This window comes from Saccoglossus kowalevskii, chromosome 10 (assembly GCF_978046115.1).
Source record: "Saccoglossus kowalevskii chromosome 10, keSacKowa6.1, whole genome shotgun sequence".
Taxonomy (NCBI): domain Eukaryota; kingdom Metazoa; phylum Hemichordata; class Enteropneusta; family Harrimaniidae; genus Saccoglossus; species Saccoglossus kowalevskii.
This window is the reverse complement of record NC_140650.1, coordinates 19202363-19307083: the sequence shown is the minus strand read 5'-3', so window position 1 is coordinate 19307083 and position 104721 is coordinate 19202363. Positions and strand designations below refer to the sequence as shown.

Sequence of the window (104721 nt, the reverse complement as noted above, 5' to 3'; positions counted from 1 at the left end):
GTCAAAACTCAATGAACTCTGGGAAATATCGTATTTGCCGTATGATGGCGTCGTAATGCAGCTGTCCTGACATGGCGTTACCAAAGGAAGTGAATCTCACTGGAAATGTGCGCGGCAAGTATATGAAAACTGAAACTGTTTCAATTCGTGTATTAGCTATTACCCAACATTTTTATAATATGCACAGGGACTAGAAACTTAACGTAAAACGTAGCTCTCGCTTCTGGCATTTACCGTGACCGCCATTGCACGTTGTCTGAGTTAGCGTCAATGAATAGACTGTACTTTTAGCAAGTTAAATTAATTTAATAAATTCTTTCCTTAAATGTAGATGCCAGTGTACCAAGTGTTGTCACAAGCCTGGATGATCTACTGACAAAATTACATGATGCAATGATGATGAACATTGCTCATGTAAAAAATGGCACTGTTCACTTTGTGGTCATAAAACTGACAAATATTTACTGAAAAAAAAACATTTGAACAGTGTGTACTGTTCAAGACTCGAGTTTCAAGGCAAGTGTAACTTTTATTCGCTTCAGACTAATAATTAGTCTTGCTACTTCAGTAAGGGGTTGCATATGGTGCAAATTGCTATGTATTTTCTTAGTTTAAGAGATCTTTTTAAATCGTTTGTAATTTGACTTTGTTGCTTCTCGTGTGTGGGATATTTATAAAAAAAATGTCATTGATTGAATGAGTATCTTGGAAGTTTGAATTTAATCTGGCGTCTGCACCCATGTTTGAAAATAAATTATCTTAGTTGTGTTAATTCTGTAGGTATTGCTTGTGTTTTGTGCAAGTGCTCCATTGCAAAAATGAAGACTCCTCGACATTGGCATTGTCCATTGTGCTGACAAACATTTTCATAATGTTCCCAGTTGAGTGTACATCTTCCTGGTTGTAGTTGTGGTGATTTAAATGTACGGAGCAGTGAAATTGAAAGATTGGAAATTGAAAAGAAAGTGAGAACATCAGATGATGCTGACGGTAATTAAAATGATCTTCTATTTCGTCACCAGTGGTATGCCTTGACTATGCAATAGGAGATTGTCTGTCACTTTCAAGAATGAATTTGTGCCTTATCCATTTTGTTGATTTTTATATTTTACTTCACTCAATTAATAATTAACAATAGTTACAGAAATTTAAATTGGCATGCCACTACACACATGAAATACATATTTTTACTGATGTTCAAAATAGTGTGTACACATAAATTATCTGTTGTCTAAATAGTACTATTTTGTATACATCTATTTAAACAGCAATGGAATGAGTCATTGTTGCAAAGACCTTGTAGGTTGGCCATCTGTTCTGGCACCCCACTGTGTCCACAGATATGTGATGCTCATAAAGTAGAATTTGTATGTGACATGGGTAATTCTATGTCATCCTTGATTCTCAATCCTTTATGTTGTAATTAAATCTCTGAATATTTTTAGCTGTATTGAGTGTAGAATATTATATTCACTTTCCACTAAAGAGTTTAAAATCTAGAGTTGTCAATTTTGATCTATTTTATAAAAAAAATTAATTATTGACAAAATCATAAAAATCATATTCATAACTTCAATGATAACAAATGTAAAGAAGGTTAACATGATAGCTATTATTTACAGAATTCTTAGGATATTTGAAAACTACAGTATTCTGAAAAATGTAAATGTTGCTGCAAATAATTTTGTAATGGGTGGCAATGGTGAGGTGGGGTCGGGATGTTCCTATTATTGAATGTTCTGTGCGTGTGTCTGTCACGTAATTTGTATTTCTTTATTAAATTAAACAAAATGAACTCTGGGGCAACCTTATTCTTTTCTTGCAGGTTCTATTAGAAACTCGAAAAAGAAAGTTGCCCATTACAAAAAGTGATGACGATATCAGAAAAAATATCAAAAGTATCAAAGATGTTGTCACCTCCACAGACTGAATGTCCCACTTGTGGTATGGTAATGTTGAAAAAGAACTTGAACACACATATTACCAGGAAACATTTCAAAGACAACATGTTAGCTCTTCCAACCTTTACTGTCTTCACAGTTGATAAAGCTAAAGGTATTTTTAGCCTTTTGAGTGGGCCACATTACTTTGTAGACATGTAGTGATAGGCCTTCATTATAATGGCAATAGTGGTACCATTACTATGTCTGCAGACTAGGTCCACGAGAGCGTGATTATTGTCTGCGAACACATACTAGTGGTTATGAAATTATTACAGGTCTATCACATCCAGGTAGATGTAGTAATTACTTTGTAAACATGTAGTGGTGATAGGCCTTTATTATAATGGGAATAGTGGTACCATTACTATGTCTGCAGACTAGGTCCACGAGAGCGTGATTATTGTCTGCGAACACATTATACTAGTCATAATGAAATTATTACAGGTCTATCACATCCAGGTAGGTGTAGTAATTACTTTGTAAACATGTAGTGGTGATAGGCCTTTATTATAATGGGAATAGTGGTACCATTACTATGTCTGCAGACTAGGTCCACGAGAACGTGATTATTGTCTGCGAACACATTATACTAGTGACATTGAAATTATTACAGGTATATCACATCCAGGTAGGTGTAGTAATTACTTTGTAGACATGTAGTGGTGGTACATGTAGGCCTTCATTATAATGAGAATAGTGGTACACACGCACTTAAGCTGATTTTTTTCATGCTTGCCGTATTATGAAGCTTGTATAGGATGTATATCGAGTGTACAAAATGATCAACTAGAAGCCATTTTTTAGCTCCGCTGTTGACCTTCTCGAGCAGAGCTTATCATATGAGTGATTGTCAGTCTCCGTCGTCCGTGTCAATGTTTTACTTTTTCGACTTTTTCTTGAAACGTATATGCCTGAATGCTTTGATGCTTGGTGTACATGTGCCCTGGGTAGACCTCTCTTAAATTTGTTCATTTCGTGATGATATCTTTAATTCTCTAATTTTGGTGAATATTTTTGGTAAAAAGTGATATTTTCGACTTCTTGTTAAAAACCGCAAGTCCAATTGCTTTGATATTACATATATAGGTACCACATGTGGACCTCTCTCAGATTTGTTCATTTTGTAATGATATCTTTAATTCTGAATGTATGAAGGTTTTACATGTTAGGTGTCTGATGTATGTCCAGTTTTGTTATATTTCAATTCAAAATGGCCAACTGGTGGCCATTTTGTTTTTACAAATAAATCCCAGGGCAATCATTGCCTATCACTTGCAATGACTGATCACATTCAAACTCAACAAACACATCAGACATCATATCATAATTATGCACATGCATTTATTTTAAGATCCAATTCAATATAGCTGAATAGCTGCCATTTTAGTGCTAAAAATTCATCAAAATTAAGAATTTCTGCCATTCCATAGTTGGATTCGATTGCTCCAGATGGTCTCCTCTCAGATTTCTTTGTGATGATATCTTCAGTTATTAATTGAAATGTGAATTGCTAGCAGTGGAGATATCTCAGCCAAGAGGCTGCTTGTTACACTTTTAGCTCCACTGTCAAGCGCAGCTTATCATTATGAGTGATTGTTCGGCGTCATTCGGCCGGTGTTATTTGGCGTCGTCTTGATTTGATACTTGATGTATATGTATTTTGGGCAGACCACAGGGAGTTGGACAAACTTGTGTATTTTAATAAATTATTAAATAATAAAATTTCATATAACTTTTCTTTTACCACCCCCTCCTGGTCTTTTACCCCCCCTGTTTATACCACTCTTTCCTTTTTCACAACTTTGTTACGCGCTAATGTTATATGCAAATTTTAACGCGCGATGTAGACACACCCTATTATAGTAAAATATCCCAAGGGTTGAAACGCGCCAGGACTGTGGCATGAGCACAACCGTAAAGCCGGTGGGCATTTAATTTATTCATGAGATGCATTAATAAAGAAATGCTGCGATCGAAATTTAAAAGTGTAATCTCAGATGCGGCGCAACTTCAATGAATCAGTGACTCTTCTGTAAAATGGTTTCTACTTCAAATGTCGTTCGCGTTGCTCTTCGAGAGGTTTCTAATGAAAATAATCAAAATAGCAGCAGCACAATTCATGGGATTTTTTTTTACTTCTGATCACGTGACACAACACGATAGAGGTCAAAGTTCGCAACATCCGGTTTCCAGCTTTACGGTTGTGCTCCTGCCAAGTCGCTCGATCGCAATGAGTTTTAATTTGACAAATATTCAAGTGCAAATGCAATTGTGTCACTTTCTAATGCCATCCATGTCATTACAGATGCCATATATGTAAAGAAAACGAACTTTGAAAGGTTCGAATGCGTGATTTTATGCCACAGTCCTGGAGTGTTTCAACCCTTGGGATAATTTCCTATAATAGGGTGTGTCTACAACTCGCGTTAAAATTTGGATATAACATTAGCGCGTAACAAAGTTGTGATGAAGGAAAGAGTGGTATAAACAAAGATCGGTGATTACTTGAAATCGATACCAGGAAGTGGGGTAAAAGAAAAGTTATATAACATTTTATTATTTAATAATTTATTAAAATACATAAGTTTGTCCAACTCCCTGTGAACAGACCTTAGATTAGTTCATTTCGTGGTGATATCTTTAATTCTCTAATTTTAGTGAATATTTTTGTAATTATTGGTAAAAAGTGATATTTTCGACTTCTTGTTAAAAACCACAAGTCTGATTGCTTTTATATTACATATATAGGTACTACATGTGGACCTCTCTCAGATTTTTTTATTTCGTGATGATATCTTCAATTATCTAATTTTGATGATTATTTTTGTCTTTCTGGTGAAAAACAGCAAGTCTACATATTGTTCATTTTCTAATGATATCTTCTGCTCTTTAATTGAAATGTGCATTGCTAACAGCGGAGCTATCTCAGCCGACTGGCTGCTTGTTTTGTTATTAATTTTGTTTTCTCACTTTCCTCGTATATTATATATTGGCTATATATAATGCATGGACTCCAGTAGACAACTGTATCTGTTGGAAGCTGAGCTTTCTTAATACACATTGGCCCATCCAGTTAATTTTCCAAGACTATTTTCCAGAAATGTTCAGGTCAAGGTCTTTTCAAGGTTTATGTGTTTGCTGCTTTTATATGGGCGATACTAAACGGTGAGGGTGGGAGGGACTAAAACATCCTCCCAAAAGGCCAGGTCAGAGTCATCACAAGGCCTCGTGTCAGGATCATCTCAAAGTTCACATGTTGATTGCATGTGTCTTGATTGTCAGGAGGTCACCTCTCATTCAAGATCTTTCAAAGAAAGTTCAAGGTCATCCCAAGATGACATGCCACTTTGTCATATTGTCTAACTTTGTCATTCTCAATTCAGTCGCATGCATATATTCTGGTAATTGTGACAAATCATGTTTCAGCTTCAATTTCCTGTACACCCACATCATCAATTATACATATCCATGCACTATATACACAAATACAAACATGTATCCTCTCAAGGAACAATTGCCACAACTACTAAACTGTCATAGATTCCTATCCACCTAGTAAATGCCACTGCCCTTCAGCATGTGTCAATTACAGCAAAGCTCTACTAACCACAGGATCGCTTGTATTAAATATTTTTATATATATGTTTCTTTGGTTAAAAATAAGAATTTTCAACTGATTTTTTCAAAAAAATGGATGCTGTATTAGTGATTCTAAAACCTTAATTGGATATTAGTGAAAATGCTTATTATAGTAAAAATAACTCCAACCATTTTGGAAATCTTTATCACTGAAATGTGTCAACAAAGTTGAATTTTGTTGGGACAATGAAGTGAGTTTACAAATTTATTACAATCTGGCCAAATGAACTTGTTGGACTCGGCAATACAAGTTTATACTGCTGATGTTAGTTAAAGGCGCTCAAATGATATTTTAATTAAGTGTTAACCATTGTTTTCATTGTGTAGTATGAATCATTTTTTGACGGCAAAATGTAAAAGTAGTGTACTTTTCTTGACAGAACATTTTCTACTATTTTTAGCTTCAGTATACTGTTATTTAATAATTACTGTTTATTTATTGTGTTATTCTATTGTATTAGGAACGTTGAGAATGATAATATACATGTAGCATTAATTGAGAATTGTGCATTTTTTTTAATTTTATTAATACATTTTTCACGTAATATAATTTTCGGTCATTGTTTACTCTTTAATTTTATCAAATATTTCTCTGCAAAATTGTATTTGACTGTATTTGAAGACTGTTTATTTGCCATGCAAAGAAAAGATCATACCAGGCCACGAGTTGCATGGTCATTTGCATCTCGCCTAAATTTGTATTCATTATATATTACATTATTACATGTAACTATATTGTAGATTTTAGATATCTAACTTGATATGTTTGATATGTTTATTTTAACACCTTTAGTACATTTTATAAACCAAAATAGATATGTAATTCATTCTACAAGGTTGTAATAAACAATTATCTTATATAGTCTCATCGGCTTTACTCATCAGGTATCAAAACTTCTTGCATTTGTGGTCTTTGCTAATCCACAGTCATAATTTCTTCAGAATTAATTCCGTGCATAGTAACCGTCCTACATTTGTTGATAAACTGCACAGTATCTGTTGGTATTGAGCATCTGAAAAGAAGGCTTTATAATCTTCTAAACTTTGTAATTGAGTAAAACAATTTAAAAACAAAATCACTTGTAAACACTTGCAATGACTGTAGCCCTTTACTTTCACAATAAAACCTTGAATGTATATTTCTTAGAGTCCAAATAGAGTACATGGCACTTGCAGGAAAGATATTTCATCAGCATATATTAGTGTATCCTTGCATGTATTGTATGAATTGTTGTATATTAAAAGCATTAAATTCTTGGTATGATATCTGCATTACTTTCACAATTGAATATATATCGTTTAAAGGAATTGGCCAATTCCTGGTATGGCAATCTGAACAGTTTCTAAGATGAGAATCCATTTGAAAGCACTAAATAGCAGACAAGATATCGTTAAAAACTGCTTTGAAAGAATTGCATTTTGGATCATTTTAAATCACGACACAGTTTAGTACGAGTTTTGAGGCTAATTAGGAGCTAAATATCGACAAATACCTGAGCTAACAATATTTGTCAATAAATAATATAAACTTAGAAATATATTTAGTCTGAATAGATGTGTTTAGCTTCAGATAAATTACATTTAGTTCAGCTGGCACCTATATATTTGGTTTAAATAGTGGTTTATGTTGATCAATGTGTATACAATGCATTACCTTTATTACCTTGAAATAGTTTTATTAATATAATATAATATATTTCTATGGCAACGAATGTACAGTACAGGACATTGCTTCAAACTTCAAGTGTTGCAAAAATTGTGTGAATCTGTTAAGAATTGGCAAAGATACAAACAACTTACTAGCTCTTTTTGTTTGTTTTGTGGATCCAAATCAAAGCTTAGAAAATGAATGTGGTAGAATTATTTATTTATTGTTAAATAACGATCATGTATCTTGTAACGTTTCATCATTAATAAAAAAAAATTGAGGCCTTTATCATTGCTAGTTCCCGGTTGTAGTTTCAAGCAATTGCACGCCCTGGTCTAGACTGGCGCAGTCGGGCGATTACTTTGTTTTTGTAATTTGAATAAAATAAAATAAATCGCGAAATGAAAATAAAAAAAATCGCGAAATGAAGGCGTTAGCGCGAAATCGCAGTTACAGGGGATTTTGCGCTAACACCTCCATTTCGCGATTTTTGTTATTTTAGTTAAACTACAAAAACAAATTAATCGCCCAGACTGTGCCAGTCTAGCCTTGGTCGTACTCCTAGCTCGACTGCTCGCGTTACTCCTGCTGTGTCGATTTTTCAGTAAAGAACGACCCGGTAAAATTTACTGGTTATGGAAAAGTTCATTATATCATTCGTAATTCAGTTTTTAAAACGTAGTTACAAACGCAGTGTATAAGTATTTTCCCAACAAAAACACGAGCAGATCCTTGAATTCAACACTGCAGCAACGTCATGTTAAGTCAGGTGATAACCACGTGATGATCACTCCATCAATCGCTCTCTCGTGGACCGTCGTAGACCCTTTATCTCGTGGCCTGTCTGCAGCCACACCTCCCTCTTGTATGGAGTCCGGTCAAACCCTGGTGGCCAAGTTTATTTTTATTATTAAAGGACGCTTACCCCTGTAATCATTCCATATTTGGAATTCGCATTTCCTAATATGGTAGGATGAAAATACCCTGTAAAATACCGAAAAATTATGGTACGCTGTAACTTATGACGTTACGGTGACTGTCACGAGGTCACTGGGTCAAATATTAACCCAAAATACCAAATCGTATGCAATACATTTACTACCTCGTGTGCGGGTTCTTAACCAATATAAAATTACACAATTTGTGTAACACAAGTATAATTTAGACCGATGGGCTCCAGTAGAGTTCAATATAACTATATGCACATAAGCAGCAATAATGCACACCGGCCAATCTTGCACATACGACACTACACATGAATTACGTGAAACCATAGTTTATTAGGTACACAAAACATACTTGCTACAGTTCTCTCCGTCGGTATCGCCCGCCCCTGCAGAGGTACAGCACAACACGCGGCCCTCACCACGCACCATCGCAACTATGTTGTTGGTAAGAGGTGGGGTTACGATATTTCGCACTGTAGACACCACGGCAAAGTCGGTAACTACCCTACGACCAGGGGAGGAACGGCGTACCCTACTAGTCACGTTTATCAGTGCCATGCACTCTTAAAATGTTACATAAATAAAGCTGGCCAGGAAAATAACAATTCTAGAAATTAACAAGATAATATAATAACTTAAAACCCAAGACTAACTAGTGTGTGTATAGGAATGTTCGGTACCTGACGTTTCCCGACGTGCGTCGAACAGTGTCAGTCGGCAGCGTCGCCCGGTGAATTATAAGAAGCCAGCGACGGTAATTAGCAACTTGAACTCTCCCTTCTCGTCCACAGCGCCAAGGCTTCCTTCCCAGTTAGACTTCAGACTGGTGTTCAACGCCGGGTTCGACTATGGCAGTATGTGGTGGTACTGCTCGCCGCTTCTAGGGTCGTACAAAGCGTAGATGTTGGTCAAGATCTCCAGCAGCAACAACCAAGCACCACGCTGTCTCAGTCTTTAAATACCCTGCCATCACATGGCTAATTGTGTCAATCGATAATTGGTCCGCGACACCTGTTCATTCATCACACGGATACTCGTCCAGCAGTGTCCAAGTGCGACCTCGAGGTCACATAATAGGTACTTTCTGTACGTGTAGTGACAATGCGGCTACCTACTGGGCTACAAAACCTACCTCTTGGCTGTTATCAATTTATACTACTACAATAAATACAAAATTACATAATAACAACCGTGTCCTTTTAATAATACAGTTTCTGATATGATTCAAACACCTCGTGACAGTGACTGATGTATAATAATATGAAATATACATGCCTTTATCTTAATTATTAAATTTCACCCACTCGTCTCTAGCCTGAGAGGGCAATACGATTTCATAAGAAAATGGTTGACGTATTCAATTACACGAGTAAGGACTGTACATTAATTAGGTCATATTTAATACATTCATGAATATCAGTAAATAAATAATAAAATAATACGATCAAGTATTCATAATAAAATGAATCGGTGCAGTAATTAATGTACTATGCTTATGGCATGATGGTAACTTTATATACGATATACTGTTTTAACATATCGATACTATTATTATTATTATTATTATTTTCAAACAAATTTATATTAGCCGTCACTAATTTGACAAAACGTACCTTATCTGTATTAGAAATCGGTCAAAAACGAGATTAGAATTGAATCTACAAGTAGCTTGAGACGACTATTTCAATATATATATTAGGAAACTTTAATTTGTCTAATATATGATTATTTAAGCGAGAATCTGTTTGTACTCAGAAATATTGCAGATAAATGAACTTTTCTCATAAAAAAAGCTAGTGAGATCACATTCCTAATTTGGACCATGAGTTCATTATTAGGAAAAAATAAAATTAGCAGCAAAAGGTAAATGCTAATCTGTTAACCCATGTGATGAATTTTTACTCATATCAAATTCAATTTATTCCGAGACAGTTGTTTTCTATTGCACATTGTCGTTTTGAGAAATCGTCGAATATTCGATAATTTGGAATAGTTATGTTCTCCATCATAGCCCAAGACCTTAAATGCCGCATAGGTGCTTTCGCTTTCATCCAAAACAATATAACAATGATAATGAAATGAACACTATGGGATCAAACTTTATCATATGAGTAATTGTATTTGTGATATCGTTTGTTTTTTAGTTGCGGTAACAATACGTTTTAGGTTTTGACCCCAGTGTTATTCAGTTTGTTGACCTGGGGCTCTCAGAGTGCAACTCCGAATCGAACGATGAAATTCGTTTATCAGCAACCTTGCGAGAGTCTGGTCACTTTGTATTGTAAACTTACGTAACCATTGTCGATATTGACAACGAAACTAATCCGACTCGCGATATTTTACCCGTTTTCGTCAAACAATCAACAATAATAGTAGAGTCCGCGAGTTTACAGTAACACCTCCAGGCGATTACATTCCTAAATGTGGATATTCCAGGACTGTACATTCAATGTGGTTTGAAAATTTAACATTACAGATTCACATTTACTCTGTACTTATTAAGGTACTAAACAGCCAAAATTAGCCAACACTATGCTGAATCGAAATTGTACAGATTTTCAATAATTCGGGGACTAGAATGGATCCGGAAGCAAACCGGCATTCGAAAAGTCTGAAATTTACGTATGTCTGATGCAGTGATACTTATATGAGTATAATTGTGTGTATTTTCATCGTGGGAACCCAACAAACTAGACAAATGAATCAGCTTCCTCAAGTTGGCAGGGGTTTCTACTTTCTCTGCGTGTTTTCTAATTTAAAGTATATTTTGTGTAAACAATTGAGCAAAGCAAATCTTTTGAAGGTTCAACAGTAATCTTCACATCATGGTCATGTTTTGCGTATTCCACATCAACAAGAGAAAGTGTAAACGTTCGCTCGAGTGCGCGCACTTCGCTCTCGCTGGGCTTCTCAGCTGTTCCTATGATACACGCTTCTACTACCCGGTTGCACATATGGTCATTCACGGCTACACAGAAGTAAGTGCGTTGTATTGCTTCCCGCAGTGCCACGAAGTATCACCGGTATTAGCCACGAATGAACTCTAATGATTCTCTGTTGGTGTATTTTTTGCAACATGACAAATCCATAGTATTTTATAGTTATCATTGGTTTCCATGGTAGACATGTCACGATTACGTACTAGATTACAAATTAGATATTAATATTTACCTATTCGTGTATGATTTTGTGTTATGGGGTTATTTAATTGTCACCAATTGTCCTTGAAATCAATTACTCTAGAAAATGTTTTAAATAAAGATTTATTAATACGTTCAATTGTTATGTTGTTAACACCAAGTCAGACTGAGCTTCCGTAATTGATTTACGAGACTCGCAATTTCCATGAGTTGATTGTGCCTGGAAAGACAAAATATGCGTTTTCTAGTGTGTGATATAAAGAATTGCTGGTAATTATAGCAAAGTCAGATCGCATTCATGGTCACCCTAGCCACCAGGAAAGAACAATTAATCGAGTTTTTTTTCATTTTTTATAATGTGTTAATGTGAATTTCTGATGATGAATGTCAAATCGTTATTCATTGTTATTTTCTTGAAACGTATGACGTAACCATTAATACCACTGAGCTGATATTGAGTAAAAAATTCCCAATATGCGTTTTTATGTTAATATGTGCTATTACGAATTTTTAGTTTAACGTTTGTCATATCGGGTAATATTTACGGTTCTTGTCCTTGTGCAGTATGACGCAACAATCCGTAGATATTTCGTTACTGGTGAGCTGATATTGTGCCAGAAAATACGCTACTGCCAATTTTAGTTCGCTTTTTGACGACCGGGGTGTTTGTATCACGATAATTTTTACTACGTTGGTGACGACTCATAAAATCCAGACAGTTGTAACTCGAAAGTTGCTTCGTCTAATGTGAACGTTGCTTTCTGAATCACAGTAGGGCACTATTGACTGCGAAGGCATCAAGGGCAATTTAATGTAATTATGTTATAATGACAATGCACGTCAACCTCTTCGCGTTTTTAAGTAATGTTCTCTCAGATTCTATCAAAATGACGACGTCACGTACATTCATGAAATATTGTATTTTGTTAAAATCTTGTATTATATACTTCCAATAAGTATTGAGCTTGGCATTGAATTCTATTAACGTAATTATCACGCTCGCTGTAAAATTGTCGTTGCAATACGTTCGAGATAACCACTTTCAAAAAAACTAAAAAAAAACTCATGACTGACAGAGATACAACTATTCATCGATAAGGATGGTGGCTCTCGAAACGACTCCAGCCCCAACAACTCTGAAATGTAGGTACGCATGCGCGTTACCGTTCCCCCAAATGGTTAACTGCCTGAATCTCTGATGCGAAATTTGGACATTTGCGAAGGGTGACTATGGCTCGTATAACGAAGATGGACAAGCAGATAGTTGACTTGACAAGTTATAAATCTGAGGTGAGTAATATAGTAATTTGTTTCCCTCCTCCAGCACGCGCGTCGATTTATCGGAATTGTATATCGATAGTGTGTTATTTCTATCTGGTGGTTAATATTTTCAAACCGCGGAAACATAATAGCGATATTATTTTATCAATCATTTCGCTATTTTTATGAAATTTGCTGACTCAAGCAATTGGTTAGTTAGCATAAATATATTCATTATGCGTCGGATTACGGAATTGAGTAAGAATATTTGAGCACTTGACTGACCCAGAACAGTAGCTTGACTTCTTCGTTATTTTTCTTGATGCGAACATTTTATCAATTATTTCACGAAATAAATGTAAAATTGTGCAGGTCACATATATTCGTCCAATTAGACAAAACTCGAATTATTGAAGCAACTATAATTAAGTTGACGTTCGTACATAAAAAATATCAAATTGACGATGTTTCTGTGCCAGCAAAATAAATTAGCACTATCAAAGTATTACAATAACATTACCCTTTTAGTTCTGATGTGTTATTATAATAGCTTTTTTACATTTATTTGGAGGTGGGAGAGTCCTCCATAATTCGTTTCCATTATGAACGTTATTTCTTCTCCGACAAGCTCTATATATTCAAATAATATATCTTGAGAAGTGCACTGTATTGCACTGGTTGTCTTTTTGCACATGTTCGTATATTTATATTTATCAGACTGGTGTTATAGCACTTCTACAAATTTGAGTGTTTAGTTATAAAGTGTCACAGAGCTGTAATAAAAACAAAGGTTATATAAACGACAACAATTGTTGTAGTTAGGCACAAGTAGTATATAAATGTTGTCGCCATTCATAACCATTGAAAGATTTGTGTCTCTAAGAAAATAGAAATTAAACATTTGTTGGGATATTGATACGTGATACGTTCAATTGTTATGTTGTTAACACCAAGTCAGACTGTGCTTCCGTAATTGATTTACGAGACTCGCAATTTCCATGAGTTGATTGTGCCTGGAAATACAAAATATGTGTTTTCTAGTGTGTGATATAAAGAATTGCTGGTAATTATAGCAAAGTCAGATCGCATTCATAGCCACCCTAGCCGATACACCGCAGATAAACTGACATTGCGCCAAGAAAGAATAATTAATCGGGTTTTTGCCTTTTTTTATCATGTGTTAATGTGAATTTTTGATGATGACGTTAGCCACTGTCAAATTCATTGTTCTTTTCTTGAAAAGTATGACGTAACCATCTATACCTCTGAGCTGATATTATGTAAAAATTACCAAATACGCGTTTTTATGTTAATATGTCCTATTACGATTTTTTTAGAATAACGTTTGTCATGTCGGGTAACATTTACGGTCTAAGAAAATAGAAATTAACATTTGTTGGGATGTTGGTACAAAATGCTATACATAATGTTTGTTTGTTTGTTTGTTTGTTTGTATGTTAATTCTAGCTTCTGTATCATGGGACACTTGGAACACAGCGCATGAACTAGACGTCAATGCATTTTATTATTGAAACAAAACGCAAACTGAATGCATCCCTCATTTCTACATTTGCGATTTAAGAATACCTACGGTGATATTAATATAACGGAATAGCAATTACGCGTAATATAAACGTGACAAGTCCGATACGAATCAGAGTCAATTAAAATTCGACAATATTTTGCCTTGGCAGTAATTAATTCATAATTTTTATTATTTGTGAAGGGTCGTGTTTTTGTAAGCGCTCTGTGAAATAAATCATACCTTTATAGATATGTTTATCTCTCATCATTTGGGTATGAGGAAATCGATATTCAGTATTATTTCAAAGAAATGTACAAAAACCGAGTGATTAGATAAGATAATTAATTCCGTGTTTAGGTCAATCGGCAGTAACCCAAATACTTTAAATTAGAGTTGTTTTAGCATGGCAGTCGAATCATAGGGTCAATCGTACCTCAATACTTCAAAGATTCTCAAGTATTTTCAAGTATTGATCATTAATAATTTACCGAAAATGAATTTTGTCATACTTAGAATCATCATAGTAGATTTATTCTCCTAAATAATGACATTGAATAGTTCATCCTGTTATAAATACAAAGTTATTAATAAGTTAAGCTAATTATATCTTAGTGGTAATCATTTTATAATAATTATGACGAACATCAACGTTCAGTTATAGATGTACATTATATGCAGTTTTATTCAACGCACGTTACGCTCGTACAATTCTATTGTGGTGGGAATTGAGTAGCACCGTGAAAACTCCTGGACGAATAGAAATGAACAAACGAAAAGTTAATTGCATAATAATTTCTTGTTAGTTTCACATGTAAATATAGTCGTAATTATGAGCACTGCGAACACGAACGCGAGCAAACTTTTACTTTTAATGTTTTGCACTGCCTCGAGGGAAATATTGACACTGATGACATTTGCAGCAAACCACTAATATTTAAGACATATTAAATGTCGTGCATAATTAGGTTAATGGTTAGTGAAGTTGACAGAAAAACAGCTCTGCTTATTCCGAAGCTGATTATTATTTTCCCGACATTTTCGAAAGCCAGTCCCAACAAAGGACACGTGATCGCAGCCGATACTGAGAAATGACAGAAAATGAATATGATAATTTCAATGGTTGTTCGTTTACATATTCCGTTCTCACTTCGTTTTTTATGGGATTGTCAACGCGAACCAATTTTATGCTCAGCTGTTCCTGTTTAATATGGTGATATTCATTTAGCCACCTTAAATAGCATGCTATGTTTCTCTGTACATGTTTGTTATTTGTTTTCATTAAGTTATTAAATTTAATTGGATCTGGGTTAGTATAATAATAAGCTGGTAAGTATGTTTCCCTTATGTCAGAATAAAGTGGACAGCATAACAGGAAATGAAACTCGTATTACAAATCTTAATTATAATAGAAGATTTTGTCACTAATTTGCACTAATATGGAAATAATCTACGATTCAATTAGTGTCGTTAGTAATAGAACTTTTACGGGTAATGTATACTGCATTATTTATGTTGTAACGCTGACATCATTTCTGATTTGTCATCACCTTGACAACACCTCGTTGTATGTAGATTGTATAACTGTAGACTTATTTAACGACTGCATGCAAATCATCATTTAAAAACGATGGTAGCATAAGTCGTCTCGATGTTGTAACTTCCCGAACTTGATCATGTAAATTCCGATTGACAAAACTGATGGCGAGCATTAAAACGCCAATTTTGTAGCGCAGCGGGCGTTCGAATTGTGTGTAATCAAACAATACACGCATTGTAAACATTATACGAGACCCATTTCGAAATCGATGCATAGCGGGACATGTCTGATTTGCTTTGAGTGTCCTGTCTCTGTACTTTTATTCGTCGTTTTCGTGCCATAAATTAATTTATGCTTGTATTTTACACACCTAGTACATCACATTAGGCAGTGTATTGGTAGCTAACACCACGGAACGTCCGGGAGTTGTTACGGGCTATGTTCTCAGAACACCTCTCTGCACGAGTGCTGTGGATTTTCCCCGCACTCTTACCACGACAGACAATAGAATTACAACAGTCGGCAAAAGAATTACATTGTTTGTACACAACAGAGGTAAATTATACAGATGGAATATAATATGCAATTTCATTTGCTCATGAATAATTCGTGCAGAATTAAATTGACTATTCCTCTGTTTGCCAAGAACCTATATCAAATTCTACTTGCTGTAGTTGAAAAATATATATATCCAACTTCTAGATAACTTCTGTTAATTTTGTGATTTATGAGTTATACAATGGTTTACAATCTGCAAATGAATACAACTGTGGTGGCTCTCTGAGTATAAATACAATCGCAATGGTTTACAATCTGCATATGAATACAACTGTGGTGGCTCTCATACTATGAATACAATCGTAATGGTTTACAATCTGCATAGGAATACAACTGTGGTGGCTCTCAGAGTATGAATACAATCGTAACGGTTTACAATCTGCATATGAATACAATTGTGTTGGCTCCCTGAGTATGAATACAATCGTAATTATTTACAAACTGCATATGAATACAACTATGATGGCTTTTTGAGTATGAATACAATCGTAATGGTTTACAATCTGCATATGAAGACGACTGTGGTGGCTCTCAGAGTATGAATACAATCGTAATGGTTTTCAATTTGCGTATGCATACAACTATGGTGGCTCTCTGAGTATGAATACAATCGTAATGGTTTACAATCTGCACATGAATACAACTGTGGTGGCTCTTTGAGTATGAATACAATCGTAATGGTTTACAATCTGCATATGAATACAACTGTGGTAACTCTCTGAGTATGAATACAATCGTAATGGTTTACAATCTGCATATGAAGACGACTATGGTGGCTCTCAGAGTATGAATACAATCGTAATGGTTTTCAATTTGCGTATGCATACAACTATGGTGGCTCTCTGAGTATGAATACAATCGTAATGTATTACAATCTGCACATGAATACAACTGTGGTGGCTCTTTGAGTATGAATACAATCGTAATGGTTTACAATCTGCATATGAATACAACTGTGGTGACTCTCTGAGTATGAATACAGTCGTAATGGTTTACAATCTGCATATGAATACAACTGTGGTGGCTCTCTGAGTATGAATACAATCGTAATGGTTTACAATCTGTATATGAATACAACTATGGTGGCTCTCTGAGTATGAATACAATCGTAATGGTTTACAATCTGCATATGAATACAACTGTGGTGGCTCTTTGAGTATGAATACAATCGTAATGGTTTACAATCTGCGTATGATTACAACTGTGGTGGCTCTCTGAGTATGAATACAATCGCAATGGTTTACAATCTGAATATGAATACAACTGTGGTGGCTCTTTGAGTATGAATACAATCGTAATGGTTTACAATCTGCGTATGATTACAACTGTGGTGGCTCTTTAAGTATGAATACAATCGTAATGGTTTACAATCTGCTTATGAATACAACTGTGGTGGCTCTTTGAGTATGAATACAATCGTAATGGTTTACAATCTGCATATGAATACAACTGTGGTGGCTATTTGAGTATGAATACAATCGTAATGGTTTACAATCTAAATATGAATACAACTGTGGTGGCTCTCAGAGTATGAATACAATCGTAATGGTTTACAATCTGCATAAGAATACAACTATGGTGGCCATCAGAATATGAATACAATCGTAATGGTTTACAATTTGCATATGAATACAACTGTGGTGGCTCTCTGAGTATGAATACAATCGTAATGGTTTAAAATCTGCATAAGAATACAACTATGGTGGCTATCAGAGTATGAATACAATCGTAATGGTTTACAATCTGCATATGAATACAACTGTGGTGGCTCTTTGAGTATGAATACAATCGTAATGGTTTACAATCTGCATATGAATACAACTATGGTGGCTATCAGAGTATGAATACAATTGTAATGGTTTACAATCTGCATATAAATACAACTATGGTGGCTATCAGAGTATGAATACAATCGTAATGGTTTACAATCTGCATATGAATACAACTGTGGTGGCTATTTGAGTATGAATACAATCGTAATGGTTTACAATTTGCATATGAATACAACTATGGTGGCTATCATAGTATGAGTACAATCGTAATAGTTTACAATCTGCACATAAATACAACTATGGTGGCTATCAGAGTATGAATACAATCGTAATGGTTTACAATCTGCATATCAATACATCTGTGGTGGCTCTTTGAGTATGAATACAATCGTAATGGTTTACAATCTGCATATGAATACAACTGTGGTGACTCTCTGAGTATGTATACAATCGTAATGGTTTACAATCTGCATATGAATACAACTGTGGTGACTCTGAGTATGAATACAATCGTAATGGTTTACAATCTGCATATGAATGCAACTGTGGTGATTCTTTGAATATGAATACAATCGTAATGGTTTACAATCTGCATATGAATACAACTATGGTGGCTCTCTGAGTATGAATACAATTGTAATGGTTTACAATCTGTATATGAATACAACTATGGTGGCTCTCTGAGTATGAATACAATCGTAATAGTTTACAATCTGCATATGAATACAACTGTGGTGACTCTTTGAGTATGAATACAATCGTAATGGTTTACAATATGCATATGAATACAACTATGGTGGCTCTCTGAGTATGAATAGAATCGTAATGGTTTACAATCTGCGTATGATTACAACTGTGGTGGCTCTCTGAGTATGAATACAATCGTAATGGTTTACAATCTGAATATGAATACAACTGTGGTGGCTCTTTGAGTATGAATATAATCGTAATGGTTTACAATCTGCGTATGATTACAACTGTGGTGGCTCTCTGAGTATGAATACAATCGTAATGGTTTACAATCTGCATATGAATACAACTGTGGTGACTCTTTGAATATGAATACAATCGTAATGGTTTACAATCTGCATATGAATACAACTATGGTGGCTCTCTGAGTATGAATACAATCGTAATGGTTTACAATCTGTATATGAATACAACTATGGTGGCTCTCTGAGTATGAATACTATCGTAATGGTTTACAATCTGCATATGAATACAACTATGGTGGCTCTCTGAGTATGAATACAGTCGTAGTGGTTTACAATCTGCGTATGATTACAACTGTGGTGGCTCTCTGAGTATGAATACAATCGTAATGGTTTACAATCTGAATATGAATACAACTGTGGTGGCTCTCTGAGTATGAATACAATCGTAATGGTTTACAATCTGAATATGAATACAACTGTGGTGGCTCTTTGAGTATGAATACAATCGTAATGGTTTACAATCTGAATATGAATACAACTGTGGTGGCTCTCTGAGTATGAATACAATCGTAATGGTTTACAATCTGAATATGAATACAACTGTGGTGGCTCTTTGAGTATGAATACAATCGTAATGGTTTACAATCTTCGTATGATTACAACTGCGGTGGCTCTCTGAGTATGAATACAATCGTAATGGTTTACAATCTGCATATGAATACAACTGTGGTGGCTCCCTGAGTATGAATACAATCGTAATGGTTTACAATCTGCATACGAATACAACTATGGTGGCTCTCAGAGTATGAATACAATCGTAATGGTTTACAATCAATTTATTTATTCACTTACTTACTTGCTTCTAATGTAACTATTTTCATTTTGTATAATATGGGAAATAGAACAACAACAATAAAACAACTGTTTTACAACATTCTCTTACCGACCCTCTGCTTAGCTCCGACAATAGAGACTACTACACAATCTGGCTGCTCTGAACAAACACTGTTCGTGTCCGTGTTTAACCTTCAGGAATGTCTCTTTTAAAAAAGAGAGGGAATTTGCACTACAAACTGAGACTTTACGAAGCTTTAATTAGTTATTTTTAGGTGGTTGGAAGGTATCGAAGGACTCGCCAGCGGTAATTAGTACAAATCGTGCCCAGGTATAACCTCATATTTGTGATTTCTATTAGAGCGCATTGGATTGTGGGAAAATCAATGTTTATCAACACAAAAATCACACATGCGCAGCGCGACGACTGGTGCGCTTTAAGTAAAATATTGAAGATACATATTTCGTAACACACAATTCGAGCCGTCGTATATATATATATTTAAAGTGCAGTCCTTTCTTTGATGCCAGGGCATTGGATGGTACAATAGATTACTAACTTTATTAACTTACTAGAACCTTAGTGTTCTATGGCTGCCAGACGCGGAAAATCCGTTCTCATACGCGCATCGTAACGTCTCTCGTATTACAGACACCGATCGATTATACCGTTAAACGATACGATTATTGCAGCTTATGTAACAGTATCGTTCTCGCTGTATTCCATATTCGAATATCGGGTTGGTCTATGTAATACAAAACCACATTAATAGTTACTCTCAGCCACACTTTAAAATATTCGCCGACTAACGCAATCACTGTGTACGAGAGGAAACGTCGGCTAATCAAGGCAATGTTAAAAGCCAAACTCTCGTGGGAAACGGTTGTCATGGCGTTATAAATTCGTTTAACTGTTATTGGAAACCTTTGGGCACCTGAGTCAGTCCCTCGTCGGAGAAAGTATTTTAGGTAACCCAAGTAATGTTAGTCTGATTAATTTGTGCACAGGAATTATATTACATTAATTAATCCGTTCCCTTTCCAATTAATCACTCTATCTCGATCTCAATATATACCTCTTTTTCGGGGTCTATGTTCGCACTTTTACCGAGAAATAGCAAAACATATTATATATTAGTTTGAATTTTTATTTTGACTGCGTTGTTCAATTGGCTGATTGCATTTGTTTTCGCCGAGCAAACCAAAGTCATCTACATTAGAGCGTACGCTACATTGGCGGTATCATATTCGGTCAAAGGGGACAAAGCCCGTGCCGCCGCAGCAGACACAGGTTCCATTTTTCCGGAATAGTATAAACAGCTCTTCCTGTACAAAATGATTTTAAAATGAAAACGTTGAAGTGTCTCCATGGCAACCCTTGTGTGTAATTGTAATGTCCATTCGCTGTAATACGTGGGTGAAATTCTGTTTTTTATTATGTTCTTATATTGAAACGTTTTATAATACTTTGTGGCAGAGCTTTCAATGCCAGGTGACTACTTATCCATGCTGAGACAGAGACGTCGGTGAACATATATAAATATAACGCTGCAGAACGCAATTTGTGATATGTTTTAATACAATATATAATACCACACATTACTTCGAAATTCTGTTATTTTTTAAATAACCTGGGAACGGCATCCACTGTCAAGAATATATCCGTGACAGACCGTTATACCTCACCATAGTGATCATTGTCGAATTAAAGCTGCGGCAGTGTATTGAGCATGTTTATCTCCATGCCTGTAGCAGCATTCGTTCTATACACAACTAATACTATCATCATATTGCGCATGCGCTCTTGATTTACTTATACGTACTGGAAATTACCAACTATAAAGCCAGTATGTTATATAATAGGTATACTTTAATATTTTTAACAAGATGCAATGCTCAAAAATGACCCATTTATGCTCTTTAGCGCGCAATTTCTAGTCACTGAAAATATCGATAATCGTTTCTTATAACTGTTGTGCGTTGATGTAAGAGAATCCACAAATGGCGCAAAAGTTAACGCCCACATATATTCAATATATATATGTAAACTCACTTGTATTCACATATTTACAACCAATCACGTTTATTGTGTCGTATTACAATACACATCATTTAGATTTGCTACGAGTTGTTATGTGTATCCAGGTGTAGAATAGCGAGCATGCGCACTATTTCCAAGTACGTACATCTAGCTATGACGTTAAATAAACGTATGTCACAAGTCTTGATTAAATAAAAAAAGCTATCGACAGTCATTGAAATAATAATGTACCTAACTACTTGCGTTTTTTTATATTTACGTACTGTTTTACTACTTCATTTTCAAATCCCGAAATACAACTACTTCGAACCTGACGTAGTATTATCCATGTTTATGGCACGTGACATGACTGAATGTCTCTAGGTAATGCCGCTTTTTTCCCAACGAAGCACTCGAGGTTTCCCTGTTGCATCGCGTGGCAACATCACGTATCTAAGGTTGGTTGCCAACAAAAAAAAAATCTGGAGCGTGGAATTTCACTACCTATACTCGCATTACGAAATATACACACCGGAATTTAAATTTGCATATGATGTCCGTTATCTACATAATTTATACGAATAAATACTTTTTAATTGAGTGAAAATTGTCGTAAGTGTCGGTTGACACTATTTCAGGACAGCAGTAGCAAATATTGACGACCGTGACACGCTTTACAGCGTTTCCATAATGACACACTAGTTGCAAGATGCAATAATTCCTCATCTAATGGCTTGACCCAAATCGAGCTAAAGCACAAATAGTCGTAAATTCACACCTACAACTTTCAATCTATTTGCCAGCGTACATAATAACTATTGATCCAATAAAGGTACGACCTTTTTTGACATTTAAATGTATTTTAGCAAGAGGAATGAATGATTAAATGACGTAACAAAAGCACAGACTATTACGACGATCCCTTGGAATGTTATCATAAGTATCATAAACAATATCTAATCTGTATCAGAGAATAATTGAATTACAATACAGCATATTATTAAATGTATACATTTAGTTTTACTACTGTGGGAGTTCCCTTCATGATTGCGTTTCTCCTAGTTCCAATCTTATGACGATTTGATGAGCTTGCATGCATAAATACTGCAAGCAAAGCTACATAAATCAGAACAATGACGCCGGGATTCTCCTCACCTCCATTTCATTCCTTTAAACGTAAATTAAAAAAATGTTGTTGTTTTTTATTTTATACTTTTAATCAATTTAATGAAATACATTTTGTTTTTTCATGTTTTTGTTTTTTTAATTTTTATAGAAAACACCCAAAATAAAGACTATCAATGTTATCCGTAGACGCGATTATTGGTTTCAGAATTTACTTCTGAATAAACAAATCGCGCTACGTCTCCGACCAAAATACCTACCCCCTAATCACATATATTTTCTTTTATCTGAGCGGCCCATCCAGGGAGTCTTGCGATCGACGTATTCCGAATGATTAACCCGGAGTTGTATCATTGGGTTGCTAACACCAACAACGATCATCGTGAGAACAGAAATCCTCAGCAGATGTTGGCAATTATCGTTAAGCACCAAAGTCCCGGCAGTATGGTTTTATAAATTAGGGATCTCTTCGTTTCCCAGACATCCACGCATGCTCTCTGATTCGTGAAAACTGTGTATGTCGAAATTATGAATTCATCTCGTCGAACACAATGAAAGAATATAGCCTCGGAGATAATGCCATAAGCAGGTTATGGCGGCAATCAGTCACAAAACATTGGGTGATATTAGCTCACATTTCCTTCGGAAATTTCTTTTCAAGGGTACTGTACATATATCGCAGATCGCGGTAATTTGAAACGATGGGTTGAAAGCGTTTATGGCGACATTTGAACATCATGTGTCCAGTTACACGTCATATGCACTTCCTCGACTCAGGACAGTTACTGTGGTAACGAAGGGAGAAATATCTCCAACAGATCACCACTATCAATACGATGAAATTTACGACACTAGCACGGGAAATTGAAGAATCGGGCACTCTTCAATGATTTGGAATTGGATAAAATTTATTCAGAAGAAGAGTCGAGAAGAAATCACTAAAAATCGTTTTTTTTTTTACAAACATTTGATGACCATCTTTGTTATGAAAACAACGAGAAATGCAATGTCGAATAATCGCAGATCCAATGTGCTACTCTTACGTGTGTGTTGATTGGCCGCTCAGTTTGAAGGGCGGTGGTCGTTGCGCCACGCATGCGCGATATATATGGGTCTCATATAAACAAAGATGGCGAGTTGGGCTGTTGCGCAGATCAAAGAGTACAAACTTCACCAACTTGAAGCTTTAATTATTTTTTAGGTGATTGGAAGGTATCGAAGAAGTCATCGGCGGTAATTAGTGCACATTGTGCCCGGTCAAAACTCCTATGTGTGATTTCCATTAGAAGAGTGCATTGGTTTGTGGGAAAATCAATATTTATCAACACAAATATCGCACATGCGCAGCGCGACGACCACCACCCTTTAAATTGATAACGCTACTACATGTCAATTCGATTTTTTTATGTTAGTCAAATGATGTTGCAGATGTTGAATATTGATCACGTATATATTCCCGTTATAGTTGCTTTCAATCGCTAAATATAAATCCTAATCAATTGTTGAATTGTGAAATTAATAAATATTAGGGGAATTGTTTTTTGTTTTGTTTTTGTTACGATAGCATCGCCATACTATGAGGTTATTACTAAGATACCTCAAAGTATGCACGAAGACAGTACATCGGAAGTATCTACGGAGGCGCAGCGGAGGTCGATGCGATGGCGAACTGTCTGAGTTCATACTTTGAGGTATCCTCGTTAGAACCTTATTATTTTACATTTTTTCCTTTCAAGGATACATCATGGGAATGCCAAAATCCCAAAAGTTTAGAGCAGAATCAGCGAACTTCATGTTTGTTTTTATTATTAAAGGACGCTTACGCGCGTAGTCATTCCATATTTGGATTTCACATTTCCTCGTAGGATGAAAATACCCCATAAAATACCACACAATTACGGCACGCTGTAACGGTGACAGATGTATAATACTGCGTAATACAAATCCCGGTAATCAGATGCAAGCAAGCAGAATTAACTTTTTGCGCCCATATTGCAATATGTTTGTGGTACAATATTTTGTGAATTATTATTAGGAATCATATTAATACAAAATTTTCTGATAGTTTCAAATGTCATCTATATAAGAGTGTGTGAAAGTAGGCCTCGTATATTTGTGACGTCATTCGTATTCTCCCAGCCACAGGCGGCCTCAGTGTGCGTTGATATATAAAAACAGGTTATTTTTATTTCTGCTATAAAAATAAGATAAATAACATTTAGTCATCATTTGAAATGTATTTATCACACATGAACAAATACATTTCAAAAAGACTGTTACTTAGTTGACTGAATTTTGTTTATATTGCTTTCTCGAATTGTTGGCATATGAAACAAATACGTACAATTAAATGCTGTAAACCTATTCTGTATTTATTTACTCTGACTTGAAGCTAATTTTGTTGACCGGGGTGAATTGGAACTTTTAATATTATTGTAAAAAATGTATATCGGCAATATTTAATATGTGCCAACTTTCAGGCCTTCGTCTCTCCCATCGCGATTTGGATCCAGACCTCTATTAGTTAATTATGTTACCAATTTATCTCCGAAACTGAAAACAAGTTGATTGATTCAAAAATCAATATTCCTCGTAATCCCAATGTGGTGAACTCGCGGTATTCAGCGCCCATGAGCAAATGGACCAGGATTTTCTTCGGTGTCTTGAATACGCGCTCACAAATTACGATAACTGTTTAGCCTAATGGAACTGCGAAACGAATATATAAGGTAAACAGGATAACATATTCGTTACCCAAAAATGTTCCTTGCCATCGTCTCAAAAACAAATGAAAATTACTGCACAAGTTTAATAAATAAGTGAATCATAAGCCGTCCTTATTTATCACATGTACCAAGCAGCAATTACAAATATCCATTCTCAAAGTTCAAAACAGCCCAATGTCATACTCACTGCCAGGAACTGGTCTCCTATTGAACACATTATGCAAACGTTTAGTTTGAAATGAAGGATAAAAATAAGAAAGGAATTAATATTAGAACAATTCGGCAGGTCCCGGTGATTAAATGCGGTGCAGAAAAAAAGTCGTCATGGGCTATGTCATGTTTATCGATTTACTAAGATGAAAAATAAAAGTTTTTATAATTACAATCGTAGCTAATACTTACAAATAATACAACCACCGCTTACATGTTACTATACAAGAGGGGAATTACATGTGCACAGCGCTCAACATTTCTAATCAGAGAATAACAAGTTGTATCATTCCATCGTGAATAGGATTACATCCGAGCAATAAATGTCCTGCATTCAGGTTGGATTCAAACTATCCTCGTGCAAAATAATATGTTCTTAAGTGCATATAGTAAAATAATAGACGGGTAGCGTTAACTTAACATGCCATAGAAATAAAACGCGACTTTATTCGTGAATGACATGACATGACTTATATGACACCACGTTGATTTAAGACAAACAGATAATACTTCTTCCAAAAGCTTTGCGAAATAGCAATACAAATTGTAGTCTCAAAGATAAGATTATTATCCAATTGCATGATGCAATATATATTTGTCAAATATATCATAATGGACATTTCAAATACATTTTTAGCACGCATAACACTTAACGCTTGATTGTAATGATGTTTTTACAATGAAAGCAAACAGAAAACGTAAATTGCGAGGGTTTATCGCTAGATAGTATGCTATATTGTTTGCCACGGTAACATTATTCACTTTAAGCTGACTTGACAAACCGACTGTCTAAAATCACGTGAGTGAGTGAATAATCTCTACTTCTCGCAATGCCTCCTTGACTCGAGTAAAGTGCGGCGATGCATGTATTGCATTTGCAAGAAATATAGCAATGGAAAGTAGAGCAAATCTGTTTTTAAATTGGGCTTTCAAATGTTATCAGTATGAGTGTGTAGTTATAAATTACCATGGTAACGGATGATGTAAAATAAAAGAGCGCTTGGAAAAAAAATCTATGAAGTGCCAATCTGAACTCATTGAGTAGCAGTAGCGACTAGGCGACCAGGAAACTCACTGGAGATTCACTGTCGTGTTTAACTGATCGTAGTCGGAACAGAATCTCTGGTCATTAATGTGCTGATGTTGGCATCTAAAACCGAAGCGGCAGCGAGACACGCACCACTACGTCGAATTGACAACCAGGTCAGCCTCGTGTTGGAATAGAAAAATGGATTTGAAAAGTGTGCGTACTAACTTTATTCTTATATTTACCAATATATTATTGATAACGAAAGTCATGTAGCCAGCAGTCATATATTGAACACATACTAATGAAGACACGTTCTTAATTTGAAAACTTGTGGAATAATGCAGAGTGCGTCTGACGGGGTGCTTGATCAGTCGGGTGCCCTGATCGCAAGATAGAATCCCGTGTTTTGTGTTGTAATTTAGGTGTGTTCATTTATCTTAATTGGGAGTTTTATTTAAACTGTGTCTGTTGTTATAACGATGTGGTCGTGACACTTTTTTTTAAAAGGAAAGTTTGTATGAGATTTCGACCAAACTCGCTGGGAATATATTACCAAGATCAGTGTATTGAATTGCATATTACCTTGCACATTTAAATATGTGTGAGATTATTTTAAATTTACAATTATTATTTGCCTATTCCTTGATATTTCACACTCATACCTAAGTTGTACACATTTTCCAACTCGTTCACTAAACTATATAGGACTTCCAATACAAAGGCAACTATTAAAAAAAAAATGTTCAAACTATTGTGGAAGGGATTTGTCTTCACATTAAGACGGTGGTTAAGGCTGATGTTAAATGATTGTTTGGTGTTCAAGTATTTATAAATTTCCTTTGAATATAGATGTTGATATCGTTTAGTCATGCTATTATTTCCATTTTGCACAGTTTCGTGGCATGATTGTCTTAGTTGAACAGCTGGAAATCGGAATGAACGTCACAACCCTTGTATGAATGGAGTGGAAGATGATAATGATAGGGTGAAAGCGAGATTACTTTGCAGTGTATGTTTACATATTCATTGACATTTTTATGTGCAAAATGTAAAGTAAATATACAAATGAAAGCCAGTATTGATATTTTGTGTATTTGAAATAAACCGCGCTACTTTCAGTGTATCAATTAAATTATTATGTAAAGTCAAACACCGAAGTAAAATCATCTCATTATAGAAAAACTGCTATAAATGCCACAAACCGATTAGTAATAAAATGTCTGATTTACGAAACCCTTTTATTATCTTCATTGACATTTACAGCGTGTCCTAACTCGATTTGTCATTTTCTGTAACCGCCAAGTTCTTATTCTATAAGAGTCTTGTTATTTTATTCAATTTCAAAGTAAAAACGTAAAATGATGTTTACTGTTTGTGTTCTAAAATAAACGAATGTGTACACTGTTAGATCACCCTATTTGGCATTCGATTTTTTCAGCTTTAATTTAAGTATTAAGAAACTAAATATTCGTATATGTAAGTCTTTTCGCTGTGTTCACCACACACTGTAGTCACTACAGACCTTGCATATAGAGCTACATTGAATTTGGTTTTAATTAATTCTACGCAATAACGCAGTGACCGATCAACTAATAACTTAGACATTTGTGTATTTATTGCAATATGGTGTTGTCACGATGGTTGTTTAGTCAACATACATTGCTGTGAGTCATATTACTGATTTCAAGTACGTGCATCTGAAATGTCCACTTGGCGGCCGATTTTGAATTCATTTTGACTTTTAATAATTCCAAGGGTTCTGACAATCCGGGAAACCAATCATCGATAATGCCGTAAAATCACACGAGGTAATCGATGGTTATTCTTTTTTTTCAATTAATAAAATGTTGTGGTGATCTATCTTGGGTGGGCGATCTTGTCTATGATATTCAAAATTCATATTCATTGTCAAAATAATAATTTCCTCTGCGTACTCCACACTGCGTATTATAATGTGTTATTATTACAGTGTGACACAGGAATTTGCCAATCATAGCTTTGAACTGGTCGTATCAATACACAATAGAAAACGTTTATATATTTATTTCTTTTTAAACAGAAGATAGAAAATTATGCTTAATGCAGGCATTTATTTCTCTGAAAATTGTTGCACGTTTCAAATTCCAAGAAAATAATTGGTAATCTATTAAACTTCACAATAGAGATGGAGCCCACAAATTGCCTCTGGATTGAGTAGAATAAGTGCACCCTACGTCAAAGCATACATACATGAATGAGAGTTATAAATCGTGTCAAAATCAATACATAGCTCTTATCATAGTGATTTATGGTGTAGAAAAACACTTGAGGCTGCCGATAAATAACCTTACCGAAAATCATTAAAAGTCGTGGTTTCTAATTTACGGACGCACTATTACGGACAAAACTGGAATCGACAGCCTGGAGACATATTACTTTTTTTTTGTAAACGTAGCTTCTCGATGTTTTGTAGATGGGAATATTGACCAAATATAATGGATATTTCACTAATACATGTTGATGTAATTAACAGTTTCGACTATCACAGGGTTAGACAAGGTTGTTTAAGCCTGGTCCCGCATTATGTGCTCGTTTATAATCTGTATAAGATATGTAGTTTGCAGAAATGTACATCAATTGAAGGTTGTTTTTTTACCTGGGAAAGGTCATTGGTATCAGATGGTTTATTCCCAGGGCAAATCGTACACATAAATTAATCTCTATGAATGTTTAGTGAATGTTTTACTGATGACACTTATTTGCATAACGAGGTCACAGCACATTGACCTCATACCTTTTACTTATTACCATATGACCTACGATCTATGTAATAAATGATTTAATTCTTTCAAAAACAAATATTTCAACACTACGGACTTTCGAGTGAAATATCTCGTGAGATTACCTACTAAGACATTAAACCAAGCAATCATTGGTGCTTGTTTTGCGCTAATTGGGGGTTATATTTTTGACCCGACACGTTACGTAATTTGTACTCCTCAACCAACAGTCAATTGACGCATTTTGCATAAGGCTGCCTGGGATATTCCCTTTCCCTTGAGGTAAATTCTTTTTGAAATGTGTCCCAAAATAATTCTTTATGTGTAAATTCCAGACATTTTTTGTAGGTAATTATTAAATTACCACAGGAATCCATCCTTCGGCAAATCATATTTACCAGTGATCGGTTTAGGAGAGTTTTGTTCGTGACATTAAATTGTATAACCAGTCAAACACTTGCTTAATGAAAACATTTTCAAGATATAAGATCTACAATGTGAAACGCGACAACGTAATATACTTTTCAAAAAATACCAACTTTTGAAACAAATGGCGGTTCACTTAAAATCTCCTACGATGGTATATATCATGGGGGAAATGCACAAAGTCTAGTTGCTAGTGTATTCCAGTCTAACCTGGTCTAGTCTAGTCTAGTACTTAGTTACTAGTATGTGACGTACAGAGTTAATAAGAAATCTACGAAAGGCTCTCTAGACATCACTTTATCCCAGCGGTGTTCACGTGTCCAGTGATAAACTACAATACATATTTTTCTCTTGCGTTTGTGATTATATAAACGTAAATACTCTGACATCACGTGATTTTTAATCTACAAATTCAAAGTTTCAAATCTACAAACAATCAAGTGTTTTGATTATAGCTCTCGTGGATATTTTTTTTCTGAAAGTATCCACACACTAAAAAGTGTCACAAAATAATGAATAAATAATATGAATAATATAAAAATTCAAAACACTACTTGTAAAAATGCGGGTGAAGGAGTATAATTTTACTATGTCCATTTGCCCTCTAGCGAACGTTGTCTGAGATGAAATTGAACTCAGTCTATCGACCACGTTGGAAACATTATTTTATCTGGGACATGTTTATGACGTTATAATTTCTCAGTGAAACAGATAAATTACAATTTGTAATTAGTAATTCCGTATTAAATAAAGTAACCATTTATGACGGTTTCCCCTTCATAGACCAGGTAGGCAGTGAGGCGTTTCATTAACATCTGACCATGAAGAATGCGCTAATGGATCTGGCAAGAACGTATTTATATATTTTACATTCCGAGGGGACACGCACCTAACGAAATATGCAGCTGAAAAATATAACTGAAGAGGTTGTTTTGGCAATATTTTCGTGATACCGCCGATTTAGCTTTTGGATTAGCGTTGAATAATACCTGAATGCGTACAAATTCGTTTGTCTCCATGGAAACTAATTCAAATCACCTATAAAGTTAAGTGGTGGATTTTGTTGTTGCTCAATTTTGCAATTAACATAAATATATACAGTATTGTAAAATAAGCAGCGCCAATCACATTACTGGTATCTTAACTGATATAACATTCTAACATATATTAATTAGTAATATGCTCGTCTGAAATTGAAATATGATTTGTTAAATTGAAATCAATGACACTGTATGACCTCTGGCCCAGTATTTCTCAACGCAATATCTGATACTTACGTATTTGAAATGGCTTCCACTACTAATTGCACTTCGGTAAAACACGTGACAGGTCGAACTAATAATGTGTTTAGTCTGCGTATCCGTGCGTCTCACGAGATTGGGGTTCTTGCAATTGGCATTTGTGACTGATTCATGCGAAGGCCACAACATGTCGATATTGATCAGACCCAATTGCACCCCCCCCCCCTCAGTCTCCCACTTCATCTCAAATCAACGCTACACACCTTTGCACTCCAACCATTAATCAGAAAAAATGTTGATACTTGGTCGAGTAACTTCGATGTATGTCGAATTTAGATGCGCACAAAAAAAAACAACGTTTTGCAATCAATCAATGTTATAACTACGCTTGTGCATGTAAGCTGTGTATTTGGTTAATTCCTGTTTACGAGGAAACAATTGAACCTTGAAATTACATACGGTGGTATGGTTTTAACAACTCCATCAATGTCGCTAATGTGAAAGGTACGCTTGGCTGAATCATTGGCATTACGACTGTCATAATATTTGGGTCAAATTAAAGAAAAATAGAAAAAATATATATTCTCACTTTGATTTCGAATCGTTAACGAGACTATTATGCACAAATAACCTAAAAGTTATGTGTGTGCGATAATTATACGCCATCGAAAACCCCCCAACATTTGTTGCCCTCGAATTGCTAGTTGTTCCGGGGTAATCAAAAAATGTACGGATTGTGTGTATTTTTTCACGCAAGCGGACATTTCGCATTAATTGTAAACTCTCATAAAATTGTGGAAAGTCCCGGAATCTACCGTGTTTTAGTAATGACAATACTAAGCTCCGCCGGGATTACTGCCTCGATATACCAATGGTGGAGAGCGGCGCATATTGATAACATCCAGTGGTACAGAAGAAGCGCTTTTTAAAAAAAACACCACTTACCACGTCTGTTGAGTACTACACTCTATGCAAATTGTGTTATTTACCTACTCTAATGAGAAGAAAACAAGTTTATTCTCTATACAAACTCTTGAATGGGCAGTATAGCATTTCTCCCGGGTAATTTATTTTAATTTCACCTGCCAATTTTAAGACGCTTAAATTATATAATATATTTTTATGTAATAAACCAAGTGTCAATACATCGAATGTTTTTTTGTCGTGTAATACAAAAAACACATGTTTTAACTAGTTTTAATATTCACACTTTCTACTGTATTTGTTTTTGTTTTAATGAATATTATGATCAATGTACTCATGAATGGCTCTCTGTCAACTAGATTACCTAAATCAACCAATCAATACTAACGAGCTATCTTTTATACATCTGCAAATGCAATTAAAATTACAGTAAACGCTCCCATTGACTATAACACTGAATTCCTAAAGAATGCTTTGATCGGTAGCAATTAGTTATTCTTGTTTTATTCACTTACTGATAGTTATAGTAATCCTACTCCGCCGTTGTCGTTAATCGCTGGACAGTTTTGGGACCGAGTTCTGGTAAGAGTCCTAAGAGGCGCGCAGCAAAAACAAGTTTTGCAATAGGTGATTTTCCGTACAATTGCGAGATCTCGCGAGATGCATGAAAGACGTGCGTCGAACGTCTGCCGCAAAAATCGAACGATTTGATTTTGAACTAGAATTTCTTTATTTCGTAGCTTACATTGACCGGCCGATCTTCGACAGAGGAATATTGCTTCCGAATACCCTTACTTAATCGAAATTGCCTATCATCAAATGTGAACAGCACATTATTAAGCATGGAAATGTCCCCGAAATACTTTCGCGTTTGTCGAATCCCACGCGATGTTTGACGTGACTACGACGCTATGACCTTTGTTTGTCCTGTTTTTACGTTCGATTTCACGCATAACGCGTGATTCTCGCAGTGAACGGAATATGGTCTATTCTCTAACACTTCACGGCCATTTACGTATAAGACAAATTTACCTAAAAATATAAAATTCACTTTCACTTCAACGTATCATACATTCTACACGTTTGAATACCTGGTCGTATAGCGAAGGAAGAAGATTTTATGTTTTCGTGTTATTTTGTTTTGGGTTATAATGTTTTATCATCTCAATAAATTGTATTACAATGTTCGTGATATTTTTTTGCAGATATTGTACTTGGGGTTGTTGTTCTTGTTGTTGGCTTTTATTGGAAATATCGATGCTGAAACAAGTAAGTGTATGATCCCTATTGAAAACTATGAAAACACACTAAAACTAGTGTTAAAATTTTGTTTAAATACTTTTTGGTATCAATATTTAGCTTATATTACACTTTATATGGTTACTCGCTGTCACTGAACGCAATTTTCAGGTAATTCCCTGCCATGGAAAACGATTGTAAAATACAGAAAACAGATTATGTTCGTTTTCAATCAGTGTACATTTTGCATGTTAACTTATCCATCATTATGAAAAGAAATGCCTGATATGTAAATACATTTTTTTTTAAATTAACATTATTTTAATGATGCACTGTATTCCTGAAGTGTCAACGAACTTTGATACAAAATGACGAATCTCATCTACTTTTTGAATTAATGCTCCTATAAAAAACGTTGTATTTGTTTATGACAGTAATTGTTGTGTTATCCACCTTACAGATAACTGTGACCCTGGATGGACTTATTTCAACTATTTCTGCTACAAAAAGTTAATTAGTACAGCTGATTGGACCAACGCGGGAACCCTGTGCTATAACGACGTTGCTAAACTCTCCAGCATTCACTCGGCTGCGGAGAATTCGTTTGTAAGTGGGCTGGCGGGAAGCGACAAAGTCTGGCTTGCCCTTAACGATAAGGTAACTATATGTGTTTAATGATATAATGACCTTGTAATAAAACCATATATTTCTCGTTAACATCAGCAGTATATTACACAGCAATGTATTGGACTACAGATAAAACGATTAGTTGTTAGTGTGTATGTTGTCATTAGTATTGCCAGTAAAGGTGCATTTGAGACTGGCAATCAAATATCGAAAATTAACTGTGGTAGAGATGCCTATTTCATCCCTAACTTGTTTATTTTAGTGTTTTTGATATCCATATTGATTCTATTCCGTAAACTGTAAACAAATTATCAAACATCCAGATTTTCCCAATTTGCCATATCTTTATCGCACAGTAGATAGCGTGTTAAAACGTATGTATTAAATTTCGCTACATTTTCTGGGGGAAATACCTTATAATTGATCAATTTCCGAATAGAAAAATGTTGACATACTAGCTAATTGTATGGCAAAGTTTATATTTATAGAATAAATACAGATATAAATACATATGAATGTATACCAGGCATTTCAATAAGGAACATCGCACCCGTTTGAAATGTATCAGACCTGTGAATGCATCACTGTGATTGGATGATCGACTATTTTAATTTATTCAAGGTTAAAAGTTATTTATTTATAAGCTAAATTATTCGTTCATGCATATACCCTAAAAAGGATGTATGGTTCAATAATAATAACATTGTGTATCGTATGTTGGTTCCTGTTTTTATCGAAGGAAAACAACTTTATCTGCAAAGAACACTCGTTGCAGATTATAACAAACTTTACTGAGACAATTTCTTCTTGTTTGTTTATATACGAACATTCAAACTTCCGGCAGTACAGTACGTATACAATAACATTAGCATCCCAAAGGTATACACACTCTTGTATAAATATTGTGTGGGTGACAAGAAACTCTCTCGTGGTAAATTCAACATGAGTACATTTTTTTTAAATTGGTAAATGATGTTTTAGTTACCTTTCTATCAGTAATACGTTATATACGTTGCATGACTGTCCATAGGTTACTGAAAACAACTTTGTATGGAATGACGGGTCCACGGTGTCCTACACTAACTGGCAAACAGGTCAACCCGATGGAATCAGTGAGTAAACTTACGTAACTTTGTCAAATATAATGCAAATATTATGCGGCTGTATGGCAGAATTGAGAAACATTTGTATGAGATATGAATGTGTATTGTAAAGTGCGTCAGATATTGTATTGCTAATGATAAAGCACAATTGTTGAACGATTCGTGTAATTATTAAAATAAGTGTAAGTATTAAAATACGCATCATCATACATGTCACAAGGACAATATTTGGGGTCCCCCATTTTAATCTACCCAAGCTCGTATTACAAGTAGGGTAGTCTGCGAGTTTAGCTTGTTAAAACATATATATATTATCGATTAAGTCAATGGATGCATGTGATATTTGAATTGATTGTTATCGTATTATATAACGCTGAATTACGTCATCGAGAAAACGATAGGAATCCAGTTCTTGCGAATCAACATGGTGTGCACTCACGAAAGGTCGATGAACTGTGTACAGCTGTACATGCGACAAAAAAACAAAGAGCGTCTGGAAATGTACATCCTGTGTTCAAATGTGTTTTTTATTAATATAAGAAACTGCAGCTTTCGGTAAATACTCTTTACCCGAATTCGGTAAATATACTTTGATTGCTGAGTGTATGTCTCGTGGAAGCGCAAACAGTTATTTAACTTATGTTACACTGAGATTCGCTGTCGCAAATTTAGTGCAGCGTCTGCATTATGTATGCATAACTTTGGTAACATACACTGATTGTAATTAAAGATCAATTAATTGTGAGTTTTACTTAGCTGCTACATTAAACCCTATTTGTTTCCAATCACAAATTAGTTAATAAAATACCGCGGTGTAACGTTAACTTTTTCTGGTTCCGGTAAATAAACAGGTTTTCTTTTGTGAAAATGCTACACTTATTTATATATCCAAGTGGTCATAACTTTGTGATTGTAATCATTCAAATTTGACAACAACAAAAATACGGAATCGGTGACGAAAATTGTGTGCGTTCAAATTATGTCTTCATATACATCCCGTATAGATTGCATGTTTAACGCATCACGTATTTTGTGTTGTTGTTAAGTAGATGCGAATTTGGACTGCGTAGCCTTGAACCCGTCCATGAATGGTACCTGGTCCACAAAATTGTGTTCTGGTGTGTTCAGTTTGATCTGCAAAAGACCAGGTAAGCAATTAATTGTTCCATTAAGTAAAGGTTGGCGCACATCGCGATGGGTTCAATGCGACGAATGCGAAATTCGATAACGCGCTGCACGACAACTGCCGCCGTTTTCTTTTAATATATTTGTATATTGTTACAGTAGTATTTTTTTTCAAATTGTGTTTATTTCTGGGATTACCATTAAATGATTTATAACGGCAAAACTGATATGAGCCGACACAGCGGGCGTCAAGTAGGCCTCCGGGTTTTTTTTATAACAAAATATTTCAAAGATAGGGAAACGTAAAACAAAAACGACGTAATGAATAAAACCACTACTATAATATTGCTAACCTATCTGTATAATATCTAGCGTCTCGCTTATTGCATCGTATAATAATTCCGACAGTTACTTGCCACGTTCATCATTTCGATACAAGTCGGTTTGGCTGAGACTTTTATCACTCACCCCCGCCAACAATGTGTATGCTTGTGCCGATATTGGTTTGTTTGTCTGTCTGGCGTTGAGGAACAATTTCTATAATTGTTCATAGGGGCTGCCTTTGACGGAATGATCAATATATTATGTTTTCGGAGAGCGCGAGATTCAGTTACCATGTAAACATAATTTGTGTAGACTTTTTCGCCATTACCAGATAACTCAAACTATTTTTAGACGATTTTTAATAACCTTTTTAACTTTTTTTTATTCATTATTCAGCTAATGAAAACACGAGTTCTGCACATATATTAATGGCAAGTTTAAATAAAAATCATCATGCAAATTATTAATAATTAATTAATATTCAAATGTAAAAAATGGTTTACCAATTTTCTTCAGAAACTAAACGTGGAGACAATCTGTTTTCTATGATACATGATTGAAATTATTATCATTTTAACAATGCGTGATGCTCAGATAGAGTGCCTTTGTCAATATATTTAGTCAAATGAATTGAATTTCTCATCTGAAATTGAATACAAATAACAATTTCCGAGAACAAACAATCATTAATAGGTTGTCGGTGGAAAGACATCAAAAAACGCCGATCAGTTTCCTAAGAAAGTGTGTGTTTTTTTACAAAATAAACTATAATTTCCACACTCAACAAACAAAAGTAAAATTTACCATAATATTTAAACAACTAATCTTCTTAAAAATTTAATGATTAGTTACACACACACTAAATAAACCATTATGTACATATCATTGAAGTATTTAGTTTTATATTTTTAGAAAATTATGTTTTATATATTTGTCTCATTTAATGTCACAATGTCTCAATTTCCGTTAACAATGATCGGTAGTTTAGGAAAAAATGGTTTTAGAGGCGGTCGCATATTTTTGCCAGCCAACATACGAATGTGTGATACAAAAATGTCGATCGTTTGATGTACACAACCTTGTGACTTACATCGATACTATTGCCCATAAGTTGTTCTATTAACGGGAACACATATTAAATAACAGCAGCAATCAACGCCATTATTTTATCTTCGAATGCGAGCGACCGGTTCTTTCCAATCAGTCATTGCGCACGCGCACGCACACGTATGGGCAGCACGTACAAACAAGTGCGACCGCGTATATTGTAGTAAGAATGGATGTGAAGTTTTACTGGCGATAATGAACATATTTGGGTATATTTATTTCGTTAGGTAGTACCTGGTGCTACAACGTGCTGTGAAATTAACATACAATATTATGTACGTTGTTTGGTTCGCTCGAATGAGTGATTTGTAGATTTCATAAAGATATATATCAGCCCTGAAGTATTTCCAATATAAATCATGGATGTTGTCATATTAACTCGCGTTCGGTGCGATTGGATTTTTCTGATAAGATTTCTAATCCTACATCGCTATTCTATTTTATAATATCATATCTAAACGTATATAAATATCGAACCACATACAAGAGTTTGCCCCTGGAGACAATTAATTAAACTGTGTTTGTGAGAATCAATCAATAGGACTGACCGGTGACAGAAAATTAAAAGTAGACAAAATATAATTCTGGTTTGAAATTTAAAAATAATTTACATGTGTTAGTTATGTAGAATAAAATGTATATCTTTCTGAAATTTGTGATTTTCATTTGCATGTTATTTATTAAATATACAATAAATAAGAAGATGAACATACTTATTTGATTTTGACTTTAAAATTGGGTTCTGTTTTCCCTAAAAACAAACCGTACATTCTGTATTGATATTTAAATTACTTAAGACATCGGTACACATTAGACATGTTATTATGATCTATCGTCACTATGGAAACACTGCGGCAAGTATAATTTGGGGAATAGCCTCCCGTCAGGAATGGTGTAAAACTGTCGAAATTGGGATTTTCCTGAATTCGGGGACTTTCAAAAGAACGCAGGAAACCTTATCGTAGAGGGTGGTCATTACTACGCATTGACTGTTGCATTCTCTTTAAAAAACAAAATAAGGTTATATTAAGAAAATACAATTATAATGCTGAATAAATGTGCTCTGTGTGTATAAATAAATAAAAAATAAATAAATAAATATGCCACTAATATACTTTTTTTGTTTTCATACAAGTTCGTTGACATCAAAGATACCTACTACTCGAATTTTTATTTCAGTTATATATGATTAGTTATCTTAGAACATAATTACATCGAATTTAAGTGGCTAATATTAGTGCCTTTTTAAATGTTATGTAACGTATCCTCGCTCTTTTAACCCTGCTACTAGTTAATCTTTTGAAACATTATATGTTGAAGACTATCAAGTTAAGTTACGCAAGACGGGTGTTTGTGTTTCCCAAAATCTCATGCAGAGCACTAACTCTGTTTCAAAGAGTTTTTTTTTTTTGATATTGATGTATATTTTAAATCACCTATGTGACGTAAGAGGTTTTATGTTCTTAAATAAGTGTAGGTTTTTTTCATTTATTCTTTTATTTTATTTTTTGTAACGGGCTTTTCCTGAAATAAAAGTTAATAATAATAAAGACAACTTTGTATGTAATGATAACATATAGTGGAAGCAATCATTATTCGGAACTCAACGACAATGAAATTCTTCAATAATTGCCGTCATTTGGTGGATATTTGATGACAATATAGAATGGGCAGACTGAAACAAGAGGTATATGCTAAGTAATTTTCTGACGTTGCGCCATAAGCTGCCAGGCAATACTGTCTCATTATTAGAGGACGCATACGTGCGTAATCTTTCCATATTTGTAATTCACGTTTCCTAACATGTTAAGATGCAAATACCCAGTGCTATACCGCAAAATCACGGCACGCTGTAACTCATGGCGTTACGGTGACAGATGTATAATAATATATTTTAACATGACTAATTTCAATTGCTCATTGCAGATTGTCCAGTCGGGTGGACACGACACACTGATACCAACTGCTTTAAATTATTCACAACGGCTGTCAGTTGGTTCGACGCGCAGAATATTTGTCGAGCTGAAGACGGGGGCTCTGACCTGGTGGCTGTCACTGACCAATCATTGCATAACTTTGTAACAAACACTTTTGTCAAAATGGGGTAAATATAGGACATTGTTATAATATGCCAAAATATATTGATATGAAAACGTTTGGGTGTCTTATATTTTATCAATTGCATATAATAATAAAGCCAACAACATTTGTTCTGTCCAACTCAATATTTTAGGTAAAGAAATCATTTTTTTTAATTAAATAATAATTATTTGATAGATATGATGTGTGGATTGGTGTTCATGACCAGAACGTAGAAGATCAGTTTGAATACACCAACGGAGATCTTGTTTCATTCTCGAAGTGGTACGTCGGAGCACCAAATGACGGCTCATTGTAAGTAATGCACGGCATCAATACTTAAAATGAAGAAAAATACATTTTTCCGTTAATTAAAAATTGTCAACAGAGAGAATATTTTTTGTTTTCGTACATATTCATCAGCTAATTTGAATGAGCGAAGCTAAATCACTGGATACATAATATTGGCACAGTAAATACATAATTAATGTTTTCAAGATTGTTGCATTTGGTCAACTAATGCAACATTTCACAACATAGTTTCATGCATAGTCATCATCTAATTTAAATAAGCGAAATGAACACTATCAATTTATCAAACAGCGGAGAAGACTGTGTGGCTGCATTCGTTAGTAAAGGCGGGCAATGGGATGACAAATTATGTCAGAACAACTATTATTTCGTCTGTGAAAGGTCAGCTCATTTCACTGGCGTCGGTGAGTTGTTTATGTGTTTATGAATTACTAATTGAATTATAATTAAATTGCAACGTGTCACTTAATTATTTTAGGACTACATGTTTATTCACCAAAAGGTATAGAGTACGTACAATTTGAAGTCTGTGATAAAAAAATGTGTCAATAGTTCATTGTTATCTATGTTGATTGATACCCATTGCATGCGTGAACTACGAAAATATTGATAGAAATGAAATGTGTGTTTACTAATGAAATGTGCCTCATTGTGACACAAGCCACGACCGCCAGTAAGGTAATATTTCACTGAAATGAGACATCACGTAAATCTGATGTGATCTTTTCCAGTCGTGCAAAATACTACATACACAATTAAAATACGTCAATACAAATTACAGCAACATGACATTAAAATTCGACAGATAAAAGCAGAAAAATATGTTTTATGTATAAATATCTTTATTTATTTCTCGGTTGTCATTTTTGTTATAAACGATGTTTTGACAAAATTAAACAATTTTTCTTTAGGCAATGAAATATATCGCAACCATGACAAAATGGTCGACTGGGAATTCCGATATGGACGACAGTGATTAATTACACACACATATATATGATGGAGGTTTGATGCGTTCCCATGGTTTCACGTCTGAAACATTCAGAATGTTTGGCGAAAGAACTTAAATACCGTGTGGTATTAGGTTAACATCCTCCAGCATCTCACGGCCACGTGACAGTTGATAGTTATCGTGTATTGAATACTAAAACCAGATTAATGTGATGTTGTTTTATTCTGACGTCGCCGTGGGCTGTCATAGTAAGAACGCCCCTAAAATGCTAAATAGAAACTGTAAAGCCTTCGCAGTGTAATTGTTGGGGACGTGGCCATGAAGTCTGCTACAGTACGCTTGTTAAACGCAAGTCGATTAACACTTCATGAAAAAGAGCTGAACAATACATACGGACTTGCTTGGATTTACGTGTTCGTCTGACGAATAATTACACATTCACTTAGAAAATGTATTCTCCATTTGTGATTGTTATCATGTTTCTAGCCGAAAATTACATCTTCCTCGTTTTTGGACTGTTTGCGTTTGTTTCTTCCGCAGTTTCACTCGATACAACCGAGCCCGTCATTACGAATTGTCCTCCAGACGTGTACGCAAACACCGATATCATGATGAACACGGGAGTTGTTAGTTGGAGTGAGCCGACGGCGACGGATGACTCTGGAGTTACCCCATCTTTAACCGCTGATTGGAGTTCTGGGTCACTGTTTCCGATTGGCGTAACCACCGTCACGTATACTGCGACGGACGCGTCGTCAAACACCGCACTATGCACGTTCGTCGTCACGGTTACAGGTGAGCTTCTCTATAATCCTCTCTCGTAGATGTATATGGTTCAAAGAAATGTGCATTCCCCAAATCGCACGCTACAGTTTGCTGAATTTATATAGTGTTTCCAATGTTCCCGCAAATAAAAATAGCCATTACCCACACTGTTACGATTTAACGAAACGTTAATTCTAATTCTGAGTGATGCAGCAGTTTTTGGAACAAGCATTTCTATTAGGTTACACTATGGTACGTTACGTTATTTTACATTCAATTACATTCATTTTGTGTTTCAGTACATTATGTATCAAACGCGTTTTAATTTAACTTGTCAACTAATTAACACCGCTTTCAAATTATTTTCCATCATCTGTGGCAATGTATTAAAACATCACAGATGTAACAGGCGATCTCTAATCAGATACAAATATTTGTCTCTGCTCATTTTTTTGCTTTTTACCAGATATCGAGGTGCCATTCGTTGCTTGTCCGGACAATATTGAACCGCCGCTAGTGACTGATGCATCAACGGCGTTTGTGTCCTGGAGTCCGCCAACAGCCACCGATAACTCCTTAGCCGTATTGACCGAATCGACCAACTACGCTACCCCGTCAGGATGGTTCCCTATCGGCACTACGACAGTGTATTACAATTTCACGGATCCCTCCGATAACACCGCATCCTGTGCTTTTCAAATCACGGTTATAGGTACAGAGTAACGTTTTCTTGTCGTGGTTTTTGTTTTCAATGAAATAGCTGCAATGTGGCAATAGTTTAAAGTGGGAAGCAGGGAATTATTTCATCGTGATTTGCATGTGTTTGTATCGCTGATAAATTTGATGGAATGCAAGCTCAAATAACTATAAATATACTCTTACTTTTTCCCCTTTTTTGTATTTGTTATCAGATCTCCAGAGGCCGAAGATAACGTATTGTCCTTCTGACATCGTTGGACAAACCGGAGACTCGTCAATAGAGGTGAGCTGGACGGTACCTACAGCTACCGACAACTCTGGCGAAGTTCCAGCCATCACGTCGAATCACGACCCACCGTACGATTGCCCACTAGGCGTGACAAATGTAGAGTATATTTTTTCGGATGGATCAGGGAACACGATAGCTTGCAGTTTCACCGTCACTGTGGATGGTAATCTCATCAGTTTTTTTTTTTTTTTTTTTGAGATTATATTGAATATACATCGAACTGCAAAAAATTGCGAGGATTAGATTATAATCAAAGCCATTCATTCACTTTCCTGTTCTGTGACTTCTAATCTCGTTTCAACAACAAAATTTAATAAGATTCATAAATACTAATCGATTCATTTAATACCATATGTCTACTTTTCAAGAGAACTCTCACACAGTATACATGAAACAACTGTACTGTTTTTACATCTAGATATCGGACCTCCAACAGTGACAAATTGTCCTGATGATATCACAGAGGCGACTTCCTCCAGTAAAACCATCGCCGTGACTTGGTCAGAGCCATCCGCTACTGACAACTCCGGTATTCCAGTCACCGTGGAGAGAACCAACATCCCGGGTGACGCATTTCCAGTTGGCATGACAACAGTAACCTATACATTTACAGACGCTTCCTCGAATTTCGCGAAATGTAATTTCGTTGTCACGGTAGAAGGTAAGCTGCTAATAAAATCAACAGTTGCGTTTTATGGTCTGCGTTACTAAGTAAACATGCTGCTCGATTCCAAATTCCGGAGTTTTACGTTGCCCGGTGTTCTTAACCCCCGATGCGCAAATGAGAGGCGGTTTCCTTAAATACATACCACAATGTCTGTGTTGGACAATTCTAGGTAAGCGCCGTATTTCCGGCATTATATTTAAATGCAGAAATATATAGACGCATAAAAACGAAATAATATATATATATATAAGTGACCTGTGTTATAATCTTAGTAGCTTTTACGGATTGACTGCACAACCATAAAAGACTCGTGTCACGCGTGACAAACACGTGCGATTTACAACGAAGTATAGTTAATTAAAAAAAATAATGCGTCATATTAAAAATTGTTATAAATATTCACAATTGTATGTAAAATAAACACTATGTTTAGAAAGACCGTGATATACCGTAATATATTCTGGTTATTTTTATTATTAATATCATTTCTTGAAAGATTCTTTAATGACGACTACCGAAGTCATTGCGGATAATGCATCTGACAACACTCAACCGACGTCGACGCTATTTCCTGTACTGTGCATTACAGGTGATATGGTAAGGATAACTCTCGAGCTTTATAAACAACTGGAAAATGGAATAATATTTAAAAACATGCCGAGTTACTAGATACCAAATGGTTTGGATTGTTCTTTGTTCGTTTATTTTATGGTTCACTCGTTAAAAACAGTAGTAATTGGGAGAATGAAATCGAAACGCGATAGTGCGTTGGAAACAACTGTTTCTCGTTAGATGTTGCCATATTACACATTTACAAGGACGTGACTGGTGTTCATGATAATGGTCAAGTGGGTAAAGGAGATGATTTATTTTCAAAAGCCGTATTCAGTTAATATGCATTTCCTCATTGCGTTTAACGTTCCCAAATTTAAGTAAATATACACGAGTGATATAATCAGTGGGGTTTGTCTTCCTATTTTTCAGTGTGATACGTCATTAACAATTGAAGAAGTCGAACGAATGTCTAGCGTGGATGACTCGGAATTGACGAGCAACTCGTTGTTATTGATATCACGGTGGATGCTCGAAAACAACGCCTCTTCACTGGACGTCGCGAACGAGACATATTTTACAGTACGTACTAACAATTACGTCATTGTAGCTGTTCAAGTTGCGGCCGCGTCCGCTTTTTAGGATTAATTGACGCGGCTTGAGCAGCCTGTTTTGCCAATTTTGTTCGTATTTTTGGCTGTAAATTTCATGTCATGTGACATATATTTATAATCGTTGTTTATTGTCGAAACGAAGAGGAATTTCTAGTTGTTGTTTCTGATTTGCATATAGTTATAGTTACATATAACATTAATTAAATTTAACATCACGGGGATGTGTACTTGTATAAAAAAAAATCAGAGAGGAAATGGTAAACGACTCTGATGACGTGTCTAAAATTGAACGGACTCCCGCAACAATCATGACTCATCCGTAATATAATGTATAATTCCAATTTTACTCAACCCGCATTCATCTTTGTTTTGTTCTTTAGCATTATCTGAATATATGCAACAATATTCTGGATGTATCCAAAAAAAACCAGTGGCGGGAAGTTTCCGAGGTATATTATTTGCACTATTGTTTGTTACTCGTTTGACCGCAGAATTGATTTATTGGATGATCTCGAAGTGATTGCAAGTACGATTAATCGACTCATCAGAACAAGCGCGGAAGGACATATATTTTCATTATACGCGTGTTTGAAAATGAACAGTGGGACTTTCCGTATGGCACTCGGAAAGTATAATGGTTTTGCTAAAGCGATTAATCATAGCTATGCAACGTAGTTATACTTATATGGCAACAACAAAGCCGGCATGTTAGTGACGTGTATTGCTTCTGAGCTCACCATACTTAATCGTGTCCCCGTGCGTTGCAAGGTTGGAACGTTTTACGGTAATTCTCCGCCTGCCTTGGCTCATGGCGATATGCATTCATATCATTTGGTGCCACGTTAGGCCTTGGTTAAAACAAATAATTATTTTGTATAATTTTCAGATTTCCCATGGACCCACTACAGTAATGACAGCATGTGAGCATATGGCAATTACGTATGCAAAGGTCGCCGATGAATTCCCTACACACATATACCTGACACGACTAGGTAAGGGGTGAATCAATAATTGTTCTGGACGTTTTTTCTTTCTTTGGAATTGTAGTTTCGCTTGTTTCGCCGGGGAAAACAACTGTGCGTGACGCGACTGGCTTGTGACGTACATGATACGTGTCGTTCTTGTTTTGATGTATCCGGCAACGTGTCATTGACATTATACATCATTTTTCCAACGGCATTAGCAGGGAGGTTAATCTGGATATAAAGTGTCGACTACACAGCCTGCATATCGAATATACGCCGTGAAACTGGTCAAATCATTGACCGTTTGAGGGCGCCAGTAGTATTGTCTTGTTTCTCTTTGCAGTGTGCTATATCGACAGAATAAATGGATCGAGTCTTGCCGGTCACGTATTCGCCGTTCCAGCAGACGATAGTTCTTCGCGTGATTTCATACAAGTTGACCGTGACGCTGAGATTGCAGTGAATCTAGGTAAATCCTAAGAAACCATTATATTTTTAGTTTCAGATAATGGAATTTGTGTATTAATTAGCGGTCACGGTGTGTAATCGAGTAAACCGCCCTCTATTGACCAGTTACTTATACTGTTATATTTGATATATTTCCAGATATTGAGGGCGCTCTGATAAAAACAGTTTTACTCGTATTCAGAGACGGTTCTCTATTCACGGAAAGGTAAACCGATTTTGAAATCAATTTGCTTCATTTCATTTGCCAGGAAGGACTATAACACCGCCATGTGACCTGAGATGGTCTTGTTTATCAGTTTTATCTCGATGACGATCACAAGTCCCTTATTAACCATTAGTTATTGTTACCACTATTGATATTACAGAAATAATCCAACCAGACGACCAAGTAGTCATGTGTTATCATTCTCCGTCCTCGTATCTAATCAAAGCATGTCACTTCCAGTAAACATTGGATTATCAACGCTCCAGGTACCAAATTTAATGTAATGTACTGTGTTATGACGTCATAGTCGTCACTAGGGCAAACGTAAATTGCACAGTTCCGTTATGATAGTTTGCTTCCCGTTATCGTGCGCGTCGAGGTTTTTTTTTTGGGGGGGGGGGTACCGGTGAAGTGCGCCATTCACGGTAGAACACTGTTTCAGAGGATTTTTAATAATCCGAATAAATCTTTATTGTAAGATGTATTATAAATAAAAATACAAAATGAGCATGCATTTTCATGAAACACGCAATTACTATTTTTTTAATCACAATACACTGTCACGTGAACTAAGGGTCCATTGTATTGTGTGTGTTTTTCAGAACCATCATGATGGACACGAAGTTGATGAAGACGGCTCACTTGACGATAACGAGAGGCACAGGAATGTTACCCCGACGTGCGTATTCTGGAATGAAGGACAGAGGTAATCACTTTGCGAGTTTGAAATAAAACCACCTTCACTTTTCATAATGTTTGCAGTGTAAATGATGTTATGCATGGTAATGGTAGAATAGGTGTTGTATGGTATTCCTATAAAGCGGGAGGGTCGTCACCTGTGCATGCGCGGGAATTGAGTTCCAAGCGACGATAATAACACACACTAAAACCGCAAAGGCTCATGGGTAGCCGCTTGTTTGTAACCAATGACACGCTATGATCATCTGACGCACCCCCCCCCCCGCGCTTTAAATGTATGAATTGTCGGTATCGGTGAAAACGAGAATATCGCACCACGAAAGGCAACGGTGTTTTTTTAAGATGCTTTGTACACTTCGCATGGGGCCCATATCCAACATGGCACAACACGATGACCACGGCCTATTGCATATCTAGAAAATGTGATCACAGTTTGTCACATATGACTGACTACGTTGAAATTGCTGCCTCCCGAACTCCCGCTTAATGTCGACATGTAGATCTTACACGCAAATGACATCCATAAATAAGTTTATCGTTTGAATACGATACACGTTGAGGGCGACAGAGCAATCAGACTGGTTTTTGCTTGTCCTTTAAATAGTATATCATTCTCTCTCGTCATCACGGTCACTGTTCGCCAAAGATTTGTAACCATGGCATTTGGAACAATGGTAGCGATGACGACAGGCGACAGGGGCAAAAACAAGTCTCGTTCTCAACAAGACTTCGGCGGCTCTACGTGTCCAAAGGCCTAATGACGTGCACGCTTCTTTCGTAGTTCGTTTTTGATTAATTGATTTAAATCACGGATTATATTGGGTACATTTCGTTATAATACCAACTTTTTGTATGTACCGTCTTTTCCCAGAGGTAACAGCCAATTACAAGAAGGATACTGGTCCGAGTATGGTTGCCAGGTTACTAACACGCTTCTTAACTATACTTGGTGTGCATGTAACCACACAACGAGCTTCGCCATCCTTATGCAAGTGACGGAAATCGAGGTGATTATATTAGGGTTACTTAGACATGATCATGATTTGACACAGCTGCCGTCAACACAAATTGTTGGCTCCTACTAACGGAATTACAGTGTACAAGACAACGGCGAAAATAACATACACAAATTTGTGATGGATAGTGAGTGAATTAACGGATCCTGGCTGTTTCGTGACCCCCCAAATCATCTAAGGAATGAGAGTAACCTAATCCCAGTCGTGCGTTTAAATTTACGAGTTAACGATCAATCACAACAGGGTAGCATGATGGGAAAAGTTATTATTTCTGCCTTCAGCCCCTAGCAAAAAATTATTATAAATAACTGCGACAAACCTCAAAGGAAATTATTAAAGTGATGTATGATGCTACTTTGCTAATATGTTATAATTGGAGCTTTGGTTGAGTGAACACTGTAATGCAAGTTAGCTTAAATGTACACACCATGACAGTTACAACAACATAAAGGGGAATGTGTATGATTCTATCTTGCTTGCAACGTCACGTGTTTGTTATGTTTAAATCTCGCTAATTTACATTTTTCTCAGATAAGCGAAGAGCACGAGCTAGCACTGACAGTGATAACTTACATTGGGTGCGCCATATCGCTGGCTGCTTTGGCTATTACGTTGTCTGTTCTCATGTGTTTTGCGTAAGTACCATAAAAATCTAGTTTGCACCTCGACAATTAATCGTGATTTAAAAACACATAATGAGAGTTTTGACACGAAGAAAATGCGTTTTGAGCCCTATGTTTTTAACAGACTTGTACAATGCTCTGCCATTAACAGTCCTGATTAGCGGTATTTCTTTGAGCGTGCGCGAGTATGACGCGGGCGTCTGCATTGTTTATAGACGCAATACATTACAGTGGGTTGTTTACATTGATCTATTACAGCTCCCTGAAGTCGGACCGGATTTCAATTCATAAAAACTTAGTATTTGCACTTCTGGTAGCACAGATACTCTTTATGTCTGGCATCACAGCAACGAGCAACACGGTGAGTGTGTCCGAACATATTGTGAACGCTACCATTATGGTTAAATGAACTTTCAACTCAACTTATAACCGAATGGTCGATTCGTTGTCACGTGACAACGACGCGACGTAACGATTTATAACGCATGAGTCCGACTTTATAGACGACGGTCGGAAACACGACGATAGTTATTTAGCAGTACTATTATTATTTGACGGCACACGTTCGTTAGATTTTAATTATCGTGTAATTTTAATTAATTTCCGTATTTTTATGATGAATATTTCAATTCAAGACGAATGTGCGCGTCACTGTATTATAAAGCGGAACGATCGTCTTGCAAGCGTTCGTATTTAATGTTAACAGACAGGCGTTCCACCCTACACCGTCGATTAACCAAGTATTATCTACTATATAGCTTATCAAACAAAATAAACGACTCGACCAATTTTTTTCTCACAGGGAGTATGTAAAACGGTAGCGGTGCTACTCCACTACGTGTTTATGGCGGTGTTTTGCTGGATGCTGGTAGAGGGCATTCACCTTTACAGTAAAGTGGTGCAAGTATTCGGCAACTGGGAAGATAAACTGAAATATTATTGTGCAATAGGGTGGGGTGAGTATCTTCTGTACGAATTAAGTTTTATTTTCATCCGTACGTACAGAAAATCGATTCTCTTCATTTCAAGAAAGGAACCATTGATTGACAAACAAATGACAACGCTGAAGTAGGGCTTGCCAAAGTTTGCCCTGGATTCATCCGGGAATATCATTTTAGATAAACATCCACATAAAATCTGAACATCTTAACTAATATCTTGTCGTTGATTTCTTATTTACGATATGCACCCACGGTCATTATCGCGATGGTAACATGTTAAATAAAACATATTATGGATAACATAATACATACTTTGAAAATATTTGTTTGTAAGTTATTGAAGTATCTATTTAATTCCGGGTTGTTAATTATTTGAATAACGTCATTGTTGGTGTGCGTTACAAAAAGCTAGATGAAGTCTATCAATCCCAGTTTTCAAAAAAAGTTATAATATACAAGTTCAATGTTTCTAGTATTAATTCTGGTGACCTTGAAATGCGGGGTTAAGAGAGAACTCAATCTCGGAAATAAAAATTGTATAATATAATAATAATTATTATTATACATCTGTCACCGTAACGCCATAAGTTACAGCGAGCCGTAATTTTGCGGTATTTTACGGGGTATTTCCATCCTACCATATAAGAAAATGCGAATTTCAAATATGGAATGATTTCGCGCGTAAGCATCCTTTAATAATAATAAAAAAAAATGGCCGCCATCGCGGTTTGACCGGATTCTGTTCAAAACTTTTTGGAAGAAAAAGATGTATAATAATAAGTTATTACGAGAATACCTCAAAGTATGTACTCGGACAGTACGCCTCGCATCGATCTCCACTGCGCATCGGTCGAAACTCCAGCTGTACTATTGTCTTCGTGCATACTTTGAGGTATTCTCGTAATAACCTTCTATTGTAATTATAACTTCTTCAAAACTCGTACTAACACACTTAACTGTGATCTGTTTATTCTCGATCTTTAATTGTTGATGTCCATGAGACAGATTGGTAATGCATTAAGATGATGTATTTGTTGTTTCCTTTCCAGGTGTGCCTGTCATCATGGTCGCGATATCCGCTGCTATCAACTGGGACGGCTACGGTTCCGAAACAAGGTAACGTCGTTTTTGTCACTTGGTTTGTAGTATACTATATTCGGGTTAATATGCTTTGTGATGCTACAGTAATTGTCATTGTCGTGGCTTTCGATATCCAGCTCTCAGCGGAGGATGAAGTTATTAGTATATATCTGTCGCCAGAGGGCGCAGTATGCACGACACTTTATTTTAATTATATTTTAATTGTCTAAACTTTTCTTGTAGTTGTTGGTTAACCATTGAGGGAAACATGGTATGGGCGTTTGCTGGACCTGCGGCTGTAATTATTTTAGTAAGTTTGGAATAGGATGGGCCTCAAGCTTGTTTCTAAACTTTCTATTTTGTGGTGGTTTGCCAGTTCCGTCTAGTACGTATACGTTTTACTGTCAATAATGGGACGTTTACTATTTTGTATAATAGTACACAGTAAAAGTAACATAGAATTAATTACAAATTTAGTATAATTACCATGCTATGCTCCTTTTTTGACATTTTTTTCTTACGAGAACTGTTATAAATTAGTTATGATATTCACTATATTTTTCAGGTTAACCTCATTATTCTAGCTATGGTATTACGAATCATTGTTATGTCAGCTTCTGTAAATAAAGAAAGGGAATTCGACCATATAAAGTGAGTTTATGTGTAAATATTCTTTAATTTGTTGTTTTGAAAAATTACACTTTGTTAGAGATAGTTAAACTAGAGGAAGTTTCAGATACCACGTGCGAACTTTAGATGGTGGTGCCATTAAAGCGGGGAGTCGTCACCTGCGCATGCGTCAGATGGCCTTTGTGTTATTAGCGTGTGTTATCGTCGCTTGGGACTCAATTTCCGCACGTGCGAAGGTGACGACCCTCCCGCCTTAATATCCATTGTGGAAACATGTGAAGCGTGTTTATGTTATGCTTATTTTTATTTTTGATATTTCAGAGCTGGAATAAAAGGTGCACTAGTACTGTTGCCGCTTCTTGGTTTAACGTGGATATTTGGGTTGCTTTCCATTAACGGTGACCTCATTGTATTTCAATATCTCTTCGCCATATTTAATTCACTACAGGTGAGAAAAGTGTTCAAGCTTATACCTCGCTGTACGTTAAACATTCCCTTCATTTAAGGCGATGAAACATTTTGCCTATCTTGTGTATTTTTCTTCAATGTAACTTTACAAATGTACATAACTTCATGTATGCTACAGGTTTAGGTCAATTTTTAGGAAAAAAAATTAAAAAAATTACATTGCTTTCATTCAGTGTAAGTTGACTTTGGCGCTGTTATGTTGTGCATCATTTTTTTATTATTATTTTTCCACTAAAATTCCGTTAATGCTCTTTAATGCAATATTAGTAGTACATTTAATTACATACTGTAAAACATGTTGAAAAAGCGGCATGAAATTTTAGCGAATTGTGGTAAAATGACGTAATAGCGAAATGTCGATTTAGCGAATCCCTCTTGTCATTTTTGATTTATTTGTTTGGCGGCCATTTTGAATTGATAATAAAGTCATTAGCGACATCTTGAATTAACGAATCAGTTCTCTCGCTAAATTCGCGAAAAAGACATGCTCGCGAAAAAGACATGTATATCAGAATCTGAAAGTGACAGAAGCACGAGCTCCCATCACACCATTGTCAAATAGACTGATCAGAAGGAGGCGGACAGAACAGACACAATTTGATTTCGTTACACCCGCAGATTTGGTGGTAAAACGTTACGTAGTCTGAAAGTAGGGTGTTAAAATTGACGACTTTTAAATTCGATGTATTTTTTTTTAAATTCCATGGTTCTCAGTTTTCTAAGTATAACTTGCAGTTTAGGTAAATACGATATGTAGAAAACGTGATCAAATTAAAATTGTATGTTATTGCAATTGCCAGTTCCATTCCGTTTTATGTGTATTTCATATTGATTATTATTTTTTTTACTTATATTTCTTCACAGGGCTTCTTCATATGTTTATTCCAGTGCCTCTTGAATGGCGAGGTAAAGTAATAAATACATAAGAAAAAAACCATAATCTCGTGAATGACATTTTAAAATATTGTTTATTTTCTACCGAGTTAATCGTGACACGGTAATATTTTTATTTTCAGGTTAGAGCGGCTATTCGTCGTGCCCGAGAGAAAAGAGCCATCGCCCGTGGAGATCTAAAAAGTACCACTGGAGGCGCTGTTTTTTATAACTCGGTAACTACTTATAAACCACCTTATCGCGTAGACGTTGAAGTTGTAAAATTGTTATGTTACGTAATCTTGACCTAATCAATTGTTTGTTTGTTTTTATTTCAGCCACTATCAATTATTTCAACGCGAAATAAGTCTAGTTCAGATGTGGTTCAAGAAAAACCCGACAAGAAAAAAACTATGACCGAGTTAGACACCTGTTCTAGCAAAGACGGGAGCGGTAATTATATACTAGTAGTAGACGCCATGTTGTAACATATATTAAAGCGCGGTGGTCGACGCGCTGCGCATGTGCGAGATATATGGATCTCATATAAACAAAGATGGCGACTTTGACTCTTGCGCAGATCAACGAGTACGAACTGACACGTGTCCAAGCTTTAATTAAGTAATTTTCATGTGATTGGAAGGTATTGAAGGAGTCACCGGCGGTAATCAGTGCAAGTCGCGCTCAGGTCAAACCTCATACTTGTGATTTCCATTTGAAGAGCGCATTGGATTGTGGGAAAATCAATGTTTATCTCAACACAAATGTCGAACATGCGCAGCGCGACGACTACCGCGCTTTAATATAAGAACATATTGAACACTTTTCTTGGGCGTCGTGACATCTAGTGACAAAGAGCTTCTATGGCGTCCTGTAGTCGTTCGTCATTTTAGAATATATCGACGCTACGCACAAGCTTCCTTTCACCATTGACGTCATAGAAGAGTTTCGGCGCTAGAGGGCGCGACTTTTAGAAAAGCTCACTATTAGCTGTTGCGTAACTTCCTTACAGCTTGTTGAATTTACGAAGTGGAAAAACAAATTATTCATACAGGCCAATGATTTGATAATTTCATATAAGACGATGACTACGACATTGATAATTTTGCGGTATATATTATTTCCTGCATAATTTAATGAGGTATCTCCTACCACGCCCATTAATCAATGTTTGTGTTTATATTATTGTACTTTTTAGTGAAAGACATGCGAAGGCCAGGAGGAAACTCGCACGATGATACAAACAGTGTCAGCAGAGAGTCTTTCGACAAAGTGAGTGAAAATAGTGCGGGTAAATTCTCTACCAGTTTCACTCCCGTTTTTGTACAGGTGGGCATACGACGTAACACATAACGGGATGAAACCCACCGTTTTTAAATCATATATATTTATTCACAAAATCAATGCTCATGCTTTATTGTAGTCGTATCCGTATTTTGCTCTAATCACTGATTTGATCAAGCTGCGCGATGAATCAAAAGAAGTTACTGTAACTTCTTTTGATTCATCGTAATGCTCGTTACAACGGCGTTGGGATTTGTGCGGTCATGTCGCAAGACGTGATTCCCATAAGAATGATGCTATGGGGTACTTCTATCACGGGGAAAATTCTCTCTCTGGGGTTCTCCACACGTGTCAGGGGGGAATCTCGTCTCGTCTCTATATCGCGTCCTCTTGAGGTACGGAATCGGGAAAGTCACTTAAACCTTAGAGTCAAATAAGACACACACAACGAAATACGTTTCAACTTTCGTCTTAGTCGATCAGTCGAGCACTCTATAAGACACAGCGCCCTGAGGAAAAATCCCCAAGACTATCGCAAGGCTGACCCAAGTCTCTGTCCAAGACTGGACTTTAGACTGGACTAGACAGCGTCTATCGTGCTGTACTCGCCAAGACCAACTCAAAACTCTCTTTATTCATTTTCAAAATATTAACCAATTACAAAGCAGTAAAAAGACTCTAGGGCGTAACCTTCAATCATAAAGCCAATCATACTAAGTACTGAATACGTCATATCTTTTGATTAATCGTTCACTACATTAATAACTACGAATACCAACTGTCAGAAATAGTAGTCCGAATAGCGACGGTTATCTCGTAATTAGTTCCAAATCACTGAGCTAAGTTCTGTTCAGAACCTCACATGGCCTAAACGATGCCAGACATAACACAGCAATTCACTCGTAATCAACTAATTAAGTGGGTCAACAGATACGCAAAAACAAATTCATCATACTTCTACGGATCTGCATTCGGTGACGAATCTGTATTGAGTATACATTTTCGCTAAATTGTGCGTCAGGGGTGTATACATTTTCGCATTTTGGCCTTTTCGAAAGAGTTGTGGGTCTTGGGATACAGATGCTATGCTTATATACTAGTAGTACAATCCCCCGGGACAGTTACTACACCACTCGTACACTCTTGGGATAACTGTTAGTAATCAAGCAAATATGTGGTTATGATCTTGCAGGGAAACTTTGTTGTAGTAGATTTTAACTTGTTTTAAAATTATGAATGTATTGCGGTGAAAATATGAATTTTGAAGTATGTAACTGGGCACCGTGACGGGTTAATTCATCGACGTCTCCAGTAGGAAGGCAACTAGACGCAGTTTCGTTCATAACAGTTATTGTTTTTTTTCATTGTACCAGATTGTAATACAGATACTAATCTATGATTGCTTTTCTGTGTGTTTCGTTTTTCCCAGGTCTGTGATGACCAATCATTATTATCACTGAATACCCCGGACTACAACCACGACAGCGGAATAGATCAATGTGAAACCATTTCTTTGACTCCTAAGCTTCGTAACACTGTCATTGATACATAGCAAGGAAAAATGACGTATCCGGAAGCACTGCTGTGGAGTAGCAGTAATTGTGCAAGTCAGTCTCCAAATCTACGTCGACTGTGCTACAGTCACAGTTGGATTAGTGTGCTACCGTGACGATGAATATGGCATATTATCGTATGGAGTCGACTATTAGTCGTATAAGAAGATTGCCCTCAACGGTTGCCCATGTGACGCACTCGTGACAACTCCATTAACAATTTTAACACGATCAACTCTGTGTATGACACACGTGAGCGTTTTGTGTGATATTTACGTAGGCTGCATGGGTCGCTCGCTCCGAATGAAAATACGCACAATATGAATATAACCATTGCAGCCAAGTGTATGCGGGGCCTCAGTTGCTAGGAGTAACAACAAATATATTGAAATATAATAAGAGACCAACATTAAAATACATAAATTGTACACGTTGTGTGGGATCCGTCCACTAAATCCTAACTGCTAGTTTGTATATATGATATTGAAATAGTCACTGCAAGTACGTACTAAGTGTTATTGACATGTATAATATATAATATTTATACATGATATATGATATATGTGTGCACTATTCACACTCAATTGAACGACACCGGCCTACAGTCACATATGATGATTTTAATTGAAAGACCTTTATTTAACATTTTGCGTAGCACAGAAGCGAATCACTTTTAAAACTTCTTTACTGTATATGCCACTGCTGTTATTATAAAATAAATAATATAGTATATAACTCATGCGTCAATAGAAGTTGCTCGAATTTGTTCGAGCATTCGTGATTTCTTTCCTATATGTTGCGCCCTCTAGCGACAAAGCCTGTTTGTTTGCCTGTAAGTGTTAGGACGGAGCTCTGGTAAACAGTGCAGAAATCCATTCCTAGTTTGTTTATTTCGACAAGCCTAGACGTGTGCGTTACACATGAATACACAGGGATGTCAGAGATGTATTATGTGTAACAGAAAATGAGGCAGCACTGCAGATATGATGTGTTTTAAGTGGTCTTATTTGAATAGGTTACGAAGCATACTTAGCTACAACTGCAGCTGATCTGTGTGTAAGATTAACTTGTACAGTTCAATCATTTTAACGGATCACCACTTGCTGATCTGATTCTTCAATCTCCAGTTATATTGCCATGTCTTTGTGGCTGTACCACTAATTATTAGGTCTAGTACTAGTGAATTTCTGCATAAAAACATCTCCGTATGTTAGAACTTACAGGGTTCTGTTCCATCATCACTTTTTCTAGGTACCCGTCTACCCGTCTGAGCAGCGCCGGCTGGATCACCTGTTTGATTTTCTGCTCTCCCTACAGCCTGTTCATCATATAAATTGTCAAATCCTTGAGTTTTTTTTTATTTGTAGAAATGTTGTGTAAGCTTTCGAACTGTATTTTTTACTGGTATATCTTTCGCCTGTAGTACAGTAATGTTAGTGCTCATCCGTACACAGTCACTCTACTGGGAGAGTGACTGTGATATGTACTATAAATATGAAAAGAAGTCTCAATCAGGAGAATATTCAAAATTTCTCCAGCAATGCATATTGATTCGAGCATATCCACCCCTGTGTATTGTGTTGACCCCTTATAATCAGCGTGGCGTAGTTTTTCAATACAGAATCAAATATATCTGTTCAATTTACAGTTCATCGTGTAGAACACTGTGGTCTCGGATTAGAAGTTGAGTGGCGCCATCGTGCATCTACACCCTGAAAACAGACAAGATCGCCTTAGCTGTAATTAATTTCACAACCTCATATCTAATGCATTTTCTCTGACGGGCTACATCTTGCAACCATTGATTTATACAGTGTACTTAGTAGTGTACCCCAAAAGCTAAAAGAACATTAATCCCTATTTGAGTTGCCGTGCTCCGAATACAGTCTTGTTACTAGCACTTAGCTTACGTCCTACCGGATACACCTTGATTAGTATATCATTAACTTGGTCAGTGTATTCTTACACTTGATATCAGGCACATGCAGCCACGTACCCACGTAGGTCTTTGCGAACATTGTACCACCCCCCACCCCCCATCCACCCGTAACACACAATATTATGCGTGATTTTCTCTGATCACTAGAAAATCACATTCACAAATACGTTGCTAATAGATTTTATTTAAGCCAGCGTTCAATTCCTGGGTTACTTTGTGCTTTTAGGTTATGGGAGTTGTCTGAAATTCCCTTAAATTCCATCATGTCCTCGACAGATTATCCTTGTCTCAACAAATTGCATTGAGTAAAGCTGCATTGGGAGTGTCTATTACCTTTCTGCGTGTAATATCATATTTTCCATTAAAATTACTTGCTTTAAATTTTAAGATTAGTTTTTTACTGTTTTTATGCTGTAATCAACATTTTCTATGTTATCACCGCTGTAATCAACGCATATTGTACCGGGAGCATATAATGCTCACCAACTGAATTCTACTACATGTACCAATGTCATCACTATTGTAGCACTACTGTGTTACTACTGTTTGAATTGTTCCGACGAGATGCAGTGCAAGAGGAAGTGTGTTCAATGTAATCCTGTATGTCAGGGTAAAAAATCGATGTTTCTTGTTTTGTTTCGACTTCAGTTTGTATGACCTTGTTTTCTCAAATATATTTGGTTTTCTATATTCATCTTCATCTGCAAAGTACTGCGCGATAACTTCTCTTGTCACATCACTTGTTATACCATCTACTTCATGAACTTTCTCATTATTACCTGCTGTTATTTGTTCGTCAGTCGCATGTACATGTTTTCTTTTCAACAATGGGTTTCGAACTGGAAGTGGGTTCATTAAACAATGAAACAAGATTAAGCTCAAGACAAGATTAAGCTCAAGACAAGTTCCAGCTCCGTTATCCTTATTTCAATTCTCAGCGCGGCCATGTACATATAATAACCCTACATCACATAATATTTGGGGATGACAGGTCGCATGCAGCGATGTAGTGATTTTAAAAATGTTTGTAATTTTCAGTTATAAATTATGCGATCTTGGCTAGAAAGTACTGTTTGCATCTAATATATATCACAAACACTGAATGCAGAGTCTGTATAACACAATTTATATACGAAATGTATATACCACAATGGTATTGCTCAATCTATATTGGTGTTTGGTATTTTAAAAGGTGTGCCAAATGCACATAATAAAGCTTATATGCATATAATCTTATTTTTCCCGGCTTTATATAAAAAAACACAAATAGTCTTTTGATTGTCATATTTTGTTTTGGAGCTGTGGTTATATTGAAGGTTTACAACTGCATACAGTAGTTCGACCAATCATAGCACTCAGTTTTTCAATTATGACAAGTATTCTCATAAACGTTAAGTGACGTCTTCTACTCGTACTCGTTTAGGTAAACAGTCATTTTTTCTCGTGGCGATTATGGTCATTCTTTGACGCCGCTTCCAGAGAGTTTCCTTGTTTGAACTTGATTCCTTCATTCTGGTTGAGGTTCTTGCGTTTGTGATCATTTAAATTTGGTAACTACTAAAATTTTAATAAACTTCTTGTAAACAAATATTGTCCTGTGTTCGATCCCAAACGATCAGAAATCAACCACCAGACTAGCTTAAATTACTTTTCGGCCAAAAAAAATCACACAAGTTTAGTTTATCACGAAATCTTAATTTTTTCCCTATCCTTCGCAAGAGGACCTTAGGACCTCACCAAAATCTTTAGCAATGATATGGGTTATTTTTTACTTGAAATTAGATTTATTACCATAAGACTTGTCATTTTACTATGGGAATAGTTATGCGACACTTTCAACCCTGTTCCGTATTCAACAATTCTGCAGTTAAGAAGACTATCAGCAGTATGTATATTACACCTCCCCAATGTAATCCACTCAAGGTAATAATTACTTTTATTGGCTATTCTTACGATATAAATTTTGATGTTTTCAGTCACATTTATTCAAGATCAACGGCTACTTCATCCAGTACAACACGTTACAAAGAAATACCAAGAGACAACTTTTATTTTTGGCTTGCACAATTTTATTCATTGTTTCTACAACAAAAAACAAGCATGTGAAGGCAAATTAGATTTGGCTGTCCGAGGGCGCAGTACAAGAGACGACTGTGTGGATACACAAACACTCACAAGACAGCATAATTGAGAAAAAGGCCATGGAAACATTTCTTTTCAAGGTGAACAATAAAATACAGGTAAAATCATGAGAATACATTTCACTCTGCTTCTCAAATTACTGGCTCACAAGAACTGAAATACACCTCACAGAAAAATCAACTCAATCTTACATCTATAAACTACAGATGAATTTAAAATTAATTTGATCTAACCGATGTAAATGCTGCATCAACAAAAAATCAGTTGCTTGGGGGTTTAAAAGAAAAAAGTGAGGAGCGAATATGAATACAATGGTAAGAAATGTTAGAGTTGGAGTTAAGTCTTGGTTAATTAGGCATTTTATTAGATCAACAAGCCACTTTTTTCCCAAAATAGAGATTTTCACTAAATCATGAGACAGTTTTAAGTTTTGGTCAAGAGAATCTTTCAATAGAAAGACCTTTTCTGACAGCCTAACAAGAAACTGTAGTCATTTTGAGGGGGGTTTACAATACAAGAATATTCATTTGTATTTTACTTTTTTCAACTCGTACAACGAAATATTGAGGTAAGAGTGCCCTGATTTAGTTCAGGTTGCTGTTACACATCTCCTCTGTAAGCGAACAAGTATGAAAATTCTGCTAAAGTCTGGCAAGATCAGCCACCAATCAGCAGTTGCAATTCTCCATCGGAACGCTCTAACTGCTTGACAAATGTAAGTTTTTTGTTATAGTCCTTGGGAAGTTGGAGACAACGTATATCAGCAACCGTAATTAAAGACAATCAGAACCTTTACCTACAATAAACTTTATCGGACTGATTTTAAATCACTCATAGGTAAATCAGATTGCAATTAAAAATGCAGAACCCATTAAAAACATTTAAAATGTTCAACTTGGCAATAAGTCCCAGCATGATAGTAAAGCATAATACCGCTCTACCTACAATGCTAATGTACAGTGTTGGGTGGGAGAATCAGTTTATCAGAAAAGCAATTGTATTTGTATCAATTACAATGCAAAGAAAAACAAAATAAATCCAAAACCAATGAAAATAGCACCAGAAATAGAAATGATGACAAATGAATGTGAACTGCTGAAGAAAAATAAATTGTTATAAAGCAACTGACATGTAAATTCAATTCTACATGGATATCATTTTATAAGTAATTCAATCTCATTACAATCCACAAGCAGACTTGACATTCTACTAATTTGAAGGGGAAACGCATAAAGCATCACCCAAATAATTCTCAAAAAAGAAATTTTTAACTAGATTCCATTGTATAGAATTATTTTCTAGAGTAACAAGTTCTGCTACCAAAAATAGATAATAGACTTCATTCCTTTCGTTAGAATAGTAGACAATTGTATAGACTGAAAATGAATAGTATTGAAGTCTTGAAATCGAGAAAAATTTAAATTGAAGTAAAACGATTGGCAAGTACATCTAAGTATGATTACATAATGATTACACAGTACAGTGCGGTGTATGGAAATCTCTGTACCAATCACCTCTGTACTAATTCAATCATTCAGTGTGCCAATTACATTTATAAAGACTGCAACAACAAATAGGGAGAAAAGGAAGATTAATCATCTTGTATTCCTATCCCTTACAATGCATGTACACTGTAGATATAGTTGCATTATTTCCACAAATCAAGGGATAAACTCAGAAATAAAGCTGGAATGGTCCTATAATAGATCAAACTATTGTTATTTTCTTCTTCTCCACACGCACTGCTTCATGAGTAGTAAAATATACTTTTTTTTTCAACAATTATTCTAATCAGAAATGTTATCGATAAAGGAAAATAAATCGCATGATTAAAAACTATTTTAAGCATAAGTCCAGAAAGAACAGTCATACAACATTTTTTTTCACTTAACGCAGCAACTAACTAAAAAGTACAGACCAATAAATGCTCAACTCGCAATCCTAACTCAGTCATTCTTTACTCAAGTCACTCAATCAAAATGAAAGTGAAACCCCTTGAATGAAAAAAAATATCTTAAAATTTTTTGATCATTTTCTCTTGCATTTTTCCATGGAAGAAAGAATTTTACTAGGCAAAGACTTCTGTAAAACCATTCAACACAGTGACACGTCTGCCATACTCTGTAGTAAATTTTACTCTCATGAGAACAACGGGAGGGTGAGAAAGTGTACTGACGATACAATCATCAGTGAGAGTTCTCTTTCACCTTGCCACCATCTCCTTCTGAGACAAACCTTTTGCGTCCCCTGCAAGGAGAAACAAACATTTACTGTAGTTCACTAAAATATACATGTATTCTAATAAGGTTTTCAAGTAAAACTGAAATCTCTAGAATTCACCTAAAACACAAAACATTGTATATGTACTTTGAGCCAATATAATGGTAATGTTATACAACCACGTGTTCCCACAAAAACTGAATACTACCTATCGTGAACAAAGCAATTGCTTTAAGATTTATTAAGATTAAGGCACAGAAAAAAATCAGAGCTGGCAACCCGAATAGGTGATTTTTCGTACAATTGCGAGATCTCATGAGATGCATGAAAGATGTGCGTCGAACGTCTACCCCAAAAATCAAACGATTTTAATTTGAATTTGAACTAGAATTTTCTTTATTTCGTAGCTCACATCGACCGGCCAATCTTCGACAGAGGGATATTGCTTCCGAATGCCCTCACTTAATCAAAATTTCCTATCATCAAATGTGGACAGCACATTATTAAGCATGGAAATGTCCCCCAAAATAATTTTGCGTTTGTCGAATCCCATGCAATGTTTGGCGCCACTACGGCGCTACGACCTTTGTTTGTTCTGTTTTTACGTTCGATTTCACGCATAACGCATGATTCTCGCAGTGGCCCTGTTAAGTGTTTTCTAAGTATAAGCATATAAAATAATTTCACTATTCTGGTTCTCTGTGCATTTGAATCAAAGAAAACAATCTTTTGCAATTGCATCTTATGGAAACAAAGAGAATTTCATACAATAGGTCACATAATCAACACAGAATTGAACAGTCACATTGTATTTTGGATAATAAGCATCATCCATACTAGAAAGATTAGGGATCTTACAGAATTCTATATTTCATCTCTTGTGGTACAAAGATTCCCAAAAACTTACCTGGATGGAACTCTATTTCTCATCTTCTCGGACATTAAACCTTCAACGACACAGAGGTCAGCTAAACGTTCTAATAAAGCATAGGCAGAAGGCACGTCTAAAGATATATCTGGCATGGAATTAAATACTCGTTCAAAACCCTTAACGATAGGAAAATGAAACTAATAAATTAGATTGCTTTGACTCATATGATGTGTATAACGAACAATGGTTGGGTGAAAACAACCACAACAACGTATTGAAAAAAAAATCACAGGCGTTTTATATACATGTTTTTCGTTGCACCTTTGATCACAACCCTGTTACAGTAAGGCACGTCTACCTCATTAATTCAGACATGAACACCAGGTCCCATTTAGTCCTTAAAACACTGATTTTGTCAGCGGCGTTTATGTTTTATTTTATCAGAAAAAAAATGTGTTTAAGCATATGTAATGCTTAAAAACAAAAACAATACTACATATTTTATATTCAAATTTAGTCATGGCTATCAACACAAATGTCAATTACGTGATCGGGCCTGCAATGTAGTAACATTAAAGTCTGGCTCTAGTGTAAAGAATTAATCATCCTTACTCTGAATGGAATGAAATAATCCAATTTAACAGCTGTATAATTTGTGAATGCAGATGAAAGCTCCCAATATTTTTTAGTCTGACATAAACAAATCTGGTATATTACCCTGCAATCACTTTCAATTTTTTCAAAGTAATAATTATATACATTAACATGTGAAATATTAATTGTAATTTTTGGCTGTACAAAATGTTGGCATTAGATTGGGTAAATTGGTTATGAGATTTTCAAAACTGAAAGAATCAAAAAATAATTATACTGTATATAATAGATATTTGTTTTTAATTGCCAGGTAATATACGTTTGGATCATTCATTTAAAAGCTGATAATCAGAATGGCAATGACACTACATTTTGATGAAAAAAAATAAAAACACACAGACATACCCTAACAAGCTGATCCCATGTGATTACAGTACTATCATAAAAACTCTTCAAGAGCTTTGCCATCATCTGGGCAGATCTCTCCCCCATGTCTTCAATTACCATGACTATAGCCTGAAAAAATATTACATGAACGCACTTAAATTACATTTTATTTTTGTGTTGGGCGACAGTTCCTAAAAATTGAATTCACAGTTATCTCTCCCGACTTTGTTCGTGTCTTTAGTAAAAGTGCTACCCACAGAAACCATGTGCCACACGTTTATATAATTAAACAAGAAGACTTCTGGTCTGATACAGACATGTCAGATGAGATAGAATTAAAGAAATTCATTTTGCTATCGCTTTGTCAAGGAGGCCCTGTCAAACACAAGCACCTGCGACCTCAATCAAGGTCCCCCTAATGTTATATTTGTTAGCAAATGAATCGCAGACAGTGGCTTTCGATTGCGTTTGCGGTACACTCACTAAGGGTATTATAAAGGTCAACATTTTGTTCAATACTTAGTAGGATTTGAAATCAGAACCTACATGTACTGATGATCATGGACCCAGTACCACAACCACCATACTACTGGTCATCAGAATTAGATTTCCAGACAGTGCAATTAAAAAATATCTTCCTATATATTAGTGGTATATTTAGCTAAGTGAAAAATTTATGCCACAGCTCCTTCTACAAGAAGCTGTACAATAAACGTGAATTACACAACACCACTTGACATATACTGTGCATAGGGCAAGTGTGCCAGCCATTTGAGCTGTTGTAGGAAACAAAGGATATACATAACAGGAAGCTTAGTTTATAAAGACCAGCTGTACCGTGTAAGGGCATCTATGCGAAAGTTGACCTCATGTCAATACAGGTCATCTAGGTTTCATATTCTATGTATACAGAGCTATAGACTGTAAAGAACTGTATGGCAGACATTTAGCAATATTATGTAACCCCCTACTATGAGTGATGGAGCATGGAGGGATTGATGTGTGGCGCGTAACTCATCCAGAAGTAATATTCTCATTACTAAGTAAATTGTGGGAAAGAAATCGTTTTTGACAGATTTTATTAGCAAAAGGTTTTCATGACTATTGACAACATCACAAAGGTAGATGCTTGTCTGCATGCATGATCAGCCAGCTGACGGTGATCATTGACACCAGGTCATAAAACTAGGGACATGTGTGTACTCTTGTGTTGTTTAGAAAGAGTAGTAAAGCTGCGTGTTGCAATACGCCACAATTCAGAGCGAGTTCAAAGTCACAACCAGTAACTGACACTTTAATAGTTAAGTCATTTAAAGCATGGATCCACAACCCTCTGTATTGCACTAGCATCTCATCAGGGAATTTAATTTAAATGTCCCACCCATCGTGTGTTATAAAGCAAACAAATGTTATCAGATGTGTTAATCATATGTGCTAAGACCTAATGTACATGAATTGTCTGCATTGAAACTGTTATATAACAGTACTATAACAGTTTTATTCAAATAAATCTGTGATTGACGACCATTTTGAAAACTTGCTTAGCTTTTTAAAATTTGCGTGGCTTTTTAAAACATGCCTTTGTCTATTATTCTATAAACATTCATGATTGCATACAACAGAAAAATAAAGTCTGTCCTTTTACACACCAGAAACTGCAGTTATGATGCATGTTTTTTGAAATGATGAGAGCAAATAGGAAATTAGAAATTGTGAAATTTAAACATGAACAAATTTTCCATGATGCCTAGACACAATGGTTAATAACGATATTCAGAACAAAATTATAATTTTGCTTTCAATATTTGATACAAATATTTTCTTAATTTTCAAACAATATTTATGAAAGCACAACATTATTAAAAGGGAAGTAGTCATCTTGAAATGAGCATTTATTTTGCATAAACAGACAATATATTATTCACACGTTATACGTATTATGGGACCAATATCTAACACGATGCAGCATGACGACGATGACCATTTAAAGAGAAACATTTGTTACATGTTCAAATATCATGCAAACAGATACATGATGCATATAAGCCATATATTGAACAACACAACTACGCAACATTACTTTAAATATCTGTGGGGTATAATAAAACTTACCTCATAGACCACTTCATGGTGGAAATGTGGTACTTCTAGTTCTTGTAGGCAGCGTACAGCCTCTTCTGTGTCACCAGAGGAGAGATACTCTTTCAAAAGAAGAACCATCTATACAAATGGTGAAAAGAAATCAAAATTTGAAAAAAAAATTATGAGCTTCAAAAATTACTAATAAATTTCATTGTGTGTGTGTGAGGTGTTCTACATTGTACCTAGAAAAATACTCAAAAGTCAATGGCAGATTTACGTAAGAAAAAGTTGTAGTTGAATTATTTGTTTCTGTAGGATTCAAAAAAAAGAAAATCACAGCAGCCACTATAAAGAACCAGGATGAAAATGACCACGATTTTCACCCAGCTCTCGAATTTCTGAAAATGAAAACTCATCTAATAAAATTAAAGCAATTTTAGAGTATCTATTTCCACAATTACCTTCTTTATTAATGACTTGACTGGTTTTATTCCACCGCTGACACCCCAGACATTATCAAGTCTTACCATACCATGTTTCATACTCAGAAGTACACTTGCCCTATCTAAAGCAGTTCTGCAAAGAGCATGTTTTTTCAACTGCTCAGCACTCATTTCACTACTATCTTCGTCAGATCTGTAATGTAACCGGTGAAATGATTAATCAGTGTCTGTTAAATGTAACTTTAACCGAACAGTTTTATATAAATGGCATTTCAAAAAAATACCATGATACATGTATGGCTATCCTTGGCAATTAACAAACAAACATATCTGAATGTGGACATCTTAAACAGCAACTTGACAAAGTTTGCTAATTTCAGAGAATCACTGATGAAGGAAAACAAAACATGGTTATTTTTTTTTTTAGATCAACTTTGCCGAACACAAGCCACAATGTTAGATCCATTGTTCTCTAATTTGTTTTGAATAGCCAGCTTACAGTAGAACAGCTGAAAAATGTATGTAGTCATGCACTGCACTTGCTGGATATTCTGGTCTGTGAAGCCTTTTAAGTGATAATGTAATTTCATTACATTCTTTGTTTTTTATTACATAAACTGTTTAATTTTCAATTTGTACAATTCGATGATTGGCATTCACAAGGACAAAATTTTCCCCAAAGTTGTTGAACCTCAGTGTATTCAGGAACCGTGAATGGAAAATCAGGAAAATTGTTTAATGAAATTAGAGACATGTACGATAAACATGTGACCATAAAGGTTGGTGGTAATGTACTGCTAGAGGACGCTGTGTATTAATCCTTAAAGAACTACACAAGAATCTACCCTTACTTGGGCTTCTCTGACTCAGCACTGCCTCTGTGGCTTTGGACAAATTTCGGTGGAAGGCAGTCGTCGGCAACAGCACGTGCTATAAACTGACCAACAACCTACAATAGGATAGAGATAGTATAAAGCAATATTAGACAACAATACTTACACATGCCGAACAGAAAGCCTTAAGGAAATCAAATCCATAGCATACCCTGAGCAGTACTAAAGCGTTATGCATCACACTAAATTACTAAAACATCTTTCTCCCCTGGTGTTCCAGACTAGAGTGTTATGGCAGCTTATTGACCTTTTGTTCAGTGAGGGAATTTATCGAAAAGGTGATTTTACATTGCAAGAAGCTACAGGAATTAGTTAACAGCTTCTTTTCCTGCAATTTAATTTAGCTTATACAATGCATGTACCGTATTACCCCGGGCACGCATCCAGGGGCCTGAACATACAAAATCGGGAAAAAATGGGGGTGGGCACTTACCCGAGGACCACCCCAAAAAAGATTCTAAAAAGTTGTTTTTGTGATCGTATGATAAGGTCAAATAAAGGAATGCTTTCATACACTTTGTACACGTACTTATTTCTTGATTTATGCGAGGTTTCAATAAACGTGAGCACTTGGTCAAGAACTATGGGAACGCTGAGACACGGGGTTGAATTTCAAGAATAAAACTTGTTTTATGTCAGCGAATGAAGTTGTATTACTCACTGAAATTGGCTACAAAGTATGGTAAGTATTGTAATCAATGCACGGTTACTTTTTTAGTAATCGTGATCAGTGCATGCAAGTCGAAACGGCCGGGAAAAACTACCGCTTGTAATCCAAGATGGCGATGACCTCATTAGCATAATTTTGTTCACGCACGTATTGATACATCGCATCGTAATTACTGAAGAATAGCAGACAGGGTTATGAAACAAATAAACCTTTTATTACTGATGTGAAATGTTTACAAACTATTGTGAATACATAAACATATCCAAATGGCGATACATAAAAAACAGACTGAAAATAAACTCTGGTCGACCTCATTAACATGATTTATTCATACACCCATACACGTGACAAAATTACAAAAATAATGATGATGCAACAAGTTCCCATCGTAGGCACGCCTCATTATGGTTATCGTAATGAACTTGAGGTCGGCAAAATGTTTTTTCTTCAACGACAGAAAAATAATCCACATGACCGTAATGCCATAGCTGTGATGAAGGATGGAAAGAAAGTAGCAAGTTTACGACGTGATGTCTCAAAAGTGCTAGCTCCCGTTATGGATTCACAGTCAGCGAAATACTACGTTTTAAAACCAAGGCTAAGTGCTTCAAACCACTCACCAAGGTATGGATCGTTGCAATATTGCATTCATCGTGAATGAAGAGAAAGCAGAACGTGTGCGCCACATGCTGCGTGGTTCATCTTACGTCGTTAAGTTCCAATGAGTTTTTACGTAAAAACACAAACAAAGTGGCCCTTTTCAGGGTCACCACACACTCCAAAAAAAGAACTACCGTAACAAACGCACTATTTAAATAAATCAAACGCATTCGTTTTTGACAAATAAAACTTTATTGTTGACCCCGTTCATGGCTAAAAATCACACTGGGCGTTTAACCGAGGATGTCCCCAACATGTAACCTTTGTGAAAACAGGGCGTGGGCGCTTGCCCAGGGAGGGGCGCGTGCCTGGGGTAATACGGTACATGTACATGTGCTTATTTGACAGCTGAATAATTCAATAGATTGTGGCAGCGAAAATACAGTGTCTGTAAATCAAAAACTCTAATCCATGGATGATTTACAATACTGTAACACCTTTCGCAACTTGCTTCACAAACAACGTTACAGGACTGAACAGTAAAACTGATCTAAAGCTATATAATCCTGCTTGCTTTCCATATCCCTTCCTTATACCTTTGTGTCTCAAGTCACCTATACAGACACATAGAAGTTTTTTGTATTTTTTTTTGAAGACCAGTCGTCGAGCCGACTCAATTTTTGGTAGATTCTGTTTTGACTCTAGATTCCTACAAAATTAGTCCTGTTAAAGAGCACACTGCTTTCATACGTGCAAAGCATGAGAAACACAAAGTATGAAATAAATCACATCCTTATAATTTATCCTTATTTGCATGCATAATAATGTGATAAGCTATTGCTCTACCAATTATGTCACTTTCATGGATGTCAGCAATCTGAAAGTTATGGTGAAAATCAATCCACTGCTACACTATGGCAACAGCAACAACATACATACTTCAATAGATATAAGGCATTCACGGAGTTCTGAGTAAAAAAATACATCTACCTATTTAAGCATAATTTTTCCCACAAACATTTTGGTGTGATATTTTGAACATTCTCACACATCTGTTAAATTTCTTTTTTATTTTAGACCAAATCAACAATTTCTGACTACAAATTTTGAGAAAATATAGAAACACATCCGGTATATCATTTATTCTAAACAATAATTAGTCTCTGACACAAGTTGATTTTTATTTTCAATTCGATTATCAAAGCTAAATAAAAGTCAGCCTAGAATGCAGTGAAGGATCAAAGTGAGGAGAATGGCATGGTAAGGAGGTAAAGTACAACACATATCTACCCCACAGAAATAATGAACATTGTAATATAAATTTATTAAATCTTTTACCTGTGGTGCATCAGGTGTATCTAGTGATAGATCTTCTAATTCATTGAGAACATCATTAAAAGCAGTTGCAACTTCGTCTTCATTCACAAGTTTCTTGCCATACAAGTCGGATATCAAGACTGAAGTCATTTCCCTCTGAGCAGCTTTTCGCTCTAAAGCTATCGTCACAGCAAGTTTAGGCACTCCATGCCTAATATGTTTAATGTTCAGTTCATTCAAACATTCCTGTCAGTGGAGATGAGAAAATAGCAAAGATTACACAACAGCGATTTACAGGGCAACTTAAAGCCATGTGGATTTACATAAATCAGCATTCTGAGCTGCTGGGAGCAATGATACTGCAGTCACAGATATCACATGTAAATCACTGCTTAATCCCCCAGGTTATGATAATCAATGCATTTACAAAAGCCTTGTCAGTCTCTGCAAAATAACAGGTGACATTTTTTTTTATATATTGTATTTTTTTAGTATGTATGTATGTATGTATGTACTGTAGTTGTCTGAGTATAACCCCCTCCGGGGAAACGGCAAATTGGATAAAAGTTAAAACTTTGAGTTAATTTATTCATAAACAAATCGACGTGTGTACGATACTAGAGTGTCTTCATCGACTAGCATCTGACAAATTAACTTGGAGATTGGCCATTACGCCCGGGGTCACTAATTACTATTGGGTGAGTTTACTAAGTGGAACAGAATTCGACCATGCCCTTCACATGAATATTGGTCTGTACGTTTTGGGGTAAAAAAAGTATATTATAAACGAAAATTCAAATAAAAACTAACACAACTACATTGTGTAGCAGCAAATGATCATGGTTGCGCAATCTGGTCATGCTGCATTTCACAATTTGGAAGAGGGGAAAATTGACTTGATGTAAAATGCTATAAATTTGGAAAGGAGGCTTATACTCGAGCAGGGGTTTATACTCTGACAACTACAGTATTACTATGCACATATGTAATGTCAGTTAAGTCTGATCAAAATAGACACATTTCAATAAATGGAATTTCAACTTATGTACGCATGATATTGGAGATGCACTTCTGCAATTTTTTTGTCTTAATGTTAGGAAAAACCATTACATGTACAGCATTTATACAAGAATTTGCACAACTATAAAATAACCACAAAGATATGAGATACAGAGAAAAAGAATGGATGTATTTGACAGTGCATACAGATGACCATAGGAGTTGCACAAGTAATCTTTCTGAAAGCCAAATTCTTTTTCCAAACTTTGTATGATTGCTAAATCAACCATCTTACATTGTGCTATAGAGACATGGCAATCTATTTTAAACAGTTTGGACCCAGAGAAGTGTAATAATATAATGCTCAACTTACAGCAACCTCATCAGTGTCACCATGTTCAAAGTATTCCTGGAGAATTGGTTCAACAACCTTTTCAAACTCATCTTCATGAATAGCAGGTACGACAGAAGTAAAATAATTTTCCTAATGGTTGAAAACAAAGCTATTATTAGTTACAGTTGAATTAATCGCTTAAATTTTGGCAGAGGCAAACGGTCGCTAGTTACAATAATCAGGAAAGACAACATTGTGTAGCAGAGAACATCAAATCACAGCAAGTTTCAGTGTGATCCTACAAAGTACTAGTAATTGACTTTCACACAGATGCTAGGGAGTCAGTGAATTTCACAGGGTCGTAAGGAAGTTAAAGCTGGGATTTCTAGGGAGTCTGAGAATTTTAGCATAATCAGCCCCTTTATATCATCTTACCCTAGTATCAGAGTCATAATTTGGATCCTTTTCATCATTGCACATTCCATCTTCAAGGAGCTCAGATCCTGGTGTTCCCCAGGTACCTTTACCACCAGCTCCGCCTGATAATGAAACAAAGAACATAGTAAGTTTATATTTATTAGAATAAAATGGGGTGAAAAATGTAAACGCAGTGATGAAGCAGACTTGATCCACAAAATTTCATCTTCAAGAATGAGTTACATACATGTATGAACCTTGTAGATATGTCCACAACCAAGAAACGTTCATCAAACTTCCCAAAGTTGGCAATAAATTTAATAACCATTATAAATTATTGTTTTATCAATATTTGACAAGAGATGACATAGGAATAACCGATAAATATGAATTAGAGTTTGTAAATTATAACCCATTCTTTTTGAACAATTGAGAACCAAAAATTCACCATTTTTCATATGTGTAGATGCTGCAATAGAAACCACTTCCATTCTGTTGCATTGTACCATTTTAATTAATAGAAGCAACAGGTTCTAATCGGATTTTCAGTAATACCAATTGCAGCAATTTACAGCTCTTTTTTCACATTACAATAATTGAATACATGCATCAAGACAGATTATAAGTGTTACACATAATATTGTATGTTGGGTTGCACACCAGATTATACACGTACAATCAATGGTTAGTACTTTTGCTGATGCAACTTTGAGGGGACCAAGTGTGTTGGTCTTGTCAACAACACCAGAATCATGCAAGAGTTGAATTGCCATAGTGACGGACAGACTTTATGCAGCTCTGTTTAATAGGTAAAAAAAACCTTGAAATTTTTCGCAACAGAATTTTATTACAGATGCATGTTATAATCATATTCTCATCAAGCGATATCTTTCAGGATACACTACATATTGAAGGGGGATATATTACTATTGGAAGTAGTAACACTAACATAATCCTATTAAGACTCTGAAGCCAAAGTCAAAAGCACTGGGTATGATATTCATTAGTAAGTCAATGAGTTGCTCATGTGAACAAAGACATCCTTGAAGGCTCTCCTTTTCCAATACAATGGGTTCTCTGTAAGGGTTCATCGACCTTGCCTAGACTCAGCCTTGGAGTGCATTTCTTGTTTTAAATACTGTGGTTGAATTGGTAGTTATTGTAGGGACTCTTGAATTTTGTAGGGAATTTTGTGTAGTTTGATTCAAAATCAAATCTTTTATTGTTGCCTCTGGTCTGACTTCTACCACGACATCACTGCAGTAAAAGTTCATATATATATGTACTGTATTGTACATAATATACTATGAGGTTATTACAAGGATACCGAAAAGTATGCACAAAGACAATACAGCGGGAGTATCGAACGACGTGCAACCACATACTGTCCAAGTGCATACTTGGTGATATCCTCGTAATAACCATATTAATATACATCTTTTCCTCCCAAAGATACATCATGGGAATGCTGAAATCCAAAATGTTTATAACAGTATCATGAACTTCAACCCTGGTGGCAGCCATGTTTGTTTTTCTTATTAGTGGACGCTTATGCACGTAATGATTCTATATTAGGAATTCACATTTCCTAATATGGTAGGATAAAAATACCCCATGAAATATTGCAAAATTACGACACGCTGTAACTTATGGCGTTATGGTGACAGATGTATAATGTTTATTATACATATACTTGTACATTGTACTACTGTAAGCAATGGAGTTTCAGAATACAACAACTTCTGGTATCTGTATCCAATAACTATGCAAACTAGGACGCTGAGTGCAATAATTACGGGGAGTTATTGGATTTGGTTTGACCTCTTGCCCCGATTAGCTGATCAATGTATACAAAATAAAAACACCCTTAGTATGAGGCTACCTTCCATCCAAAAACATATTTTTGCAATCAAAATAAAATGTGGATGATTTAAACTTAAAAATAAAATTTTCTGACTGACTCGTGTAACCTTGCATGAAAGAGGAAATTTTAGCAGTGGTTATCAATGTGTTCAGCAGTATTCCCAAAAGCTGATCTTCAAAATCGATTGATTTACCAGGTCGCTACTACATTAAATACCACTCTCTGAAGATGTTCAGTAAAGTGAGTGTACAACTACTAGTACATGCCAGGCAGCATAAGAGAATGGTTATGATTTTATTCAGGGTCCCACAAAGTATGCAACAAACGCTCAGTATTTGCAGAATTTGAATATCTGGTGGTAAACTCTGCTTAATGTCTACTCATCTGGGGAAAATGCTGCATAATAAGTTTATTAACATAATATTGGATGCTTCGGCATTGTTCTTACCACAAGGTGTCTTGAACAATACCCTTCGCCATTTAATGCATACCGACATAAATTCCGGCATTAACCCCCAGTAGTAAAATAACCTTATATTATAAATTTATATATTTTAATTACCTAGCACTTAAGACTACACAAGACTTTTATACATCTAAAACAGCCCTACTCAGAGGTTGATTCCAATGCATCTCCTTTCTGAGAATGATTGTATGCGAGAGACATTGGAGGAAATAAATCATTTATAGCACCACTAATCACACCAATACTCCACTATAAGGGACGACGTCAAAAGATCGATGTTGGATCAAAAACTTAATTCCTTTAGTTTTTTTCCAAACCCCTCTACCCCCCACTGAAACTTAATTGATAAATATTGGTCATGGCGTCAGACTACATTCACCATTAAATACAAATTGATAATCGGACAGTACTGTAAAATCTTTATTAGAAGCTGCGGCTTCTATTAAAATGGTAGAATGCAACACAGGGGATGCGGCTTCTATTAGAGCACCTACACATATGAGAAATGATGAATTTTTGATTCTCAATTATTCAAAAATAATGGGTGCGACTTCTATTAGGGATGCGGCTTCTAATACAGATTTTACGGTAGTATTGCATAGCAGTTGGCTGTCGGGTGAGTGTAAAAAGATTTTACAAATGCACCTTATTTGACGCACAGATTTACACTCGAACCAAACCATTTTTCTGTTTTTTCCCTTTTCGGTTATTTCTGTCCATGATTGGATAGAAAAAAAAATGAACTACAAATACTCCAAGATTTTTTTGACTTCATTAAAAAACAAAATCGTTTTTGTCAGATGGAAACTTTTTGAGGTCAAAACCCCCCACCCCCAAACTAAAGGAAATAAGTTTTTTATCCGACATCGATCTTTTGACGTCGTCCCTAAATGAAGTCAGCAACTGATCACTACCCTAGATTCAAACATTAGTATAATGATAAACTGGATAAATTGTGAATTACATAAACCAGGAAAATCAATGTTTGGAAGGACAAATTTACCGGTATATCCAGAAATTTTAAAAGATTTTGAAAAAGCTGCTACAGGGAAACTAATCGTAACTTGGGCCAAAACAAGATGGCTGTTAAAATGTTTCATAAGGGTATTCCAAAGTGTTGCACAACACTCAACATCCAAATCGCACAGTTTTGCTAAAGCCGACCATTCATAATCGGGCCACGAACCCATGCATGATCGTGTTGGGAAAAGCTGTATTTCACTGCAGTTAGATTGAGTCATTTGATTGGGCACACTAAGGAGCTGGCGCTACCAATCAGAATTGCTGTATCATAAATGTGAAGGTCAGGAGCTCATCACAGATTAAAACAATGGCGGTGTGTATAGGCTTTGCGATGATTCGCCCTGAGTCAAGATCAGGTGGTCTATATTCGTTGACATGTTTCCAAAATTCAAACGTTAAAAATTATTTGTGGGCAAGTGAATAAAGATAGAATCTTTAAATATTTGTGTAAACAGTATTTTCCATGTTTATTTTAACTGTTTTCCACTCTTGAAATAGTACCAGGATAAAATATTCCCATTTTGCCTTCTACATCCAGATCATATTCAATATAATTATTGTAAGCTAACATTTTGTTGCCATTTTCACTGACATCAATTAATTCTCCCATCCAATTCATAGGAGAATTTACGCACTTAGCAATGTTTGGCTGGCGAGTTTAATTTTTTTTTTCAAACGACTTGTGTCTGATTTTGCCGGCAAGTACATTTCTTTTGTTTGCTTTAATGGGCGACTTCAACCGAGCCGATTTGATCTTAGATGCTCAGGTTAGAAGCTCAGTGTCGGCACTACAACTTCGTTTTGAGCTTCTGCTGTAAACAATTTCCCAAGCTCAAGTTGAAGCTAAGAGTGGAGCTAAGAGTGGAGCTCAGGTTGACTCTTAGCAAGGTCAGGTTGAAACTCAAGATTGCCATTACATACCCCCATTTATCTAAATAATTTAACATTACACAATTCCACACCTAAATGAAACGTTCTACAAAGACCCTCAGCGGCTTTAATTGAATTTTAAGTGCTCAGCAATAATTTCACATAGCCTGGGGAGTCTGACAGAATGCACATAGAGAGCAGTGACTACAGTTAATTACCGGTAAGATATCAATTTTGAAAGTTTCATGAGAAAACATTTTAAAAATAATTTTCAACCCTTTTGGAGGTCAAAATGTTGCTATAATTGTTGGGGTAATTTCTTTTACCTGAATATTTATATCATATTTTGTGAATGATGAAAAAGATGAACTTTCACATTTAAATGCTTAAAAGCTCCTCTTTCAGTCAAATGGCGTTTTTGTAGATTTCATAATTAGAGTTCTATAAAGACAACTTAACCTTTTCAGACATAACTTATCTGTACGTCATGTTTTTCACCCCCTATGTACATACAATGAAAATGTAGCACACGTGTATACATTACAGGGTTCATTCAAATGCCATAGCAAAGTGATTACAATGGCCGTGCCTAGTACATTCATTTTGTATATGTTCCTCATTAGAATTACAAGTATACTCAATAGAGTTTGTGTATTTTGTATTTAGCTTGCCTGTCACTATGCATTGGTAGTGTAACAAGTCACCTAAAATTGGTTGTATTGTTCACATTCTTGAAGGGTGGGCATGTATTGCATGTAGTTATGATGGTAGATTTTATAGGATCACATGAAATGAGATGTCTGCTCCAGTATTATTAATATTTATACAGCCAAAGTTTTAGACCTACTAATCAAGAACTGTGAAAAATCTCTGCATGAACCTGATGTTGACCTCATTGCAAAAACAGAAACTGGATCTGTTCCTCTCTCAGACATTTAAATTAGCCATACATGAAATACTATATGGACACTTGAAACTAAAGAATTAAAGTATGATAGACAGATTGTTTTATATTTTTTGTTTGGACTTGGCTCACAATAACAACGCTGACCCCCCCCCCTTCTTTGCCTCCTGCACAAGCCATCAAAGTTAAGATCTGGCATGAACTCTTTTGGCATATCTTACTATTAATTGTTTTGGCATTAAGGTAGCGAGAAGGGAAATTTTCACTTTTTTCTTGATTTTTCAAAAATTTATAAAACGGTTACTTTAGACCTTGATACATCACCCCAGGTTTACAAAAGATCGAAATTGCGAAATAACGTTGCTCAAATTAGTGTTTTAAAACACTAGCAGAAAAGACTACAACTGCCGTTTCGTGGATATTTGCATAGTGTTTATCTTTGGAAGGAATTAAATGATAAAATCTTATCTGTATACTCTGTTGTTGACGATTCTGATATAACGGGTGATAAGCTTCCAGTTGCAAACAATGCGTGTTTATCTAACGTCCATTGTCAGCATTATTGTCAGTCGAGACTTCGTCGGAGAAACATGGTCATACAGTACTCATTTCGCCCAACCTTCCGCTTTTACATCGACCGCTTATCGCTTAATTTCCGACCACGCGGTCTTGTCCGACCGGAAACCGACCGCATTTTAATCGCGTTTTTTTTTTTTTTTTTTTTTTTTCGCTCGCTCACTTATTGAAAACATTGACCGCTCGCCCAAACACTGAAAACTGGCACATGGGTGGTCGAAATGGTGGTTTTGATAGTGAAGTGTGAACATACAACTAGTATTAACTATTATTACATTCTGAACGACACTTCAAATCTAATAGCTGTATTACACTTGTATCGTGAAAGCAACTGAACTGTTACGTGTTTTGGGTGCTTGTTCTAGATGTAATATTTTTATTTTTATTTTAATGAGACAGTTACGTGAAAAAAGCCTAGGTAACTCCTTTTGACAGAGCAGAGAAACGAGGAAATGTTAGTGATTAATTCCAAAAATAACGATATCGAATCCACATCGGTCCACGTCTGGTAAAATTTGACATTCAATTTTTAAAATTAAGTCACGATCATTGAATGAGCTCGGTCTATACTGTATACGTACCGCAAAAGTGTTCCCACAAAAAATATTTTCGACTAAAAACGGCCACATGCCCTGAAAAAAATCGAACAGAGCTTGACATGTATGAATAATTTATTGGGCTTAAAAGAAAAACGTGTCAAATTTAGTTATAGCCATAACTATTTGGTGGCCAGTCGATGAACAATTCAATGTCCTTCAGGGCTGAAAATCATCGACGCTACTCTGGTTTACTTTATTTCACAACTTGTAGAGAAAACTGATTCGCGTGAGCTCTAATGTATTTTAGCCTAGTATTTTCTTTTTGAACTAAGGTCAAATTCCATCAGTTTGTCAAAATATATGTTTTTCAGCGAATAATTTTGAAGCCTGTCACAGCACAAAAAACTATGTGAATCGACGCCGGTGATTGGATTGTACGACAACCCTTCAATTAGAGTCAAATATGCTTTGTTACAACACCATTGATTGGCTGAGAGTCACCTGATCGGAGCACGAACTGGGTCACAGAACCATATTTGTCCGTATTATCAACAGGACTTTGCAAAATAACCACACCCACATTTTCAATCTTTTTTAGCGCGGAAGTTGCCAACAAATGTAAAAAAAATCGTGAATTTCATGGATTCGAATAAAATAAAGCAAGCGATTGATAAGGATGATTATTAATATTTTCCCCGATGCTCTTCGAATTTTTATTTTTTTTATTTCAAGGTAAGAAATGGCTAGTTGAAGTTGCATCGTCTTCAATGCGGTTGTTTCACCGCGAACAACTCTAGCTCTGTTTTGGGCATGGTTTAGTTTTGCGATGTAAAATAAAATATATATTAAAATAATAATACTTGATTAATTATTTGGGGTTTCAGCCCACAAATTACGGACATGATCTCCATGAATTACGGTCAATGTTTGTCTTCTTTCGGCTGATTGTCACGGTGTTGATCGACGCCCTTCCTAAACTCAGTATGGAGAAACCAATGGGGATCGACATTCCAAACAAACAATCGAAATTATCAACGAAAGACGAGATTTTTCTAGATATTTACAAACATACTGTCATGACAAACATATGTAAAATTAACAAATACACAAAGAGGTTTTATTTTATTTTAGGTTTTATTTTAGGCTTAGAAATATTTTCTTTCACTTAGCCCATGCATGTAACTGCCATTTAGCTTTACGGTCCTTCAGCATCGGGGGAAAACAACAATAATTATACAAAACACATTGCGAAGACTCAACAATCAGGAAAGAAACCCCAGACAACCATGTCGTACTTGTGTTGAAATTCATTTTGTATTTCACGTCAGAATATTGTTTAAAATAAAATATTCAGCCCACGCCAAAATCGAGGTCAAAGGGTCAGGTTGCGTGCATATAATTATATATAGTTAAAACAAAAAGTATTTGAACTTTTGTCAGCTGTTCAACATCTATAAAAACCAGAAAGACAATTATAAGACAATGTGAACCTCGGAAATTATTCTGTTAGTCCGAATTTTAAATGCGCGCGAGCGAGCAGGTGGGCGGTGATATTTCGGGGTTTGCGCGGTCGAAAAAAAAGCGGAAATTGTCCGGTTGAATTCAACAAGCGGTCGCAAAAGCGAGAGAAAAAGGTGATTGGAAAGCGGAAGCGGGCGGGAGGTTGTGCGAAAGGAGTACTGTAACTTTGCACAACTTTCTTTTAAATCGTTTTATTTTCCAAGTCAATATTCTATTTTACTAATACATTTTTTTTATAACGCAATGGCGAAGAAAAGAAAGAAAGCGTTGACAGACGAGGCAAAGAAAAATCTGCCACTCAGTGTCGCACTCTGACACAGCAATTTTTTTTCAAACATCGGCCATTTTGTTTCACCATGAAAACCGTTTTATTAGATGTTTATCTGAGACACTTAAAGGATTAGCTTGTTTGTAAACTGTCAGCGTGTACAGTGGGACAGTAATGTTTGTCAGAGGATTATCCCTCGTTGTTCGTTTGCATAACAATGGAAAACCCGAAAGTTCCTGGAGTACGGACTCAAATGCCAGCAGTTTTCTTCATTTTTCATGCTCGAGCTTGAAATTATTCATTATCTGACACTCTTTATGAGTTCTATGATATCAGTGGTTAATATGTTTGGCCATTTTTAGTGTATATTTATAATAATGCAGCAAATCTACAGTGTTTTATTAACCAAAACTGTTTTTCGCGTTTTTCTCGAGTTGAAGTTTTGATCGAGAACGACTCATTGGGACCGCCGCCAAATCAAGTGCGTTCGGACTAGGACATTCAAACTCGCAGTTATCGTTCAAAAGATAATGATGGTGCGAAATATGTCTGGGTTTTTAAAGAAAATGCTTTGTCACAGAATAATAGTCTGTTAAAGGTGCCAAGTATGAAATAATTTGGGGACAAAAAAACAAACCTGCATAGAAATCGGAATAATAGGTCTTTTGATTATCGGAGACGCATTTCAATGGACTTGATTACGGACAATGCATAACTTAAATTTCACCAGGAAATTCCGCAGTGTGCTCTCGCAATCGCGTACTTAGTCATTTTTACAAGGTTCGCCATTTTTGATGTCACGTGATAATTATGTAAACAATGTCTGTCCAGTTTGTGCGAACTTGCACCTCTATACTTAGTCTTTTGATATATATAACCTAAATTACTGTTCTGAACGAGACAACAGACAGAGAATGTTTTATTTAAAAACGTCACAAAACCTTCTCGCTACCTTAAACAAGCAATACTATAAACTTTACAAGTGTTGAACACAATGATTATAAAATGCCAAGATCACAAGATACAAACTTAATAATAAACCAGGGGTTGATTTCAGTTGAGACAGAATTAGGTACCGTAACAGAAATGGGCTGTTCCTATGGAGTTAATTTTCATATACTTGCCACAAGTCAGGTTGTAAAAATTTCTTTTGAAACTTCCACATGTAATTTAAAAATATTTGTCTCAATTTTTGTACATTTTGAGAGAAACAGGCACTTTTATTCTACAACCCGTCCAATTGAGAGGAAACTTTTCCATTAAATCTCAATCCTATATTCAACTAAACTCGCCAAATTTTCCTTTTCCATTATTCTATTGACATCAATCAGGGGTTTTTCAAGAAACAAAATGAGGGAGCACACCTTTGTTACCATTAGTAACACTCTATATTTGTTATAACTGATCATAATCTACTGTCTGTTCCAGGTTTGGTAAGAGGGCGCAAGCCTGGGCTATGAGGAAGCTGCGTCCCATGTTTTCCTGTCGGGAAGAACCCAGTCAATGTCCTGGTGTGTAAACACAAGTGATGAACTGAGAAAAGAAATCAAAACAGTCTTTCAAGTCAATTAATGATTGAAATAGAGGATATTTAAACTGCTATGAGGGTCATACAGGCCAGTACACTGAATAGCAGCAAGTTGTTGCTGTAAAGGCAGACACGTACTTACTACAAACTGTTATGATTGACAGTTTTATATAGCAATTGACACCTGCCACAGTTGGGCATGCAAGGGAATGAATTTTAATAATTGCTCACAAGGTAGAAACGGAATAACTCTTATGCAAAGGAGCAGATTGAATGAAAGAACAAAAATCCATATAAAACGAAAGAAACAAATTTTCTACACTCTGAGTAACATAACGCTTATAAACTATTATTGAGCATGTTTTCTTATTGACATGTACATGCAAGTCTACCCCATAATTGGAGCTGAGCCTTTCATACACGTATGACTGAATACCTATAAAATACTCTGGAATTAATTTTTGATGAAAAGGCTTGTTGTGGTGTTTTGTATGGAGTTTATTTTCACTGATTTTCGAGTTGAATGTAAAAAAGGAATTCAGGAATTTATTGTCATTTTATTTTACATGATCTCACCTCTATTATGCACATGCACTTCTAATGGAGAGAATACACTTAATATTTAGTCAAATCACCCCAGTAAACATGTGCGTTATGATTAACTAATAGAACTCAACTCATCCAGTGCCCAATTACTGAATACAGTATGAAAAGTGGGAGTGTGAAGTCATCTACAGTCATAATTATCACATGCATAATACTACATGTACATGTAGTTTGATGATTATTTGATCATAGTACCACATGTTACACAACCAGTTAGTACCAGCTAGTATTCATCACTGTAATGTACTGCAAAAACAACTATTTTCACCAACATGTAATTTTAGGAATCTGAATTTTGCTACTAGTATTTATAATTTCCAGGCCAGTTTCAAGATGGTCGCCCAATATAATAAAATAATCGCATTCATTTTATTATTAAGTATACGCCAGCTGACTGATCATATTAACTGAGTTTAAAATTTATAGATTTTACAGCGAGATGAGTTTTTTTGTCATTTTGCAGATTAATTCAACAGATTTTACTTATATCAGCGAAATTAAAACCCAGTGAATAACGGATGAATTTCCACTACTAGTAAGCTGGGAAACAACTGTGATGTAAATAAACAGTTGCTCAGTTGACCCAGATGATTTTAATAGTTCACCAAGTGCTGTCACAATCCAATCAGATTCCACATTAAAAGATAATTTATCTGTTTATTTGTCACCAATATCTTTTGAAGATCCAAAGTACATGTATACCTTGAGGCTGCTGCATGAAACATTCAATCAAAAATAAGTCTAGATAAGCGAGTTTCAGGTAACACGAAAAACAAAAATATTACAAATAGGTACATTTGTAGCATTCCAGGAATAATATTTTATTTATTTTGTAATTCTTCAAGATGCTGCTGTTTATACTGATAAAATGTTGATTGTTCGTAACACTCCCTTAGCCACTTTTGCACTGATAAATGTGTTTTCATCTCAAAAAATCACCTTGAATCAGGCACAATAAAGCAGGCTTAGCGGGAACCGGTAAGTACATATGTACAGATCAACATTCTGGTTTGAATAATTGAGGTCTAGTATCTAGAAACAGGAACCCAACACCCACCAGAGGCCACTTTGTAATTTAGCCATAACAAAGATACAGGCATTGGCATATATAATCTAGGCACGGCCAGGTTACTAGAAATATAATTTTGTTTATTCATCATCACATGTTACCCAATGATAATATAGCTGTATGCACAGCTATGAAAGCTAACATCAAAATTACCACACAACTCATATCACCAATGAATTAATATAAGTACAGTGTTCTCCCCAGGCCTTTCAAGGACTGCGGGCCCGCGTCGCTTAGACAAACAGCCGCGTCGCTTTTGTTTCACCCGCGATCCTTGAAATCCTGCCCGCGATGCTTATTCACGTTGTATTGTTTACAAGTGTCAGCCTCGTCTAGCACATCTTTAAAACAATAACATGTATTGATCGAAAGGTAATCCCGCCTTTGTACATAGTTAGCCTTACAAAAACAGTGATAAAAACGGAAGTCTACAAGAAGTTACCAAGTCTATCAAGGGTGCGGAGCTGGCAAACCCAAAATACTAGGGTAGTAATAATTTGCCAATTGCGTTGGGATGGTCTATCCCGAGTTGCTGCACTGCGATTAATTGCGTTTTTACTACTTCATCGCCAGTGACACTAATTACCAAGAATTAAAAAAACAAGTGAAATTAAGTCGCATCGGAAAAAAAAGCTGTAAATAAATCGAAGTAAAAATTATTCAACTGCAGACGAGACGGACGAGGAAAAAACGAACCCTGACCTCTAGAAATACCTCATTCATAGTGCGTCATTACCGAGAAACGCCACCCTAAGGCGACGTAACGCATGTAGTACTGATTATGATTTATATTCATAGCACAGAACGACTACATGCAGATAATACATAGATTTTCAGCAAATGCATCGTAATCTACATGTACATAGACATGTTGTAAAATCCACTTAAGTACCTCTGTCTCGTTTCAATTTTACAGACATGCAGAGACACTTGTATACATAATTTTTTATGAACAATTTCATTTCTAAATACAATCCCCAATAAGTAATTCATTCAAAGGTTTGAAAACTACTATTATACACTGTACATGTATTTATGTGCAAAGAAAGCAATGCAGTGTTTTTAGCCAAGAGCATTTCACCAAATTGAAAAAGGGAGAACAGAGTACATGTACAATCATGGATGTTAGTTTTGTATGCTAATGCTTATAGGCCTTTGCACTGTGTCTTCATTTGTTTACATTTCTGACAACCAGCATGTGAATGTTTAATAACGAAAGTCGCTCACTGATCAGCACTAGCCTGTGATCTGCTGTGCCAATGTTGCTCCTAAGTTGTTTTAATTAACATTGACGCATAAAATGAACAGCAGCAGCTAACACTAAACCATCAGTTCTTGCCAAGCAGTCACTGCCACACATATACAGAATGTAAACAAATGGGACAGCCAATACAACATGCATGATATTTTATTTTTTGATTTGTTAATATTCCACCAGTTACAGATTAGCAACTATTATCTTGAACTTCAATATAGTTTTCACTTCATTTTCTGACTACAACTCAGATGGTCAATAAGATGTAGACATCACTTACCATAGAGTGCAGTCAGTGCGACAGTTGTCAAGTTGTATGATATATATTGAAATCAAATAAATGCCAATCATCTTCACTATGGAGACTACTATTAGTACCAATAATTATTTACAAATGGACGTCAATAAAAGATCGGCCAAATTTTGCACATCAAATGATACAAGGAATAATTGTGTGAACGGTGAGCTACATTTTCTCTTGTACATGTAACAGTTTAATTAAGGACCGAATGTTTGAAATTCAGGGTACTGTGGAATACTCTATTTTCGCTTCGAGTTAATTTTCGCTGAAGGAATGATTCAGTGAAAATAAAATCCAGCAAATATACCTTCTTTCCTATATTTTACATACAACTCGTCAAAAATAATAAAAAATAAATTCCATAGAAAAACACCCAAAAAAATCTATTCAGCGAAAATTAATTCTAGCTAAAATAATGTATTTTACAGAAATCTTTTCACATACATGCATTTAGAACTTTGTTTACCCTTTTATTTTCATATTAGTGAAGAATTTATTATATCAAACCAAGTTTTAAAGAACTTGCTTACATTCAAACATAAATATTGAATGGTAGCTCACTCTTCTACATGTCCAATTTAATTCAATGTATGGGCCCTTATCTGTTTTATGGCATTTTGTCAACATTCACAGGAATGGTTATTTATCTAATATCATATAGAGAACAAAATATTGCTGGCTTTAGTGGCTTAGCATTTCTGGTCACCTAGATTTTGATTATCTTTCATCCAACCCCACAAATAAAGTCCTTACCAAAACATTCATGACAAAACAGTGTGCTTTCCCTTGAACCAAACAACAATGGCAGGAAATAACAACAATGCAAGCTATGAAATACTATACATTGGAAAGTGCTAACAAAATGTAAACACATTCCCATATTACCCACATACTGCAACAACATACCAGTTCACAAGTGTTTACTTGCAAAAAAAAACTATCTGCTCATGTGCCTACGTATATCATATGTCAAATGTCAGTAACACAGAAGACATTGATGATGCAACACCAGACACCATTTATAGCATTTTATTAATAGCATACAATGTAATTACGTACACTTGTAGATTGTGCTGTCAGTAAACACGCACGAATTTGTGGGAGGTGGAGTTGTATTGACACTTTAGTCAGCCATGGAACTTTCAGTTAAACTATTGTCACTTTGATGTAACTGTCCAGTTACCGCAAGAAAGTCATGGCAAAATACACCTTCTTTGCTGCATTTTCAGCACCAATCAACTTTCACATGCCCAGTGTTTTTGAAGAACCAACCAATCAAACGAATTATACATGTACTATAAAAAGTACATGAACAGTTTGAGTGAACAATTTCTTGACATAGAAACAGGAACTTCACAGATATCAAAACTTAAATCTGTAGTTAAAGGGCAATGACTGCGATGGCAACATGCATTCAAAATTTTGCATTACTAAACACATTTAACCCACACATGAATACAATACAATGCAATGGAATATGTAGTACAGCCAAAGATTGCAAATACCACTAATTTAATTATTGAACACGAAATTAAGTGTTGATTGGTTATTTTTTTCACGTCTATCCAAATCATTTCTACCAAATGCAGGCTTTGTTAAACATGTACATCACTTGGCAGGTGAGAATGCAGTATAAGCTGGCAAATGAATCATTGAAAAAAGTATGATACTGACATCACTTTTCAGATGACAATGTTAGCAAAGATCTCACAATATTTACAAAGTACTTGAACTTAGATATTTTGAAGGCAGAAAATTTCTAAAAATGCCCTCGACATTTCACATGCACCATCATACTATAATATACATGCAATTGGTAGAAAATGGTTATGGTACAGTTTGATGAATAAAATGTTTATAACACAAAAAGACATTCATACAATTATTATGAATTTAGGTGTGTAATTTTTAATTATTTGTATTTTGAAAAATAAAACAGCAATAATTTGAGGAAAATTCAGACAAAAGTTCAAAACCATGATATTGAAGAATACAAAGAAAATTAAACAACAAATATTAGCATGTAAAACTGATCATTGGTTTTGTATTTACTCAAACCAACAACAAAGATGCTAGGAATAAAATGATGCAAAAGATCACAAAATTTGTCTGAATGTAAGCGAGTTTGCAGCTATGCACTGAAGTAACATTAATGAAAAATTGATAACAATCGACTGATTGAAAACCAGATAGCAGCTGCAAATGAAGACAGATAACTCGTCTCCCATCACTGGAAGCAGAGTCCACAATGGAAACAACAAATAAGGCAAACATCAAACAGACAGAGAAACAACACAGGATTAACAACCATAATTCTACTAAAACATATACCTAATCACAGTCCCTCTAGAGGGATAGAGGGACTGTGACCTAATACACAATTAGTAATATTTTTGGCTGTGTCAAAAGTTTAAATGGAACATATGTACACGTATACATGTATAGACAAATTTTCTGGAACAAAACTGGATGAATCTCTCGATAAAAGCTTTTTGAAGTGATTGTCAATAAATTGGACCCTGTAAGTGAATATAGACTTTTCATGTTTTGATAGACATGCTACACAATAGGTAGGCTTTCATTTAGGCAACACATTGCGCCATTAAGTGTATTGTGTATGACACAACTGACCTGCTTTAAAAATCTGGGCCATGCTACGACAGATGATTATACTAAGGGGGAGGACCAAGTTTATAACACTTTTATGAAACAAGACAAAACCCAGATGATCAATTTAAAAGCCAAACTTTTTGTGTGTGTAAAGAGTATTATTATACATCTGTCACCGTAACGCCATAAGTTACAGCGTGCCGTAATTCTGCAGTATTTTACGGGCTTATTTACGGGCTTATACGAATTCCAAATATGGAATGATTACGCGCGTAAGCGTCCTCTAATAATAAAAACAAACATGGCTACCACCAGGGTATGGCCGGTCTCCATACAAAGAAGTTCGCTGATTCTGCTCTAAACTTTTTTGGATATCGGCATTCCCATGATGTATCCTTGGAAGGAAAAGATGTATAATAATAAGGTTATTACAAAGATACCTCAAAATATGCACTCAGACAGTACGCTGTCGCATCGACCTCTGCTGCGCGTTGGTCGATACTTCCGCTGTACTGTCTTTGTGCATACTTTGAGGTATCTTCGTAATAACCTTATAGTACATAGGGAAACCTGGGAATGATATTATTGTAAACCAGATACATGTAGATTAGGTATTTTGAAACAATTAGCCTCTACAGTTAGCTGCACTATTCAGATGACAATGTAAGCAAAGATCTCACAATATTTACACAGTGCTTAAAACTTATTCTGAGGGCACACAATTTCAATGCCAAAATTTCTAAAAATGCCCTTTACTGAGTGAAATTGTAAAGAGAGGACTGAAGGCGAATCAATTGGCTTCATGGCCAACATGAATTTCGAGCTATGTAATTTATATAATAAACCCATCATGGTATATAATGAATGAAAATTGAGAGTAGTAGACATGTAGTAGAATATTTAGTGATGACGGCTAAACAACAATGCTTTAAAATCAAAGAAACCGAATAAAACTGCAACAACCTTATGGATGTCATTAAGATAAAATAGAAGTTGGCAATGGTCCAATTGGGTTTGTGAACCAATTACAAGTGACAATCTTTTGATACTGGTATAATTTACTATTCTTAACGCCCATGTCATTTTCCAGATTAAATCTTCACTTCAGGTTTCAATAAAAACAGAGAACACACCAAGTACACTCACAATACAAACTAATATAGAGATTTTTGTAGCTTTTAAACAAGGCATAAGTGAATAACTATTGGCAGGAATTAATCAGTGTTGGGTGCAATCTAGATGCGTTTTTTCTTGGAAATTTTAAATACTAAAAATCTATTTGCTTCATATTTAATATCGGTGTGATGAACTACTGAAATTATTATATGAAATATTTTGTTTACCACGAAGCGATATTCATTTTACGCTGATTGCCGGCCTTGTGGAGCATACAAAACTCTTTGAAAACACTCTACTACAAAACAACAACAACACAAGACTTACAAGATTAGGTATGCATGACGTCAGTGGTAGGAACACATTTGTGACTTCATCACTTTGTAATTGATTAGTTTCTATTGCAAGGGGAATCCCAACGCCACTGGTATGCTAAATACTGTAAAATCATTTATTTTCACTGGCATATAATTTCACTATTTTGAGCATGTTAATACATTTGCTATCAAAACAATAAGTTCTATTGTTATTTTACATGTTCACATGGAATTAATTTAGCAACCTTTACTTATTAGCGAAATTAAGACCCAGCAAATAATCATTGCATTTACAGTACTGGTATATATATTTGGTGGTGTTGTACAGGTACTTTTCGTATCCAGAAATATTCATGAAATAATGTAAACATACAAAAAGAATTAGAGGTGATTCTGTTGTAAATTAATAAATAATAAAATTCACTTGGAGTGAAGAATGTAATAATTTTTAAAATATCGCATGTCACATTATCGATATACTGTCATGCATTGAATCACACACAAACAAACAAAATAAAAATTTCCAGGGTTGTCGTCTAGTCAGACGTGCAGTTATGAGCATCAGATGGTCCATAGATTAAGTCAAAATAAACACAAATAATAATATTACTGTATGTAAATATTCAGGTCACTATTCAAACATCGTTTTTAAGAGCGTGTTTACAGAATTATAGAAAATAGTGATAGAAAAGGTTGAGGAAAATTCATTTCATGATTCAAATCGACAAGCTGTGTAAAAATCACAATATTTTGTCGAACGGGCGCTTTAGTTCCCCCCGAAAAGCACGGCAGATGGGAAATTTAAATTCTATACGAGACAGTCAGCATCCTGTTCATATGCAGATGAGAAAAAACAAAACGTGGTCCATGCCTCCATGTATACAAATGCCTACCTTTTTTCGGTTGTCCCCTTCCTTTGCCCATGCGAGATTTTCGCATGTTTTTTGTGTTTCTTTGAACTTGCACCGTACCGTTAATTTGCTGCATCTCGGTACTTGGACTACGCTTGATCCTTCTCTTAGCTTTTCGCTTTATACGGCTGTCTGACGTGCTGGACCCCATCTCCACATTACCAACAATACTGTTGTTATTCTCGAGTCCCTCGCCATGTTTCTGACCCTCGGCTGATGCAGACGGTGCAATGGCGGTTTCAATCTCGCTAGCCATTGCTGTTTTACACTCAATTATCAGAGAAAATAGGTGAAACTGGAGCAAGAGAGAAACAATAAACTGGAGAAAACGAAAGTCCTGTTGGTTTTGCGAAGAACTGTAATTTAGGGACTACGCTCAGCACCAAATGGAGTTGCCACTAAAAATTATAGATTCCCTCTTCGACCACTGGTTTGCTTGCTTCTTGTTATGATTTTCTGCTAGGTATGGCTGACATGATCACGTGCTAAAACGCACCAATCAAGTTGACAGTATGTCTTACGGGTGTTGAGGGTCCGTAGCTTGTTTTTGTAATTGTCCACGTGCAGTACATTTAAATTGCGACACAGGCCAAATCACTCCAGTCGTTTCAAGTGTAATTGGTTATATTTCGTGAAAAATGTCACATATTAATTGATATGAGCGGCAATCGAACGTCGAAATATTGTCCCATCCCAATAAAAATGGAGTGGTTCGACCCAAATGGCAACAAAGTCGACTCGTACACGCCACGTCACGAGGGACTACACAAGTTGTGACGTTCGAAGTAAACAAACTTGTGACCTTGCATAACCTTCAAATGGGTCAGTGGGCAGGCCGACGATGATCACGATCGCTACAAAGGCAGTCGTTATATGCTACACGTTCTAGTAATCGCTTAGCATACTAACCTACTAACCATATGTTGTTGTATTTTCTTTTGTTGGAGGCGATGGGGAGATAGTATATATATTAAATTGAACAAGGGTGATAATAAGGTACACATTGCATATCAGGTGGAACTAACTCGTTGTGACTGAATCGCAATGAGTGGATCTCGGAGTTTCTTTTTGGTTGGCCATACATATTTTCAGTTACCCCCATGGCCATAACACTTTGGAAAGGGAATTTTCATGCATTACTTTTTTTTACACACAAATGATTGTTGATGAAAATGACCTCACCCCAGGGGAAAAAAATGAATTTAAGATCGGATTTAAAAACGATAGTACAGAACACAATAGTAAACATGGCTGCGTATGTAACTGTTTTAAATGATACATCTTTTTTTAAATTTTAAAATATATGCATTCTTTATTGGTGAATTTTCATATTTCGGAAAGAATGCATCAACGGAAATTCGAACTTTTATCAGTGAGCTGTAAAACTCACATATTAGAGTGACAGAGAGGAAAAGACTACTAGAAAGTAGTCTTGAGACAAGTGTTTGTTTAACTAAATAAATGTAAAAACGCATATGTAAATGTAAAAAATATGCGAAATACAGGGGCCGAGTAAATATGGCAGGTGACCTACTTTAGATTTTCCCGCCAAAAATCCATATTTCACAAAACCCTTGAAGGTTCGATAAATGCCAGTGTGACTTTGAAGATGCATTATGGATGAGAATGTGCAGTTTTAGTATTGTTGTTTCATACTGTATAATAAAACTTGCACTGGAGGATGATTTATCATGAATCTGAAAACGATTTTCCCGTACAAGGTAGCAGGCTTCTGAGTATGATGAAACAACGTCATTCTACAGTACACATGTGCACTGGGTGTTTTGGTATAAGTACAATAACAATCACTGCGCATGCGTCTTACTGGTTTTGACTTTTCATCTAACAAACACTGTTGTGTTTCTTACAAGCGCATCAGTTTCAGTTTGCGATAAACCATATAACAACTTTATTTACTGTATGAAGTGTGCAACATATTAAAAATACACTATTATTATTATCTTTTGCATAGACCTTAATAACAAGTTAATGTTTTAAACTGACGAGAACATCTCGTTTTTGATAATAATAATTCACATCCATATGCCAGCACATTTTTCGAACCACATCCATCAAAAACCGTGGCCTCCACTACATGTGCTGCCAGCAGCCGTCGACACAACAAACAGTAGAAATGAACTGCGGGACGTGTCAACAATAAAGACAGCAGGTATACCAGAAACAAATATAATGTGTACCAGTGGATGGATGATGTTGGACTCTGAATTTATCACTTTTGCACGTTTTTCAACCTAGTTGCTTTTCGATAAATAATAACATGGGTCTTATTTTACTGTATTTATTTTAATTATAAGAAATTCCAAGAAGAGAAGTGAATATACCCTCGTAAGTGTATACGGAAAAAAAATGAAAAGAAGAAAACAAAAGCTGCTCGCATATACGCGTGTAGCAGTGACAATAATTCACGTTAAAATCAGTCAATTCATCGTTTCATTATTTGTCAGTATGTAAAAAAAAGACAAATAATATGCATAAAATGGCAAGTAAATCACATTCCCTTTTAAAAAAGACCAATTTTGTAATATTTTCTAGATATCAACAAGTACCCTGTGAGACACTACATGTATATATTTTTTCACCGAGAAAATGTTTTGAGATATATGTTTGTGATGGAAAACAATGATAAAATGCCCCGAAACAGACAAAACATGTTATTTTCACTCCAGCTTGGATACATCGAGTTTCTCTGAGTACGGTAACCCCATGTTTTTATTTAATTTTCTTAAACATTGTAACATGATATATATCAAATACAGAAAAAAATGAAGGAAAAGCGAACATTTTCGCTTTTATGTAGCATTCTACTATAATACTAAAAGTGTTCAGTGTACGTAAATGAGGTGTTTTGAATTTTTTATTACCGATATTGAAACATTTTTTTACCACATCTCTACTTAGTATTCACAAGAGTATAACCGAACCCGATAATCGGCTCTCAAAACGCCCGACCTTATTGAACAATGTTTAAAAATACCTGCATGGGTCATAATGAATTAAATAAAAGTATAATGATAAGTGATCATGCCACTCGTAACGCTATAGTGGCATTTGTCAACGCAAGCTATACACCCATATGCCGCAATATGGTGATACCCTACCCAGTTTACTAACATGTGAAAAACACTTAATTAAACACTGTAATTAAATTGAACAACCAATTATCGTTTATTACGCGTAGTTATGTAAAGGGTTGGGTTACTTTCTATGCGTGGTTTGAGATATTAATAATATGCATGTTTCTCTGAACACAAACGGTGCTAAAAATTTTAGGACTTTTTATTTTTTTTTTATATTTTAGACTTACATTTTTGGCTTATCTGGTGTTGACATTTTTCTCCGGTCGCCGAAAAAAAAATGAAAAATGTTATGAAAGCACGTGTAGAGCTATGAAAGCTCAGTGACATCAGGAGGTGTAATCGTGCATGCATCTTGATAATTTGACATTTTGACTTGCACGTTTGGAGTGTTCGGTAGACGTTGCGTTAAAAATAAGGACTCTGTGGCAAAAAAAAAATATCATGAGACGTGCAATACGTGTAAGCTCTGAATGGTGTATGGAACCGTGCATACATGTTAGGCATTTTCACATTATTGGCCTGCACGTTTGGCATTTTGTACTCGAAGAGGACCCTGAGGAGGGGTCCTACCCGCTCGTTTGGCATTTTTTACTCGAAGAGTACCCTGAGGAGGGGTCCTACCCGCTCGTTTGGCATTTTTTACTCGAAGAGGACCCTGAGGAGGGGTCCTACCCGCTCGTTTGGCATTTTTGTATTTTGTCGTGTTGAATGCGGACTGTGAGGTGAAACGTACAGGTCAAAAACTGAAAAATGCAAATCACTTGACATACTTGAGTCGTTGTTTTTAATGAGCAGGTACCAGTTAGTTAGTCACGTATCATACGATTGGGTCACAGAGAGGACACGTTATTCATTCGCGAATGTTGTCTGCAGTTTATTTATATTTTCACTGAACCTTACATCATGTTTGCTCATTTTAAAATTTAAATAAGTTTTATCCGACTCAGACGTTACGTTTAGAACTTGACAGCAGAAATGTGAAACGTTCTTGAATGTTCCTACAATACCTTACATGCATTTTTTTCTCTCGGAGCTAGCTTGCATTTTTTTTAACAAGTCCACCCCCATGATTTGAAATGGTTGATCCCTCATATACGATTGAGTCACAGAAAGGACATGTTATTGATCCACAAATGTCGGTCAACGAGTGCACTTTACTTGTGCCTTTTTCTGATGATCACAATGGAGACGTTATTATAGCAGCGCCCTCTTGACGCATGGAGCCGGGAACAGCCACTGGTGGCGCTGTATACAATCGAAACCTATTGAGAAGGGTTATGCGCACGCCACATTGGGTCGTATCTGGGAGCTCTCAAATAGGACCTCCCGAATACGACCTACTTTACATATTACCCATATTGCATTATACAAAATGGCTGGTAGGTTAGTTGTTAGTTTTTTTCGGTTTCTTCGCAGTGTGTACTCGATGTTTTGCGTTTACCAGTAATCGTACGTTTTCCTGACGCAGTATTTGAACCAATATCGCCTCGCGAGATAGCGATTCAGTTTGCATGTTTATTCATGTTTATGAACGTAGGATTTATTTACATTTATTGGAATATTTATTGGCATCGGACTCGTTGCGTTGACCCGAATCTTCGACAGCTTGTTAAACGGAAGAATAACACATAGATTTCCATACTCTTCAGGAGTAAAACAGAGCTGTAACTTAAGCCCAACATTATTTAATCGTTTTTATTTTATAAATGCTCTCCAGACATTTTTGCTATGAACACTTGTGACCCTCCAACCAGTCGGAGCCCAGGAACTTTGATCAACTGTACGCAATCCCTATGAGCGGGGGGGGGGGGGGTTATCGGCTGGTATCTAGTTTAAGAAATAAGGGATGAAGGCTCCAGCCAGCTCATATTTTTTAAACTCGAAAAAACAGTCAAACGGAATGAAAAAATAAAATCTAAAAAAAAAATACCAGCTTGAAGAATATTGGTTGCTGTTTAAAATTTCAAATTTGATCATAGTTCCTGTGCTCCAACACGGGGGGGGGGGGCTCCTTTTACCAAAACCACCGCCCCATACCACTCCTAGCCCAATTTAATTGCGTATGTCCCTTCTAAGGACGCCTATAGTTATCTAGAGGGGGTATAGGGAAGAAGGCTTATTACTGAAACAAACGTACACTAGTACAAGTTCGTACTAAAACAAATACTCAATTCTGTCTCAAACCTCAAAATAAGCATAGCTCTAAACCTATTTGATAAATTGATAGCACCCATCATTAGCTATGGGTGTGAAGTATGGGGAGAGGAAGTCACTAAAAATAGCGATATTATTGAAACTGTTAACTATTCTTTCTTCTGATTACTCCTGAGGGTTAAAAAGAATGCTACTAAGCTTGCAATCTTAGGGGAATTGGGAAGATACCCTCTTGCCATAAAAATTATCACACAAATAATTAAATTCTGGCTCAGATCAAAACTTCCATAGACGCCCAAGTTAATAAAAAGCACCTTTGATGAGGTCAATACAGTAAAAACTAGGTGGACAAGAAATGTCGACAAAATAATCAGTGACAACAATCTTGATAAGGCAATAAAACAACAAATAGAAAAAAAGAAACCACACCAAACCAAGACTATCTCTGCTTTACTGAAAGAAAATTATAAAATAAAATGGAAAGAAGCTCTATTTGATGACAACAGAGCAAATAGTGGAACAAACAAATTGGCAAATTATAGAACATTCAAAACACAGTTTAAAATGGAAAAATGTTTAATAACAATGAGTAATATTAAACTGAGACACTCCTTATGCCAGTTCAGAATCTCTGATCACAAACTTCATATTGAAACTGGCAGGCATTGCAGAACTCCAAGGAATGAAAGGGTCTGTAAACACTGTGCTAAAAAGCAGATTGAAGATGAGATACATTTCCTTATGGACTGCAGTCTGTACAATACACACAGAATTGAATTATTCAAGTACTGTAAGGAAATTATACAAAATTTTAGGAAGTTAAATGAACTAGAAAAATTCAATGCAATCATGAAATATTGTTCAGGAATAAGAACTGCACAATACATACAAAAATGTATGCAAATGAGATGTGAGCAGCTCCACCAAAATTAAAAATATTCTTTCCACCATAATTATGACTCTAATGTGATTTTAATGTGATTTTGTTACCTCTTAATAATATTAGCTAGTGTATTGTATTGTACCGTATAAGTTTATTATGATCTTTTGCGTGTTTGTAATATTATTTAGCTTTATTTAGCATTCTGTGTAGTTGATTAACATTACTGTATCTTAGTGTAGTTTATTTTATTTTATCTTATCTATTTTTATTGTTATATGACCATAGAACAACTCACTGTAGTTCGTTTTAGTGTTGAATAAATAAATTATTTGACAAATTAATTTATTTTTTAATTCAGCTAATCCTTGTTTGAGGTAGTGATGTCTGGGGGCATTGAAGCATGTACTGTTCCAATGTACTATTTAACATCTAGTATGTTAGCTTGTAGCATTTAACTGGTACAATTGTATAAAACCAGTTTAATTCCTCTCCAGGAATTTGACATGTTTCAATAAATGTAAGGTTATCCTGATATTACTTGTTCTAGACCTGAGTGTTTTTGGGTAAATTTTTTTTCTAAGATTGGGGAACACAGCATTAAAGAACTGGGTACCGGTAATATTCTTTCCACATTAGACGTAAACAAATTTCACTGGCTAACTCAGGTGACTGTGTATTATTGTTGTCGTTAAAACAATACTTCATACCTTTGTAATTTTTAAACATTATTATCTTGGTATAGTAGTGGTTTATATCCCGGTATAAGGAGCAGTATAAATTTGATATCTTAGAACATAACATGTTTCTGTTTTAGCATGTTTGGTCTTATATTGCTTCAGTGATCAAAACATTCAATCCCATTCCTATGCACAAGACAGAACCTATATTTCAAAACTGTAATTGGAATAAACATCTTTCATGATGTTGAATAGTTCCTTAAAATAAAAGAAAGACAGTGATTGGTGTGCTTACTACAGGCTAATTACTGCAATGTATTTTACAACAACTTTCTTTTGGTAACCATCAGGTGCTACAATTTTTTTCTCAATAATGATCAATGTATGTTTCTAATTTGTGTTTATTGAAAATCAAATTATTTTACTAATAGATGTCATCTCTATTACTTATAATAAATAAAATGTGGCTAATGATTTTTATCAAATTTACCGCTGCATGTACATAAATCAGATTAAATTATTACCAGTAGCTGATTTGGATGTCTGATAGACAGTATGAACCTAATAAAATGGTCCATGATTTAACAGTAGAATGTATAGTTACCTTTCTCAAACAAGTGAATTTTTAATCTAATGAATATTTTTATTTAGTATCCACTGGAATTCAAACCAGTGAATGTTTTTTAAATACACAGTGCCCTCTATGGGTTGCTTGGAGAAAGATACAAAATAATGTGAACTACCCCCGGTAATTGAAATTGAAGATTGCATAGCAATTGTTAGTTTTATAGAAGTTCAAGAAAGATTAATGTCTGATAATTGTAAATGTAGTTCCACCTTGTTCAAATTCTACCATTTAAAATCATGAAGTGAAGAATATCATTTTTCAGGCATGCCTTATTATATTGTGTGCACCATAGTTTTGGAATCAGCTGTCCTGAAAATTCATTTATTTAATATTTTAATCATTCATATTGTGAAAGGTGCAGCATTTGAATATTGCATAATATTGCATATATAAATACAATACTGTATCTTATTGTTCACATTTGTCCAGCCATCCCTTTCTTGCTAGGCAGCATTATTCAATTTTTGAGACTAATTGAATCCCACATCCCAAATGCCTGGGTTGAGATTTCTCATGGAAGGAATATTGTTTTGAAATAGAAAAGTGATTGTGTTTACAAATCATTAACATACCATTGTAGCTATATAAGGGGATTATTAGGTTTGGGCCAATTGATATTTAAGGTAGAGATGCAGTTTACCAGACAGGTATTTTAATTAGTTAATTAGGCAACCAAGATGACCTCCCTTGTCCACATAAGTATATATTTTTAGAAAGCTTATTGTATAAATTTTAAAATTTTGTAAGTATTTTTTTTTATGGACATTGTAGTTTGAAATATGCACAAAAATGTTTTTTTTTTTGGTCAAAAGTGATTTAAAACAAATTCGCTTCTAAACCATGTCTCTGTTTCCTGTCAAAATTGGTTTACGGGTACATCTGTTTACTATGAAGAAAGTTTCGTCTTGAAAACTGTCTACCTGGGCAGCAGCTCAAATTTCACTAATTCAAGTTTATGCATAAATTAACACCCAGGCTAGTTGTCTGTACGATTGTTGTAACACTGTTCAACCAAAAACAATGCCCCTACGGCGTTTTGAAAACACATTGTCAATCATTTGTGAAAATTTCAAAACAAAAGGTCAAAGCGTAAAGTTTATAAGAGACAATTGCTAATTTGTATATTTTATAGTTAAGTAAAAATATATGCTGATTTACATTGCCATTGGATTTAACAGAGTTCCACTAAAAAATGCTCGGCACCATCTAAAAAAAAATTGTTATATATATATATCTGTCAGATTTGTTAAATTCGTGTAAAAATATGGAAATTTAGATTTTAAGTGAATATTTTTGTCATTTTTGGTAAAAAATGTTATTTTCGACAACTAGTTCGAAACCATAAGTCCAAATGCTTTCATATTTCCAGCAATGATACGTTGGATGGTCAGATTTGTTAAACTGGTGTCAAAATAAGCAAATTTGGATTTTTAGTGAACATTTTTCTCATTTTTGGTAAAAAATGTTATTTTTGACAACTGGTTCAAAACCGTAAGCCCTATTTACAGAGAGCTTTCAACTAAATATAAAACATAATACAGCTTTAAAGTATACTTTGAATATGTAATAGCACAAGTGAGTTAAGTAACTGGTATTTTTGATGAAAAATGCGATGATCATTCTGCTTATATCAGGTCCCTTAAATTGCACACATAATAATTTGGACGGTCATTATAAATAGAACATTGATACAGTCATTAGAAACAACTTTTAGATCTTCTCAGCTTATTTCAGAAGTCACCACATATATGGCACAACAATTGATCTTGCATTCAGCAATGTCTTATGTAAAACTGGAGTACATTTGTAATTGACTCTTTCATACCTGATCATAAGATTATTACTGCACAGATTTATTGAACATTACATATATGTACAACGTATCAGGAAAGATAACATTTCAAAAACATGACCACAATTTTCAAACAAAAACATATTTTTTTTTTCTCGACCATTTCTCAGGTTTTTGCACATCCATGATTTCTTAAGTTTAGCCTCAATGATGTTTGTCCAATGAAATGCACTATCCTTATGAACACTATAAAAGTTCATAATTGCAACTGCAAGCAACTGTAACTCAAGTGCAATGTTCTCTAAATGACTGACTATGAATATTACAACCACAATGCCACTTCACTGATTCTTGTTCCATGATAATGAAGACAGCGGACCTATTTCAACCGTCAGGTCGCTTGGTTTTCAGTAGATTAATGATTTATTTCACAGCACAAATCATCACTGTGTACATGGTATGCTATCAAATCACATATGCAATCTATAAACGACAACCATTACAAGTTCTGAATATTATGGTAACATCCATGTGAAATATAGGAATCTGAGTCTTTGATTTGCACAGAAGATCTGAAGTTTGTGGACTCCTAGTGATACGTCACTCAAAATAGGGAATACTATATAATAGCTTGTGTTGCATGCTCGTTGAATTATGTTTCTTTATTATTTTACCTTTTGATCTTAAAAATTATATTATGTTGTTCCTGATAATAAAATCAACGAAGATCCCATAAATTTGCATGCACAAAGTTTCTTAAAAGTGGGAATAAATATAACCACAGTTTGGCAGTGCCATATTTACAATTAAATAATTGTATTTAATGTATTCATGATCATTAAAGCGTTGCTGCGCATTCCCTGTAAACAAATGCTTATTTTACACATATTGTGTATGTCATGAGTTCCATATTGAACAGGACAAGTAGTAGCTTGACCAATCATTTTCATAAACAGATTAAACAGCAAATACAGTGTTTATGTTAGCAACATATTTCTTAAGAACATTTCCCATCATTTCCAATGCTACTACCAGTACTGCAGAATTTACAGTTGATGGAAAATGTTACTGATATTAAAATATACAATCAATACAGTTTTTCTCTATTGGTGCATTAAAATTGTTGTTCTCTATTTCTTTTCTCTAATTTTTTTGGAGTATAAAGAAAACTGGTATTTTTTTTTTTACAAAATTGACCATCACATTAAATGTTTGCAGTTTTCCCCATAGACCACCATGTAAACTGAAAAAGGGTGTATAGTAATGAAACATTTTATTTAGCCATTTCTGAATACAGTCTTGAAAATGTATTGGTCACCCTTAATTTCTTTGCAAATGAATTTATTCACTGATTTCACCTCAAATTTGGTTGTTTTCCAGACTTTTACAAAATTGTTATATAGGCTTGTACATATGACTTACATATGAACATCCATTTGTGATACAGACTTATTTAACATGGACAAACAGTGGCAATTTTAGTGTTACAAATACATCAAAATTCCCTGTTTTGGCCATTTCAGAAACAGATCTTGGTAATGCATAGACTGATTACATTCAAACTTGGTACAATGAAAACGAATGGGACCTTGATGCACGAGACATGCAGATATAATTAAAAATGGCTTACTGGTGGCCATTTTGTTTTACCAAATACAGTTCCAGGTCTCTATATTGGAAACACTGGAATGGTCAAGTTCAAACTTTATATAAACACTATACAACATGTGCTACTACTTGATTCAAGATTTAGTACTAAAAATGCATTAAACTTATTTAAATTGGCCTTTCTGAACTAATATTGAACCTTGATGCGCGTCCTTTCCTTTTGATTTAACAAATATAATTCTGGTTCCATATCTTGAAAGTACTTGGATAGTTAACCTGAAACTTTAAACATGCACACAACTCGGGATGCATATTTTTTATTCATATTTGTTTTTTATTTGTTTTTTTTTATTTTTAGAATAGTGTGTTTTCTTTTTTGTTTTTTTTTAAATTATAGTTTTTAAATTTCTTTTTGTAAGACCCTTTTTATTCTTCCCTGAGGATTTTATGCATCTAATAAATATTATTAAGATGACTGCAGAAGGCCCCTTCTTGGATGGATTTTGTTTTTTATGCAATGACTTAAACTTCATAACCAATGAGGACTGTATAACTTGTTAATAGTATTTTTGGGCAGGCAATACAGTAAAACTTGGGTTTTATCTATTTATAGCAGTTTAATTGTACCACAATAAGTCAAAGGTGACATTGTACACTCTTTGCCCAAAAACAATGTTTCTGGCCAAATTATTTTTTCAAAATTGATGCATTTCTTTACTACCATGGCCAACTACAAAAAAAAACATTTGACATGTAATCTTTGACTGATGTGCATGGTGATCTGAAACATTATTTTGATTTGTTGAGCTTAAACTATATATAAATCTTAAAAAACATGGCTAAGAAAACAGAAATTCTGTGGAACCACAGATAAATCATCCTTGTATATATCATGTGTGTTTGACATTCTGAGTGCATGCTTTTCTAGTTTGTATGTTACATTAGTATAGGAAAATGCAGAAAGTATTTGGTGTCCCTTGATGCCCTATTTTCACAGGTTCGTACAGAGTCCTGTCAGGAGCACTAGTGCATATAGAGATAGTCACACAGTGTTATAATGAAGACATTGCACACTAGACCTGATTAACCTATTTAACAAGTTTATAATTCCATAGTTTGTAATAAAATGTTGAGATGACGATGACATAAGTATCCACCACATTCCAGTATATTACTTACATGCACTGTAGGCAACTTTAATACAATTATGAGGGTATTAGTGACAACTGATTTTCATTGATGTCAGTTCAAATTTAAATAGCTAATTATTGCTACTGCAGAACTGACACTTGCCATATTAGTCATCTAGAAGGCAGCACATTTACAGTTTTCAATTTTTTTGGAAAATTATCTTTACCTACTTAAGATACTTGATGAAATTTGTGGTGCAAATTTTCACTGGCCCTTTAAATTAGTTGCTCATAATTGTGGATGTACAGTTATTTATATTTTGTGGACACAAATCTCAATTGTCAGTTTTGCGCCTAAAATGTCACACAAATCATATGGACATTCAGAACCAAGTTTATTTAGTATGGAATAACACTGCAACCATTTACAATTATTATAAAACAAATTGTGTTTTATTAGAGAACCTATATAATATAACTGAGGATGCTGATAAAGAATGCCATATTTTTTCATTTATATTCTTTAGAACAAGCTGTATGGAAACCAACATTACTGCACTGTATACTGGATATAATATAAATTAATGCTGGCTAACCTGGAATTATCAACATTGTATAGATGTGGGTGCAACGTCAGGACAGACATTTTGCCAGATTATTTCAGTTTATAATGAAAATATTTTTTTGATAATCATTTTATAAGCTATTTTCATTTGTTAACTTGAGTCTCGAGTCCAGGAAATAATTCCCTTTCTTCGATGGGTTAAATAAAGTGACACTGAAACATTACAATGAAAAGAAATTGTTTCAGATGATATTTAAATGTTTTTCATCTTAAAAGTGCTGATAATACCATGAACTAACAAACATTCATTGTCAGCTGGCTACACATGAAGCTCCATGCAATACATAACCCCCAAAATAGCTTACTGCGGAAGCACCCAACACTGTTCTGTACACTGTTCTAATACATTTGGAGTTATTGCTATATACCGGTACTGATAGAAAATTGCGTATTTCTAAAGATGCAATACAGTACAATTTATTAACTCATAACAACCTACTGAAGGAGGTTAAAGGTTACAACAACAACAAAAATTACAGAAAAAAAATTAATCAAATTACAATGGCTAATAGTTTAAAGACAACCAAAATCAGACTAAAAACAGAATAAAAGTTAGTAACGGAAATATATAATAAAGTAAAATAAAACACCAAAAAAAAACTATAAACTGAATATAAAAACAAAAACCCAATGAATAGGTGTAAAAAAAAATAAAAGAAAAAGTCAATGACTAAGTACCAGGGGTAGGTGCTGCTGTCTAATAGCAAAGCTGTATTTCAGATATTGTGCCAGAGGAATTGCTAAGTTATTATTTGACATTATTTTTATGAATTTATTTTCAGGTGTGAGATTAGTAAAGTCAGGAATAATCTTTTTAGCTTCATTGTATAAAACGACCCTCTCTTTACTATATACTGGGCATATTATGAGGAAGTGATGTTCATCTTCAATATCATTTTTATTACACAATTTGCAGATTCTGTCGCTACTTTTGATTCTGTTTTGTCTTTCTTTTTCAATTTCTAAACTGTGATTGCTCAGTCTGAATTTAGTTAGGGTACTTTTCAGTTCTTTATTTTTTAGCTTAATTAAGTAGTTTTTCAAAATGAAGTTTGTTTTAAATTTTTTGTAAGTCCTCAGTTTGTTTTTTGTATTAGTGTTTTGTCTGTTATCATCATTAATTGAGTTAATCCAATGCTTTATAAATACATTTTTTATTTTATCGTATATCCGTGACATTTGTGACGATTTTAGCTCATTATTGTCAATATCTGATAGTGTTGTATTTGTACATTTAAATACAGTTATTATTATTATGCGTCTTATATCTACTTCAAACAAAAGTAGCCGCTATTCATGATGAGAACTGGAAAACCAACTGTAACTTGGGTAGCTGGTAAACTGACCTAGCTGATGACAAACCACTATCAAAAAAACTTTCGACCCCCATGTAGCCACGTACGGCCGTCAGCTATATGAACTGTACTCCGTCTACAAATGTTCATCTGCCGACACGTTATTGGACTTTCCCACCCACGATGACAACCAATAAATCATGTTTGTGACGTCTGGTCTGATTACACCCAGCAGCACAAGCTCTAAATCAGGGTCATATATTGCAGATTTGTATTTGAACAAATAATCGTGCATGGGCATCCTGTCTTCTAAGCTTTGTGAAAGCATAAGGTTTTGAAAGCATTGTGCATATTTACAACTTTCTAGCATTTCACACGTAATGCGCCATATACTGTAAAAGGATCAATTGTTCACCGGGTTTTAATTTGGCTTATTTCGCTGAATGAAAAATGCGCTAAATTAAAACCCAGTGAATATGTAAAATTTAGCATAGAATACATTATCTAAATGACAAAACCGTGAATTTAAAACCCACTGAATATACCTGAAATGGTAAATCAGCGAAATTTAAACCAAGTGAAAATTAGTCATTTTACAGTATGTGTATCGATGTTGTGATATTTATCTGTAAATGTCAGACCATTGGTCTGAGGTTCATCGCAGACTCTATTTGAAAGGCTGCGGTTGAGGTTTCATGTTGATCCGTCGAAAATGGCAGTTACTTATCACACAACAAAAACTTATTAGTTACGACAATATTTTCTTAACATTTTATGGAAACAATTCGTAGTGTGCATAAACCTTAAAGAAACATAATAGACAAAACAGTGAATTTTAATATTACTTGTTCGTGCTGTTTTGCAGCACTGCGAAGGAAAATGAAAGATTACGACAATTAGCACATATGGCTGGAAGTTACATTTGCTCCGTTGTGTAGACAGGTTTCAACATTTCATCAGATAATACAATTTATATCCAATCATCTAGAACAAACTTTTCTAGAGAACACACGCGCACAAAGATTTTGTGGTCTCGTATTGGGGGGGGGGGTCACAGTAATATAAACAAGGATACATTTTGTCGAGATATTCAAATCAGTCGCTATTATGATTTACAGAGGCGGCGGAATGAAATATCCCATGGAGGGGCGAGATCTGCTCATCACCCCTCGCTTACTAGGAGGACCCAGGGGCATACTCTTCCTTGAATTTTGAAATCTAGACCCTCTACAACCTAAGCTATTTCCTTCATTTTGAGGGGCAAATTGTGCTGACACAAAAGGTTTCAGCTTGATTTTCGAGTGGCGGCATATTTTACGTGCCCCTGAAGTGGTTCTCGTTTTTAGAATATTAGAAATAAGTATCGGTCTTATTTCTGATCAAGATGGGTATGAATATCGGTAGTATTTTCCCAATTTGGTGTATTTATGGTTCCGTATATGAGCGAATATCTCCACCTCAGATTCCGGCCTCATATCCCTAGGTAACTGTTTTATTCGAAATAAACAGTGAGGACAGAAATGGTACTTTGGTATAAACATGGGTATAGATTTTGCCACTATCCAGTTATAAAATTGGCCACACTTTTGAGCACTCAGGGCCACTTCCCTACCCAGCTATGTACAATGTATCAACTGCCCCCCCCCCCCCCCGCGTGCATGCCCGTGAATGTGGTTATGCAATAGAAAGTAATGTCTACACGTAGGTAGGGTTATTAAAAT

The 104721-nt window shown here is 35.4% G+C and overlaps 3 protein-coding genes across 3 annotated transcripts; 2 read left to right on the top strand and 1 right to left on the bottom strand.

Moving 5' to 3' along the window:
- The first annotated feature begins 12547 nt into the window (after positions 1–12547).
- On the top strand, positions 12548–41091 carry LOC146737926 (C-type mannose receptor 2-like). The gene is made up of 9 exons (XM_085504613.1): positions 12548–12607; positions 33405–33468; positions 33899–34095; positions 35096–35177; positions 36218–36316; positions 39651–39828; positions 40002–40118; positions 40407–40519; positions 41027–41091. Exons 1-9 carry the CDS (start codon positions 12548–12550, stop codon positions 41089–41091), a joined length of 975 nt encoding a protein of 324 aa, XP_085360739.1.
- A 533-nt stretch (positions 41092–41624) lies between these two features.
- On the top strand, positions 41625–56193 carry LOC100373477 (uncharacterized). Its single transcript, XM_085504612.1, has 24 exons — positions 41625–41862; positions 42299–42544; positions 42744–42983; positions 43239–43481; positions 43984–44084; positions 44472–44621; positions 45540–45645; positions 45962–46087; positions 46225–46291; positions 46452–46557; positions 46894–46997; positions 47862–47997; positions 48538–48641; positions 48888–48994; positions 49436–49585; positions 50620–50686; positions 50894–50960; positions 51216–51301; positions 51602–51728; positions 52613–52654; positions 52765–52857; positions 52960–53074; positions 53820–53893; positions 55335–56193. The coding sequence occupies exons 1-24, from the start codon at positions 41676–41678 to the stop codon at positions 55455–55457; spliced, it is 2967 nt and encodes a 988-aa protein (XP_085360738.1). The 5' UTR covers positions 41625–41675; the 3' UTR covers positions 55458–56193.
- A 5389-nt stretch (positions 56194–61582) lies between these two features.
- LOC100370909 (programmed cell death protein 4-like) lies at positions 61583–89571 on the bottom strand. The gene is made up of 10 exons (XM_006817821.2): positions 89093–89571; positions 71385–71488; positions 70989–71099; positions 69638–69862; positions 66988–67085; positions 66155–66329; positions 65724–65831; positions 63630–63740; positions 62667–62806; positions 61583–61786 (listed from the first exon to the last, which is right to left on the bottom strand). The coding sequence occupies exons 1-10, from the start codon at positions 89364–89366 to the stop codon at positions 61726–61728; spliced, it is 1407 nt and encodes a 468-aa protein (XP_006817884.1). The 5' UTR covers positions 89367–89571; the 3' UTR covers positions 61583–61725.
- Positions 89572–104721: the final 15150 nt, after the last annotated feature.

What these genes read in the sequence shown, in the direction of transcription:
- LOC146737926 (XM_085504613.1), top strand. Translation starts at nt 12,548, where the DNA reads ATGGCTCGTATAACGAAGATGGACAAGCAGATAGTTGACTTGACAAGT. An exon ending in AGGTCAACCCGATGGAATCA is followed by an intron (nt 35,178 to 36,217) that starts GTGAGTAAACTT and finishes GTTGTTAAGTAG; the next exon opens with ATGCGAATTTGGACTGCGTA. An exon ending in AGCTCATTTCACTGGCGTCG is followed by an intron (nt 40,520 to 41,026) that starts GTGAGTTGTTTA and finishes ATTTTTCTTTAG; the next exon opens with GCAATGAAATATATCGCAAC.
- LOC100373477 (XM_085504612.1), top strand. Translation starts at nt 41,676, where the DNA reads ATGATGAACACGGGAGTTGTTAGTTGGAGTGAGCCGACGGCGACGGAT. An exon ending in TTGGATTATCAACGCTCCAG is followed by an intron (nt 46,558 to 46,893) that starts GTACCAAATTTA and finishes TGTGTTTTTCAG; the next exon opens with AACCATCATGATGGACACGA. An exon ending in AGGGAATTCGACCATATAAA is followed by an intron (nt 51,302 to 51,601) that starts GTGAGTTTATGT and finishes TTGATATTTCAG; the next exon opens with AGCTGGAATAAAAGGTGCAC.
- LOC100370909 (XM_006817821.2), bottom strand. Translation starts at nt 89,366, where the DNA reads ATGGCTAGCGAGATTGAAACCGCCATTGCACCGTCTGCATCAGCCGAG. An exon ending in ATTATGACTCTGATACTAGG is followed by an intron (nt 71,100 to 71,384) that starts GTAAGATGATAT and finishes TTCAACCATTAG; the next exon opens with GAAAATTATTTTACTTCTGT. An exon ending in ATACACCTGATGCACCACAG is followed by an intron (nt 67,086 to 69,637) that starts GTAAAAGATTTA and finishes ATCCTATTGTAG; the next exon opens with GTTGTTGGTCAGTTTATAGC.